This window comes from Saccostrea cucullata, unplaced genomic scaffold, assembly GCF_032062105.1.
Source record: "Saccostrea cucullata isolate Sc308-1 unplaced genomic scaffold, CSIRO_AGI_Scuc_v1 ctg640, whole genome shotgun sequence".
Classification (NCBI taxonomy): domain Eukaryota; kingdom Metazoa; phylum Mollusca; class Bivalvia; order Ostreida; family Ostreidae; genus Saccostrea; species Saccostrea cuccullata.
In genome coordinates this window covers 1-102588 of record NW_026925288.1, presented here as the reverse complement: position 1 = coordinate 102588, position 102588 = coordinate 1, and the positions used below count along the sequence as shown (strand labels likewise).

General features: G+C 34.2%; 2 protein-coding genes, 1 long non-coding RNA gene and 1 pseudogene across 4 annotated transcripts; 2 read left to right on the top strand and 2 right to left on the bottom strand.

The window, feature by feature from the left end:
* Nucleotides 1-12263: 12263 nt before the first annotated feature.
* LOC134268516 (uncharacterized) lies at nt 12264-13398 on the top strand (annotated as a pseudogene).
* An 18185-nt stretch (nt 13399-31583) lies between these two features.
* Nucleotides 31584-39121, bottom strand: LOC134268515 (uncharacterized). The gene is made up of 3 exons (XR_009992382.1): nt 39069-39121; nt 32547-32629; nt 31584-31757 (listed from the first exon to the last, which is right to left on the bottom strand). It is a non-coding gene; the product is annotated as an uncharacterized LOC134268515 (long non-coding RNA).
* A 16365-nt stretch (nt 39122-55486) lies between these two features.
* Nucleotides 55487-60122, bottom strand: LOC134268514 (uncharacterized). Its single transcript, XM_062750781.1, is given in 7 exon segments — nt 55487-55750; nt 56023-56114; nt 56445-56543; nt 56899-57036; nt 57279-58497; nt 58872-59077; nt 59969-60122. Coding segments are annotated over 7 exon segments (2172 nt in total).
* Nucleotides 60123-63810: 3688 nt separating this feature from the next.
* On the top strand, nt 63811-80253 carry LOC134268523 (nonsense-mediated mRNA decay factor SMG8-like). 2 transcript variants are annotated; one of them, XM_062750788.1, is made up of 23 exons: nt 63811-63891; nt 64216-64336; nt 65177-65212; nt 65509-65631; nt 65949-66032; nt 66185-66252; nt 66357-66525; nt 66898-66986; nt 67184-67317; nt 69627-69644; nt 71034-71236; nt 71875-72014; nt 72742-72829; nt 74510-74665; nt 75163-75303; nt 75540-75762; nt 76291-76716; nt 76997-77155; nt 77356-77493; nt 78557-78678; nt 78772-78833; nt 79143-79322; nt 80059-80253. In XM_062750788.1, the coding sequence occupies exons 1-23, from the start codon at nt 63836-63838 to the stop codon at nt 80174-80176; spliced, it is 3054 nt and encodes a 1017-aa protein (XP_062606772.1). In that variant the 5' UTR covers nt 63811-63835; the 3' UTR covers nt 80177-80253. The 2 variants fall into 2 exon arrangements, with proteins under 2 accessions (XP_062606772.1, XP_062606773.1); XM_062750789.1 differs by lacking the exon at nt 69627-69644.
* Nucleotides 80254-102588: the final 22335 nt, after the last annotated feature.

Below are 102588 nucleotides of genomic sequence, written 5' to 3'. Positions count from 1 at the left end.
GTGAACGTAAAACGGAGAACAATCTCTTTGACTTGTATATTTATTTTATTGACCTTTTGTCGTCAATTTAAAATGGTCGCCAAATTGGCAACTTATGGAAAATTTTTCGGCAGCAGTCAAAACTTTTAGGCGCCAAGGCGACTAAATTAGCCGCCAATATAGAGCCAATATAGAGCCCTGTACATGGATGTCAAATAAAATTTATAATCATTAAAAAGGTTTATCAAAACATTTATTGGCTGTGTTCTCGGGCAAAATGCGTTTAGTTGACCCTCGAACCAAACTGCCAGGCTTCGGCCTAACAGATTCAAACAAACTTGATTTTGGGGTCCGATAAAACACATATTGCCCTCAAACCCAGTCAATAAATGTATAATTTATTTCCTTTCTATAATTGTAAAGAATACGAAATTAACAACTTTTTAAGTTGTTAATACTATTTCAGTTATATCGCAAATCTTAATAAATCACATATGAATCACTGTGTTTTCGAGCTGAGGTGTTCCATCTAAATGGAACCTTTACGTAAATGAAGTAAAACTTTATTTGCCTATTTATGAAAAAACACAAGTCATATCTATAACAGTAAAGCAAGAAAGATGGAACCATATTTCGTACACAATAAAAATTTGCAATTATTACCATTTTTGTCAGGAATGGGTTTACTTAAATAGTTCAATTATCCAGAAATCGTAGAAAAGAAAAAAAGAAAATTGGTCGTTTCTCGGCTTGCGGCTTTAAGATGTCATTGTAGGTGTTCTATTTCTCACTTGTAATAATTCTCAGCTGTGCAAAAAATATGAATTAAGCAATTGATTGGGTTTCCTTTTATCGAAATAGAGAAGAATAATGGAACTTGTATTTCAATTTACTTCGCTATCTTTTATGTGTTTTTTCTTGACGTGAAATATGTAAGTAGCAATCCTTGTAACCAATACACTGTAAGAATACTGAATAAGATGAAAGATTTTTCCTCAACTATATATCTTCTTAAGGTGAACTAATGTTTTTTAAGCTTGTTTGCTCAAAAACCTTTTCCTGTATCATAAATTCTAGAAAAGAAAAACAAGAATCCAACTTTATTAGCAAGTTTCCTTATACTATATATTACATATTTTATGTTATCGTAACTTAAGTTTTTGCTTCTTTGGCAAGTAAATAATTAATCACGCACCAAGTATCTATAAACCATAATAAAGAAAGAAAGAAAACCGTCAGTTCAAAGTGGAGCGGAAATGGAAATTTAACAGAAAATGTTACAAACGATTACAATGTCCGTCAAAGACTGATTCATGGCTTTATTCAGTTGCATTATCTTTCTATAATTCACAGTTTCCAAAGAAATTTTTGAACACTGAGTTTATTACCATTATTTTTAAACGTAATACCATTCATCGTTAATCGGACATTAATTTTAAAAAAATCGTACGCGAAATAATTTATCTGAAAATTTTGATATATTATAGCTATCAAACTAAAGTACTTTAGTCGTCTGCGTGGCGCAGTGGTTATAACATCCGATCTATAGCCGAGAAGTAAGGAGTAAATCCTTAAGTCGGGGGTTCGAATCCTACCAAGGGACGTGGAGATCATGCAGTCCCTCGGATGAGACCATATTGAGACGTTACCATTTGTCGGTGGGCGGCTGAACTCGGTATTAGAACCTAAATTTGAGCAGCTAGACATCAGTTTGTGTTCGCGCCTTCTGCAAAAAGGGACCTCGCTTTATGTAGTCTCATCTGAAGGATCGGATTCCACGTTCCGCAATGGAATTCACAACCCACGACAAAAGGATCAACTCCACGACTTTAGAGCAAACGCTCTAACCACTGCGCCACGCCTTCGACTTGCGAAAACTTTGATTTACTATTGCTAACGATGAGAAACGAAAGTTAACTTTAGTTTTTAAAAATATTCATTGCAAGGGTATTTTCTCTTTCTTTCAAAACATATACTTAAAAGAATGGAATCTAATGGTTGAAGTCCGAACTTAAAACAATCTTCTTTTCACAATTTGACAGTTTATATTTTTAAAGCCATTTCTTCATGCTAAAATAATTATTGTTTACAAAAAACCTGGCACTATACGACTATTCTTTAAGAGACATTTTTCCGAGGGTGTAAGAGGTACATGTACAATCGCATCAGTTAACTTTTTGTCATAGACTTAACTTAAAATCTGTTTAAAATTAGATGAATTTGCGTGCAATGCGTCTGTACTGCATGACTTTTTGTACCCAGATTTTAGACTCATTAAGGAAAATAATGTCATTGAATACGATTCCCAATATCTTTCCAGATATCCAGTTAATATGCTACTGAACACTGAACTAACTTCACTGTAGTGTCTCCAAGCATTTCCTTTAATCACTAGAGAAAATGATTGCTCTGCTACTGACCAAAGAAGGGTATTTGAAAGTTGTGGTAACAAGACTGCTTTGCAATTGCAAGTAAATATTTCCCCTAAAACGACAGAACAACAGCAACAAACTACACTGAAACATACTCTATTGCCGTATAGTTCAATTTTTTGAAGTTATATTGCACCAAATACGAGTAATATAATTAGCGAGTCCTAGACTGCTAGTATTTGGAATTTTTCTGGAAGAGTTGTAAAATTGATAATTGTAAACACACGTACATAACACAACTACTTAGAGATTTAAATGATCTTGTATTTGCTTATTGTCATTGATCAAATATCAATTTCGCGCCCCAAAATATACTTTTGAAACTGGTGCATGCAGATTCCATTAAAAAATCTGCTACTTGTAGCGCGTCTTACATGTACTTTAGAGTCGAGGAGTAAGGAGTTGATCCTTACGTCGCGAGGTCAGGTCCTACTGTGGGACGCTGGGACCGGTCCTTTGGATAAAGGTTTCGCGTCGCAGTGCATGTTGGCACTAAAAAGATCCCTCACTACTCTATGACCCTGGATGCGAGTATAGGTCAAAATTTACAACTCTTCATCGCAAGTTATGGCGTCTCCATATGAGTGAAAAACTCTCCAGAGTGACGTTAAAATAAGTAGAAAATCTGCAAAATACAAATCTGCACCGACACATAAGCATGTCAATGACACATTCTTCAAAATACACCCGTCGCCCGCGTGGTGCAGTGTTTAGAGCGTCTGCTATGGAATCGCGAATTAAGGAGTTGATCCTTACGTCGCTGGTTCGAATCCCACTATACGGGACGTGGAGACCGGTCCTTCGGATGAGATCGTATAAACCGAGGGTCCGTGCCGCAGTAAGTGCTGGCAAGAAAAAGATCCCTCCCTGTTCAACGGCCCTGAGTGTCGAGTATAGGACAAAATTTGCAGCCCTTAACCGGCAAGTGATTGCATCTCCATATGAGTGAAAAGTTCTCGAGAGGGACGTTAACAATATACAGTCAATCAAAATACACCCGAGTATATACCGTAATAGCTCTTAAAGTTCGCGAATATTTGAAAGGTCCGATGGAGTTCTTTTTTACAGTTTGTTTCTCGTCTTTCTCATGGATAGACCCCGCATTCTAGTATATTCTTCTCTTCTGCGAGATTTGTTCTCTAAGCCATTCGCGCTGTTTATAAATTTACTTAAGTCTACAAACAAGTCATTAGAACAAATAGGAAAAGTTAGAGAATACTATTCTAGATGACGACATAAATATATGTACGTCTTTAGCTCACTCAAATCTGGACTTTTACATCCAAATGTGACTGTTTTTTTTATTGTCGACGTGCGTTATTTATTTTATTACTCCATAAAAATGGGCCATTTTCAACCAAACTTAGTACATAAAATCTTTAGGTAGTGAGTATCCAAAAATTAATCCTACTATTATTTAAAGGATTTTTACTGTAATTGAAAAGAGACTCCATCCTTATACATAATTTGCATCAGTTTTTCATGAGTTTATTTATAAATGTATATACCAGCTATATTTGTATGTGAGTAACAATAGGAGGTATCAAGAAAATGTCCTTTCAGTACTTCAGTGTACTTCCATTTTGTTCCTGCGAAATGCAATTATCTTCAATCAACTAAATTTGTTGTCTGAATTCAAAACAAATAAATGAATGAATTTTGCTCTTTCAGTTAAATCTTTATTGTGTATAAATATATCATTCATTAAATTATTAAAAATCATTTCCCGTTCGGACTGAAACTGCTGAAAACGATTCCCCTTCGCTTCACGGACAATTTATAATCTATTTTCCCTAAAACTTTCATTCCTTAACGTCAAACCATCTCAGAGCAAAGAGACAGACAAAAAGTTGATTCAGAAATGGATATTTGGCAAACTCTCAGGTTCAAAAGTGTTTATAAATTAGCTAATATCCTTCAAAATATGTCTGATGAAAGAAAAAAGTGAGCTAGCTTATCTACCCCACTCTCCCCCAAAACTCGAAGTGCTGAAATTCCCGGAAAAAATTAAGTAATTGGAATTTCCTGGCAATATGCACATCTTCACATTGTGTCCTAAATATCTGCAAAGTCTGACAAAATTCTGTGCAGCGGTTTATGAGAAGTTGCGCTGACAATCTGTTTATTTCTATATTCAAGGTATGGCCAAAAATCTAAGTTGAAAAAGTGCCAAAATTCCCAGAAAAATAATGGAGTCGGAATTTCCTAGTAATATGCACATATACACACTGTGTACTAAATATCTGCAAAGTTTGAGCTAATTCTGTGCAGTGGTATAATATGGCCAAAAATCTAAGTTGAAAAGTGCCGAAATTCCCAGAAAAATTAAGGAATCGGAATTTCCTGGTAATATGCACATCTATACATTGTGTCCTAAATATATGCTACGTTTAACGAAATTCTGTGCAGCGGTTTATGAGGAGTTGTGCTGACAAACTATTCATCTTTATATTCAAGATATGGCCAAAAATGCAAGTGTAAAAGTGCGGAGATTCCCGGAAAAAATAAAAGAATTGGAATTTCCTTGTAATATGCACATCTAAGCATAGTGTCCTAAATATCTGCAGAGTTTGACCAAATTCTGTGCAGCGGTTCATGAGGAGTTGCGCTGACAATCTGTTCATCTCTATATTCAAGATATGGCCAAAAATCTAAGTGTAAAAGTGCGGAAATTCCCGGAAAAAATAAAAGAATTGGAATTTCCTTGTAATATGCCCATCTAAACATTGTGTCCTAAATATCTGCAAAGTTTGACGAAATTCGGTGCAGCGGTTTATGAGGAGTTGCGCTCATAAAATTTTGAAGACAAAAAATACTAAGCTAAGAAAGCACTGATTTATTATGTAAGCATATGAGGGCTGCAAAGAATAGATTGAGACTACAAAGGGGTTTTACATAAAGGACTATATATGTGGGCAACATTCCTTTCAAGCTTAGCAATGCCACATACACTAAATGGTAATAATATGAAAAACAGTTGTTTGGTTATAATTTTTTTTATTATGAACCCCTCGGCTCTTAGCTATGTAAAAATCCAAATTCTACAAAATGCTTATGTACATGTAGGTCCATATGATAAAAATATCTTCCAGAACATCAGAGCTAAGCTTAGTCATATTGATGTGTGAATCCATTACTTTGGATAAATCATAAATAACACCTTTAGGCTAAGGTCTTGGTAAAAATATGGAGTCTAAATTTTTAGACATTAAAGAGGAGTCTTTTCTTTTTTTTTTTTACTAAAAAAACTATGATAAATTAATGAACAACTGGACATTAGTAACACAAGACATTGTTTATTGTGTCTTAAAGGCCTTTTCTATGGAAGGCGACTAAGCAAGCTATAGAAATACCTATAAATGTTTAATTATGTGCAAAATGTTCAAAACGTTAAATTGTCGCAATAGACTTTAAAGAATACATAGTTGCTAAAAATAATATTATTGTTTCTGTGGTGATAACCGATGTATTTATGATCGGGATCGGAATACTTTTAATGTCTATTAATAGCATGTAAATAGATTTCACTAGTTACCTCCACCTTACAGTGACCAGACGTTTATACGGCCTGTGGGATCCGTAAAATCTTTGGTGAGTTATCAACTCATTGTAACTCACCTATTGATTTATTCCTTATTTCATTGTATACATTTATGTTTATATACTAACACAACATTGGTGTCAGAAGTGTCAGAATTAAAAACCCGCGCCAAAAAGATGAATTTTGCGCTTGTTTTAAAAATAAATTCTTTGTCTCCTAAATAAGATCAGAGTACATTGAATAAATAGTGTAAGTATTTTGTAAGATCATTTGTCATTATTTTTCAAAATTTTTAATTTTTACTTATTTTTCTTAGCCTACAAAATCTTTTTTGCATCTCATACAATTGCAACTATTTCAGTGTCTGATGAATTAGTCAAAAAAATAAGATCTTGATAGTAAATAAGTAGGCTAATATAGTGGGTCAATAAGATCAAGATCATGACTACCCCTATAGACATAAACACAGCCTCAATTGAAGATCTCATGAGGATAAACAATGTAGGTAAAGTAAGCTTCAAGCAATTTTAATTTTAAAAATAAAACATTCATTGGAAGACCTTTTTTAATCCCTAGTATCCCTAGTAACATCTGGGACCCATTGTATATGTAACATAATTATTCCATCAACTTACATATTGCCCACTCAGATCTCCGGACAATCACAAGACAAAACACAAATTCATACTGAATCGACAGAACAACAACAAACACTCCAATTACAAGAAACCTTATCCCAACAAATTGAATATTTGCAAAGGGAATTAAGAGAGAAAGAATGTCAGATTAGAGAGAGAGAAAATGAGATCATGGAGAGAGAGAAAGAAATAAGAGAAAAAGATCAATTGTTACAAGAGAAAACTGACCGTCTGGAGAATAGTGAAGAGGAAATTTCAATGTTGCAGAAAAGTTTGGTGGTGAATAGAGAGAAATATGATGGGATGTTTGAAGAGTTACAAAAGAAAATGAATTTGAGAGAACAAGAATTGAATGAGCAGTACGAGAGATTTGAAGAGCAAAAACAAAAAGTAAGAGCATTAGAAGAACAAGAGCGTGCTGAAAGGGAAGAAAATTTAAGATCAAAAATGAAAGAGATGGATGAAAGAGAGAGAGAGATTGTGAAAAGAGAGAAAGAATTGAATCAAATACGTGCAGAATTAGAACATCAACGACTCACATCTAAAATAGAAAAATTTGCCCCACACAGTATCTATAATCGTAAGAGCGAAATAAATGTAGAAAAATCAGAAGAGAAGAAAATCACAATTTCTAGTCCAGCACCCCCAAAACTTGCCACCTATGATGGGAAATCAGAGTGGAGACCATATTTTACTCAGTTCAATCATATCACCAAAAAATACAAATGGAACGATTCAGACAAATTAGACAAATTGATAGAATGTTTGAGAGATAAGGCTTTAAAGTTTTTTAGTTCAAGACCGGAAAACGTACAGCAAGACTACAAGCTACTATGTCAAAAATTGAAAGAACGCTTTGACAAGAAAGATCAGCCACACATCACAAAGGCAATTGCAAAATCAAGTCCAGAAGAAACGATCGAAGAATTTGCTGAGCGCATAGAAGAACTTGCGGCTGATATCCAGATACCCTAATTCTTTAAAAGTACCATCACTGTCGATGCCTTTCAAGCACAATTGGGCTGCACTGGTCACTCTGGACAAAGATCCTTTGGACAAGTAACTTATATAAAGAGCTGATCACCAACCAAAAATTAATCATGATATCATATTGTTTCATAAACAACAAGTCTGATGATAGTCCTTATACATATTAGAATGGCAACAACACCACCAAGACCTTCACTAGAATCAAGGATTTCAACATTAGAAAAAGAGAGCAAGGAAACAACCAGATTGCTAAAATTCTTTATTACCAGCACCAGATTAATTACAATCCATTTCAGTCACCAAAAAGATCATCTACATCAAGGTATTCATCACCACAAAGAACGTTTAATGCGTCCGGATCAAGATTTGCATCGCCAAAAAGATCCCCATCTAATAGTCCTGTAAGATCAGAGAGTGAGAGCGAGTGTTATGTGTGTGGTAAGATAGGACATTTTGCCAGAAATTGTTGGAAGTCGAAATCAAGATCACCTTCACCAACACAAAAAGCAGTCAATTTAAACTTTCAAGAGCTGAGGAAATAGGTCATTCCTCAGCTCATACAAACACACAAAGACCTCAACCACACACTAAATTCAAATCAAACATAAAAGAAATCAAACTAGCAAAAGAGAGCTCTATGAAATACCAAACACTCTATCTACCAATAAAAGTTCAAAACATTAGTACAGAAGCTGTTTTAGATGTTAAGTTTCCATCATAAACTGTGAACTGTATAAAAAATTTCCAAGTCAACTTACTGACCATGTTTCCTTAAAGGGTATAAGTAACACCAAGGTAGATTCCGTCATATGTCAAAATGTACCCTTATCAATAGGAAATTTAAACACAAAATGGAATTTTGTAGTAGCTAAAGTGTCAGATCCAATAATTATAGGCCTTGATTTTTTAGAACACAATAAGGCAACTTTTTTTTTTCGCAATAAAAAATTGTAAAATTCCTGTGAAATGTATTGCAAATGAGGACAAAGAAAAAATCAAAATTTTCAGAATACGCACAAAGAAGAAAGTGGTGGTTCCCCCCACATTCTTATATTTATTCTGAAATAGATTATGACATAGCCCCAGAATCTGACATTGCTATAAGTCCATGTTACAATCTTCATGGTCTTTTGTCACCCAATTGTATAAATAGCAAAGATCAGAATTTTATCTTATTGAGAAACCCAACAGACAATTATAAAACTATTTTGATGTGGGTATTTATACAATTAGAAAACATGAAAGATCACAGTCACTAAATAGTGAAGACCTTATTAAAATCAGAAAAATAGGTATTGAAAATCAAACTTAGATCAGATTAGACAAAAAATACCAAAACATTTAACAGAAATGTTTGAAAAATCACAAAATTTGTCGACAGAAAATTTCAATTTGCAAAATTCATTATTTCATTTCAAGATGTTTTTGCAAAAAATGATTTTGACATGGGTTTATTCAATGGAGATATTCAACACAGAATTGACACAGGTGATGCTAAACCAATTAGACAAAAATTAAGAAGAACACCCTTATGTTTTGAGAAAGAAGAAAAAGAACATCTAGATCAAATGTTAGAAAAGGGTATCATAGAACCATCTTCTTCTGACTGGGCTTCTTCTCCAGTATTAGTTAGAAAAAAAGATGGTAGTTTAAGGTATTGCATAGATTTTAGAGCATTAAACAAGGTTACAACTAAAGATGCTTTCCCTTTACCAAACATCACTGACTGTATTGAATCATTAAAGGGGAGTAATTTTTTGAGTACTCTTGACATGCAAGCCGCATACTGGAACATCTCTGTACATAAAGATGACAAACATAAGACTGCTTTCATAACAAAATATGGTTTGTTTGAACATAATCGACTACCATTTGGTCTATGTAACAGCCCTGCTACATTCAGTAGAGTAATCCAGTTAGTACTTCAGGGTTTAACATGGACAGAGTGTTTAGCATACTTAGACGACATATTGGTTCTAGGTTTTGACTTTGAAGATCATCTCAAAAAGTTAGAACATGTACTTTCAAGATTTCAGCAATACAATCTCAAGCTTAAACCAAAGAAATGCCAATTTTTTCAAAGAGAAGTGAAATTCTTATTGTGAATGGAAAAGGGATTATGATAACTCCTGAAAATATAACAACAATGAAAAATTGGCCAATTCCAACAAATATTAAAGAATTAGAATCATTTCTTGGTTTTGCAAATTATCATAGAGAGCATATTGACCATTTTGCTGACATCGTTGAACCATTACACCATTTAGTTAGTAAACATTCAGAGTTCAATTGGCTAGATAAACATCAAGAAGCATTTGACAAATTGAAAGAAGCTATGCTAAAACCAACAATATTAAACCACCCAGATCCCGAAGAGACTTTCATATTAGATACTGATGCTTCAGATAAGAGTATAGGAGCAGAATTAAGTCAAATTCAAGATGGCATAGAAAAAACGATTTCCTTTGCTAGTAAAGTTTTAACACCACAACAACGCAAATATTGTACAACTAGGAAAGAATTATTATCTATTGTTGTTTTTACCAGACAATTCAGACATTTTTTATTAGGAAGACCTTTTGTTATTAGAACAGATCATAACAGTTCATTTGGTTGATGAATTTCAAGAATATCCAAGGTCAGTTAGCTTTTAAAAAATTAGCGCAATACAATATGGTCATTCAACATAGATCTGGTAAACATCATCAAAATGCAGATGCATTGTCAAGAATTCCTGACCCATTACCATCATGTAATAATTATAGAGCAAATATTTCACTTGATTCTCTCCCTTGTGGAGGATGTCCTTTCTGTACTAGAGCTAGAAAACAATGGGAAACTTTTGAAGAAGACATAGATTATGTAGTTCCCATATCAATAAGATCCACAAGAACTAGTTCAGATTTAGATCAATATAAAAGCATAGAATTAGACAATGATATTATCAAAAATGCACAAGAAGAAGATTCAGACCTTTGTCAAATTAAGTTGTGGTTAACAAACAAATATGAACCATCTATTCAGGAACTTCAATTATCCAGTAAGACTGTAAGACATTTTTGGTTATGTAGATCACAGCTACAAATAAAAAATGGTATTTTGTACTATTTGTGGGAAGACCCTTTAATACCGAGGTTACTTTATTTTCCAAAGAGTCTGATACAAAATGTACTGGAATTATGTCATGATATTCCACTTTCGGGACATTTAGGGCAAACAAATACGCTAGAGAAACTGAGAAAATGTGCTATATGGTATAATATGCGTACTGACTGTAAGGAATATGTAAGATCATGTGAAGTTTGCAATAAAAATAAAAAACCAGATGTCAAAGCTAGAGGTCAATTAGGGCAGTATCATTCTGGCATTCCAATGGAAAGAGTTATGGATATTTTAGGCCCCTTAAAACAAAATTAGGGAACAAATACATTCTCATGATCATAGATCAGTTTACTAAATGGGTTGAATGTTTCCCTTTACCAAATCAAAAGGCTGAGCTCATAGCTAAAACATTGGTTGATAACTTCATTTGTAGACTAGGTTGCCCATTAGAATTGCACACTGACCAAGGTAAAAATATGGAAAATATCTTGCGAAATATCTGTGAACAAATTGCTAAGAAAAAACCCCATATTTTCAAATGGTCAGATAGAAAGATATAATCGAACAATTTTACAAGCTTTAAGGTGCTACATAAAAAACAAACAAGATACCTGGGACTCGTATTTACAACAGCTTGCAGGAGCAATTCGAGCTACAAAGAACAGACAAACAGGGTTTACACCAAATCAAATGATGTTAGGGAGAGATGTTTTACAACCATTAGACATATTTCTTGGTACAACAATCAATACAAAAGAAACAGATGCAAATGAATTTGTTTCAAAATTAAGATCAAATATGGAACTTATCCATAAAGAAGCAAGAGATAATCTCAAATGTTCACAACAAAGACAAAAGAGAGATTATGATTTGAAATCTTTTCAAAGTACATATCAGATAGGGGATGTTGTATATAAATTGAATTCAGCCACAACTGTTGGTCAAAGTCCAAAATTAAAATCCCCTTGGAAAGGCCCTTACATCATTTCAGAAGTAAAATCCCCTGTTCTGTATAAAATAAAAAACAGAAAGAGAGAGGAAGTTATTCATCATGACAGAATTAAGCTTTGTCAAGATCGAAACCATCCTGTATGGTTATCTCGGTTAAGAAATCAAATTCTTAAAAAAGACGATGTTGAGTTTAACTCTGTTCAAGAAACAGATTTTGACAATGTGTTTAACCTTTCAGAACTTTTTAATGGACGAGAAAATGATTTTTATGATAGTGAAGATTTATCTGGAAATCAACAGATAGTGGAGTCGGATACTCTGATACCATTGTCTTGTGATGTTTCAGATAATTCTAAAAAGAAACCAGAGAGAAATAGGAGAAAACCAAGATATTTGGCTGATTATGATCTTGATGATTAATTTGCCAACATATTGTTTATTGTAATATATATATTTTATGACATACAATTCAACCTACTGATTCGCCCCAGATATTTTATATATAATATGGTATTGAATAAATACACTTATTCTAAAAAAAAAAAAAAATGTACATATATGTATATAAATATTCGGAATTGTAAGTATCGGGATAAACTTATGATATATTTAGTGTTTTATTTAGTTAAAATGGAAGAAGAAAAGGACTTCGTTCCTGATTACGAGTATGATCAACTACTCAGTCCTCCATCTAAAGTGCCTGGGTCTACTACTAGTAAAAGAGGGAAACCATGCCCAATTTGTACTGCAAAATTCACACATGTTAAGCGTCATGTTATAAAAGACCATTTGCCATGGTATGCGTATCCCTCCACATGCTGCCCGACATGCAAAATTAACTTTGGGCAGAAACACTTTTTAGATATGCATGTGGAAAATCAGCATAACAATAATATCCCTGTACAGTTTGATCATTTCTGGATTGATTTTATGTATGACCTGTTCTTACAGATTATTCAAGTTTTGAAATTAGAAACTTTTGAGAACCTGATTAAATTCATTAACAGCAATGAACAGTTCAGCTGTTGCCAGGGATCTGTTTTTCAAGAGGATCATCTTGTTCATTGTGAAAAATTTTTAAAAGACAAGTTTCCAGGATTGACAGTTTCAAAAATACCTTTTCCAGTAGTCAATGTTTCATCTCTTTTACACTGGAAGATATTAAGCAAACTAATAGAAATTTCTAGTTGTACAGATCTTCTTTTTAAAACTTACAAAAAGTATGTAGTGTGGATTTTAGGTTCATCAATTGTACATTGGGCTGCTCAAAGAGCAAATGACATTAGTGTAGAAAACCTTGAATTTGAAAAGACAAAATTGAGTATTTTTTGGCATGGAATAAGAGGAATGAAATGGGAAAGTTTATTGGATGCTGTTTCTTTTTGTACATCAAAGTTTCCTCTGCCAGATTTTATTATTATACATTTAGGTTCAAATGACATTAAATTTGGATGTTCAAGAAAACTATTACCAAACATGCAAAATGATTTAACTGAAATTGGACAAAAGATTCCAAATTGCAAAATTATTTTTTCAGAACTATTAACAAGACTTTTGGAGGGGTTTAATTTGGGGAAGGAGAAAAGGAAAGATCTATGATTAACAAGGGAATTAGTGATTTTATTGGAATTGAAAATATTATTACACATGGTAAAATTGAACCAAGAAAAAGATATTTATTTAGAAGAGATGGCGTCCATCTCTCAGAGGAAATGATTTCCTACTGGACGATTTCAAGATTAAAATTCAACAAAGTATTATTTAAAGTTTAACAGTATCTTTTATCATTATTTATTGCATATGGACAGTGCTGATAAATAGTCGGATCGTCTGATTGTTGTCAATTTCATTGTCCGTGTGTAATAAATATTCAGAAGTTTTTATTTTGACACGTTTATGTTCTTTTTAAGTTTTTATAGGCCTTATATGTGTTAATATTTTAAAAGATGTAAATATTTTTATGATCATATGTATAAGACCTTTCAAATATGATGGGGAGGAATGTGGTGATAACCGATGTATTTATGATCGGGATCGGAATACTTTTAATGTCTATTAATAGCATGTAAATAGATTTCACTAGTTACCTCCAGGACCTTACAGTGACCAGACGTTTATACGGCCTGTGGGATCCGGTGACTCAAATCTTTGGTGAGTTATCAACTCATTGTAACTCACCTATTGCTTATTTATTCCTTATTTCATTGTATACATTTATGTTTATATACTAACACAACATTTCTATTACAATTTCGAAATACATATTTTTGGGGGGTTCTTTATAATTAATTTAAATCTATAAAGTAAGTTTTATCTATTTAAAAATTGCCAAATTAGTTTCTAGACTTAGATATGTTTCGAGTGAGAAATATTTGACTTATATGTCTCTTCTTTTCCTGACCGTTCACGGTAGCTCAGTCGGTAGAGCGCTCGCTTCGTGATCGGGAGGTCGTGAGTTCGTATCTCGGCCGCGACTGACCTAGTCGTTAAAATGGGTAGCAACTGTTCCTTCGCCATGCGCTCGGCACTTTGAAGTGAAAGTTGTGGGTCCTTCGGATGGTACGATAAAGATCCCTCACTGCCCAATGGCCCTGAGTGCCGAGTAATGGTCAAAATTTGAAGCCCTTCACCAGCATACGGTGACGTCTCCATATGAGTGAAAAATTCTCGAGAGGGACGTTAAACAATATACAATCAATCAATCAATCTTCTTTTCCTGAATGGTCTTTCCATTAGTATTCATCATGTTCATATTCGAGCTATTTTCTAAGTTGTCTGGACGATGTGCTAAATTGTTGTGCGACGAACAACACAAATGCATTTATCAGAATTAAAAGATTTTTGGAATAAGATCCAGGAAGAAGGGACTTACAATTACAATCGATACTCAGTCTGACACACATTTAACAGTGCACATGCGGAATTCGAGCAGCAGTACGGAAAATTTACTGAGATTAGGTTTCCGTCAAACAAATATTAGTGTGATCGTAGTTATAAATATATGAGAACTATGATTCTCTTATCCAAAGCAACCAGGCATTGAAACTGATGACAATGATGCTGACAATTATTGCAAATTAATTTATACTGATAACACGGTCTATTCAGTTCGACATCATAATTCAAACAAACTTTATTGCGAAAAGTGTAAATTAAGTATGTTTTGCTCAGATAATTCGGAGATTGGTAGCGGTGGAGATGAGTATGATTATTTTTTATTGAAATTGAATAGATATAATTATAGATGTCTCATTCATTGACAGAGGCAAAAGGTTCAATGTACGTGTACAAAATTGGTACAATTTTAACTCGCCTGTTAAAAAGAGTTTGGCGTCTGTCTGTCGTCCGTTGTGTTTAAGTTTACTGCAAATTTTTCACATTTTTTATGTTCTTCAGACCCTCTGGCCCAGTTTCAACCAAGCTTGCCACTGACCATCCTTGGGTGAAGGGAATTAAATGTGCCTCGTCCTTTTTCAAGGAGAGATAATTAAGAATGAGTGAAAATTTGGTGGCTAATTTAAAAATTTCAAAAACCATTAGGCCAGAAAAAAATCAAGTTACATGTATATCAAAGTATTATAACGTATTGTAGTTTTCACTTTTTTCGTAAACCAGGTGTAGTGTGAGCTACAATAGGGGATCAAAGTTTACATCGGAATAAATACGAAACGGGGAGTCAAAGTTTTACATCGGAATCAAGAAAATATCTTTAAAATATTCTTCTCTAGAACAAGAGGCCCACGGGCCTTATAGGTCACCTGAGTATCATGTAACAACTTTCCAACAAGTGAATTGGTTCATGTTTTAAATCAAAGGCCATGAATTTCAACATTTTTTAAGAGGCACTATTGCTTATCATAACTATACACTTAGCTTGCTTACTTTGGTTACTTAATACCCAGAGTAACGAAGCGAAAATGCATTTCCACTTTATAACCAGTTGTGCACCCCACCCCACATGAACCTCTGACCCTGTGGGCACATATTTCAAAATTCTGAAATTTCATTGTAAATTTTATTTCAGCATACATGGTTGATTAAAACCAAAAAGATTCAAAGCATTAATTTATTTTCAGACTATGTAACCCCCATCCCCACCCCCAGTACCCTGACCCAGGGGCCCTGAAATTAACCATTTTGGAGGAGGCACCTTTCATCTTCATTAATAAGTACTTAGAACATTGGCATAATACCCAGGAGCAAAGGAAAATGTTTTCGAAGAATTCATGCATTTTCACTATATAACCATTAGAGCCCCGCCCTAAAACCAAAACCCCTGACCCTGGGGCCTTGAAATTCACAAATCTGGAAGAGGCATCCTTCCTCATCATAACTATGTACATAGTTCATTGGATTAATACTCAGGAGCACAGAAAAATATTTTAAAAGAATTAATGTATTTTCACTATATACATGTAATCCATAGAGCCCCACCATAACCCCGGACCCTGAGGCCATAAAATTCACAATTTTAGAAGAAGCACTCTTATGCAACATAAATATGTACTTGCCTGGTTAGTTTGTTTAATACTCAGGAGCAAAGAAGATTTTCAAAAGACTTTGTGCATTTTCAATATGTAATTACTAGAACCCCACCCTAACACCAGGACCCCTTACCCCAGGGTCATGAAATTCACAATTTTGGAAGAGACAGCTTTATTCAACATAACTATGTCCTTATTTAATAGTTTATTTAATGCCCAGGAGCAAAGAAGAAGATTTTCAAAGAAATGATGCATTTTCACTATATAATCTACATAGCCCCGCCCTGGCTAGCACCTAAGAATCCCTGACCCAGGGGCCATGAATTTCACAATTTTGGTAGAAGACTCAATGCTGATTACAATCATGCAAACAGTTTGACTGCTTGATGTCCAGGAGTAAAGAAGAAGATTTTTAAAGATTGCATTAATTTTAGTGGTTTTGGCCCCACCCCTCAGGCCCCAGGGGGGCAGAGACTATGGAATTCACAATTTTTGCTCTCGTTTTCCCATAGATACTTTATGCCAAATTTGGTTCAAATTGGTTAAGTGGTTGCAGAGAAGAAGCTGGAAATGATTAAAAGTTAACGCACGACGACGAACGAAAACGGATAGCAATAGGTCACCTGACTTTACTCAGGTGACTAAAAACCAAGTCATTATTGTGTCATAATAATTGTATTAATACAAACTGAATTCAGAGTTACATATTTTGAAAAACAGAAAATGTCTTTTAAACCTAGATTTGTCACAAGATGTATCAACAATTCATATAATTATTTTTTAGGATGGTTCTTATAATAGTTATGCAAGGTAACAATTTGGGCAAAGTAGAGCCATGCAAAAGAAAAAAAAATCCAATTTGTCTGGGGAAAAAAAAACACCAAAGATATATATAAAAATGTGTATATGATTTCTCCTAATATAATATCTCTCGGAGTATTGTTCGATGAATATCCTTCATTTGAAAAAGCTCTTGCTATTTTTAACTTGAACGAACTATACTGACAAGATCGACTGTACTATTTACGAGAAGAGAAAAAGATGATGGTTTATTAGTTTTTGTTAAATGACAATCCCAAGGATTTCATTGCTCAATGAAATGTTTATGCGTACTTTTGTTTTGTTTTTATTTTTCTTTTACGCGCTTTGCAATGAAAAAACCTGTAGGATTAAAGGGATAACGTCCATATAAATATCATATAATCTTCAATTAAAGCATCTTCAAAAGTTCATTCCATTAGTTGATAACAGCGTCCATAAAATATTTATCTAATTTTATGATCATAAATTTCCTGCCTTTGTTTTTTTTCTAAATTTATATTCGTCCGCAGACGTGCCAAACACATAACATGTCTATCAGACAGACTTCAAAAGCACAAATTAAAACAGAGACTCACGAACAACATTACCCTAAAGATCACTTTTGGTCCTATTCATTTATCGACCCCTTAAACATTTCTTTATCTGTAAAATGTCCTATTTATATATATAGTGGTGTTAATTCGCTTATCTTTGAAAAAATACACAACATAGATGGTACTAAGTGGCACAATAACAAATGAGTTTGGACAAAGAACTTATTTTTAGCTCTACTGGTCAGAGACCAGAATACCTTATGCGTCCGTCGTCCGTCCGTCTGCCTGTCTGTCTGTAAACAATTTTTCAAAATGCTACTCCTCCTACAGTTTTGGTCTGATTTCAATAATACTTGGCACACAAGTAGGCTATACTTAGATACATAATTCTGTGCATCGTTTTTAGGTCACTGTGACCTATTGCATTTTTCCGTCGTCGTGCGTCGTCCCTCGTGCGCCGTGCGTTAACATTTGAACATTTTCAGCTTCTTCTCTGCAAAAGCTCAACCAATTTCGACCAATTTTGGCACAAAGCATCTTTGGATGACGGGGAACAAAAGTTGGGAATTTCATGGTCCCTGCCCCCCCCCCTTGGGGCCTTAGGGGTGGGGCCAAAACCACTAAAATTAATGCAATCTTTAAAAATCTTCTTCTATACTCCTGGACATCAAGCAGTCAAACTGTTGGCATGATTGTAATCAGCATTAGTTCCTCTACCGAAATTGTGAAATTCATAGCCCCAGGGTCAGGGGTTCAAGTGCTAGGGCGGGGCTCTATTGATTATATAGTGACAATGCATTTATTCTTTGAAAATCTTCTTCTCTGCTCCTGGGTATTAAAGAAACAAACTAAGTGCATAGTTATAATGAGCGAGAATGCTTCTTCCAAAATTGTGAATTCTATGGCCCCTGGGTCAGGGCTTCTGGTGTAAGGCTGGGGCATTATTGATTATATAGTGAAAATGCATTAATTCTTTTAAAAATCTTTTTCTCTGCTCCTGGGTATTGAATAAACTAACCAAGTACACAATTATGTTGAATAAGACTGCCTCTTTCAAAATTTTGAATTTCATGGCCCCAGGGTCAGGGGTTCTGGTGCTAGGGCGGGGCTCTTTTGATTATATATTTAAATTATATAATATAATATTAATATTAATTTCGATGAGCGGTGTTGCCGTGGTTACTAAAAATAGAATTTTCTGTGAAATGCTTTCAAAATGCTACTCCTCCTACAGTTTTGGTTTGATTTCAATATAACTTGACACACAAGTAGACTATACTAAGATACATAATTCTGTGCATTGGTTTTTAATTTCGATGAGCGGTATTGCCCTGGTTGCTAAAAATAGAAATTTCTGTGAAATGATTTTAAAATGCTATCACAAATATAGTTTTAGTTTGATTATGATATAATGTGTCATGCACTACACTAAGATACATTATTGTCTTTATTTTGTTTTTTAATTTTTAATTTTGTAACTAATATTGAAAATTCTTCAAAAATTTTATTAAAAGCTACTCCTACTTCTACTGTTGTCTTATTGCAATATTGCCACCAAAAGACTTTATTAAGGATCAGTATTCTATTTATTACTGTTGTAAAGTTTCAAGTCCAAACTGCAACTTTTCTCTTCCTTTGTTATAAGTATAAACCAGTAGAGTCTCGACAGAGACTTCTGGTTAAAAGAATTTATTAACTAATTTTTCGCAACTGTTATGCACGTATAATTGTGTTTGAGTTTACATAAGAGTACAAGATGACTAGATTTTGAAGCCAATGAATTTATACATTTTTAATGAGTATAGCAAAAAAAAAAATCTTCGAAAAAAATCAAAACAATCACTTCCTTTTTACAGAAAAAATGTAGATATTAAAACAGTTCTTTTATAGGTATTACATGAACATTATACTCATGATTTCTTACCTGGATTTATTTATTTCAATGACATACAGTGGAATTGATATTTAAGGTTTAATAATAAGTACTTATATTCATTTAAATAAAATATTAATGGACACCACAAGGAAAGGAGAAGTCGAAAGTTGACTAAGTATCAATCGGTTTCCCGTGTATTTATATATAGAAACTGGGATCTCTTATACCTCAGACGTGTCTTTGTCCGGATTAGACATTCTCGCATCTCGTGATTGTATACTCAGTATAGTATTTAGATGGGCCATTAAGACGTTTGTACACTGAAATATATGAAGATGGCAATCAGTTATCAAGGTCCAAAGTTCATTCAATCAATACAAATCAGGAACAAAGCACAGACCTCTAAAACATCAAAGATGGGATCGTGTGCCATGAAGAAGTGAACTTCCCCTGTTGACCGAGAATTGGTTTTTAAAAAATACAAGTTGCTTGTGCACTTCGTCAAATAGTTTGATTGAAAAAGTTAATAAATCTTGATTTAAAGATATAATTATATGACCATCTGACTGCAAGTTATTTTTTGTGTTTGTCTGTAATCCTTGCTCACGGTACATGATTATACATGTATCTGCCTTTCAGTTTGCAAATATTTACGAAAAATTGTAATTTTGCAAAAAAAACTCTCCCTATTCCGATTCCTGTCATTCGGCTCATTACACGAGAAATTAGAATCGATATCGTCTGTCTACTAGGTTTTCATGTCTTTTCCCTACTCTAACTTCTTGGACAAATACACCGTTCCAAGAACACACTCAATAAGCAGAATGTTTTTAAGACAGCTCCATAGACCTCAAATTTTGTATTGGCGTAGAGTATTGACCAAAGCTCAATTTGAAATATTGACAATTGCTTAAACTGATTACCTTAAATAAAAATGACAACAGGAGCATCCTCAAGCCTCTGAGTCATATTTTTTCTTAAACGTTACACTTGATTATTGTTTTACAACTTCATGAATACACCACGTAATGCAGACGTAGGCCAGCTCTCTATTGACATGATTGACGCCCCACGTTCTGATCATTCATTAATTTTGTCACCGATTGCATGATCCATTTACATCCTGCTTAATTTTGGTTTCAGACATATACTGTATGTATCCTTTATCTGTCGATCAATTGCACTGTATCTTTAATTCTACTTAAAGAGCAGTAATTTGGTCTCTTCCAAGCAGAGAAACATGATAATGGTTTGTGTCAAAGATATCTGTCTGTCTATCCAACCTTCGCAAATTGTTCTTGGTTTATAATCTTCAAACCTTAAACATAAGGTACAAATTACACAAAAATCTTTTTCATCTTGTTAAGAATAAAATGCAAATTAAATCCTGTCAATTGAAAAACTTACTTTATAAACGTGCAGCTTATAAAATATTATGTATATATATTTGTTACACCTCATGTGTATAAAACACCAGTCTTCGATTTCGAACAAAATAAGGGCAAAACCTTTTAAGGAAAATATTTGTTAAATTGACATTTTATATAAAAACAAGGCCAGTGTCAGCAAAATGTTCATCAGTGTAACCTTGTCCTGCTGTTCTTGTGAATCATCCCACTTACTCCCACGTTATACTTTTGACCCAGGGACATATTGGAATATAACGTGAATATAGAGTAGGAATGTTAGCATATCAGTATGACTGAATGTTACCTTATGTTTCCTCCCCAAAATCTTAATACATGTACACTTATTTATACTACGTTGAACTTTGACACATTACTCTTGTCATTCCTTTCGGTTCTAACATCTGGGGAATTGAGTTAATTCTACATGATCAAAAAGACGACAAAATCCTGCCATTCTTGATCCCTTTTTAAAGATTTTCTCCTTTATACTGTAAATCACTTTTTATTCGCGAGAACTTTATTTTCGCGTAATTACGCGAGACAGTGTGCTCGCGAAAATTTAATTCTCGCGTATAATTGTCATCTCCCTCGGGAGATGACACATTAAGATTGTATGCCGGAAGTGAAGTCCTAGTGTAAGCCTCCATTAATCTTTCGGGAGTCCTCGATGTTTTACAGAGTTCCAAGTAGCCTGTAAACTGGTTTTCTTTTAGAAGAACTAGCTTAGGAGTGTGTGATCTACTTTCGGTTTAGGCCTATTTGAAAGCCAAGGAAAATTTAGAAAAGAAGTACGATACTTATAAATATCTATAGTTTCGGTGTGTCGTATATATATTGATCCTCAATACTATGCCTTATTAAATTGGTAAGCCACACAAGGAGAATTGACAATGACGTGATTTCTATATATAGATTTGTTGACGCGAAGGGAAAACTGGTTCTCGCACAAAAGTAGATTCTGCAAAAAATTAACGAAGAGTGGTCAACACTAATTTTATGTTAATTTTTTAGTCTGTAATTGGACTTATTAAGTTAATTCCTGTCAAACTTTAATATGATAAGCTCCTTTTAAATGAATGATAATTATTGTTGATAATTATGTTCCCCACACTCTGTTTTTAAGGTCTTCCGTCTTCATGGAAGACCTTATAGTTATTCTATTGTTTCTTATTATTATTATTCTTATTATTATTATTATTCTTTTTTTTGGACAAAATTTTGTGCAGGCGATTTCTCGAAAATAATTCAGCGGTTTTTCATGAAACTTTCACAAAATATGTATCATTATATGAAGTTGTTACATCCGAAGAAAAATTTGGAAAATTCGCTTCTGGTGCCAAGTTATGGACAATTTCCTGATTTTAAAATGCGATTTTGTCGCGCACTTTTATCGAAAATGGTTGAAGATATAAACTGGAGACTTACTGGAGATGATAGATCATGACTTTGTGGTTTGCAGAATCGCCATTTCGTGAGTCGTCAGCACTTCCGGTTTCTACCGAAAGCATATTTAAAAAATGCAATTTTTCAATTTTTTTGTTTTTCAATATTTTTCTTTGTTGTTTTAATTCTAAATAGAGACTTATTTGCAAATGCATAATATGTAATTTTTTTTAGAATCGAGAAAGGCATTCTCGAGATATTCGCATTTGAAAATTTGAAGCGGTGTTTTCAATGGCCAAATGGTTAGCGCGTTGGATTTTATAACTTTAATGTCTGAAATCGCTTTTTCTGCTAGATTTTTTGGGTTTTTTTTATTTCAGAATCGGACGGAAGACCTCTCGTTGCTCGCAACGAGTTTCATATCTAGTTTATTATTATTATTCTTATTTTTCTTCCTGGGAAAATTTTGTCCGCGAGTGATCTTGTAAACTACACATCAGACTAAGGTGAAATGTTTTTAGGGTCAGTAGACATGTAATGTAGATTTGCGGAACGAAGGTCATTTTGCGCACACGTGCTTGCAAGAGCGCGCACGTGCAACATGATAAATGACCGATTAAATTGATATGGATGTAACTTTTTAAATTTTTGATGAAATGCTTTAGAACTCATAATATAAGGACACATTAGTAGCATAGACAATATGTCATGGTCAAAATAGCAAAATCTCACGCGCATGCACGTGCACTGCACGCTGATTGGCTGAAACAAAAATCTCAATATCTTTTTTGTTTTTTGACGAAATGCTTTAAAATTTTCAACATCGCCATGCATCAGGATATCCTGCAATATGATATATAGCAATTATCATGAAAACACGTGCATGCACGTGCGCTGCAATCTGATTGGCTTAAACTTTAAACAGCTATAACTCATTTGGTTTTCAACCAAAGAGGATGGGATTTGAAACATAAATATAATGAACTACTACAAGAAGGTATAGTCACCATGCACATGGATACACGTGCATGTACGTGTGCTGCAATCTGATTGGCTGAAAATTTAAAAGCTATAACTCCCTTGCTTTCCAACCAAACAGGATGGGATTTGGAACATAGATAGGTATAATGGACTACTACAAGAAAGGTATGGTCACATGCATACACGTGCGTGTACGTGCGTGGACGTGCGCTGCAATCTGATTGGCTGAAACTTTTAACAGGTATAACGCCCTTGGTTTTCAACCATATGGGGTGGGATTTAGAACATAGAAAGATGTAATGGACTTCTACAAGAAGGTATCGTCACCGTGCTCATGTATGCACGTGCGTGCACGTGAAATCAAAAATACACTCGAATGACAATTTTTTATTATTTTGGATTAAATACTTTAATATTTAGTATATTAAAATATATGGATTGTGTAGACAAAATGATATAGTCATTACGCACAGGCATTCGCATGCGCACGCATGCAATGCTAAAATTTGAATGAACTTCGTACACTTCCGGGTAAATGTTGTTAAAGTCTCAAATACATAGAGTTTGTCTTATTTAATGAAGCTTACTGGTAATATGGCACAAAAAGAGAGTTGGGGAGCGTTTGGGGAACATCTGTAACGGTCCCCGTTACAATTAGCACTAGTTCCGTATTGAGTTATATAGTTCAAGGAAAGTATTATAATTTAAGTCAATTGTAAACACCCAGAAGCACAAAGACCGCTAGAAAGTAGAATGAAATTTCACTTAAAATCGCCTTGGGTGCTCTCGCATACGTCCATGCTTTTCATATATATACTGCGGCCAAAAGAAACTGCCTACTTTACTGTGGAGTTTGCTGAATATAAGTCATTTGGGAACTTCAAGTGTAATAATCCATATATTCATTGCATTCAAATATTTCCCTTTCTGTTTTATTTCTTTGACATTATTGATACCAAAGAGATGACATTTCAGGCTTTCTGGAAAGCCAAACTTGTAGTATTCCTTAAGAATATATAAAGCAATAACCACAATTCGCGAAAATTTTGTCTCGCTAATCAAGAGTCAATGACTATCTCGCGAAAATAAGGTCTCGCGAAAATTTAGTGATCTACAGTATTCCAAATGACCAATGTAACATTTTTTTCCTCACCCTAACCAAATGGCCACGATTTTAAAAAGTAAGTTAAATCTTCCATACTTAAGATTGATTTTGATCAATAACTTCCTCGAGGAAAAATAAGATATCGATTATACATTCCTATGGTACTAAGTGTTTGTTCCTAGAATGACCCTACTAGTATTCTAGGTAGCAGAAGGGACACTACACAAGTTTTTTTTCACATTTATTAAACATGAAAAACTTTCGCGCCCTGTTCTTGCACACCTTGCTCCGTGGACTATGATTTAACACACTTTATTAACTGTAACAGATCTCTTCATCAGATTGGAAAACATAAAACTGATATTGAGAAGAAATCTTCAACAGACCTCATCGTATACACTATTTTGTTTATTATCGATCTCTGAAAAGCCTTGTATAGCCTTTTATAGGTAGAAAAACTATCGACAACAGATGGACAACGTGCAATCAAAGCACAGAAGCTCGCTTGAAGCTTTAAACTATCGACAACAGATGGACAACGTGCAATCAAAGCACAGAAGCTCGCTTGAAGCTTTAGCTTAGAAGAGATTAAAAAAAGTTTCATTCAAATAAAAATAAGGAATTTTTCATTATTCTGCATTTTTGTACAATTTGCACCATTTTCTTGATGGTGAGGCACACAAATTTTGTTATCATTTAAGTTAGTTTTATAACTTTAATTGAAATGCCTATAATGTGATAATTATTTCCTTTCGACACAACATGACATCCGGAAGCTAATCCTTGGAAGACTTGATAGGAATTGACTTGAAAATTACGGCATAAATGTGCACTGTCGAATGCAATAAAAACCTATCAAAATGCAATAATTATTCTCTCTTCCTCTTTGGAAGAATAAACAAAATAATCACAGTGTACGTATGTCCTTATAAATCCAACAAGGTCAATAGCAAAAGAGAACGTAACTTTTTTTCAAATTCATATTTAAAAAATGTATTTGTCCTTATCCTTGACAAAACCTGATTGTTCACATTTAGTGTTCATGATTTTAAAAAAAATGTTTTTATAAATTTAATTGTAACATCAATATTATATCTAATCTGTATTAAACATTCAGTAAATGGTTTGAACAACTTCTACTTATTGTTTAAGATCTCGCATCAAAGAAACAAAAAGACTGTTAAGAAATTATTTCAAAACGTATACATTCATGAACCTCTATATTAAAATACAATGACAAAATTTTGAATAACCAATGAATGAAAAAAGATGAATAACGATGAGTGATCGATCTCAAAATTATATGAACAATGGAAATCTGTGAAATGGACATAAACACGGACCTCTGTATATTCCAGAGGTGGGATCAAGTGCCTTAGATGAGTAACCATCCCCTGTCGAAGGTGCCGTAAGCTATATGTGTTGATGAGGAAGGCAGAACATTCCAAAGACTAGTTAAATTCAGTATAATTGGCATGGATTAAATATTCGAAAAGATTTAATAGATAACCAGCGTAATCATTCTGTATCTTTTACAACCCCTTTCTTCTCTTCTTGCACTCCTATTCCCTCCCTTTCTTATTTCCCTGCTCCTTTTTTCTTGTTTTTTTTTTGGTCCCCCCGCTTGAAAAGTGGGGGATATTAATTCTATACACATAATATAGTCCGTCAGATTCTGTAACGCTTTCGTTTCCACACGATATCTCGAGAACCCTTTGAGCTTTCGCAATGAAATTTTGCAAAGCAACTCCCTACGGACTAAAGAAGAACCCTAATAATTTTGAGGTCAAAGGTCAAAGTCATAAATTCGCAAATTCTGTCTGTTATAACACTTTCGTTTCCGCGCGATATCTCGAGAACCCTTTGAGCTTTTGTAATGAAATTTTACCTAACAACTTCCAGTGGCCTAAGAAAGACCCCTATTGATTTTGAGGTCAAAAGGTCAAAGTTCAAGGTCGTAAATTTATATATTCTGTCTGCGTGTAGCACTATCGTTTTCGGGCGATATTTCAAGAAGATTTTGAGCTTTTGTAATGTAATTTTTATACCAAAACTCCCTAGGACATCTCTCAGCCCTCTCAAAGTGTCCCGCCCTGTTTGCTTTATTAGTATTTATTGTATTATATGTCGCTATTTTTAGCACAGGGGCATGAGGAGAGTTATTACGTACAAAACAGGTTCTTGGCTGACTTTATATTCTTATTACATCTATTAGAACTGTTTAATAAAGTTTAAATTATACACCATGCATTGTATAAAATTTTGACAATATCGAACGTGAATATATATACATGTATGTGACTTCATCTTTGCATATAATTTTCACCGATTTAAAGCGGTTCCGTGGTGTAGTGATACATGTATGTCTCTCGCTTCACATGTGAGAGGTCCCGGGATCGAATCTCGGTTGGTCCATTTTCTTTTTCTTTTTTTCGAAATACTTTTTTTTTTACTCAATGATAGTATTCAGCATGTGAAATGAAAAATTTATCGAGGTCTGGCTTGTAGAAACTCATAAAATCATGATAACAGTGTGATAAATATTCCATATAAAAAGAATCTTCTATACACATAATAAAGAATAAGCAATCAAATCTTTATATCCATATTGGCATATTTTATTTGCTTCAGTATTCATGTATACATTTAATAATTCTACAAATTCAGTCAGGGGGATCCGAATCCCCCCCCCCTCCCGAACTGCACATGGTTTACTTTTTCCCTAAGCGGGGGACACAAATTCTCTGAATTAGCTTGTTTTTTTTTTGTTTTTTGTTGTTGTTTTTTTTTTTTGCATTGTACATTTGTTGGTTGTACATCACGTGTACTTGTAATATATCTTTGTATTGAAGAGGACAATCTAAGCTGGAACTTTTTGGTGTATGGTTGGAATAACTTGTGTCCAATCCCATTGATTAAGTTTCAATAAAATATGTTTCAATAAATGATTTCTCAGAAAAAATTGAATAAACTTTAGATTCGTTCTTTCTCAAAATTCGCAGTTACAACAGTGTACAAATATTTCAATGATTCTGTCCGTCTGTATCTGTATGCAATACGTTGTAGAATCCTTATATGTTTTTTTTTTGCAACGGGAGAGAGAACGCTAGTTGCGTTTGGAATTCTTGGAGGGCAATATTAAATCCCCTGCAGATTTCACACACACGACAGCAGAGAGATTTAGTTAAAAGTGACGTCACAAACGTGTAAGCGTACGTTAACGTACACGTTATATTCGACGTCAACGTTATATTACGTTTTAGTTACACGTAAGGAACGTATGTCTGTGAAAAATAGAAGATTCTTGGTAAGACGTTTTGAATCAAATTTCCGGAGAGAAAAATAGATTGAATGTATAACTATATGCTAAAGATATTTCGTACAATTAATAATCTTAAGCTTGCTTTAGTACTGAAGTGTTTATGTGTGTTGTAAAAGTTAATATAATTTGTTGGAAAAACGAAGATGGGGGATGGGGGTCCCTTTTCCTGATTAGATTTACAGTTTCTTTTAAGCATGAAAGAATTGAACACTCTCAACACCCCCCCCCCTCCCGATACGAGAATGAGTTTTTTGAATTTGTTTATTTCTTTGCCTGTATGATTTTATGGAGTGCCCACTTTTTAAACTGGCGCTATTTGCCAGAGAAAAACTTCGTTTTTCTTTTCATCTCCTGTTATTTATAAGGTCCACAATAAAATAAATCAGCTTTATTTGAATAAATAAAAAATACTTATTTCTGTATGAACAAAAGTACATAAATGAAGAAGAATTACTTTTGTTTTGCACTCCTGAAAAACAGAGACGGAAACTTTCTGTTAAGGGTCCTCGACTGAATTTTGAAGAATTGGACGAAATGGAGACCATTTCGCTTTTTAGGTGTTTTTATGATTTGCATGTAATTATTAAGAGAAGTACATATTTATGTCGATCAACAAAAATTGCTATAGGAAGATTTTTTCCAGTCCTTAATTATAACCGGCCTACAACAGCTCTTCTAAATTTTAAATCTTGATTTCTTAATTTAGGAAAAAAGATATATTGTAGTAATAAAATCTAGGAAATTCTATTTTAAGATTCGAAAAGAATGATGTTCTCAGACTCAGGCAAGCTCTGCAGATTCCGGAGATATATACGAGGGTTGTCCGTAAAGTTCGTGGAAAAACTAAAAATTAAATAAAAGTTGTGTCATTATTTATTTATTATTAACATATTTCCAATCCTTTACTAAATGTGAATTGAAAAATGTAAAAATTTTATTCAATTTCAAATGTTTAATCACAATTATGGCTTTATAATTAGACTTGGAATGGAGACCCGGAGCACCGCAAAATTTTAATTTAAAAATCATTTATCACTTTATAAATTTCATTTGCGTTTTATAAAATTCTGCAAAAAATCTGGATGACTTTTACATTATGAGATGGACAGAAGTTATCACGTCAAACCTGCAAAATCTGAACGTTCAAAGTTTCAAAATGGCTGAGCAATCAAAGTTAGAACAAATTAAGACAGGATCGGAATTGTTCAAAAAAGGGACGTTTTCGGAATAGGTGGAGCAGTGGGCAGTGATAAAATTCTGTGTAGACATCAGAAAAACACCTACAGAGACCTATAAATTCTGTAAACAATCGGGAAAACTAAGTAAAAGAAGCCGTTCATTAGTATTTAAGTGGCACATAATATTTTCGGACGGAAAGAACATTTACAGGATGACATGCGTGAAGGAAACCATCATTCCGAGATTGGAGTGCTGTAAAAAATGAATTTCGTAACGTGACTTTGCCGTATTTCCAGACAGGTATATGAAACTTTGAAACCTGAACATTTTGTGCACATCTTTATGGCTGGTTAAAGCGACATAAGAAATGTATAGAGTTAAACGGTGACTATGTGAGAAAAGTTACATGTACTCGTATTTAAAAGCTTTTGACGTCGGGTAACGTCAAGAATTTTCGTTATAGTGCTCCGGGAATGAATGTGTGTCTTTTCTGTATCTGATAAAAATATAACTATTTGTGCTTTGTTTTTGTTGAAAACTTGCATAATAATAAAATGAAACATGAATTTAATGAAAATAATAGTTTCATGTATTTTATCAATGTTTTTCAGTAATTATCAATGTTGTCCACGAAATTTACGGACAACCCTCGCAGTGTGTGAAAACAACACTATAGCAACCGGTTTAGAAAGCCTATGCATTACTTTAAGAAGACTTTCATATCCAAATAGACTCGCAGACCTTGTACCATTATTTGGAAGATCAGAGTCGGAGATCAGTTTGATTTTTAATGAGGTCTGTGGTTATGTATCCCATTGCTTTTCCATACCTCTGCTTTTAAACAGTAATGGTAAAAAATGTATATTATTCATACAAATTATTTAAAAATATACTGAAAGGAAAAAGAAACGCAGGGTAAACTTTCGAGATGAATGAAATTTATTTTTCTTTTAATTATTTTCAGTATTCCTATCTAACTTTTAAAATATTCTTTCAAAAAGATGTAACCAAAATCCTATTGGATTTTGTCTAATAATTCATGAGTTATTGAAGCTCATTTGACGATACCCCCCAAAAGTGAAAATCGAAATCTCTCATTATCTTCAATGTCTCTCCTGCGCATCTGTCAGAGCCTTATTTCTCCTTTGCATGGAATTCGTCAGAGTGTTTATCTTTCAAACCCTGGCTATATTGGGTGTGGGTAACCACGCTAAAAAATTAGTCAAAAGACGCGCGCATGCGCCAGTTAAAGGAACACAACAGTAAGTTGACCGGCGCAAAAAACCAAATTGCGGAATTGTTTTCTTTCGTTTTTCGTGTAAATGTATTGATTATGATAGTCTACTGTATAAATGGCGGTTTTTGTGGTAGTAAGGTGGCGATTTAAGAGAAGGCAGGAAACAGTAACCCGCTCGTAACATGACTATGTTTCGCGTTAACGTCATCGTCACGGTTGATTGAAAACCATCCCAGGCCCTCTCTGACAACGGGTAACAAGTTTCTTGGGGGAAAATTTTCAAGAAACTGCCTAGTTAACTATTGTTTCCCTTTTCATTAATTAGGCAATTCGAAAACAAGACCCATGGAACTTCCGTATACTGTACCAAGGAAGCAAGAAATTCATGTCGTCTCTAAATATTGAAAAACGATGTGCATACCTCAGATGCATCAAATGATGCAACAAGATTTGTTGACAAACTCGGCGTCATCAAATTGCACGTGTTTTGGGCTTTTTAGCGTTGTTCCTACGTGACGTCATACAATTTACGGATGAGTAATTTTGAACACTGATATTTATGCAGAGTAACTAAATTTCTCATCTGACCAATTTTCGTAATTTTCGGTCATCCGGTTAAAAATTTATCGAATATAATATTACCCTGCGTTTCTTTTTCCTTTCAGTATATGACAGTGGTCTTTTTTGAATTTACTATTGATCCTGTGCCAGTATACTGAAACTTGTCACATTATATATAGACTTTGCGCTTTATCGACGAACATCATGGACATTTTTAACATCTCTAAATCAACACTGGATGCGACCCCATAAGCTGAGACAGTACAGTGAGTCGGTTCACCAAAAGGCCCCGCTTGAGAACTGCTGGGGTTTTATTGACTGGACTCTTAGACCCATAGCGAGGCCGTCATATAATCAAGAAATTATCTTTTCTGGTAGACATACTTTATACATAAATTAACTGCAATTAATATAATTCTCTGTTCATAGCGTAAATACATGTAATTAAATAAAAAAGATTATTAAATTTACAAGTCATAAGAGAACACATGATCTGAAGTTCCAGTCAATCGTTGCCCCTAATGGACTCATTGCAAATCTTTATAGTCCTTTCGAAGGAAAAAGGCACGATGCCGCTCTACTACGAGAAAATCAAATCCTTCCTCAGTTAGAAAATTTGATGAGTGACAACACAGGCCATCCATTCTGTCTTTATGGTGACAATGCATATCCTTTGCATACCCTTATCCTAGCGCCATTTAAAGGTGTTCGTCTCACGGCGCAGGACGTTGAGTTCAATAATCAGATATCAACTGTTCGACAATGTAATGGGGGTTCAGCAAGATTGTTCAATTATTTGCTTCTTTAGACTTTAAGAAAAACTTTATCCCCAACCTGTAGCCAAGTATTATCGTGTTGGGTCTTTGTTTACAAATTGTCACACTTGTCTCTATGGTAGCCAGACTGGTTTCTATTTCAACGAGGAGCCACCAACATTAGAGCAGTATGTTAGCAATTACTGACTTAATCAAATTAAGAGAAAAAAGTTGACAAGAAGAGAAGAAAGATACTCATAACACTTTAATCTAAAAGTTTGAAAAATAAAGGTTATTAATGTACTAAAATTTCTAAAGTTATTGTTTTTTAATTAAGGATGCAAGGAGGTCAATCATCTTCGTTCGTTTTTTTTTTTTTAGTTTGAACCTCTCCATCTCCAATTCTTGTTTTCTCTTCTCAACACTTATCTTCTCCTTTTCTACTTCTATTTTTTCCTTCTCCATTTCTTTCTCTGTCTGTGATTTTTAGCTCTACTGGTCAGAGACCAGAAGAGCTTATGCGATAGTAATGCGTCCGGCGTCCGTCCGTCTGTCTGTCTGTCTGTCTGTAAACAATTTTTCAAAACGCTACTCCTCCTACAATTTTAGTCTGATTTCAATATAACTTGGCAAACAAGTAGACTACAGTAAGATACATAAAAGAGTGCATCGGTTTTTGATTTCGATGAACGATGTTGCCATGGTTACTAAAAATAGAATTTTCTGAGAAATTCCTTTAAAACGCTACTCCTTCTACAGTTTTGGTCTGATTTCAATATAACTTGGCACACAAGTAGACTACACTAAGATACATAAAATAGTGCATCGGTTTTTGATTTAGTTGAACGATGTTGCCATGGTTACTAAAAATAGAATTTTCTGTGAAATTCCTTAAAAACGCTACTCCTTCTACAGTTTTAGTCTCATTTCAATATCACTTGGCACACAAGTAGACTACACTAAGATACATAAAATAGTGCATCGGTTTTTGATTTCGATGAACGATGTTGCCATGGTTACTAAAAATAGAATTATCTGTGGAATTTCTTTAAAACGCTACTCCTTCTACAGTTTTAGTCTGATTTCAATATCACTTAGCACACAAGTAGAATTATCTGTGGAATTTCTTTAAAATGCTACTCCTTCTACAGTTTTGGTCTGATTTCAATATAACTTATCACACAAGTAGACTACACTAAGATACATAATTCTGTGCATCGGTTTTTGATCAGTACAAACCAGCAGAGCTACGGTCTCGACAGAGACTTCTGGTTCTTTCTGGTGGAAATCCAGCATTTCATTCCGTCGGCGTTTAAATTTCTCTTTACCGTCTGGTGTGCAACTATCGTCTACAAATATTTATATGAAATACTGTCAGGTGTTGCTATATATTTCATGAAATGTCAACTATACTTCACAATTTGGTACATTTAGTGATCAAATATCTTTGTATACATTAATCACTGTAAACAGTAAATAATGCATTTAAGAACATAAATATACATGTAACGAATATTGCGCAAATACTTAAAGTTACATGAGTCAAAATCACGTGTTTCTTTTAAGATAGTTGGATCAACTAGAGGCCCAGAGGCCACATCGCTCACTTGAGCTAGGAAAAAGCACAAATCAGATCCGAATTGAAAGGTTTACTGAGGGGATGGGGGAGGGGGCTTGAATCCTTATACTACTTGAGAATGCCTCCATATCAATACTACATATAACTTCTTGAGAAAGTTCTTGAGAAAAAGCTTTTTAAAGATTTTATTTTAATATTTTGTTTGTATATATTACTTTGTAATAATTTGAATTTGACTCCCCATTGTTTCCCTCCCTACCCCCATCGTGGCCCCACCCTATCCCTGGAGGTTATGATTGGAACAAACTAGTATCTACACTACCTGAGGATGCTTCCATATGAATATCACTAATCATGGCTTTGCAGTACTTGAGAAGAAGATTTTAAAGAATTTCCCTATATATTCCTATGTAAAACTTTGATCAGCCATTGTGGCCCCGCCCTACCCCCGGGGGTCATGATTTGAAAAAAAAACTTGAATTTACACTACCTAAGGATGCTTCCATATGAGTTTCATCTTTCCTGGCCCAATGGTTCTGGAGAAGAAGATTTTTAGGTCACCTGAGTAAACTCAGGTGACCTATTGCTATCCGTTGTTGTCCGTCGTCGTGCGTCGTCCGGTAACATTTGAACATTTTCAGCTTCTTCTCTGCAACCACTCAACCAATTTCAACCAAATTCGGCACAAAGCACTTATGGGTGAAGGGGAACAAAAATTGTGAATTTCATGATCCCTGCCCCCCTGGGGCCTGAGGGGTGGGGCCAAAACCACTAAAATTATTGCAATCTTTAAAAATCTTCTTCTTTACTCCTGGACATCAAGCAGTCAAACTGTTTGCATGATTGTATTTAGCATTGAGTCCTCTACCAAAATTGTGAAATTCATGGCCCTGGGGTCAGGGGTTCTAATGCTAGGGCGGGGCTAAATAAGTATATAGTGAAAATGCATAATTTCTTTGAAAATCTTGTTCTCTGCTCCTGGGTATTAAATAAACCAACTAAGTGCATATTTATGATGAGTGCCTCTACCAAAATGGTGAATTTTATGGCCCCAGGGTCAGAGGTTCTGGTTTTAGGGCGGGGCTCTATTGATTATATAGTGAAAATACATGAATTCTTTCAAAAATCTTCTTCTCTGCTTCTGGATATTAAATAGACTTACTAATTGCATAGGTATGATGAGCAAGAGTGCCTCTACCAAAATTGTGAATTTTATGGCCCCAGGGTCAGGGATTCTAGTGCTAGGGCGGGGCTAAATAAGTATATAGTGAAAATACATGAATTCTTTGAAAATCGTCTTCTCTGCTCCTGGGTATTAAATAGACTAACTTAGTGCATAGTTATGATAAGCAAGAGTGCCTCTACCAAAATTGTGAATTTTGTGACCCCAGGGTCAGGGTTTCTGGTGTTAGGGTGGGGCTCTATTGATTATGTAGTGAAAATACATGAATTCTTTGAAAATCTTCTCTGCTTCTGGATATTAAATAGACTAACTAAGTGCATAGTTATGATAAGCAAGAGTGCCTCTACCAAACTGTGAATTTCGTGGCCCCAGGGTCAGGGGTTCTGGTGTTAAGGCGGGGCTCTATTGATTATATAGTGAAAATGCATGAATTCTTTGAAAATCTTCTTCTCTGCTCCCGGGTATTAAATAAACTAACTAAGTGCATAGGTATGATGAGAAAGAGTGCCTCTACCAAAATTGTGAATTTTATGGCCCCAGGGTCAGGGATTCTAGTGCTAGGGTAGGGCTAAATAAGTATATATTGAAAATACATGAATTCTTTGAAAATCTTCTTCTCTGCTCCTGGGTATTGAATAAACTAACTAAGTACATAGTTATGATGAGCAAGAATGCCTCTACCAAAATTGTGAATTTTATGGCCCCAGCGTCAGGGGTTCTGGTTTTAGGGCGGGGCTCTATTGATTATATAGTGAAAATACATGAATTCTTTGAAAATCTTCTTCTCTGCTCCTGGGTATTAAATAAACTAACAAAGTGCATGTTATGATGAGCAAGAGTGCCTATACCAAAATTGTGAATTTCGTGGCCGCGACGTCAGGGGTTCTGATGTGAAGGCGGGGCTCTTATTGATTATATAGTGAAAATACATGAATTCTTTGAAAATCTTCTTCTCTGCTCCTGGGTATTAAATAGACTAACTAAGTGCATAGTTATGATAAGCATGAGTGCCTTTACCAAAATTGTGAATTTTGTGACCCCAGGGTCAGGGGTTCTGGTGTTAGGGTGGGGCTCTATTGATTATACAGTGAAAATACATGAATTCTTTGAAAATCTTCTTCTCTGCTTCTGGATATTAAATAGACTAACTAAGTGCATAGGTATGATGAGCAAGAGTGCATATACCAAAATTGTGAATTTCGTGGCCCATGCAGGGTCAGGAGTTCTGGTGTTAAGGCGGGGCTCTATTGATTATATAGTGAAAATACATGAATTCTTTGAAAATCTTCTCTGCTTCTGGATATTGAATAGACTAACTAAGTGCATAGGTATGATGAGCAAGAGTGCCTCTACCAAAATTGTGAATTTTGTGACCCCAGGGTCAGGGTTTCTGGTGTTAGGGTGGGGCTCTATTGATTATATAGTGAAAATACATGAATTCTTTGAAAATCTTCTTCTCTGCTTCTGGATATTAAATAGACTAACTAAGTGCATAGGTATGATGAGCAAGAGTGCATATACCAAATTGTGAATTTCGTGGCCCCAGGGTCAGGGGTTCTGGTGTTAAGGCGGGGCTCTATTGATTATATAGTGAAAATACATGAATTCTTTGAAAATCTTCTTCTCTGCTTCTGGATATTGAATAGACTAACTAAGTGCATAGGTATGATGAGCAAGAGTGCCTCTACCAAAATTGTGAATTTTGTGGCCCCAGGGTCAGGGGTTCTAGTGCTAGGGCGGGGCTAAATAAGTATATAGTGAAAATACATGAATTCTTTGAAAATCTTCTTCTCTGCTCCTGGGTATTGAATAAACTAACTAAGTACATAGTTATGATGAGCAAGAATGCCTCTACCAAAATTGTGAATTTTATGGCCCCAGCGTCAGGGGTTCTGGTTTTAGGGCGGGGCTCTATTGATTATATAGTGAAAATACATGAATTCTTTGAAAATCTTCTTCTCTGCTCCTGGGTATTAAATAAACTAACAAAGTGCATGTTATGATGAGCAAGAGTGCCTATACCAAAATTGTGAATTTCGTGGCCGCGACGTCAGGGGTTCTGATGTGAAGGCGGGGCTCTTATTAATTATATATAGAAAATACATGAATTCTTTGAAAATCTTCTTCTCTGCTCCTGGGTATTAAATAGACTAACTAAGTGCATAGTTATGATAAGCAAGAGTGCCTCTACCAAAATTGTGAATTTTGTGACCCCAGGGTCAGGGGTTCTGGTGTTAGGGTGGGGCTCTATTGATTATACAGTGAAAATACATGAATTCTTTGAAAATCTTCTTCTCTGCTTCTGGATATTAAATAGACTAACTAAGTGCATAGTTATGATGAGCAAGAGTGCATATACCAAAATTGTGAATTTCGTGGCCCATGCAGGGTCAGGAGTTCTGGTGTTAAGGCGGGGCTCTATTGATTATATAGTGAAAATATATGAATTCTTTGAAAATCTTCTTCTCTGCTTCTGGATATTGAATAGACTAACTAAGTGCATAGGTATGATGAGCAAGAGTGCCTCTACCAAAATTGTGAATTTTGTGACCCCAGGGTCAGGGTTTCTGGTGTTAGGGTGGGGCTCTATTGATTATATAGTGAAAATACATGAATTCTTTGAAAATCTTCTTCTCTGCTTCTGGATATTAAATAGACTAACTATAAAAGTGCATAGGTATGATGAGCAAGAGTGCATATACCAAATTGTGAATTTCGTGGCCCCAGGGTCAGGGGTTCTGGTGTTAAGGCGGGGCTCTATTGATTATATAGTGAAAATACATGAATTCTTTGAAAATCTTCTTCTCTGCTTCTGGATATTGAATAGACTAACTAAGTGCATAGGTATGATGAGCAAGAGTGCCTCTACCAAAATTGTGAATTTTGTGGCCCCAGGGTCAGGGGTTCTAGTGCTAGGGCGGGGCTAAATAAGTATATAGTGAAAATACATGAATTCTTTGAAAATCTTCTTCTCTGCTCCTGGGTATTGAATAAACTAACTAAGTACATAGTTATGATGAGCAAGAATGCCTCTACCAAAATTGTGAATTTTATGGCCCCAGCGTCAGGGGTTCTGGTTTTAGGGCGGGGCTCTATTGATTATATATTGAAAATACATGAATTCTTTGAAAATCTTCTTCTCTGCTCCTGGGTATTAAATAAACTAACAAAGTGCATGTTATGATGAGCAAGAGTGCCTATACCAAAATTGTGAATTTCGTGGCCGCGAACAGGGGTTCTGATGTGAAGGCGGGGCTCTTATTGATTATATAGTGAAAATACATGAATTCTTTGAAAATCTTCTTCTCTGCTCCTGGGTATTAAATAGACTAACTAAGTGCATAGTTATGATAAGCAAGAGTGCCTTTACCAAAATTGTGAATTTTGTGACCCCAGGGTCAGGGTTTCTGGTGTTAGGGTGGGGCTCTATTGATTATACAGTGAAAATACATGAAGTCTTTGAAAATCTTCTTCTCTGCTTCTGGATATTAAATAGACTAACTAAGTGCATAGGTATGATGAGCAAGAGTGCATATACCAAAATTGTGAATTTCGTGGCCCCAGGGTCAGGAGTTCTGGTGTTAAGGCGGGGCTCTATTGATTATATAGTGAAAATACATTAAATCTTTGAAAATCTTCTTCTCTGCTCCTGGGTATTAAGCAGATGAACTACCTACATAGTTATGAGCAAGGGCTCTAATCTTCCAGAATTTTGAATTTCAAGGCCCCAGGGTCAGGGGTACTATGGGGGGGGGGCTGTACTTATATACTGAAAATGAATGAATTATTTGAAATCTGCTCCTTGGTATTAATCAAATATTTTTGAAAAGCAAGGATGCCTTATCAAAAATTGTGCAATGTGTTGATCTATGCCTAAGGTTTTAAGGTTCATGTGTGGTAAAGGCACTACTGATTATTGCTGCATATTACTGATTAGTTGAAATGCATTTTTTGTTCCCCTACCCTACCTATGGGTATTAAGTAACCAAACTAAGCAACTGCTTAGTGTATAGTTATAATGATCAATGGTGCCTCTTTCAAAATTGTGAATGTCATAGCATCTGGCTTAAAACATGAATTAAATTCAATCACTGGAAAGTTGTTGCATAATGCTCAGGTGACCTATAAGGCCCATGGGCCTCTTGTTAAAAAGATACCATTAATTTTTCATTAATTCATAATTATCTCCCCTTGGAAAAGGGCTTGGCCCTTTATTTGAACAAACTTGAATCCCCTTCACCCAAGGACGCTTTGTGGCAAGTTTGGTTGAAATTGGCCCAGTGGTTCTTGAGAAGATGAAAATGTGAAAAGACAACAACGACAACGACGACAGACGACGGACAAATTCTGATCAGAAAAGCTCACTTGAGCCTTTGGCTCAGGTGAGCTAAAAAGCAAAAGAGTTAGGTAAAATATGATCATGAATATAGCGAAGTTTCAAAAACTCAACTGAAAGAGAAACAGTGAAGCAATATTTTTATCCTGCAACTACCCCTTGCATTGACCTAATAAAGGTAACCTAATAAACCAAAGCTTTATCCGGTCACTGCCCTAATAAAGCCTCGTGCATGTATTCTGACGTTCTAAAGCATTGTGACGTCATTTATATTGCAATGTTTACGCCATGGCGTCATAGTTGCAGATATGTGCCTAAATCTGTCGAAAATAGCTAGTTTTGGACGTTCAAATGTAAAGAATATGTTGCAGAATAAACAAAATACATGATAACTGTATTGAAATATAAGCGATATTTGGGCTCGGGTCGAAAACGTAAGAGGGCTCGGCAAGCCTCGCCCTCTATCACGTTTTCTTACCCTCGCCCAAATATAGCTTATATTTCAAGACAGTAACCATGTATTTTATATTTGTGTTGGGTTATACAGCGATTTTTTTATTGTATTTTTCTCCATAAAAGTAAACGATTTTTTAATTAGGTTCTGAAACTTTTAATTTTCTGAATTCTACTTTTTCATTTTTTTTCCGTTTTTTCCGTCACTTTCTTTTATCTAATATTTCATATTATTACCTGTTTTCATATTTTCCATCGCCCTTTTACGAATTTCAACTACCTTATTAATTTCATCAATTTTCTTTTCTTTCTCATTTTTTCCCTTTTTACAATTTTGTACAATTTCTCCCGGTCATCACTTTTAAAGTAAGAAATAAGTAAAGCAGTCCTTTCTCTTCCGTCCACCATCGCGTCTTTCTTTATATCCATAAAATTTTCTGCCAGATTCGTCCAAGCTGTTGCAATTTCTTCCGAATTAAAGGGGTTTATAGATACTACTTCTGTTAACAGAATTAAATCGTCCTTGATTCCGAAACGAAACATTTTTTTTCCTTTGAACTGCCATTCTGTAAAAACGAAAGATAATGCGATTTATAATTAATATCGAAAAGGGGGTAAGTTTCAGTGCAAACACCACCATTCACTTACACAATCCCCCTTTTTCCACTGGAGGGGATTGATTTGGAGGGGGAGGGGGTTACTCTAATTTAAACTATACAACAAAACGCAAATGTTACTAAACTTAAAGTCAACCATGGTTTCGACTTTATTTAATCCCGACTTTAAAATTAGTTAGGCCTTTAAAAAAAGCTAGGACTGTATACCTACTAATATGTGTATATTTCGTTAAATATGTATTTCAGGCACGTAGAATCGTTTTTGAAAGTGGGGAGGCCAACGAGAGAATTTATTTTTTTACTTATCTGTAAAAGTTGACAACCAAAAAAAAAAAAAAACCCTCGAAAATCCTATTTCGTGGGGTGGGGGACAACTTTTTTCAAGGCCAACTTCCTTTCACTTCCAAATTTTTTTGCATACAACACTACATTTCCTTGATATCACTATACTGTGGTAAGAAGTGGGGGGGGGGGGGGGGGGGGCAACCAACCTTTCAATGGACATTTTCAATAGTAAAGGTAATGTTGGGGAAAAAAGTGGGGGGGGGGGGGGGGGGGGCCCCCCCACCTGCCCCCCCCCCTGTTGCTACGTGCCTGTATTTAAAGGGACTTAAGAAAATATTCATTGAAAAAAAATATATTATGAAATAAAAAAATGTTAGCCAGATTATCGAAACAATATGATGGAAAAAACACATTATAATCCGCGAAGCGGATTATAAAAAAGCGTAAACTGAAGCGGATTATAACGCGTAAACTGACCCAAACCATATTATACTCGATAATCTGACCAAGAATAAACATAATTTAATTTTAAAATAATTAAACAACTGGGGATGTAAAATTGTGTTGTTTTTATTTTTTACCGCGCAATAATACAACCCTAGTAACGGAAGTGATGGGAAGCAAGGGGAGGTAAAAACTGATACATAGATCTAGCAGCCATGATGCTTGTTTACATGAGGTAAGATCGAGCAACTGTTTGAAGTTAAAGGTACATTCATTAAATCTGGAATTTTTCATGAATCCGAAGGACTGGAAATGAGGGGATTGATGGACATTCAGCTGGTTGTCAAGGGGGTGTGTCTGATTATACAAAATGTTATGCGTTCCTTTTTGGAAATCAACCAATGAGAGACAAGAATACAAACAGAATTAAATTATTATGAAATAAAAAAAATGTTAGACCGAGTTTTAAACAATATGATGGAAAAAACACATTCACAAGGCCCAGTGTTGCTTACAGGGACAGGGTAGGTGTTTAGATCACACGATTCCGAAGACGAAATAAACATGCTGCTTGATATTACTAAGGTATGCATATTTTTTAGCTCTACTGGTCAGAGACCAGAAGAGCTTATGCGATAGTAATGCGTCCGGCGTCCGTCCGTCTGTCTGTAAACAATTTTTCAAAACGCTCCTCCTCCTACAATTTTAGTCTGATTTCAGTATTACTTGGCACACAAGTAGACTACACTAAGATACATAGAATAGTGCATCGGTTTTTAATTTCGATGAGCGGTGTTGCCAGGGTTACTAAAAATAGAATTTTCTGTGAAATTCCTTTAAAACGCTACTCCTTCTACAGTTTTGGTCTGATTTCAATATAACTTGGCACACAAGTAGACTACACTAAGATACATAGAATAGTGCATCGGTTTTTGATTTCGGTGAACGGTGTTGCCATGGTTACTAAAAATAGAATTTTCTGTGAAATTCCTTTAAAACGCTACTCCTTCTACAGTTTTGGTCTGATTTCAATATAACTTGGCACACAAGTAGACTACACTAAGATACATAGAATGGTGCATCGGTTTTTGATTTCGGTGAACGGTGTTGCCATGGTTACTAAAAATAGAATTTTCTGTGAAATTCCTTAAAAATGCTACTCCTTGTACAGTTTTGGTCTGATTTCAATATAACTTGAAACACAAGTAGACTACACTAAGATACATAGAATAGTGCATCGGTTTTTGATTTCGGTGAACGGTGTTGCCATGGTTACTACAAATAGAATTTTCTGTGAAATTCCTTTAAAACGCTACTCCTTCTACAGTTTTGACTACACCAAGATTTCAATATAATGGTTTTTGGCACACAAGTAGACTACACTAAGATACATAGAATAGTTAAAACATTTTTGATTTCGGTGAACGGTGTTGCCATGGTAATCTATAAAATAAAAAGAAATTTCTGTGAAATTCCTGTTTGTGCCAAACGTGTAGATTAGGTTTTACACTTTGTAGACTTGTAGCTACACGTCATGAATCGAGGACATGATGTCAAAGAACACAACAATTGATGACGTCACCCGTTCAAGTTCGTCTAATGACGGTTTTTGATTTCGGTGAGCGGTGTTGCCATGGTTACTAAAAATAGAATTTTCTGTGAAATTCCTTATAAAATGTCTACTCCGTGTACAGTTTTGGCACTGATTTCAATATAACTTGAAACACAAGTAGACTACACTAAGATATATAGAATAGTGCATCGGTTTTTCATTTCGATGAACGGTGTTGCCATGGTTGACTAAAAAATTTTCTGTGAAATTCCTTTAAACAACACCGTTGACTACATCAATCAATAAAATATATTTGTTGTGGTTGTCTTTACAAATCTGTAGAGCATAATTTGGCGTTTGGTTTCCCTCTTAAAACATTTATTAGTAAGTTGAGTTGATTATCTTGTCTTATCACTCATTGTAATCTATAAAATATAATAAGAAATTTGGTAGTTTATTGATACACTTTCCTGTTTGTGCCAAACGTGTAGATTAGGTTTTACACTTTGTAGACTTGTAGCTACACGTCATGAATCGAGGACATGATGTCAAAGAACACAACAATTGATGATAAAACCATGCTTTTCAACATAATTCAAAAATTAACATGACATTTCCAATATGTAAACAATAACGGGGCGCGAACCTTGTTTACGTTTTGAAGAACTTTTAGTTTTGTATCTCATTTGTTAATCAAAAAAGGATGTTCAAATTTTTGCTAATCATTAGACGATGCCTTAATTTGAAATTGTGAGCATTTAAATTAAAAATTCAGTTGAATCTGTTCAATGGCCCTTTGATAAGTTATTAAGAATACGGACAAAAGTTGATGGTCTCCATCGGCAAGTGGTGGCGTGTCCATATGAGTGAAAAATTCTCGACAGGGAAGTTAAACAACATACAATCAATCAATCAACTATATTTGTTGTGGTTGTCTTTGAAATCTGTTGGCATAATTTGGCGTTTGGGTTTCCCTCTTTATACATTTATGAGTAAGTGAGGAGGTAGTGACGGCACCAACCCCTCAACATATTTGTAAAGGGTGTTAAGAAAGTTCGTTCCACATTTTTCTTTTATTTTCGAAAAGAAATTCGATGAGAAGATATTTACAATTTGTGATATTTCATGTTTACAGAGTCCATTCTTGCTACTGATTAGGTTTTAACTGTATTTTGTTGAATCAATAAGGGGAGGGCAGGTATTTAAAAAGATGATGTCTTTTCAGAAAAAAAATTAGAGATGACGCATATTTGTGACATATAATAATCTCAGAGCTCAAAACGTCCTTTCAAATATTACGCAAAAACTATTAAATCTGTGAAAAACTTCAAAATGAAAAACCTATTCTTTTGAAAAATGATCTATCGTTCCTCTACCTACGCTCATCAGCTTGTCTGATGCAAGTTAAGCTATGAAGAAACAAAAGTAAATTATCCTTTATTTTCACTCAAAATGACCAGCATTTCTATTATTCGGGTGCTTTAAAGATATTATATATATTTACATTTGGAAGAAAAATCATATAATTCCCTGCTAGAAATGAATTGCTATAAACCTAAAGCACACTCTTGTGATTTTGTCAGACTTGAAAATTAATCTCTTTAATTAACCACTACTTTGAAATTTTTGAAAATATTTTATCACGGAACGAAGTTTCTTAACACCCCTTACATGAGTATCAATCTCAGGCTTGTTCTTCTGTCCTTGAGGGTGTCAATGTTAAGATTTCTTCTCATCGATGTTATATAGCAACTTGGTTTTTACTCATAATTTTTTTTGATAAATCTTAGGCTCTGTTTTGAATTTTACCTAGTTTGTCAATATCCCCTTTGAGGTATGGATACCATATGGTACATGTATCTCCATATTCCATGATAGATCTTACAAGGATATGTACATATTATATCGGTTTTCTGCATTGTTCTGGAACATTTCGGAGATGTAGACTTAATAAGTCTAAGGTTGTATTTGCTTTCTTACTGATGTTACATGTATTTATGTGCAGACTCCATTTGAGATTGTTGGAATCTTCGGGTTGTTTTGTACTTCTTGGAGAATGTATTTGTCGAGTTGATATAAATGTTGTTTTTTGGTTTATTGACATAATGCAACACTTTTGGCATTGAATCTCATGCCTCATTTATTTGCCTAGTCTTCAAGTTGTTTCAGATCTTTTTGTGGATATGTTGGTCTTTTTCGCTGGTTCTGGATAGCAGGCATTTATCGGCAAATAAGCGTACAGGAGACGGGAGAGAGAGAGCGCCAATTGGCGTTGGTGTTCTTGGAGGGAGATATTAAATCCCCCTGCAGTTTTTACACACACGACAGTATCTAGTAGGTAGTTCCAGTGTATGCAAGTGTCTTCCAAAAATGAGTGTGTTTATTGCGGTGTTCTTCCGTTAGGTTTTGCATACACATTTGTTAACTATATATGTTGTGCGGTTGTTTTTGAAATCTTTTAGTATGATTTTGCTCTTTCTATGAATAAGTGAGGAAGTAGTGACGGCACCAACCCCTCATCCACTTTGTACACGAGTATCTCTGGCTTGTTTTCTTTTCTTGAGGGTGTCTAGTTTTTTCCTCATGGATGTTATAGTACCTTGGTTTCTACTCTTATTTATAATCGTTTTTGATAAATCTTTTGGCTTTGTTTTGATTTTTTTTTCTTGATTGACTACATATTAGTTTGAAATAATTTTGGGGTTTTTTTTTTGGTTTATTGACATATTGAACACGTTTTGGCGTTGAATCTCATGCCCCATTTATTTACCCAGATCTTTTTGTAGTATTTGAAGGTTATTGCTGCTGTTGATAGTTCTGTATAGCAGGCAGTCATCGACAAATAAGCGTACAGATGAGTTAACAGCCTCTGGTAAATCCTGAATGTGGCATACGAACATTATCGGGCCAAGGACTGTTCCCTGTAGCACTCCAAAATCTACTGCTCATTCCTCCTTCCTTCCTTCTACTTTTCATTTCATTTTCCTTGTTGTCAAGAAGTTGTTAAGTTAGGTGTGAAGTGTTCCTTGGATGCCATATTGGTGTAGTTTATGGAAGTATTTGTCATGAAGTGCAGTGTCAAAAGCCATTGAAAAATCTATTTAAGATGGTTACATCGACTTATGTGACTTGTGTTGTTCTATGAGGAAGTCATTGAGCGCTGTTAGAATTTGTCTAACAGGAATACCCAGATCTAAAACCATGATTTAAGTTGGTAAGGACATTGTTTGATTTCAGGAATTTTATGATATGCCTGTAGATGATATCTAGGATCTTACATGTAATTGAGGTAAGAGTTTTCTGGAAGGTGTTTATCTCCCTTTTTAAAGATACATGTACTAGACACATCTGCATCTCTCCATTCTCTTGGTATTTCTCCAGTGTCGACTGATTTTTGCATGATTACTTTATATGTCTGATCTTAGTCACTACAGACAGCAAGGTATTTAATCACTCAGTGTTGGTGTGACTACTCGATAGAACTCTAGAATCCATTACTCCTAGTTTACAAGCTCTTTCAACATTATGATAAGGTATCACTATGTATTTAACTCCGTCATCAAATTAAAACTTAACAACAAAAATAGATGTTATAAGTTTATTGGAAAAAATCAACAAGTATTTGTAATATCTAAATATTCAAATACGTATTAGATAGCAAACTTTAATCAAAACTATTTACAGTGATTCTTTCTGAACTACATATGTGTGTACATATTTAAAAGTAAAAATCCAAAAATATCACAAAACATTTACTGCAAGCGCTTTCGGCTCTTCATGCAGTTATACAAAAATGTATTTTTTGTAAATACATTTTTAAAACGCTACTCCTTCTACAGATTTGGTCTGATTACAATATAACTTGGCACACATGTAGACTACACTAAGATACATAGAATAGTGCATCGGTTTTTGATTTCGATGAACGTGTTGCCATTAGGTCAGGTGCAAAGTCACACATGGTAAAAGTTTGGGTTTTTGATAAGTACAAACCAGTCTACAAGGTCAAGGTCTTAGGTCAGGTGCAAAGTCACACTGGTAAAAGTTTGGGTCTACAAGGTCAAGGCGCCAAACATCCGTTCCAAACACTGCAATTCAATCTCCATCGGTGAAAACTGAAAAAAAGAAATAATCAATTGAGAAAGGTTGCTAGAATTACAAAACCCTCTAGAAGACAACATTTTAAAAACAGTTTATGTAACAAAATAAATAAATAAAGATGTGCATACCAAAGCAGTCTTCTGTCTCTTCGAAGGCACGAAAGGTTGGTCTGGTCTCTTGCGTTTGCGGGTGGACTGCTCCTGGAATTAACCAACAGTATATGTATCATACAACTATCACATAGACACGTATATCATGAATATCTGTAATCTATTCAATACATTTTGGATAAGTATTTAATAGTGATTTTCTTCCATTACCTCATCCTCTGTCGGCTGAGTCTTTGTGCAGCCGCCCCCTTCTGCCTTGTCCTCAACCAATCTCTCTGTCACCTTGCCATCAGTGACCTGAAAGAAGCAATTAAATAACTGATTTCACTTTTTTCCTTTTCCCCATTTAGGTACCTGACTTTCTGTCGGTACCTGCTCAGAGCAACCATAATTATTATCTCAGTTGTTGACTCTCCCTTACTTAGATTATCTTCCAAACATTTTTGAAATTCTTACTGAACATTTTGTTAAGTTTTATTGGAGTCAAGATATTAGTAATACTTAATTACACCTACCCTGTCAGTGGCAGTTTTAGGCTAATCAGAGGAAGAGCTCAGAGGGTTCTCAGCACATGGAGGAGATCCGCCATTGGAGGGTGTGGTGGGACACACCTCAGCAGCCGGAGAGGGTTCTCCTTCAGATCCAGTGGTCATGTCTGTCTGTTCCTCACGGAGCCCAGTGTCATCAGCGTGAGAGGATGGTTCAATCTCCCGAAAAGAGGTAATAAAGTGTGATAAAAAGTGCATGATTAAAAAACAATACTGAGCAAGCCAGTGATTCTTGCATTTGTTTATAACATTGTGGATATACATGTACTTACATCAACAGCAGAGTTGACCTCTGGCTCTACTGATGGCTATTGTAAGAAGAAAAAACAAGGAATTAAATTGTTGTATCCTAGAAACTTAAACAGCCATTTTGTGAACTTTATAAACAAAGATCAAATATAGGGACTCGATGGGAAAACATAGCCCCTTCCCCAATTAATAAACCCAAACCTGAATTTTTATAAAACGTTTGACGTAAAAAAAAAACTATCATGATATGATATTATCTACAAGAAGAGGTCAATGAGGCAATATTGACGGTCATTTTTAAGTGTCTTCAATTTCCTTTTGATTTCTACATATGATTTCCTTTGGATATATGTATCTGTTCTTATCAAAATGGAACCAAGTTCTCCTGGTGTTTCACAAAGTGTATGTTATTTTATTGTCAAATACGCATAATATAGTTCAATCCAAGGTTTGCCTCAACCTAGTCTTAGCACTACTCCACAGTTGAACTCTTGAGTTCAATATGATTGTCCCTCCTGTCTATAATAAGTTCTTCCAGATTTGTAAACCTTAACCTTGTGTAATGTGGTACCTAGACAGCCGTTCCCTCTTGAATCCCTTCGGAGATCTTACCAGGGTACTTCAACCAAAGTCAAAACGCACAGTCTGCCTTCTGTGTTTGAGTTTTGAAATGGTCAAACAGCTCGAGTAAAAGAGACTCAAGTTTACTGCTTGGAAATTCGTCACATGACAGTAATATTCGGATCAGCAAACCTCACGAATGACCGAGTATTACAGAGAACTATGGGTACAACACTGCCACAATAAAGTACTGTTTAGTAGCCTGATAAACTTATAGTTGTTACCAATATCACAGAGGACAATTCTACAATTATGCTTACCTTTCTGTTCCAGACCACATCTCTCCTCCAGACTCTGTTGGTACGCCAATACGTCTTCAGAAACTTCGGTGGCTCAGGCTGTAAAACAAGTCATCTCAACTGTTATAAAATTTAATCAATTATTTGACTGGTACTTTCTATGTACACTATATAGATTTAGAAACATCGCTTAGAAATTCACAAACATTAAAAAAGAATTATGCTTAAATACTCAGTATTAAGTATATTTGTGAGGAAATAAGATTTTTGCTAAAATAATATTAAGTATTCTGATGACTCAGGGAACGTTAATGTACCTGGACAGGTGGCACCTTGGTGGATTGGTCGCTGGTCACTCGGGTGGTGGATGGTACCCTCGGCTGCTGCTGCTGCTGGGTCTGCTCCTAAATATAATGTTCATGTCAGTTTTATATATATTTCATGTAGTTCATAATTATAAAACTTGGGAAGAAGTTGTTTAATTTCTGCATTAAATTTAAACCTCCATGATATATCTAATATATCCACGGTCTCTGCTATCAATTGTTTGTCATTTTATCAAATTTTGTCCGAAATTATATTGTTAGACAGAAAAAAAAACTTTTGAAAATCTTTTTTTTAATTGCCCTCCTTTCAAATACTTGTAATTGATAATGAACATTCACCTCTCTTGTCCACTTCTGATCCCTCCGCCAGACTCTGTTGTATCTCCATGGTATCTTCCTCCGTTTGGGTACAACCTACAAAACAGAGGAAATCAGTAGGACATATTCATTGTACAGACCACCTCTATTATACGTATTATAGATAATATTATATAAACCCTTTCACATAAATTCAATAATTCGGTATCCCATCTCGTCAGATTCCCCAGATGGTGTTCTTCTGGTCTCTGACGAGCCCTTGTCTGGTTCATCACAAGTCTGAAATAAATGAAAGAAATATATGTACTTGTACTTCTTTAAGACACAGTCATTTTTGAGAATAAAAGTTGTCGAAAATAATATTTGATATACATAATCCAAAGTTAAGTTTTTAATCTATTTCTTGGAGTATGATAATTTAACATACCTGCTTGGGTTTGTCGTTTTTGGAGGGGAGTGGCACCCTCTGTGGTTCGTTGGTGGCGAGTCCCTAAAAGACAACAATGGTTCATTTAAAATATATCAGATTATTAAATATCTCTCTCTCTCTTCCTCTCTCAAGATCTGTTTATTAGGTTATTCCGAACATGCATTGATCATTAAACAGTTCAGTTTCACAATTATCTTATTTTAATCTCTATCAATAGGATATAAATATTGATATTCACCTCTCATGTCCACTTTTTATCCTTTCTCCAGACACGGTTGTATCGCCAGGCTCTTTTTCTCTTTATGAGTACAACCTACAAAATAATGAGAACATTACTGCTACACATGCCTATATTTCAGTTAATAAATATTACAAATATTTGTGTAAAATCTGCACTTTTATCAACTGATTTTTTAATAGCAAGGTTAAAATTTTTCTGAATGTTAATTTTCAACGAAAGGAAACAGGAAACATTCAACAGTTCTGGCAAATTTGAGAGAATTCTGTACAATACCTCATCAGGTGCGCAGAGCGGGGGTGTTCTGATTCCCTGTGAGTCCCCGCCTGGACCACCCAACTTCTGAAGTATAAAAAGAACATGAAAGTACACTTGTACTTGATGTGATTTATAATTATACCAAATCTCTTTATTTTTTCTCTTTATTTTCTTAACAAATGAATAAAATATATCAAATTATAAAACGCAAGAATCATCACACAAATAAGACTGTCATATGCCCCCAACCACTTTACCCCAAGACAAACAAAATATCCATTAAAAATATATTACATGCCTTGAAAAATGCCTCCAAAATATATAAAATTAAAAAATGGAACCCAAATGGAAATAACCCACAACCCATCCACCCAACCCCCGATTGGTTCGATGTCTTACCACTTAGCCATCATTTAAAAAAAAAATAAGGTAAAACACAGGTAAATCTGTGTTGGATAAGTGGGAATGGGGTACAGATGGAGAACAAAAGAAATAAACTACAGGTAGGCTATAGTCTGTTTAATAGAAAATTTAAAAATCGTATTTAAAATACAATGTTTTGAAATGAATAGTAAAATTAATACTCTGTTTTTGTCACGTTCATTATTTTAAATATACATGTATAACGATAATATATATTATTAAAATATTTCATTCAGTCCTTTTGATTTCCATTTGGGTAAATCGACGCTACCCCCACCCCTTCAATCCTTAACACCTTTTATAAACCTTTCTTTTCATTGATTAAATTGATATGTCAAGTGCTTATACATTCTCATACCGTAAAATTTCATAATCCCTATTTTCCTTTTATTAACGTGTTCTCTTTCTGATACTAGTAACTTGCCCCCCCCTTTCAAACTCAATCCGGAAGCAGGAAAAAACTTTCGTTGCTAATGGCGACGTCAAATAATGTAGAGCAAGTAAAAGTATTTCTATACTGTACTTTCAAAGTTATAATATTGATCTATGACCAGAAAACAATCTAGATTAATGATATTTACCATTTAAAATAAATGTATAATTTTTTTATAAAATGAAAACAAGCTGACATTATTTTGTCATAAATCCAGAATAAAATATGGAGCAATACAGCCTATGGAAAAATAACGAGAAATCTTAATTTTGCTTATCTAATGTTTTCCTAGACAAGTCCCCCAGAAAATACAAATAACATATAGATCTAGGCCTATATATTTTCTTTACATTGATACCAGGCGTGTGTGTGAAAGGAGGGTATCAACATGACAGCATTAACCCCTGTTACCCTCCTCTGAAGGTAAAATAATGACAAAATAAATAAATACCGAACTATTTCTTTCACTGAATTTAACACAAACAGTGAGGCATTACCCTCTTATCCTTGTTTTCATGCATCTTTGTCGCCATTTCTTTGCTAAATGCAGTAAATTTGCAAAACAAATCGGGAGAGTAAGAAAATGCGTCCAATATCTTCGACTAAAGCCGTTGGAATGAGATGTAACCACAACACAAAAGACCTTTACTTCGAAACGTGAGGTCATAATCGGAATGACGTAAGCAAAATCAGGCTGCCCGACTGTCTCCGTAAATCTCCGGATGAGAGACTTCCTAGACGGTCGCATTCGGATACACATGTGTGTTTTAGCAGAATAAATAGAGTATATTCTATTTTTTTTTTAAATGCTGTTTTTAATTCTTTTAGGCCAAATATTTTTTTCAGATTCGCACTTAACCCCATAAATATTTTTGCGTTAACTTGAATCCTCTAACCCCCCCCCCCCAAAAAAAAAATAAATCAACAAAAATTGATCAGATATTTTTTTCTTTTTTTATGAAAATTAGATATGGCCTGGTAGGGAGAGAAATGTGACAAGTCTAGGACGAAGCAACAAGAACCATAAGACAAAAGACGGACAATCAATTAAGCTCAATCGACTTTTTTTCTTCTGTTTTTTACGTTTGAAAATTGAAAATCATATTTATATTACTGATGTAATTATCGTCTTATGGGAATGTATGGCGCAACTAGATCTATGACCAATAACAGCAAAACGTTCGCTGATTTACGTTTTCTGCGACAACTTACACCCAAGAAAATAAAAATTACATTTAGGTATATACATGTATGTAAATTTATATAATATACATGTACATGTATTTTTAGCAGAGATGGACGGGTGTATAAAAAGAGGGTATTAACATGTCAGCATATTTAACCCTCCGTTACCCCTAGCTCCTAATTCTCAAAGAAAAATATAACAAACAAAATAATAATAAAAATCGAACCATTTTTTACTAAAATTAAACACACAATATGAGGCATTACCCTCTTATTTTTGTTTTCCTGCATCATCGTCACCATGTCTTTGCAAAAAGTCAAAGTTTATAAAAAAAAATCGGGAGAGTAAAATATTACGTCCAATATCTTCGACTAAAGCCGTTGGAATGAATCGTTACCACAACACAACGCCTCTCCTACGAAAAGTGATGTCACAATACTGATGAGGTATGCGAAATAGTCAATCGGTCGGCCCTTTCCGTCTTCGCGACTAGACGGAAAAAGCCGAGTGGTGTTCCGATTTTTCGTTAGTACGCTCTACACAATTTCTATTGACTTTTTCCATTTTAATTTTTAAAAATTATTATTTTTTTAGGTGTAAAATATGTTAGGGAAATAGGTTATTTATATATGATGAATAAACTACCATAAAACTTTAAAGTATTATGATTGTTTCATAAAATACCATATAATCCCTATTAACCGCCCCTGTCCCTATAAACGCCCCTCTAGGTCTTTTTTAATTGTCAGGAAATAAGGGCCCCCTGTACAGTGATTAAAATCATCTAGAATCGTATCAAAAGTCTGCAAAGATTTGAAGAAAGTGAAAATGAAACTTTCTATAATCCAATTTCTTGGTGGAAAATGAATCATTTAGCATAATATGGATGGATTATCTTCACTTAAAGTAAAGATAGACATATTTTAGTGTTTCTTTGAATTTATTTTTTTTTTCAAAAGATTTTTTGAATTTAAAATATGACATTAAATTTTTGGAGGAGAATACCAAAATAACCGCCCCCTTTTCGCAATTTTCTAAGCGCCCGGGGTGGTTAATAGGGATTATACGGTATATATTTTAATGCTTTGGATTTTGCATCACAGGCAGATGTTTCGTATACGGGACACCCATATTTATTTGTACCTCAATTCCAGGAACCCCCGCTTCAGCTCGTATAAATTTATACACCCGCTTGAAAAGCAGGGGGAATATAGTGATCATTATCTCCGTCCGTCCGTCCGTCTGTTACGTTTTGGGATACCCATCTCTTATCCACAACTCCTCTTATACCATGTATACCACTAGCTGAAATTCAATGAAACTATCACATAAATTTTGTTACATGGTGCCACTGTGCACTTCCTATTTTACTTTTTGATCGGACATAAAAAGTTGAGAAAGAGCAACTTATGCAAAAGAAGTGCGCAAAATGGAAGGGTACGCAAGAACGGTTAAGGCAGTTGGTATAAAGAAGCAGAGAAAGTGGCTGAACTGACAAGGAGCCTGATATGCAGAAGAAGTCATCTTGGATTGAAATCTGGATAACAGAGCCCCAAAGACTATGTACAAGTTTCAATTTAAGTTAATGACGTATTGCCAACCCCAACCAATCTAACACATGTCATGAGGGACGACCCAAACTGTAATCTCTGTTGTTATTTACTAGAAATTACAGTGCAGGACAGTGGTAGGACAGAAGTGAATTAAAGAAGCTCATGAGCTGAAACTGAATAAGTACAAATATATTGTTGCTAACTGGCAACAACGCTACTGGAGAGTATGGTGTCTCCTGCTGCATGGAAGTTGGATGCCGTAGATGTGTATGCGAAGGGCCTTGCGGATTGTCTCTGTAACAGGCACCGAGACGGCAACTCAATGGGCACTTGGGCAAAGATGCAGGAATGATCGACATCCATGTGGATATGGAAGAAGCGAGAGGAGTTGTGGAAAGAGCAAAACTAAGACTCTATGTTTCAGCAATGAATGAACTTTCAATGTGTTGCAGTGAAGGCGGGGAGCTGAGTGATTTCGAGCTAGGACTTACTCACCCACTCGGCTTTATCACCTGATCCAGTCTGGAGGTTGTAGTTAACAAAACCGAAACAACCGTTGAAGGAGGATCCACATGATGACAGGACCATGACGCATCATATACCATCAAGATGTATACAGGTTATATATATATATATATATATATATATATATATATATATATATATATATATATATATATATATATATATATATATATATATATATATATATATCCGTCATTATCAACAATTATTAGCAAGTTTGCACATAATCTTGTGAATAAGGCCGTGCAATCAGTGCAAAATACTTGTATAGAACCGCAATCAATAAAAGATCACAGTAGAGAATATCATATTAAAATTAATTTAATGATGTATGCACGTCCCTATCAATTAGTTATTATCTATTTTAAAGAAAATACATTAATTTGAAAAGAATAGTAAAGTTTTATTCTTATTTCAGTATTCTTGTTTACGTGGAACTTGGTATTTTTCGTTTGATTGACGTATTCTTTAATATACATGTATACACTCTCTCACAAACTTACTAAATGTGACTAACTTTTTTTTTTTTTTTTTTTTTTTTTTGCAAAATTTTTTAATAACATAAATTCGTATTTTATTTTGCTAGTATATCATTATGTTTAAAAATAAACATTGTTATAAATTGTTTGATGACAAATATTAACTTTCTGATTAAACTAAAAGACAAAATAACCAGAAGTTTCTGTCGAGACTGTAGCTCTACTGGTTTATACTTAAAACAAAGGAAGAGAAAAGTAGCACTTGGGACTTGAAACTTTAAAACAGCAATAAATAGAAAGATGATCCTTGCCGCTATCAAAATAAAAACCGATGCACAGAACTATGTATCTTCGTATAGTCTACTTGTGTGCCAAGTTATATTGATATCAGACCAAAACTGTAGGAGGAGTAGCATTTTGAAAGAATTGTACAGAAATTTCTATTTTTAGTAACCATGGCAACACCGTTCATCGAAATAAAAAAACCGATGCACAGAATTATGTATCTTAGTGTAGTCTACTTGTGTGCCAAGTTATATTGATATCAGACCAAAACTGTAGGAGGAGTAGCATTTTGAAAGAATTATACAGAAATTTCCATTTTTTGTAACCATGGCACCACCGTTCATCGAAATCAAAAGCCGATGCACAGAATTATGTATCTTAGTGTAGTCTACTTGTGTGCCAAATTATATTGATATCAGACCAAAACTGTAGGAGGAGTAGCATTTTAAATGCATTTCACAGAAATTTCTATTTTCAGTAACCATGGCAACACCGTTCATCGAAATCAAAAACCGATGGACAGAATATTGTATCTTATTGTAGTCTACTTGTGTGCCAAGTTATATTGAAATCGGACCAAAACTGTAGGAGGAGTAGCATTTTGAATGCAATTCACAGAAATTTCTACTTTTAGTAACCATGGCAACACCGTTCATCAAAATCAAAAACTTATGCATAGAATTATGTATCTTAGTGTCTACTTGTGTGCCAAGTTATATTGATATCGGACCAAAACTGTAGGAGGAATAGCATTTTGAAAGCATTTCACAGAAATTTCTATTTTTAGTAACCATGGCAACACCGTTCATCGAAATCAAAAACCGATGCACAGAAATATGTATCTTAGTGTAGTCTACTTGTGTGCCAAGTTATATTGATATCAGACCAAAACTGTAGGAGGAGTAGCATTTTGAAAGCATTTCACAGAAATTTGTATTTTTTAGTAACCATGGCAACACCGTTCATCGAAATCAAAAACCGATGCACAGAATTATGTATCTTAGTGTAGTCTACTTGTGTGCCAAGTTATATTGAAATCAGACTAAAACTGTAGGGGGAGTAGCATTTTGAAAAATTGTTTACAGACAGACAGACGGACAGAGAGACAGACGGACGGACGCCGGACGCATTACTATCGCATAAGCTCTTCTGGTCTCTGACCAGTAGGGCTTAAAACGTTTTAATTTTCATGAAAATCAGTGTCATCCAAATCCTGCTCCAACATCACTGTAAAGATAAAAAAAAATTATTGTCTCCTCAACATTCGAATCTGCGTTTTACTGTTACTCGTATCAGAATAAAACTCCTGATAATTCAACAATATAAAATCAACAACTAGGACATACGACAACATAAAAGACAACAAAATTGTTGTTGGTTATCCAAGTTCGTTTCTAAAATCATTGGCACCAAATTATTTTTTTATTTTACAAAGTTAATCATTTCGGATATCCTTTACAGCTGTCGTTGCCGTCTGCTTTTCATGTGGCATGTCTTTCTTGCTAGGAATAATGATTTCCGGCATTTTGACAATAGGCATGGCCAAACCACGTTTGTAATGGTCTATGGGAGCTATTTCCCCTGGCATGTCCTCCGAAATATTGTCCACACAGAAGTTGTATTCGTCGTCTTTTCCGGGGGCAGTTTGTCCGTCCTCCACCATTCCTACCAACCAATACGCCGTTACGTCCCCTTTGTTCTAAAAGAAATAAAATCATCGGATAACTTTTATATGTTTTGGGGTATACCAGAAAGAAATATGGTTATAAAGCGAAATTTACTCTCTCGTAATTAGTATTTTTAAATTTATTGGTTTTTCCTAAAAAAAAAAAACAACATCTTGTCATTAGTATCAGAGACACTACATGAGTCATTTTGTTAGAGTGAGGCGATTATAAGTAATATGCTTTCAGATGATTTCAAGAAATATGAATGATTTTAAGAGATTGGGGTTAAATACTGTCTGCTCACCATAGCGCTTATGGTCCCTCGTTTCTTCATGATGAATTTACCCGTTGATTCCAAAGCTTTGCAAGTTGATTGGGTGATATGAATCTTGTTTGCTGCAAAATATCAAGGAAATAGGAATACTAGTATAATCTATTGTATCCAGATTGGATAGAAGTCACCCAGATTACCCAGTACATGTACGGGGCGATTAATTAGTCACAAGTATGATACAGCTGAAAATTGGACAACTGCAACTGCACTAGGTATATATTACAATGTTCATCAAAAACTAGAAATTCCTTTTATGGAGTACGAGCGCTTGTAGGATGAAGAATGAGTGACAATCACTTCAACCTGACGGAATTCTAAGAAAACAATATCTTGTACTACGACAGACGTGTCTCACTTCGGCATACAGCCCAGGTGAGCTAATAAAAACTTACGGTGACAGCTAGCCTTCATAATGTGAGCGATATCTAGCGTTTCCCCAAAGACACCATATCTTGGCAAAATGGATCCCACAATACCAGCCATACATGGTCCTAAATTTCAAACAAAAACGAAGTTGTGAGCGTTTATGATTCTTAAAGCTGTGTTACTTAGAACAAAGTTGAATAAGTGCAGAGGTAAGAGGTTGGATTGACAGAAAAAGCCGGGACCAGTATATTATATCGTATTAAGTGGCTACAATTCGATTTTTATGTTGGGACGTTTGGCTACAATATTTTTCTCTGATACAATTTTAGTTGATTCATAAGATTTGTGTGACCTTTCAGGCCTATGGACATTTTTTTTGTTTAGAGAAGTGCCTCTGGAGAGGTTCTAGAATGTGATTACAATTCAAACTTAGACTGTCTGCTATCGGAAGCACACCCGGAAACCTTTGTAGGTTTTTACCTGTATTAATTCCTATCCTTAGCTGTATCATTTTGTCATTACAGGTACTAAACCGTGTCTGGTTAATGACAGTCAAAAGATTCAGGGCAAACATGGCGATGTCACGGGCATGCATATCATTTTTCCTGTTGGGCAAACCTGAAATTAGAAATAATGACCTAAAATTGTGGAAACTCTTGTACATTTTGACATGTTCAATAAAGATGTTCTCGAAAAACAAACTGGCGTCAATTTATATGTGCAAAATTAAAAACTGTCAAAAACAATCTTTTATGATCCCATTTAAAAAGACAAAATTAAATTTTTAAAACATTATTTGCAGTTCAATGTGAACATTTTCAAGTATAATTTAATATCCAAGAATATCAGAGGTGAAATACCTGATGCTACCATATACGCGTCATTAGTGGCATTGACTTTATAAATATCGTATGTATCAATAATGCTATCGATTATGAAGTAAAGTTCATTCAAAAGTTCCACAACATCACCAGCTTTAAATTCATCCATAATGTTGTTGAATTTGAACACATCCGAGAACAGAATGGTCGCCGATTTAAAGTACTGCGCCTCTATGGTTTTGTTCTGCTTTAATTGTTCTGCGACAGGTTTTGGTACAAGTTGGTAGAGAAGAGAGTCTATGCGTCTTTTTTCACGAGTTAGTTCTCTGGTTTTGTCTACCAGTGTTAGAGCATATTTTTGGATGCTGCTGGTTAAGTTTTCGGTCGTCCAAATGACAAAAGGACACATAAGAATAACAATCACAAGGAACGCAGCGCTTATTGTAAGGTTGCTTGTTACGTTCTCAACAACAGTGTCTAAAATGGCCAAAATTTCTGAGCCAAGATCTTGCTGGATATTCAGAAGAGCGTCCAGGTAAATGGTCATGTTGTCAAACCAATGTCTAGCCTTCGCTAAATCAGCAAAGGCGCTGGCATTACTTCCCTCAACATGATGTTGTATGTCGAATCGGAACTGGTCAATGATTTCGGTAAGGTTGTTTCCAACCTCCTGCACGGTGCTTGCATAAATCATGTCAACTCGCTCCGAGTAAAGTTTGGCAGTTTTATAATATGCCCTAAAATTGTGGACTTTTGTATTATACATCTCGAAAAATGAATGCGATTCAAAACCTCCATTGGCATAAAATACAGTTCCAAGTGCTCTTTCTGTACCCACGTCCTCTTTAGCACTGGTCAATTTCTGGTATGCCACAAGAGGTTTCCATACCACAGCGAACTCTGTCTCGTTAATGGAATCATACATCCACTTTATCACCACTTTGATGATGTCTGTATAAAAGTTGATTTCGTCTTGAATATTGAACCCGTCAGAGGGAGTCAAAGCTTGTCTTCTCCTAGCTAAATATTGGATCATGTTGGTTTTTGTTTCAAAACGCAATCTGTCCAGTTTATCCAAATTCCCAGGCCAAACTTGCAGACGATTAATTGCACGATCTGTTTCAATATATTCCGTAAGTAAAAACGTCTTAGTTTCTGGTTTTAAAGCACTAAGGTATAACACACTCATGTCCCGTTCTTTCTGTAAATGATGTACAAGTTTTCCTAACTCCACACTGAATTCTAAAGCTTTCCTCGTCTGAAATAAAAGAAATCACTTAAAGAAAAACATGTATTTCTTAGTGTTTATTATAGTCGAAGCTAAATTTTTAAAAATCTTTTTGATTATTTTTATGAAATACAGCAGAATTTTTATACACGTTCATCGTTGCAAATTTGATGATTATACAATAATTTTACGGAGGGTGATTGTGGTGAGTAGAAGTTAGAATCGATAGCTATATGTTATTTTTTAAAAAAAAACTTTTAATCAGTTTGGATTATTTTTATGTTTCTCAAATACAGCAGAATTTTTAATTTTTTTTACTTTATCATTTGACAATCTATATTTTTCAATAAAATAAAAAATTAATTTTGAACATGAATGGGTCAAATCTCCATTTTTTCGTTAACTCTTAAATGATATAAATATGAAATCTATTTCATTTGCCTCCATTCTTTATTTACCATTTCATTTTCGCTTCTGATGGTGATGGTATCAGACAACATATACACACTATAAGACCACACCCCTAACACGGGGAGGACAGTCAAACACAGCATCTTCATCAGCTGAAGCTTTTTACCAGAATCCGTCAGCGGTTCATCTCTACACAGACCTGGTAAATGTACAAACGTAAATTAGGCATTGCCGGTATTTGAAATAAGTTTTATGTCTGTTTGTGTGTTTTTCATGAAAACAAAGCATATATATGATGGTATGTGATCATCATTAATCTCTACGCTGTAACATTAACTTTCGTGTATTTTGTGGTAGATTTCATCAATAAATTGCTTGAAGATTTATAATATATGAATTAAATTATTTGATATATCAAAAATTCCTTTTATTGAAATCACAAATTCGAGATTTTTTAAAGTTATGTTGAAAAGAACAGCTGTTTCGTCGCTAAAATACGTTTAAATTATTTGTATTGAAAAATTTTATCATTGTTTCACAAAATGGCGATCGATATTTATAATCACTTCTCACAAAAAAATCTGAAATCATTTATTTATTTTAAAATTATTACGAGTATTTACGAAAAAAATTTGTTAACTTTAGTTTTTAAAAAAATCATTTTATGTTACTAGCATATGAATTTTTTAGCACGATAAATTAACCATCATTTAATTTTACAGCCAACCAACCACTAAGATACATGTAAATGTATATCAAAGAATTATAATAAAAAATTTTCAAAGAACCTTGCTTCAGTTCAATATTAATTTCTTGCAAGGTCATTGTAGAACTTAATCGTTATTTAAATAAATTAAAACGTACGGCAACTTTTGATGAATATTTAGAAAAAAAATTCTGATTAAAATATTTATCATTTTATACACCAAAAACGCTCATTTCTGGTGCAAGAAAATACAGTAAAAAGAAGTTTTTGTATAAACGTTTTTTTTTTGGGGGGGGGGGTGTTAAAAAGTTTTATTTTTTTCTGATATCAAAAATTAAAAAAACAGGATATAATTACTCTTTAATATTCAAATATGATTCGCACCTCTTCCAATTGCAGATGGTAAAATAACATCTTGAACATCCGCGCTACTGCATTCACTGGCCAGATCACGCAGGGACGGCATCCGCCTAAATAGTGCCTCTTTCTTCTCGGTCCGGGAGTCCTGCTTCTCCAGTTTTACCTCCAAGTTGCTCATTTTCAATATCTTTAAAAATCTTTGAAATAATAATAGTTATATCTATTTACCAGTACTCAAAATTAATAGAGAAGGGGGGGGGGGTTACCTAAGTTGTACTTGTGTTTGGTATTTGTACACCATTGCATGCATAGGGACTATATTTATAAGATAGTTTTGACTCCCAAAATCTTAAGGTTGCAATTAAAGAATATTTGGTTGGAAGAGTTTGGGGTCAATATGGACTTAGTCCTTGTGGTTACATTTACATTTATCGTATATTGAAAAAATCCAAAACTCATCTCACATGATAGTAACGTAGTTCGTATACCACAAGTACATGTATATAAAAAGTACATGTACGAGGGGTGTTAGAAAAGTTCGCGGACAAGATCTATTGTGATCGCGCTATTTCCATGAAACCGGTCAAACTTTCCAGATATAATCTTGACATTTTTTCCAATAAATATACAAGAATTTGGTGCTCTCCGGTGATTATTGAAAAATATACGGCATTTTTATTTTGATAAATCTTGCTTAACGGAGCATGCTGCATTGTGGCACGTTTACATCACAAAGACTCTTTATTAAAATTAAAAATTGCACAATTGTAGTGCCAAGAGATTTATGATATTTTACCTGCCGCTAAAGTATGCAGGAAACGTCACTGGGAAAAATTTTGAACTAAATTGGAGGGTATATGGCTGTTTTATAGCTGTTTATAAATGATCAACGCGTAAGAACACAGCCAAAAATCGGAACGTCATTGAGCGTCATGGAGCAGTGCACTACGTAAAAATTATGTGTGCAGACAGGAATATGTCTAAAAGGAGACTAAAATGTTTAAGATGCTGCCGGGAATATCCTACACATACAAAGAACAAGTTTTCAAATGGTTGTAGCTTCATAAGAATGGAAGGAGAAACATTTTAAATGATTAACTACATCGATACTTCAATACCCCTCTATCGCATGGACGTTGCGTTTTGCCTATGTTTTGCATAGTTTCCATACCTGATCGATTGAATGCACAGCCTTTTTATTTTTTAAGATCTCAATAATATCCGAAACAGATAAAAAGACATTATAGTTGAAAAGTAACATGTCTTGATATAGATATTCAATTTTAAAGTAGAAAAAATATGAGAAAAATATAAAGAAATTAAAGATTCATAGAACTGCGACAAAGCTTAAAGGGTTGAAATCTGGTTGTCACGTCGCCTTACGTCAAGTGATTGCTCCGTGAATCCCATAACCCCATAGTAAAAATAGTTGTAAAATTTTAAGATTTTATTATATTGACCTGATTTTTTACATACCAATAAAAACAATATGTAGGAATTCATTCTGTCATAGGTCATACTTCACAGTAAACAATAGATTTTCTGTAATTCAATGTGTCCGCGAACTTTTCTAACAACCCTCGTATACTCATTGAATATTATATGTACTACAAAATTGTTATCATGGTATAGACTTTAATTTCTTTCAAAGTACGTTTTTTTTCCAGGATGACTTGCACTAGCATATTCTTTCTTTACTAAAAGAAAGAGGGCGTATAAGGCGTGGACAATCTCCCGCTCTGAGACAAAATATTTCTCAATTTTCACAATTCACAGAAAACTTATATTTTTCTAAAATCATGTTCTCAGTCATCGTCGCAAACCACGGCCAAAATGTACGATCCTCTCCCATTCTGGGGAGAGAGAGCTATATGCGGACTTCGGACCGTGGCCTGAGACGATGGTTCTCAGTAATGTCATCTTCAAAACATTTTATCATTTTATTTTACTGAACGACTTATTATCTGAATATCTTTATTTCAAAGTTGACAGTTAAGTATATTTAGTGGAAAATGGGTTTACTAGAGCTATAAAAATGAATTTTGAACATGAATGGGTCAAGTCTCCATTCTTCGTTAACGCTTTTAAAATGATGGAAACGTACCGGTAAATATGAAATCTATTTCATTCGTCCTAAAAATTGAATCTGAACCCATTCCATATGAAAATCAAAAATTTCTGGAAAAAATTGTATGCTTCAACAAACCCGTTCATTTAAATCACACTGACAGACGTTGATAATGCATATACTTAGTAATGGTTAAAGCAGTAATGGTTAAGACCCAACCCTGCGCTATGGAGAGGGTTCGAATCGTACGTGAAGCTTTTTCTTTTTTGTTTTCACATATCTTAAAAACAAGAGTGAAAAATGAATTATTAATAAAATATTAAAACAATGAAATACAGAATTTAATGTGTAAAAGATGATATAAACAATATAATTTTAAAAAATATAACTTTTAGAATTGAGAAATGTCTTTTCTCAGAGCGGGGGATACTCATATATACATACAGTGTCTTAAGTAAAAGTTATATGATTCCAAATTCCATATTTTTTTTTACTACATATATTGAATTAAGTAAAAAAAATCCTTACCTTGTTGATCGTTTGTACTCAGAAACTTTTATGTTTTGTAACTTTAAGAGCAAGATATTGATTTATAAATTACCCTAAAAGTCGCTAACAGTCCGATTGTCCAGTAATAGTTGTAAATGGGCAATTCTGGTCGTAGTTTGTACATGTTACCATGACAACAGATGTTAATATACTGCATATATATGTTTTTGTCCTAAAAGTTAAAACTAGTATTATATGTGATACCCAACGCATGCCTGTTGGATGCCTGTTTTCGTTTTAATGGGGGGGGGGGGGGGACAAACAGACATTATCAGGTTAGGAGGGGGTCACTAGATACAATTGCAAGGTATCAAGCAAATATTTTCTGGACGAGGGGAATTAACGGAGCTCAGTATTTTTCTGTAATTTTATAAGGCCAACCTTAAAAAATCTCTTGTTTGCATGCGGTTGTCGACTTATGATTCTTTTGAATTGGTACATGTATAGGTACATGTAGGCATTTATTTTTTAAAGATTTAGTTTTTAGATTTTTGGTGGATATTATTTTTATTATTTGTAAAGTTTACTTTTATAATTACAAGATCCACTTAATAAAAACCATTAATCGATGAAACCAAAAATAGAAAGTGTAATAAAGGCGGCCCCATACCCCCCTGTTTACTTTGTTGGCGCCTGTGATCATTTCCTGGATCCGCGCCTGATATACATCCATTAGATCGCCAAATGCTACCTCCCGACCCCGGTTCCATGCATACTCCTTGCTGTTTATAATGAACGATGAAATTCAATCCGTTTTCATTCTAGATCAGTGGGTATAAAATAAAATTTATTATTTGGTAATTAAAGTTGATAACAAATGCAAGTTACAAGTAGGTGTCACTTCTTCACAATCTTGGCATCATCTGCACTCTCGTGTATGCAGTGTATATATTGTAAATGAATAACATAAAATTTATGTTAAAAGAACTTTAATTTTTAATTTCAATATTTATATGCATGTGCAGAAGTTTGATGTTTACTTTTTATGCTAAACAATCAACCATGTATTTTGAATTTAGCATTTCAGAATAATACTGAAATAAGCAAAAACAAAACAAGACCAAAAAGAATAATATAATATATATATAAACAGCTGGGGTTAGATTTGGTGGAGGGCACCAAAAAACCAACAAAAAGTAGTCAAAATACATGTAGTGACACTACATGTAATCGATTATAAGATCGGGATCGTAGTCTGTAAAGTAATTCGTACCTTCTCGGATTTTTTCCAGTAGAGTAGCGGAAATTACCAAAACGTTACGAATAGTGGCAAAATGTCAGCCTTCAGTTTTACAGACAAGTTTGTATTTCCACCCGCATTTGAGGCATTGTAAGTGTTTGCTCTTGTTCTTTTTAATGAACACCTATGAAAATGCCAATTATATTGTAACAGCTATGTAAAAAATGATGATCATAGCTGTTTGTTTCTTTTTTTCAATGAAATCTAACGGCATCATTGAAGATAATGTGCAGAATCTAAGTGTAAAAAAAAAATAACTTTTCATCGTAATTTATAGTGTTTGAAATAACCAACTTTGAGGCAGTGATTTAATTAATTTCTGTTTGTAAATTCTGCAGTCATATTCTATCAAAACTTTATACTCTTGACTTTTCTCAACTAAGTGACTGTGACAGTCTGCTTCTTATTTCACAGGAGTGTACCAAACTCGGAAAGTAAAGTTTGTGTAATATCTGTCATTGGCAAGAGCGCATACCATACTAATGCTTCCAAAGCATCAACGCTTAATCATATTTTGGACAGGGATGTTTTCAAGGTAATGGAAGAAAATATTTCAGACGTCATGATGAATGTTTTGACCGATTTATTATTTACCTGTTTACAGAGATTATCAATGGCAAAATACAAAGTCTTAATGAAAAATGCGTAAATTCGGGTGCGTCGATTTACCCTAAAGGACCCAAAAGGACCCAAAAGAACCCAAAAGGACCCAAAAGGAACCCAAAAGGACCCAAAAGGAACCCAAAAGGACTTTAATTAATCTATCATAATACACTGAAAATTAATAATTTGAAGTAAATCACGAATATTATATTATATTTTTACATAAAAGTTGGCAAAACATACTTATATTGTTCATAGACCTAAGGCGAAGTATTGTTGCAACTGTAACAATAACATACAAGTTTTCAAGCACATCAAACACTAAATCTGGTCAGGTATGCTTTGATTTCTTTTAGCTGAAATTAACAAAGTATTAATCTACTTCTCTTTCTTTTTACCATATCTTACTATATGATATTTAATAAATGAAAAAACTTTTATTTTATGACATGTTCTAGGGATTTTGGTGTCGGGGATGTGTGGGGGTGGTGGGTGGTGGGGGACCTCCCACCCCCACCCTAAACGCACACTTTACCCTCGAAAAACTAGTTTAAGTTTTAATAAAATATGAAAATGTTTATTATATATCCATTTATTATCTTTTATTCAAGTCCTTTTGGGTTGTTCTTAATTTCCTTTTGGGTCCTTTTGGGTTCCTTTTGGGTCCTTTTGGGTCCTTTTGGGTTCCTTTTGGGTCCTTTTGGGTCCTTTTGGGTAAATCGACGCACCGCGTAAATTCTGTTTATTAATGATCCAAGATTTTTATTTCTAGTGTATCCCAAAGGAAGTAGACGATACTTTTACCAAGGTATTCAACTCTGATGAATCAAAACAAATTTGAATACTTCTACACTGTATTTGTTTTGATTCCATAAGTTCATTCTGTTGATCGACAAACAGTTAGAGCTAAACATATGAATTTGAAAGGCGAGCAATAAATGTTCTACGAAATCTCAATTCATGGTTATCAAAACAGCTTGAATGTATTGTAGAGGCATACGTACAGTATCTACTATCTAATGATATTGCATTTTAAGACTAATAATAATCTCTCAGCATTTATTGTGTTTACTACATTGTAAGTCTTATTTTTTTTTCTTCCAGGGAGATGTGGAGTGTTTCTATGATGTTGAGAGTCAGGTCATCTTTTTACATCTGAGGTCTCTAAATGATGTTTATAGAGTTGCCTCTCTTTGTCAGAGACTTGTTTCAGAAAAATCATCAAAAGTAAGCATGCACTTCTGTATGTCATTTCAATTTATTTTTTATCACAGATGTTAATCATTCTGTATTTCTTTCTTTTGTTAACTAATTTGGAAAACAATTTCTTCCCCATGCAAAAAAAATTTATGAATATATACATGTAAAATACATACATTGTATTTTCAAACAGTCTACAGGCACATACAACATGTACAAGTACATGTCTATATATCATATCTGACTTTGAATATATATGTATTTTTACCATACAGATTTTTTTTCTATTTTTCTGTGCAATAATTTAAAAAAAATTGTCATACTATGATGTTTCTTTGTTACAGGATTTTTTCTCCCTGTGGCAAAAGGAAGAATTTAGAATAGCTAAAACACTCTTGTGGATGTTTGGAGTCTCTCATCTATTATTGGTATGCTTTGCTCTAGCTAATTTCTTAGCACGTACCATTAAATTATCCAGAATATTCAAGAAAGAAACTAATCTTGCCTATGAAATTTTGATTGTCAGCTCTGTTAACTGCAGATAATTCATGATTTCATAGTGATCATTATTTTATTTCAGTTATCTCATCCAGGAAGCACATTTGATATCACTTTTGTGAGGTTGTTTAGAACCCTGGACAATATAAGGTAGATAATTCCTTCAGAGCCAGAAAAAAATGGAATTTTGCATGCCCAATCCATATTCTTAATTTACTGATGAAAACAATGATATTTTATCATACACGTTTCAGGCTAAAGCTACAGCACAGTGTCTCTGATCAGCTTCATGGACTGCCTGTCTCCAAAGACTGGTCGTACAATGGACGACCCTGTTCCCCACGAGTTCTGTTTATCTTTGAGTCATGCTGTTTTGACTCAAGCACAGAGGATTCAGAATCTGCAACTAAAGGGAAATTACTGGTATTAGTGGCCTATAATCAAAATTTTTGAATGCTATGACATGAAAAAGTGGGCATAAAATTAAGAAATTATTTCTGTAAATTACTGTAGATCGGCAAATATTCACGATGGTTTTAATTTCGCTATGTTCACAATTTATTAATTTTCCGCAAAATTAAACCCATCATAAATTTTATTATTTGTTTTTAAAGCATTTAAATGCTTATACGAAAGTTTGAATTAATGTCATGCAGCATGAAATTAAAACCATCACAATTGGTACTTTTTGAGATATCTTGAAATTTTAACACCGTGGAATTAAAACAACTTACAATGTACATGTACATGTAACTGTCAGTAATTGTTTTGAAGCTTTAATTGTTTCCACTTTAGAAGGGTTCCCCCATCAAAAAATTACAACATGCCATAGAAGACCAGATCTACAGAATACTGAGGAAATCTAGAGTTATAACAAATATCAGGTCAGAATAATTGTTGTTTTGTATACATGTAATTGTTAAATTTTATGTGCTGTTAAATTGTAATCAGAAACCAAATTTTATTCTTTTTTTTTTCATTCAGCCATTTGAATGAAATTATGAATGTTTAAAGTAAAAAAAATGTTGTTTTTTTTTCGAAAAAGAAAAGTGCTTATTTCTCTAAAACATTTTTTCTACAGCAACAACTCTCTGTTTGCTGTACCAGCCAATCAGGAGTTTGTTTATGTCCATACTGAAAGGTCAGAGGTTACAGACCCGGTGGCATACTATTTGGAACAGCTGCGTTTGAATAGCACCATTGTCAAGGATTCAGGTAAGCGAATTTTTTTCACTCATGATATCAAAAGTAAAATTTTTAATTTGTATTAGTACTATATTATGTTAATTCTATCCTACCATTTTTATCGCAAATCTCGCTTGAAAGTATTACACTTTGGCCGAAATAGCGTTGCCTTGAGTGATGACACTGTTGGATTTGACAATTGAACAATTTGAATCACGGATTTCATTTTATAAAACAAGCGTTTTAATTGGTTGATTAAGACCCGCCCACTTTCGTGCAGTATCCTTTGCCTGTATAATTTGGAGAGCATCCAACGGCCTAGCGAATAGCCATGTTTGATTGTGGGAAAGCGTTGTTGACTTTCAGAAAAAAAACAACTATACAATCATTTTTTAGCATGTGATATATTCCTTACGCAGACGGTACATGAATATCATTCGATGGCGCACAGTATTTCATTTTATCCTACATGTATTTCTGCCGATTTCCTATAGATTAGCGGCATTTTACATTTTATAGGTGTTTGTTCTGTGCGACTTTTCAGTGCATTAAAAATCTTTTGTTCTCCATGTTTTAGTAACAAGACTTAGTGAGCTATTTCAGTGCAAATACAAGCAAATTTAAAACGGGGGTAGTTCTGGAAATGATCATGCAATTACCCAGCTGATAACGGACCACTTTATTCAGTGAAAAAAATATAAATTCATAGGTGGTAAAACATGAAAAATATTGGATTTATTCAAAAGTTTACTGTTTTATTGTCATGACTGTCAAAAATTCCATATGTTTTAAATGCAGTGTGCTACTACATACCCATTTCAACCGTCGTCATGGCAATAAACATGCGACCAGAAAAATCTAAATCCTTGTGCTTTTTTTCAGGCAGTGCAATTTTTACTGTTACGGCGAATATTATTCATTAAAAAATAAGAAATATCACTTATAATTCGTGTTAAAAATAAATAATATATCAACATTTACCATTTAAGTACGTTTAATTTCACTGGTGTACTGAAGAAAAAAAACGAGAGAAACGACCATGTTCATGTGGCCCGGGAACATGCATCTGATATGAAGATGACATGTATTCAGTCAACTGCTGCCAGTTGTGGAACATATCCTATTTGAAAATCATTATACAGATTACCCACACTCACAATAATTTATTAAAGTATTGCGTAGGTCTACTACATACTTAGTGAAATAAGTACCACTTTTTTGCCCGTTTTCTACAGCTGTTCTACCTTTCTTGGAAACATTCCATATCTTCGGCTTTACATTTGAGAAAGTGAGCGGGCCTATACAAAAGCACTAATAAGATTCTTTGTTGGATTTCACAATTGAAGATCAGTAAGATTCAATTGTATTTCAGTCTGATTCATCAGTGTTGTCACTCAGTGCATCACAATATCGGTCAATGTGTATACTTTCGAGCAAGATTTATGATAAAAAACTTTTAGATATATATAATAAGTTTTGAATTCTTGATATTTCTTTTTAAATTACAGTTTATCTTTGTTATTTCAGCTATATGTCTTTTATTTCATTTTATAGAATAAATTATGGAGAAAAGATTTCTCAATGATGTGAATTTTTTTTTGGGGGGGGGGGAACTTTTTGATTTTTTATATTGTGTAAGCCCCAATAAGTTTACAGAGGGAACTCGAGAGATCTCTCTTCAAAGTAGTTTACTATTAATAGAAACATTACATTTTAACTTGTGACTCTTTATTTTGTGTTATGCTAGACATCGACAGTGGTATAGATTGTCAGACATACACAAAAACCCACAGAAGTAATAGTGTCCTTTAAAAATTTCTATTTACATTTTTTACAATTAATTATGTTTGCATGTACATAACATTCAGGAATTTCTTTGAAGGACTAAAATGGATCATTTAGTTACAGTGATATGCATGTACATGGACTAATTGTGTGATTCTTTTTAAGTTGCTTCAGGGGAATGTTCAATCTTTTCAGATGAAAATGTTATAGATATATAAGGCCAAATAAGGAAAGAATTTTTAGATAGGCCAAATAAGGAAAGAATATTTATTATCAATTGATTGTAAATACTGGTTGAATTTCTAGAGATCTTTATTAAAAGATGATTCACGTATTAGGACCTCTTATTCACATTTTAGGACCTCATAAAAAGTATATAATACATTTGAGTTCGAAACACACATTAAAGCAGAATTAGAGTACTTTCAACTTTGGTGTTAAATGTATTAGAATGTCATTCTATAATAGAATGTTTAAAGATAAAGTTTCCTGTTTATAATTCAAGGGTAATTACCAAACTTGTATAATTAAAAAGCATTTGTGATACATTGCAGTTTTCTTAAGAGAGACAGGTAAATCTTACACTCATGAAATTGTTCTTTTAAAAAACTTGTAATTTTGAAATCAATTTCAATCTGTATAATTCTGTTACAGTGTGCATGTACATCTAATTTATGTTGTTTGCATGGAAACAGGAACATAATATTTTATTCAAGTTTCAGGTTTAATTTACTCACTTTTTCAATAAAATTGATTCTTGTTTAAAATTTTTGTATTTTTGACACGTGCGGGTAGGGAAATGTTAACTTGCTAAGACTTTTTTTTCAAGTATGGTTAACCTTTGTTCATTTTCTTTTATTGAATTAATGTTAATCCATTTTTATAATTTCGCAGACCTGTAAATAATGTATAAAATTAAAGTGATTTAAATCGGCACATGTAATATCTATACCTGGGCATGTTTCTTATCTATCTTAATAAAGTATTTTCATTTCTGAACTAAAAGTCATCGATAGACAGATATGGATCTCCTCAGTGTATAGCCTATTCAAGATGTGTCAGAAAAAAATTTTCATCCTCATGGAAATAAAATGCCAAAAATTCACTTTCCATTCTCTTCTGATGTTAAAAAAATTGTAGATAGCACATATTACCTCAGTGGTCTTATTTGTTCAATTCATACTTTTTCATTCAGTAATATATCATTTGACACGGCAATTTTCATTATTTTGCTGTACATGTTCTGCCAAAGCAGCTGTAATATACATGTAGTACTGGTCAGAAGAGATGAGATGAGATGGAAATTTAGAATACAATCATCCGTTTGTGTAAAGTCTCTATCAGCTAATACATGTAGCTCTATTGAAATGAAATGCATTTACAATGTATTGTTGATCACAGAATTAGAAAGATCGAAGAGGAGAAAGATTTACATGGATATACATATATAATGCATATTGAAATTTTGAATCACTTAAAGGATAATTATGTTCTGTAACTCATTTATATTGTGAACTATGTAAGTTAGTTTCTTTGCTGATTTTGTTTTTTTAAACACATATTTTCGACAAAAGGCAACAGTTGACATAGGTTACTCCAGTTGTGAATTTGAAGTGGTCTGAAAGCTTTGATTTCAGAAAATCAATGCTTGAATTAAGCATTTGATACAAGAGAAAAAATAATCTAGATTTGTCTATTGTTGACAGAATCAAGTCCCTATTAGCATGATTGAATCATACAATGTTTATGACAACTCGGGTAGCATTTTGCATTTCTTTTGATATAGTTATATATGATAAACTGTCATTTTTATACCACCAACCTTGAACAATCATATGGATGAGTTTTAGGTGCAAGAAAGAATTTCATTAATACTAGACAAAGTAATTACAATAGTTCATAATTACTTTCTTACACTGTACATTATGTGACAAATAATGTAATGATTTTTTAAATCTCAGATTCACCAAGGAGTCGTAGTTATCAAAGTAATCGAAAAGTCAATCAGGGCAATGGATCATCAGGGTCAAGGTCATCATCCACCACTGCACATTCAAAAGGAGGCAACAGCTTCAAAGAGTTTCTATGGCAACACATTGACATGGCCTTAGGAAGGGGCTTTGATGATAATGTTGGCAGAAATCCAGTTCCTTCTTTATTTGAGGTCTGTATAACTTTCCTTCCAGACAGGCTAAGATTAAAGAGGCTGGGGGTGGAAGCCATATTTAGACTATTTTTATCTCGTTTAAAGGAAGAGCTCCATATAAAGATATACAAAAATGATCAAATTTTAAAACTAAAATGTATTAATTTTTTCTTTGCCAAATGATAGTTGACAGCTTAAGATACCATATCTAAAAAAATAAGTTGAATCTGGTGGCTAATTTGTGGTTAATTTGTTGACCTCCCAGCCTAATGAAAAGTCAGCTACATTTGAAGAGTCATAATATAGTAGAAGTGGAAAATGTTTAAAAAGGAAAGAAATGAGTTAGAAAATGAAATTTGATTTTGGTTTTATGATACTTTGTGAAGTGTATTACTAGGGGGTCTTCACTTCTTAACATCTTTCCATTCAAATACAATCTAACGTTGTTATCTCAAATACCGGTACAATAGGACCCAGATATAACTTCAAGATATATGAGGACTTGAGGTATTCAGGGTTAAATACATAAAGAATAAAGGTCGGAAGCTTCCAATCACTTCAACAATGGAATTCGAGATATCAGTGTTTGAGGTACTGCTGAATTGTAATGTACATGTATGAAACAGAGGCTTAAGATGCAGGTCCTTTTCTTTCAGACTGTAACTGCACAGACTTGGTTTATGGTGGCTGACAGACTCTATCAGTTATATTTTGGTGATTCCATTGATGGAAAAGCCCAGGCTCATCTAAACACCCTAAAATCACTTCTGGAGACTGATATCAGATTCTCTGAAAAGTAATTTGTTAAATATTCAAGTAAATACTGTGAAAGTGGATTTTTTACCAGATGCAAATTTAGTGATTGGGTCTTTAAAAATGAATTAAATTTCAGCAAAATGTAATTTAAATGATTTGATAATGCTTAGAAATACATCAGTTACCTTCAATACAGAATGAAGTGTTAGCAATATTTTAATTTAAACATGCAATCTCAACACCCTCATAAGGCCAAAATAAAAAATACTCTTGTTTCCTGTCACCCGACCTACCCTACATTTTACCCTCCGACCCTAAAAGTTTTTATTACATTTTCATTTTTGGGGTGACTATTTTCCTAAAATGCTTAACAAATGCTTAAGTCGACCAACAATATTTACAGAACTAATACATCACAAGTGTACAGGATACCTTTACTTTATAAATCTTGATTAACGAACTTGCTCTGTAAAGTGTTAACATATCATTTTCTTGTTATTACATGATATATGTTCTGCATTCATTGAGTTTTCAAAATAAAATTTTTTCTCAAAATAAAATTTTTTCCCTACCTACCTACCCTAATTTTTTTGGTCAGGGGACAGGAAACAAAAGAATATTTTCTTTTGGCCTAAAAATGGCAAAATTATATCCCTGTAAAATTTCTTTCTTTATTTTTGGTATAATTTATAGCTATAAATATTGCTGTCTGTTTCATTCATTGTCAATTAAGACATATTATTTATTAATTGTTTAAAATTTTGCAGTCGCTGTAATAAAGTTCTACCTCTTGCTGAAGCTGCATATCAAGAAGGTCTACCAACCCACTATGTAACAAATTTCCATTTATCAAAGGTAATTGATTCATGTACATTATGTCTCACATATTATTATATTTTATGAATTATGTGATCTAAAAACAACTTTTATACAAATATCATTTGAAGACATTCATATACTGAAGGCATTTATATTATCCTCTAGCTGATCCAATTGACCTGCCTTCCTAATTAGACCCCAAAAACTAGTTTATTCCTTATACAGTCAAACCTCATTATATCAGGGCTGACAAGACTGAGAAAGATGTAAATGATTTGCAATATCCAGGTTTAAAAAATACAGGAAAAGTGGGACTTTAACTCTGTTCAACATATCCATTGTTTTTAAGATTTCTGTTTGCATTTACAAAATTCAAGTTTATGAATTTTACACTTTTGCCTTTTTAATTGAAAATATAATGTTTACATTTGATTAAAAACATTTTATAGTCTCGATTATAATAACCAAATTACTATCTCTCAAAAAAAAGATTTCCTGAAAAATTTCTGATTTACAGTATGTATCTACAAATGGTATTACTTAAAGTGTGGTCAACCACCATTGTTACAACGCACTTTGAAAAATTACGCACTTTGAAAAAATTTTTCAAAGTGCGTTAAATTTGGGACCAAGCTATAACGCACTTTGAAAAAATTAATTTTTTTCAAAGTGCGTTGATATCGACCATATTGACGCACTTTGAAAAAAAATGTAGATTGATCAATATTCTTACAAATAATCGGTATGATAAATAACAGATCCTGGATGGATGACTTTTTTATGATGAACTCACTTCAGGACCTGAGAAGTTGAAGTTTTAAATATTTAAGGTTTTGATAAAATAAAAGGGAAAAGGGTCTTGAAAAAAAGAGTGACGATTGTTTAAGATCATTCATTCATTTCTTTCTTTTCTTTAAGTTCTAGTCTTTGATAAGTACATGTATATGTAAAGGTGTAAAGGGGGCACTAACAGTGGACAGCTTAAAGCAACTTAGCATTTATCATAATAAAAAGGGGGCAATTTGATTGTTCAAAACAATGAAAATTCTTTCTCTCTCATACGTTTTACTGTACTTCAGTATTTCTAGTTTCATCTGTTGTAATTAACTCATTTAATATTGAAAGTTTTCAACGTCATACCAGTTAGGTAAATACATAATTATATAAATGTTTTGAGTATAGCATAGACGTCGAGACCGAGCAATGGGCCAGGGGAGGAGGGGCTTAGCCCTCCACTTATTCTGGAAAGATATATACATCGTATAAACATTGAAAATGCAGCTTACCCTTTTTGGGTTTATTGCTCCCCTCCCCCGTTTGTTACTGACACCTATGTATTCAAAAGATAAAGATTTGGACTGAGGAATCTTATACCTGTCTTCTCCTTTTTTCGACGGGAGTTAATCAATTCATAAGTTTTAATTTTGAAAGATAAATAACAAATAAAATCTTTCCATTGCTAAAATATGATTTAATTCTTTTTTCAAAGTGCATTAAGTGTCTCCATGGTAAAATATATTGATGTAGACTCTTAACGCACTTCGAAAAAAATTTTCAAAGTGCGTTGAGTTGGTCCCAGATTTAACGCACTTTGAAAAAAATTTTCAAAGTGGGTTGATTTTGTCCCAATTTTAATGCACTTTGAAAAATTTTTTCAAAGTGCGTAATTTTTTCAAAGTGCATTGCCACACACCATATTTCCTCTCTCACTCTCAGTTAGCCCAGGCTCAGAGAGTGTTCCACCAGTTTGCGCGGGGACCAGCCTGTGACAAGTACCTTAAACAGCTGGAACAGTCGTGTGAGAAGTTCTGGAGAAATGGCCGACAGCTGTGTGAGGAGATCAGTATCTTGTCTAACCACTGTGTTAATCCAGTAAGTACTTGTATAGAGTAGCACTATTATGATTGATTTAATGCACAATGTTTTTAAAAAGAATTTGCACGTCTTGTCATGGGAAATTGACTTTTTAATGTTTTTATGAACCTTTGATGCATTAATGAACACTATTTCTAGATCATAATCTTGTAACCTACATGAAGTATTGAGATGTAATTTTGTATGTGTAATTTTGTACATGTTATTAAATTTAACAAGATAAAAATTCTTTGAAAATTTAAGCTCTCATTTTATATATTTAAGCAGTTTGTGAATACATTGTAAGTCTGGATTTAAACAAAACTTTTGGATTTGTTTCCTGTATATATGTATCGGAACATAATTTTGCATCACCTTTAGAAAAAGTTTTACATAAAAAAATTCTTAATTCTAAATATTTCCTTAACCCCAATAGATAAAAGTGAATATTTATTAAAAATCTTGTTGAAATATTTCAAATATGTAATGAATTTCATGATGTTTGTCATTTACAGCTGCACAGACTGCCAGATGACCCAGAAACTGATGAAAATAGACATTTACCCATAATGCCTCACTCTAGTCAGCTGAAGACCAAAGCTGCTTGTAATTGTGGCAGAAAACAGGCAGACAAAGAGGACCCTTTTGACCACAAGGTACTAAGTATTATATACTGGTGATCAGGATACACACAGTATGTACAGATATTTGAGTGATGAAGTGTAAAAGGCAGTGTACTGAACCTACATGTAGTGCACTGATATGAAACTGGCACTTTGCTATTCCTCTGTACATGAACATGCAATCTAAAAAATATAAAAGATGAAACATCAGAGAGGTAGACATTTAATTTGTTTAAAAAGTTAATGGAAAACATTGTTCTAAATTTCAGTATGCCAATTTTGATTTCTTTGATGCCTTGGAGGCATCTTGTTGTGGAGAGCTGGAGCATATAGACCTACCCATATTCAAACCCAGTACATCTGAAGTTAAGGCTAGCCTGATCAAGCGGGCCCCCAGTCGAGAAGAAAAGGGAGAAAGTGCAATTCAGAAAGACACCCTCAAGCATGACATAGTCACTGGGATGGGTAGTCTCAGTCTGGCACTCAGTTTAGGTAAGAACTCTACAGAGTGTGGTTCCTGATGTTAAAGTTGTACTTGTAGAAAAAGTCTTAGAAGTGGAAAATCTTATACAGTGTGATTATGACCTCGAAATTGCAAAGATAATATGTACTGTCATTTGACCAAGATAGTTACATCAAACATGTATGTTTTTATGTGAAATTGTAATTTAGTTAAATGAAATAAACAATTGTGTAATTTTTTAAGAAATCTTCACCAAATGTAGATTTAGAGAACATCTGAAAGGGGTGATCCAAAGACAATGAGGTTCACGTGGGTTAAAAGCAACTCTTCTAGATTAATGCTTTGTAGGGTATTGCAGAGCAGTTTAGTATAAAAGCAGATACCTCAGAAGAGGCAGGGGTCTATGAATCTGACCAAATGACCTTGATTTAAAGCTATGAAGTATCTTTACATTATAAATGAGTTTCCCATAGATATAGAATGCATTTATGATGAAATGATGAACATCAGTTTTCTTTAAAAGCGATAAACACAATATACAATTTATACTTGGACAGGTCAGTCAGGTGGAAGTGAATTTCTTCCTCACCAGGACCATCACAGTGGAATTAGCACCACTGACCACTACACAAGTCACCAAAGTGACCAGGAGGGAGGGACAGATGAACACGAGGAGGGGTCAGGACCAGAGGGGGGAGGACACAGTGTGGATGTAGTGGAAGAGGAGGATGAGGATCATTTGGAAGATGTGGAACAGAGTCCGGATAAAGAGGAAGGGAGTGGAGTAAGACAGGAAGTGGAGGAATCTCAGAAGGAGGAGGAAGGCTCACCTAAACAGGAAGTGGTCACCATGCCCAGTTCACCCAAGCAGGATCCCAGCTCCCAGAGAACAGAACCAGAGATAACAATTAATTCTCAGAAAGTGGATTTGGAATCGTCACAGAAAGAAGAGGTTCCATTAGGAAAATCAGTTCTTAAGAAGGGTTTGTGAAATATTGAAATGTCTGGTGTTGTAACATATTATTAACAAGAAGTCTATCTTTAACCAGTTGAAAATGAAACTTAATTATTTAAAGATAGGAATGGGAATGCAGAATAGGTATAACATAAGCAATGTTTAAAAATATTTTAATAATTTTTACTTGTACTTAATAAATGCAGTTGAAACTTGTGGTTTGTATGATTATTCTTTATGGTTCATTGACCTACTGATAAAAAAGTAACTCTCATAGGAAAAATAATATTTATTTTTTATGTTAACAGTTATAGAGCTTGATGAGGTAGGAACTTTGCGGCAGCATTCCACCACGGAGTACCTGTATGGAATGATTCACTCCGATTCTCCCCCTCATCTCCTCCCTATGTTTCCCTCCTGGAGCATTTGTTGTCTGGGAAAATCCAGCATGTATAATCATAATACAGGTATTCATTGTAATAGGAAAATTGATTATGATTTGTAGAATACTACACATGATAGGATTTTAACAAATGTTTGTAAGGGCGTTTGGTGACAATCCAAAATGTGACCCTTACTTATAGAAGATTTTAAATTTATAGAATGATGTCCCTCATTTGAATCCAATTATTTGATCATTTTTGATATTCAGACATTTGATTTTCAGGATTAGATTTGCCAGGATTTTTACATGGAAGTAATTTTCTCTTACCCTGGGATATTACGGTAAAGGCAGAAAAGGACAAGTGGCCATCAATAGGGGAAACAACATCTAGGAAAGGAAAACAGAAAAAGAGCAATAAAGGTATTGCAGTTAAGAATGCCATTGGGTAAACTGGTGAACTCACCTCAGTACACCAGCAGGAAGTGTCTAACACACATTATTGCACAATGCACTGTAAATCACTGTGATTTAAAATTATTAAATTTGACATAATACAGAGTACCTTTATGTGTGTATTGTTTGTATCACTTGTATGAATGTTTTTGAGGTATAAATAGAGGAGTCTTTAAAAATCTATTTGTACATGATATACAATGAAACTTTTCTAATCTGAGTATTGTATAATCCAAAATCTTACATGTACCTCACACAATGTAAAATTAGGTTCCTTGCAGTAAGTTCAATAGGTTTGAATGTTGTCTAATATGCAAATATTGACTTTTGATGAGGTCTACTCGTGACTATACAGACCTGGTCAGGTACTGATTGACCAAGGCTGAAGGCCGAGGTTAACCAATACCTGACCAGGTCAGTATAGTCACGAGTAGACCGAATTCAAAAGTCAATAACCGTTTTATTAAATGATCAGGAATTTTACAACCTTTTGACACTTTCGTTCTTGTTTCCATCAAATATGAACACTCATAATAAAACGCAAAGTGTAAAAACACTTTTCACATGTTGTTATACATCAACAGCTTAACAACTAGTAGTTAAAAATGGAAAAAAATTATTATCAATTAAACAATCAATACTCAACCATTTACTTTCAAAAGCGTTTAATTTCCTTGGTACTGGCGTCTGAGATGTTTACATTCACACCGACACATGATTTGAAACACGCAATCTGATTGGTCGAAAAAACTATAAGCAAATCTATGGTTGGTCAAGAGGGAAAACCCAAGTGAACCTCCCAGAACGAGGTGAACTCACTCTGAGGTACATCTCAGGAAAAGGCGTCTAGACCAATCAGAGAGCACCAGAATTCCTGATCATTTAATAATCTGGAATGTCGTCTAATTCATCCAATTTCTGTGGAACCAGTGGTGCCCGTATAAAACAAGTTTTACTGTACATAAGTACATGTACTATATCCCCTAGAAATGTGAACTTTGAATAATCTGTCACTAAATTTGTCTTGTAGAGGTTGGAGAAGTCAATCTGAGGATCTACCTGGGAGATGAATATGAGTGTCCCAGAGGACACCGGTTTTTCTGTAGCGGTCCAGAGAAGGTCATTAAGGTTTCCAGTTCCAGCACAGTCAAGGTCAGATGTCATGTCAGCTTTCTCAGAAGAAACTGTAGATAGCAGCAGAAGTGAAACATGATATCTTAAGTGTTGTTATTTTTATTTTTGCAGGATAATGCCACTAAACTGGTCAGTCTGGACATGCCATTGTATTGTCCATGTCCTCAGTGCAGGTAAGCTTATGTGGAAATAAAGTTTAAAGCGATGTAAACAAATTATCTGAAACTCAGCTGGCTTAAATTGTTCTGGCAGGATAGACAATATTTTAAAGACACTAAGCTGTAGAATAAAATGATTAAGACTCTTTATGTACAAAAAAAAATTGAAAATTTGTTCAGTTATCTTGACAAATAGAGAAATTATAAATGTTTAATACTAAACATTTGAAAAGAAATGTTTTGAGTTCACTGATATAATCTTTTTACAAGTTCCAGTTCAGATGCCCCCCATTTTTTTTATGGCATCCAAACTTATCTCTTCAGAAGTACAAAAGGATATGTAGCCCAGCTGATGAGGGTGTATGTGTCCACCCCCGAGGGACCAGTAAGAGTAACTGTGGACCCCAACATTCAGCCATCAGCACCGCCTTGTCCAGTCTTCTCCATGGGAACAGAGAACCCAGCAGAGCTGCCTGCTGGAACTCTCTGGGTCGTAAGGCTACCGTATCCTTCATTTGATCTTGATATCTTTTATTTGTGTGCCTATTACATGCTTTTATTGTGTAGACAGTGAGCTAGCAGCTGAAAAATTTCCGTCTTGGTCTTGGTTATGATAATTAAATATTATTTCATTAGAGTCTTTGACATAAAATTACACATTTTAATAACTTATAGCCTCTGGACACCAATTCCTCATTAAAATATATGAATATTTTTTATGTTACAACTAATTTTAATTACAGTAAAACTTGTTTAGTACAAACACGGATATAGCGAATTCATGGATATAGCGAAGTTTTTCTGGGTCCACGACAAAATTCTTAACAAATCTTTGTAAAATTTCGGTTATAACGAACTCTGATATAACAAATTTACGGATATAGCGAACTCATTTTGAGTCCTGTTGACGTTAAATATAATGAAATTTACATCTTTTATAACGAACTTTCAAAGATCTCAAAATTGGATAAATTGAACTGATTTTATTTTAGCATTTGTATATAAAACTCAATTCATAATAAAACCTTGGTTAACGAAAGTAAGTTTTGTAATATTTACTTCTTTGAAATATTTGGTAGTAATACTTGAAGGAAAACATGCATATAGCAAATTCGCTATACATGTATATGGTTATACCAATTCATTATACGGATATAACGAATTACGGATATAGTGAATTAAATTCACAGGTCCCCAGGACTTCGCTATAACGATTTAATGTTTTCCTTAATGTCACCAGGCATATTTACATGGGTGACCATGGACCCTTTAGCATACCAACAGACTCCCAGCACATGCAGTTCTGTCGAATGCTGAAGGGAGTATTCAGCTTTAGAGACCTTAACAAAAGTCCATGACTAATTTCTCTTAATAGTGGTTGATGAATGTGTGCTGTATGACTGTTTCAGAATGCAATAAATGTGTATACAAGTAATTGTGGTTGCCTTGATGATCTATTTTTATCCTAAAAAGTAATACTAGTATAGTACTATTAGTATGTACATGTATTTATTTTATGATACTCATTCCAAAGCATTAGAATAGAATTTTTCAAACAAAAAAATTGATTTTTTACTGTTACAATAGATTTATTACAGTTTAGTTGTAGTGGATTTAATGAAGTCAGAGACCAGCAGAAATAAATCTACCAGGATATATAATACATGTATATCAACACTGCATGATGGTAATTTATTTACATATAGCCTATGCACTATTTGAATTAGTTTTGGTACGCTTTCTGTTCTTATATCAAGTCAACAACCTTACAAAATTGTCATTTTTCACACTGAAATGTGAAAATTAGTAATTGGTAATGGGCAAGAAATAATTTTATCTAAAAATTATATCAGAGATATTAATAAACAGTCTGTATTCTTCTTGACTGCAATCATTTTCTGGAAATTTTCGAATATTATTCTTTGGTACAATAAAATGTATAAATCCAAGTTATAAAACTGACCATAACAGGAAATTTCAGTATGTCCTTTCAGGCTTATTTTTATCCTGCTTGACCAAAGAAGACGCCACAGTAGCAATGACCATTTATTAAGACAGATCCTAACATGAATTCTTACAAATTGTTGTCACATTCTTCATATGCTTTTGGACCCAAAGCAAAACAGAATAATACAGATTCATCTTGATTTCAACCACAAAAGAATTTCTTTATAATGCTACTTACTTTGGTTTCTTGACGAAAAAGACTGAAATGTGATCTAACTGGCTATTGTAAACTTAAGTCTTATAGATTTTTTGATTGAAACAGTACTGAAAAACTACATTAAGCGTGTATGATTAATATCGCATAAATTTTTATGCCCCTGTAAACGAAGTTGCGGAGGAGCACAGTTTTTGCCCTGTTTGTCCGTCTGTCTGTCTGCAAAACATTAATCTTGCCAATTACTTTTGAGTGGGTGGGGCTATGTTTTTTATATTTCACAGATGTATTCCTTGTAACAAGACCTTTCTTTGCGTACCACCAAATTTGACCTCTTGACCTTAGAGTGTGACCTACTTTTACAAAAAAAATACCACACTTTAACCTTGGCCATAACTTTTGAACAGTTGGAGCTAGAGCTTTCATATTTCACTGTGTATTTTTTGTGACAAGACCATTTAGAGGTAGAGGGTATAAATATTTTTTACCTTTTGACCCAGACCTAAGAGTTTCACCAACTTTTTCAAGAAAACTTTCACCCTGGCCATAACTTTTGAACAGTTAGAACTAGGGCTTTCATACTTCACAGGTGTGTTGCTTGTAGCAAGACCTTCCTTTGGATACCGTTTTACCTTTTGACGTTGACCTTTGAAGTCTGACATGCATTTGAGAAAATTCAACGCTCGCCATAAGCTACCTTACAAGGGAATAAGTCTTTCACAAACACATCTTGTTTGTTTGCTTTGTTTGTTTGTTTTGTTTTTAAGAATTTTAGCGTTATAAAGTCTGGTGACAGTTTACTCATCTCTAATGTATACTCAACAAAAAAAGTTAAGGGCCACTTACTTTTTTGAAAGTTTTAAAATCTATAACTATTTTTTGTTGCACTTTTTTTGTTTTATCTGGGTTTCCATACATTTTCATGGATTGTTATTCGAACACACTCTTGATTTGTGCTCCATTCTTGTGATTTTTGCCAATTGAACGTTTTGCTTTATCCACATTTCTGTGATATTGGCTGTATTGTATACTCATTGACAACCTCAAAAGGAACAAGATTCGATTATCTGTACAATATTTGTTGCTTTTTGCCATTTGACACGTTTTCATGCCTCAAAGAAGACATCTGACAGTAGAGGAAGCCGCAAGGGCCATTGGAATGCTTCAAGCTGGATGTTCACAGCGTCATGTTGGAGCGCAATTTGGTGTAAGTCATTCTGTTATAGGACGTTTGTTGGAACGATACGAAGAGACTAATAGCGTCAAACCGAGACCTAAGAGTGGTCGTCCAAAAAGTACAACTGTTAGACAAGATAGACAAATATCCCTACTTGCAAAGAGAAATCGAATGTCTTCAGCTGTTGCTTTGAACAGAGAGCTATCTGCAGCAACAGGTATAAGGATTTCAACACAAACCTTGAGAAACAGACTGCATGATGCGGGATTACATGCCAGAAGACCTGCTGTGCGCCCACCTTTGACCGTAGAACATCGCAACCGTCGCCTCCAGTTTGCTCAAGACCATATCAACTGGGACCATCATCATATCCAAGGAGTGTTATGGACTGATGAATCCAGATTTTGTCTCGATTTTAATGATGGTCGCAGACGAGTATGGAGGAAGAAAAACGAGAGGTTTAAGGACTGCTGCATCACTGAACATGACCGGTTTGGTTGTGGATCAATTATGGTTTGGGCAGGTATCAGTTACGATGGCTCCACAGACCTTTATGTCATAAGGAATGGATCGCTAACAGGTGTCCGTTACAGGGATGAGATCCTTGCACCAATTGTTAGGCCTTACGCTGGTGCCATCGGTGAAGATTTCATATTGATGGATGACAATGCCAGGCCTCATCGTGCGAGAGTGGTAAATCAGTACTTGGAAGAAGAAACAATCGAAAGGATGAATTGGCCAGCAAAATCACCTGACCTGAATCCAATAGAGCATGCATGGGACATCCTCCAGAAGCAAATTTTAGGAAGGCAAAACCAACCAAGCACGCTCCGTGAACTTGAATTTGCTCTTGTTGAGGAATGGTCAAGAATTCCACAGGATAACTTCCGAAATTTGATCAACAGTTTTCCAAATCGATGTAGGGAAGTAATTCGGGCTAGAGGCGGTCACACAAGATACTGAAAGTAACGTTTGGGCTTTCCAGGTTAATCAAAACCCTGAAATTACGACTGTTGTTTCCTCATGAAATCCTGTATTGATGAATATTCTTGTTGTTTTGACAGTTACATGTTGTAACATGTTGTTCATTTGTTTATTATAAGAGATTTATAATTGTTTACTTTTAAAATGTTATTTGTTTCCACTACCTTTACAATATATGTTACAAAAAATAAAATTCTCAAGTTGGCCCTTAACTTATTTTGTTGAGTGTATATTATATTTGAGCTGTAGGTGAAATTTTGGATCATTAAAATATCTTCAGTTTGACAGAAGTGCTGAACTACGCGCTGATATCAGAGACTATAGCTGTATTCGTATTTGATGAAAATGTAAAACGTTTTAAGGAGGAAACAAAAGAATTTATTCATTAAACCTTGGCATAGGAAATGGACTACCCGTAGAATTTATGCATGACATTTACAGTAAGTGTAAATATGGAAGCTTTAAAGATAGCTTTTAATACCAGTTGACCACCAAAGAATCCGTGTTCAATATTTCTAAAAGACTTCAATCTTAAATATTAAACCCGTATCTTCTGGGTGTAGTTGAAAATACAATTATTACTGTTTCACACTTTTAGTTGTTTAGGTGATTAAATTCGTGCAATATTTCATTACAGTGAGATTCAGACTTATAGCCATAAAATTTTGGATAGTTTTTGCTCCTCAAATATAAACATCCAGTTTATCAGGTTTTTCTTCGATACAATCCTCATACATTATCCAGAAATATTACTAGAGTTTCTTTTTAATGAAATATAGTACATAATTAAGTTGGTAGCGGAAGGGGGGGGGGCTAGGGTCGAGTCAACTGTGTAAATTCAAATTCATTTCTTCTGGGGGGTTTCGTATAACCAAACTATTTGTTCGATAAAGAAAAAGCAACTGGACACTTTAGGGAAAAGTCCTTCGATATAATTTTGTATTGTTAATTTTGATTCATACCAAAGAAAACAAATAGTTTGTTGTTGTTTTTTTGAATTCAGAACACGAAATATAAATAGTGTAGATTTCAATCATATTTTGAATTCAAATTGACTAAGTTTAATTCAATTGGTCAACTTGTTTAGCATAACAATGCGTTGCATTGTTTTGCGGCAGAGTGCAGTATCATGCAATAATTCTTTTATTGAAACAAGTACAGTTATTATACTTGTCAATGTATTAAAATATTGCCCCACCATCCACCCTCCAAAGACAGCCTATTTATACATTTTTCCATTGCGACTGATTGTTAGTTGTGAAATTTGCATAATGTAGGTTAGTTACAAAGTTCGAGAACTCAAATTATGTCCCTTTGAACAACGTAGATAAAACGATCTTTGCTCCCTGCTTTATATTATGCAAATGTTCGGTCAATGCTAGCAGGCGGCGAGATTGTAACCTTTATAAGACTTCAGAGAGTTATTTCCAGAATGATCAAGTGTCAAAGACGCAGTGACTAACAGTAATGTCACGTGTACAGTTTACTTTCAACGTGAATGTATCTCACGAAACAAGTACTGCTACATTAAAAGCAGTAATGAATAGCGTGTTTGATTGTTCTACATTGTAAATCGGCTCTTTGTTTGATTGAGTTCTCCAAATCTTTATTCATTAATTAATCAAATAAGAGTGTTCATTTGTTTTTCACTGTTTTGCACCCCCAACAAGTGCTTCCCAGCAACAAAATGTAACTTTATTGTAAAGTATTTTGTCGATTGCTAACTCAGAGATATAGTAAGAGAGCGATCCTATTTCACTTTATCTAATAATTATAAATAAACCTATGAATAATTGTAAATTAACTCAAGAACACTAATTTAAATTCGAAAATGAGTACATTTTTAACCTATTTTTCATAAAATCACACTTGAATTAATTTTGATCAAGTATGTTTTAAATAGACTGTACGTCAAGCATTACAATGCAATGCACTGCAGTGCAGTTACATACATTTATTAATTTAAAAGGATAATTCATTACCTTGAAATTGAAAGAACTTCACTCAACACAAAATTTCCTCAGGATGTTTGGTTAATTATGATTCAATTCAAACACAACAAGCATACAAGAAAATGTGAATGAATATATTCCATTCACTCTGTTTTCAGATCTCTTTTAAAGAAACCTGAATTAGATAAATGGTCTGTTTCAACCCTATCATCAATAAAATCACATCAAACAAATTAAATTAAATTAAAGTTTTGACTGGCTTTGCATTCTTGTCCAGTGTAATAAAGTGCAATTCCTATTCAGAAAAGCTGTTACTTTAGTACTTCTCAAGTAAATAAAGAAATTTACTAATTAGTCAAAGATGAGTGCTCATTTCTTCTGGGGGTTTTCGTATACCAAAACTATTTGTTCGATAAAGAAAAAGCAATAGGACACTTTAGCGAAAAGTCCTTCGATATAATTTTTAATTGTTAATTTTTATCCATACCAAAGAAAACAAATAGTTTGTTGTTGTTCTTGTTTTTAATTCAGAACACGAAATATAAATAGTGTAGATTTCCATCATATTTTGAATTCAATTTCGAAACAAATTGACTTAGTTTTATTCGATTGGCCAACTTGTTTAGCATAACAATGCGTTGCATTGTTTTGCGGCAGAGTGCAGTATCATGCAATAATACTTTTATTTAAACAAGTACAATTATTATACTTATCAATGCATTAGAATATAGCCCCACCATCCACCCTCCAAAGACAGCCTATTTATACATTTTTCCATTGCGACTGATTGTTAGTTGTGAAATTTGCATAATGTAGGTTAGTTACAAAGTTCGATAACTCAAATTATGTCCCTTTGAACAACGTAGATAAAACGATCTTTGCTCTCTGCTTTATATTATGCAAATGTTCGGTCAATTCTAACAGGCGGCAAGACTGTAAACTATATAAGACTTCAGAGAGTGATTTCCAGAATGATCAAGTGTCAAAGCGACCGTGACTAACGGCTATGTCACGTGTACAGTTTGGTTTTAGTGTGAGTGTATCTCACGAAACAAGTACTGCTACATAAAAAGCAGTAATGAATAGTGCGTTTGATTGTTCTACATTGTAAATCGGCTCTTTGATTGAGTCTCCAAATCTTTATTCATTAATCAAACAAGAGAGTTCATTTGTTTTTCACTGTTTTGCATACCCAAACTAGATGCTGTCATGAGACAGTAATACCCGCACTATGGTGTTTGCCTCTAAATATACACTCATTCATATTGGACTTTCCAAGGAAGAAGTCAAAATAATTCTATAATTATCACCGTACATGTATTCGTCAAATTGAACATAAAATTTTCAGATGACCATATCAACTCTGAGCCTCACATATGTATTTTAAAATACTTAATTCATAACCAGTCTGAAATAACAGAATTTAATTAATGATTGAAGTAAATTACTTAATTAGATTCAAATAAATAATTTTCCCATAATTTGGAACTTTTTAAATTTACTTTCTCAACGACATAAAATATTATTTTAGTACAAAGCGTTTTTGATGAATTTATCAAAATGTGCAAACTGATTTTAGCATTTGGTCGGGAAAAAAACCCATTGAAAATACAACCCCTTTATTTTGTAAATGCCTATCTCCCCCCCCCCCCCCCCCCACACACACACACACACTCTCTCTCACCCTCACATTTTTTAAAAAACATAGTTTAGTTTATTATGATAGTTTGAAATTTGTTCTTGTACTAAACAGTTTTATTTTCTACATTCACATTGGGTTTGCGTCACCCATTATCATATTTATAGATATCACCTCTCGGCACACCTCGGCCAATTCATACTGGCAACGGAATCAGCAAAGGTTTGTCGAATGAGATTATTTAGCACATGTATGCTGATGATGCAGTGTGGTCAGTTAAAATCATTTGTGTTTTAATTGGATTATATGGATTATATTTCATGAATTCGTTGTCACGACCTATGACATTCGGTAAGTACAAGATTTAGTATAGATTGCATAAAAATAAATAAATGCAAATGGTTAGGTTGAAGTTCAAAAAGGGTCAACATGGTCAAAGATCATCGCATGCCACAGTCGACAAATTTCACATTGTCAAGTTATCTCCTGTTGCGGACATTCAGTATATAACAGACGCAGATCCAGAATTTTTTTTTTCAGAAAGGGGGGGGGGGGGTGTCACACCTCAGTCAAAAAAATCAGCCCAAGATTTCCTGAGATGGAAATAAAAAATAATAATAAAAACAATGATGGTGGAGTCCCTGTTTTCTAAGGGGGAGGATGTCCAAAGTCATTTTTATTCTCTACAGTACATGAATAGTCTTATTTAAATAACTGCTAATTCCAGGGGGGGGGGGGTCTGATCTCCATAGCCACTGACTCCCTGTGCCTGAAATGACAATTGATCTTATGACTCCATAATAGTAGAAAATTTTTTCATTTGACTATTTATACATATTTTGTTTCCTATGTTTATGTATTTTTGTCTGTCCACGGAAACTTTAACCTTGCCCATATTTTTTAAGTGGATTGGGCTATACACATGGCTTCAATATTTCATAGGTAAATTTCTTTTGGCAAAACCTTTTAATGGGTACCACCAATTTTGACCTCTTGATCTCTTGACCTTGGAGTTTGACCCAATTTTACAAGAAAAATACCTTGAACTTGGGGTAAGTTTTGAACAGGTGGTGCTAGGACTTTCATGCTCTTACATGTGTAATCATTGTGAACTTTCAACAGGTATAATTATTTTTGACCTAGACCTTAGAGTTGAATCCAATTTAACTTTAACCTTGGCAATAACTTTTGAACAGGTGAGGAAGTTCTAGGGATTTCTCCCTTTTTTTCACATGTGTATTCCTTGTGACAAGACTTTCCCTTTGATACCAACAATTTAGACCCTTTGACCTTGACCTTGGAGTTTGACTTACATTTGAGAAACTTCAACCTTTGCCAAAAGCTGTCATAACAGTTGCTGTCACAACAAACAAACAAATTACTAAAAAAAACACAGAATACATGTACATATTTTATATTCAACAGATATACATCTGGTCATATCTCTAGTTCTCCCTTGAATGAGACATGGTGATATAAATTTTAAAAAATAATTATAAGAGTTGAAAAGGTTGTGCATATTGAAATATACTAAGCTCTGCGGATGAATTAGATATACCAGTTTAGCTTTATTTTGCTACCCAAAGCACCTTGATTAACTATTTATAAGCATACTGTTTTCTGAAATGTACTGATTTCTGTTGTCCATCTGTTTATCTGCAAACTTTTCACATTAACTTCTTAAGAACCACTGGGCTAATTTCAACCAATTTACATTTAAATATGCAGGGTACTTTTTAAGCGCCCGGATCGATAGATCCCGGGCGTATATTGTTTTTGTCCTGTCTGTTTGTCTGTTTGTCTGTTTATCTGTTTGTCTGTTTGTCAACTTTAACCTTGGCCATAACTTTTGAACAATAAGGGATAGAGACTTCATATTTGGTAAGCATACTCCACTAATAAAGTCCTTTCAAATGACTTCAAGGTCAATGACCTTGTGACCTTGACTAAGACTTATATGCTAAAAATAGCTTTTTCCACTGTTTGTCATAACTTTTGAACCATAGGAGATAGGGACTTCATATTTGGTATGCATACTCCACTAATAGAGTCCTTTCAAATGACATCAAGGTCAATGATCTTGTGACCTTGACTGTGACCTATATGCTAAAAATAGCTTTTTACACTTTTTGCAATAACTTTTGAACCATCAGAGATAAGGACTTCATATTTGGTATGCATACTCCACCAATTAAGTTCTTTCACATGACACCATGGTCAATGACTTTGTGACCTTGACTGTGACCTATATTCTAAAAATAGCTTTTTACACTTTTTGCCATAACTTTTGAACCATCAGAGATAAGGACTTCATATTTGGTATGCATACTCCACCGATTAAGTTCTTTCAAATGACACCATGGTCAATGACTTTGTGACCTTGACTGTGACCTATATTCTAAAAATAGCTTTTTCCACTGTTTGTCATAACTTTTGAACCATAGGAGATAGGGACTTCATATTTGGTATGCATACTCCACCGATAAAGTCCTTTCAAACGACGGCAAGGTCAATGATCTTGTGACCTTGACTGTGACGGATATGCTAAAAATAGCTCTTTACACTTTTTGCCACAACTTTTGAACCATAGGAGATAGGGACTTCATATTTAGTACGCATACTCCACTGATTAAGTTCTTTCGAATGACACCATGGTCAATGACCTTGTGACCTTGACTGTGATCAATATGCTAAAAGAAGATTTTTTTAACTTTGTTGCCGCCGGGCGCGTAGTGTTTCACAAACACATCTTGTTCCAACATAAATCTTCTTCTCAAAAACAGCAAAGACATTTATTGTCCCCATTTTTGCTAAAGGTAGGGTACATTAAATCTCATTTGTTTGTCAATCTGCCCATCTGTCACAATAAATTTAACCTTGGTCATCATGGTCGTATATTTTGAATGAGAAGAGATAGGACTTTTATATTAAACATGTGTATTAGTATTAAATGGGACAATACCATTCTACATACACTATGATTTTCATTACCCATGATCTTGAAGTTTGACCTAATTTCCTTAAAAAAATTAATTGCTTTGAATTGATCATTTTGAAAGATAAATGAAAGGGCATTCATATTACCTGTGATAAGACCTTCCAAAATGTATCATGACTTTTTGACTCTGTGACCTTGACCTTGAAGTTTAACTTAGTTTTCATTAATGTTGTATTTCCTTTTCATTGAGAAGAGATTTGACTTTCACATTTCAAGTGAACATTACCCATAACAAGAGGCTCCCAACATGCTATGATTTTTTACCCCTTGACCTTGATGTTTTAACAAAATTTCAAAAGAGTGAACTCTCCCAAAAGATGATAAGACCACTGTTTAAAACAAAAAAAGGAGTGCTGAATAAAATGTAAGAGGAGTTCAGGGAAGATGGGGCTTTTTCCATAAAAAAACATCATTTTTCGACCCCCATTTGACCCCCCCGGGACAAAATCAAAACTCCGAAACCTAACTGCACATCTGCATGACCCCACCAACCATCTCCCAAAAGCTGGTTAGGCTACTGAGTAAAATGTAGAAAGAGTTCAGGGAAGACGGGGCTTTTTGGACAAAAAACGTTATTTTTCGACCCCCATTTGACCCCCCTGGGCAAAATCGAAATTCCAAAACCTTACTGCACATCTACATGACCCCACCAACCATCTCCCAAAAGATGATTAGGCTACTGAGTAAAATGTAAGAGGAGTTCAGGGAAGACAGAGCTTTTTGCTTAAAAAACGTCATTTTTCGACCCCCATTTGACCCCCTGGGGCAAAATCAAAATTCCGAAAGCTTACTGCACATCTACATGACCCCACCAACCATCTCCCAAAAGCTGGTTAGGCTACTGAGTAAAATGTAGAAGGAGTTCAGGGAAGACGGGGCTTTTTGGACAAAAAACGTCATTTTTCGACCCCCATTTGACCCCCCGGGGCAAAATCGAAATTCCAAAACGTTACTGCACATCTACATGACCCCACCAACCATCTCTCAAAAGATGATTAGGCTACTGAGTAAAATGTAAGAAGAGTTCAGGAAAGACGGAGCTTTTTGGTTAAAAAACGTCATTTTTCGACCCCCATTTGACCCCCTGGGGCAAAATCAAAATTCCGAAAGCTTACTGCACATCTACATGACCCCACCAACCATCTCCCAAAAGCTGGTTAGGCTACTGAGTAAAATGTAGAAGGAGTTCAGGGAAGACGGGGCTTTTTGGACAAAAAAACGTCATTTTTCGACCCCCATTTGAACCCCCGGGGCAAAATCGAAATTCCGAAACCTTACTGCACATCTACATGACCCCACCAACCATCTCCCAAAAGCTGGTTAGGCTACTGAGTAAAATGTAAGAGGAGTTCAGGGAAGACGGAGCTTTTTGCTTAAAAAACGTCATTTTTCAACCCCCATTTGACCCCCCCGGGGCAAAATCAAAACTCCGAAACCTAACTGCACATCTGCATGACCCCACCAACCATCTCCCAAAAGCTGGTTAGGCTACTGAGTAAAATGTAGAAAGAGTTCAGGGAAGACGGGGCTTTTTGGACAAAAAACGTTATTTTTCGACCCCCATTTGACCCCCCTGGGCAAAATCGAAATTCCAAAACCTTACTGCACATCTACATGACCCCACCAACCATCTCCCAAAAGATGATTAGGCTACTGAGTAAAATGTAAGAGGAGTTCAGGGAAGACAGAGCTTTTTGCTTAAAAAACGTCATTTTTCGACCCCCATTTGACCCCCTGGGGCAAAATCAAAATTCCGAAAGCTTACTGCACATCTACATGACCCCACCAACCATCTCCCAAAAGCTGGTTAGGCTACTGAGTAAAATGTAGAAGGAGTTCAGGGAAGACGGGGCTTTTTGGACAAAAAAGGTCATTTTTCGACCCCCATTTGACCCCCCGGGGCAAAATCAAAATTCCGAAAGCTTACTGCACATCTACATGACCCCACCAACCATCTCCCAAAAGCTGGTTAGGCTACTGAGTAAAATGTAGAAGGAGTTCAGGGAAGACGGGGCTTTTTGGACAAAAAAACGTCATTTTTCGACCCCCATTTGAACCCCCGGGGCAAAATCGAAATTCCGAAACCTTACTGCACATCTACATGACCCCACCAACCATCTCCCAAAAGCTGGTTAGGCTACTGAGTAAAATGTAAGAGGAGTTCAGGGAAGACGGAGCTTTTTGCTTAAAAAACGTCATTTTTCAACCCCCATTTGACCCCCCCGGGGCAAAATCAAAACTCCGAAACCTAACTGCACATCTGCATGACCCCACCAACCATCTCCCAAAAGCTGGTTAGGCTACTGAGTAAAATGTAGAAAGAGTTCAGGGAAGACGGGGCTTTTTGGACAAAAAACGTCATTTTTCGACCCCCATTTGACCCCCTGGGGCTAAATCAAAATTCCGAAAGCTTACTGCACATCTACATGACCCCACCAACCATCTGCCAAAAGCTGGTTAGGCTACTGAGTAAAATGTAAGAGGAGTTCAGGGAAGACAGAGCTTTTTGCTTAAAAAACGTCATTTTTCGACCCCCATTTGACCCCCTGGGGCAAAATCAAAATTCCGAAAGCTTACTGCACATCTACATGACCCCACCAACCATCTCCCAAAAGCTGGTTAGGCTACTGAGTAAAATGTAGAAGGAGTTCAGGGAAGACGGGGCTTTTTGGACAAAAAACGTCATTTTTCGACCCCCATTTGACCCCCCTGGGCAAAATCGAAATTCCAAAACCTTACTGCACATCTACATGACCCCACAAACCATCTCCCAAAAGATGATTAAGCTACTGTGTAAAATGTAGGAGGAGTTCAGGGAAGAAAAGTGTGACAGACGGACGGACGGACGGACGGACGGACGGACGGACGGACGGACGGACATGAGTAACAACAATATACCCGAACTTTCTTTAGAAAGTGCGGGTATAACAAGTGTATCTCAGCAACAAAATGTGACTTGATTGTAAAGAATTTTGTCGATATTATTGATTGGTAGCTCAGAGATATAGTAAGAGATCAATCCTATTTCAGTTTATCTAATAATTATAAATAAACCTATGAATAATTGTAAATTAACCCAACACTAATTTAAATATGAAAATGAGGAAATTTTTAACTTAGTTTTCATAAAATCATACTTGAATTGGCCAAGTATGTTTTAAATAGACTGTACATCAAGCATTACAATGCAATGCACTGCAGTGCAGTTTCATACATGTATTGATTTAAAAGGAGAATTAATTAACTTGAAATTGAAAGAACTTCACTCAACACAAATTTCCTATGGATGTTTCGCATAACCCAATCAGTTTTCGATATTAAGAAAAAAAACACAGCAAAAGTGACCGTTGTTTTGAGGAAAACTCAGCTCCAAATACTGTTATAAGAGTCAATTCCGTTATCCTTCCTGGTGCATATCTGCAACCAAAGAAAACCCCCCAGATATTCTGTATATCATATTAATCTCCACATCATTACTGGGTTGTTAATTATGATTCATATCAAAGACAACAAGCATACATGAAAATGTGAATAAATATATTCCATTCAGTCTGTTTTCAGTGTTTTCAGATCCCTTTTAAAGAAACCTGAATTTAAAAAAAATGGTCAGCTTAAACCTTATTTTCAATAAAGTCACATAAAACAAATTGAATTTAATTAAAATTTTGACTGGCTTTGCATTCTTGTCCAATGTAATTAAGTGCAATTTCTTTTCAGATAAGCTGTTACTTAAGTACTTCTCAAGTAAATAAAGAAATTTACTAATTAGTCAAAGACGAGTGCTCATTTCTTCTGGGTTTTTTTTTGGTATAACCAAACAAATAAAGAAAAAGCAATAGGACACTTTAGGGAAAAGTCCATCGATATAATTTTTTATTGTTAATTTTGATACATACCAAAGAAAACAAATATTTTGTTGTTGTTGTTGTTAGTTTTAATTCAGAACACGAAATAGACGTATTTATTAATGTTACGCAAACACGTGTTTGTGTTTGTTTATTCTTGTCATCTATTGGCTGTTAGAATGGTCACCTAGTCAGGTGACATAAATATTCATAGCACGGGCTATTAGTGACCGTGAAAGAAATTCTGTATAGGGAAAGCCATTCGAAGGCTCTATTTTGTGCAGTCTTATAAGTCCCACCCACCCGCCCATTGCTTAGTTTTGAATATTATATTAGATTTATACTTTGTTGAAAATATTTATTTTCTATTTTGTAGAATTCGGACATTGATGAGGACAATAGAAAAAGAGATATAATATGTATTGTGTTTAATAATTAAACTGCACTTTCAGAGCGCTTTATATCCTATTTCACGAGTTTGTGTTTATTTCATAAATGTTTTATGTTCGTTTGAGTGAAACGAATAAGAACATAAAGTAGATTTCAATCATATTTTGAATTCAGTTGCCAAAAAAATTGACTTAGTTTTTTTTCGATTGGTCAACTTGTTTAGCATTACAATGCGTTGTTTTGCAACAGAGTACAGTATCGTGCAATAATACTTTTATTGAAACAAGTACAATTATTATACTTGTCAATGTATTGGTATATTGCCACCACCATCTACCCTCCAAAGACAAACTTTTATACATTTTTCCCTTGCGACTGATTGTTAGTTGTGAAATTTGCATAATGTTGGTTAGTTACAAAGTTCGAGAACTCAAATTATGTCCCTTTGAACAACGTAGATAAAACGATCTTTGCTCTCCGCTTTATATTATGCATATGTTCGGTCAATCTAACAGGCGGCAAGATTGCAAACTATATAAGACTTCAGAAAGTTATTCCCAGAATGATCAAGTGTCTAAGTGTCAGTGACTAACGGTAATGTCACGTGTAGTGTTTCGTTTTATAGCGTGAGTGTATCTCGCGAAACAAGTACTGCTACATTAAAAGCAGTAATGAATAGCGCGTTTGATTGTTCTACATTGTAAATCGGCTCTTTGCTTGATTGAGTCTCCAAATCTTTATTCATTAATCAAACAAGAGAGTTCATTTGTTTTTCACTGTTTTGCATACCCCAACAAGTGTACCTCAGCAACAAAGTGTAACTTGATTGTAAAGTATTTTGTCGATATTATTGATTGCTAACTCAGAGATATATAGAGAATAATACATACCCTTTTCCATATCACATCCTGTATCAGCCCGAGACACCAATATCAGCCAGAGGGCCGAAGGCCCGAGGGCTGATATTGGTCGAGGGCTGATACAGGATGTGATGTGGAAAAGGGTATGTTTTATTATATTTATTACATACTTAGTAATAAAATACAGTTGAGAAGAAAATAAGTAAATAATAATGCATGGACTTCTTACATACTTGTACATAGTCTAATGTCTTATAAGATTTGGGTTTGTTTCTATTTCTATTTCAATGCACTTGATCCGTAATTTGAAAATATTCTATAGTATTACATGTATTTGTAAATTAAGATTAACCTTATTTTCAAAAAGTTAAAATTAAGAGAATATGAACCCACCAAAAATTGTGTATGAGTACAAGTACTGTTATTGTGGTTTTATTTACTAAGGGTGTGATATTGACGTCACAATAGCCGTATCAGACCTGCAGGGCTGATATGGATTTGCAGGGCTGATACGGAAATCCATATCAGCCCTGCAGGGTTGATACGGCTGTTGTGACGTCAGCCATATCGCATATGCAAAAAACCTGTATTTATTACTAAGTGTGTAATAAAGTAAGAGAGCGATCCTATTTCACTTTATCTAATAATTATAAATAAACATATGAATAATTGTAAATAAACCCAACAACACCAATTTAATTAAATATGAAAATGAGGACATTTTTAACCAATTTTTCATAAAATCAGCCTTGAATTAATATTGACCAAGTATGTTTTAAATAGACTGTACGTCAAGTATTACAATGCAATGCAGTTGCATACATGTATTGATTTGAAAGGAAAATTTATTAGCTTGAAAAAATTGAAAGAACTTCACGCAACACAAAATTTTCTCTGGACTTATCGCATATACCCAATCAGTTTTCGATATTAAAAAATCAGCAAAAGTAACCGTTGTTTTGATGAGAACTCAACTCTAAGTACTGTTATTAGAGTCAATTCCATTATCCTTCCTGGTGCATATCTAAAACCAAAGAAAAGCCCCAGATATTCTGTATATTATATTAATCTCCACATGGGTTGTTATTTATGATTCATATAAAAAAGAACAATCATACAAGAAAATGGGAATGAATATATTCCATTCACTCTGTTTAATATCCCTTTTAAAGAAACCTGAATTAGAAAAATGGTCAGTTTCAACCTTATTTTCAATCAAATCACAGAAAACAAATTGAATTAATTAAAATTTTGACTGGCTTTGCATTCTTGTCCAGTGTAATAAAGTGCAATTGATGTTCATATAAGCTGGTACTTTAGTACTTCTCAAGTAAAGAAAGTGACAAATTAGTCAAAGACGAGTGTTCATTTCCTATGGGGGTTTTTGGTATACCCAAACTGTTTGTTCGATAAAAAAAAAGCAATAGGGCACTTTAGCAAACAGTCCTTCGATATAATTTTTATTGTTAAATTTTATACATACCAAAAAAAACGAAACAAAACAAATGTTTTGTTGTTGTTTTTTTAATTCAGAACACGAAATGGAGTAGATTTCCATCATATTTTGAATTCAGTTGCAAAACAAATTGATTAAGTTTAAATCGACTGGTCAACTTGTTTATCATTTCAACGCGTTGCATTGTTTTGCGGCAGAGTGCAGTATCGTTCAAGAATACTTTTATTTAAACAAGTACAATGATTATACTTGTTAATGTATTTGAATATTATACATTTTTTATTTTTTTTTATATTTTTATACATTTTTCCCTTGCCACTGATTGTTAGTTGTGAAATTTGCATAATGTAGGTTAGTTACAAAGTTCGAGAACTCAAATTATGTCCCTTTGAACAACGTAGATAAAACGATCTTTGTTCTCTGCTTTATATTATGCAAATGTTCGGTCAATGCTAACAGGCGGCAAGATTGTAAACTATATAAGACTTCAGAGAGTTATTCCCAGAATGATCAAGTGTCTAAGTGACAGTGACTAACGGTTATGTCATGTGTACAGTTTGGTTTTGGGGTGTGCAAAACAGTGAAAAACAAATGGACACTCTTGTTTGATTAATGAATGAAGATTTGGAGGCTCAATCAAACAAAGAGTCGATTTAAAATGTAGAACAATCAAATGCACTATTCATTACTGCTTTTTATGTAGCAGTACTTGTTTAGTGAGATACACTCACGCTAAAACCAGTGCATCTCAGCAACAAAATGTAACTAGATTGTAAAGTATTTTGTCGATATTATTGATTGCTAACTCAGAGATATAGTAAGAGAGCGATCCTATTTCACTTTATCTAATAATCATAAATAAACCTTTGAATAATTGTTTATAATCCCAAGAACACTAAATATGAAAATGAGTACATTTTTAAAGGTACTTGGACACAGTTTTGAAGTTGATATTTTCTGTATAATATCACGAATTATATATTCTAATAGCATTTCACACAAAAATTAATTAAAAATCTTATTTCATCTAAAAGTTATTAAAACTTCAAATTTTTGGCGGGTTTGATGGACACATCATTGCACTTTCACAGATTTTAACTTTATTCTTAATCCTTCAGAAAAGTGGCAATCTTGTTGTTTATTAATGAGAAATATTAAAACTTTAATCCAGAAAAATAATTTTATTCAGAGTAGAAATGTTAGAAAGCAAAACTCCTTCACAATTATCGTCATTCCGAGCTAAGTCGTGTGTGCAAATCGATCACACTCGTGTTATGTACACAGTTTTTGTAAACAGGGCACGAGCTCTGTTTTTGTTGATGTTTACGATTCACCGGGTGCGTTCAATTGTCAAAGTCTGCTCACCACAACTGCACGGACTGAGAATATATTGTGTGTTTGTTTTGCTTTCGAACATGTCTACTCTGAATTTTCTGGATTAAAGTATTAATATTTTTCATTCATACACAACAAGATTTCCACTTTTCCTAAGTATTTAGAGTGAAATCAAAATTTGTGAAAGTGCAAGGATGTGTCAATCAAACCAGCCAAAAAATCAATGACTTTTGAATGAAATAAGATTTTAAATTAATTTTTGTATGAAATGCTATTAAAATATTTCCTCTGGATGTTTTTCATATACCCAATCAGTTTTCGATATTAGAAAAATCAGCAAAAGTAACCGTTGTTTTGATGAGAACTCAGCTTTAAGTACTGTTATAAGAATTAATTCCGTTATCCTTCCTGGTGCATATCTGCAACCAATGGAGTCTCAACTAATTTTTATTTGTCTCAATTATTTTTTTTTTTATAAGAGGTCAATATTTTGGAAGATATGGAAAGAAATGTTGACTTCTGTTTATAAAAGGAATGAAATTTTATCAGTCTATCAAGAAAGCTTTCAATGTTCACAAAAATAGCCAAATATGAGAGTTATGGTATGACTTACTTAGTGTATATTGGAATCACATATGCAGTTGAGAGAGGCATAAATGTATACGTGTAATTGAATGTTGCAATAAAGGAATACATAATGTAGGTGGACAGGAGGAAAATTAATTAACTTGTAATGCAGAATGTACTTTACAAAAATAGAATTTAAGGGGGTTTCCCAAATAAGAATGATCAATGTCAGAATTTTTTTTTAAATAAGAGGTAATGCAGGCATTGAAGGGCTGTCTGAAGACCCAGTGCAGGCATCGAGAAATCTAAAAAAAAAAAAAGCCAATGCAGGCATTGAGAGACTATCTTAAAGAGGAATGCCAAACTAATTTTTCATTTTATAGATCTCAGAGTCAACTTTTTTAAACAATGGTTTCAGCATTGAAAGACCGACATTAGCTCTTAATTAATCTATATGAATTTTTTTTGCATTTTTTCAAAGAAAATTAAAAAAAAATATTTACATCCAAACTAGATGCTTTCTTGTAAAAATTTTGCTGTAAATCAATGCATCACATGAATACCTAATAAAACATGTTAAGAAAGCCCATATTAAGATATTAAATTTTTTTAATAAAAAAATATTTATGAAAATAAAAAACATAATTTGTGAATATTTTTTAAACCTGTGGTTAAATCCCCTTAAAACCAGTCACAACTGGGGAGAACATGTTCATTAATCATATTTATAAAAGAATTTGAAACAGAATAGCCAAATTTTAGAGAAATTAATTTTTTTAAATTTTGGCCAATCCCGATCAAAATTAAACCGATCCCAACCATAATTGCACAATTATTAAAAATAAATAAAAATTCCCTAAGAACACTAGTCTGATTAGGTGTTATAAGAGTAAAAACATTATTGAACTGACAATAAAATAGATTTCTTCACTGTAATTACATGAAGCGGCAATAAATTAGCATTTTATTCATTTTGTGTTAATTTTGATCGGGTTAGGTCCAAATATTAAAAAAATTAATTTCTCTAAAATATCTCAATTTCGTTTCAGTTTCTTTTTAAAATATGATTGACAAACATGTTGTCCTTAGTTGTGACTAGTTTTATGGTGTTTTTAAACCATTGGTTTAAAAAATATTCACAAATAATGTGTTTTACTTTCATAAATAATTTTGTTTATAAAAAAAATTAAAAAGTCTAACCAGCTTTTCCTTACATATTTTATAAGATATTCATATGATGCATTCATTTACAGCAAACTTTTAACTCGAAAACAATTTATTTGGATGTAAATAATTTTTTTCATTTTCTTTTAAAAAATAGAAAAAAATAATATAAAATAATTAAGAGCTAGTATCGGCCTTTCAATGCTGAAACCATTGTTTAAAAAGGATGACTCAAAGATCAAAAAATTAAAAAAAATTGGTGTGGCATTCCACCTTAAAAGCCAATGGAGGCATTGAGATACTATCTTCAGAGTCAATGCAGGCATTGAGGGACTATGTAAAAAGCCAATGCAGGCAATGAGAGACTATCTTACGAGCTAATGCAGACATTGAGAGGCTGTCTTTAGAGCCAATGCAGACACTGAGAGACTGTCTTAAAAGCCAATGCAGGCATTGAAAGACTGTCTTAAGAGCCAATGCAGGCATTGACAGACTGTCTTATGAGCCGACTGTCTTAAGAGCCAATGCAGGCACTTAGAGACTATCTTAAAGACCCAATTTTTTTACCGTACGGTTACCTGAGGGGAGGGAGTGGTCAAAGTAACAGTGCTGTTATTTACCTGGAGACCCCCAATACCCAAGATGTCAAAAATCTGTGTATACGTAGCATTACACAGGAAGTCTGTGTTTGGTAATCAGGGTCAACATTACGTGTTTTGTGTCTGGTTTTGAGTGAAACTACGTAAAATAATTATTTTAATATGGAATTTATTTGTAAACTAAACGCATTCATCGTAATCATGGTAATGTTTTGAAGGTAAAAAAAATAATAAGATACATGTATATCGTTTTAGAAAAAGTTTTCATTACATAAAAGAAAAATTCACGAGTAAAAACTACAAATCAATAATATTTATCTTTTTTAATCTTCAACAAAAGAAATCACTTGATTAAACCAGAAGTCTCTGTCGAGACTGAAGCTCTACTGGTTTGAACTTATAGCAAAGGAAGAGAAGAGTACTTAAGCAGCTGGGATTTGAAACTTTACAACAGCAATATATAGAATAATGATCGTTGATAAAGTCTCTTTATGTTCTTAGTGTAGTCTACTTGTGTGCCAAGTTATATTGAAATCAGACCAAAACTGTAGGAGGAGTAGCATTTTGAAACAATTTTACAGACATTTCAATTTTTAGTAACCACGGCAACACAGTTCATCAAAATTAAAATTTGATACACGAAATTATGCATCTTAGTGTATTCTACTTGTGTGCCAAGTTATATTGAAATCAGACCAAAACTGTAGGAGGAGTAGCATTTTGAAACAATTTTACAGATATTTCTATTTTTAGTAACCACGGCAACACCGTTCATCTAAATCAAAAACCGATATATAGATTTATGTATCTTAGTGTATTCTACTTGTGTGCCAAATTATACTGATATCAGACCAAAACTGTAGGAGGAGTAGCATTTTGAAAGAATTTCACAGAAATTTCTATTTTTAGTAACCACGGCAACACCGCTCATTGAAATCAAAAACCGATACACAGAATTATGTATCTTAGTGTAGTCTACTTGTGTGCCAAGTTATACTGAAATCAGACCAAAACTGTAAGAGGAGTAGCATTTTGAAAGAATTTCACAGAAATTTCTATATTTAGTAACCACGGCAACACCGTTCATCGAAATCAAAAACCAATACACAGAATTATGTATCTTAGTGTATTCTACTTGTGTGCCAAGTTATACTGAAATCAGACCAAAACTGTAGGAGGAGTAGCATTTTGAAAGAATTTCACAGAAATTTCTATTTTTAGTAACCATGGCAACACCGTTCATCGAAATCAAAAACCGATACACAGAATTATGTATCTTAGTGCAGTCTACTTGTGTGCCAAGTTATATTGAAATTAGACCAAAACTGTAGGAGGAGTAGCATTTTGAAAAATTGTTTACAGACAGACGGACAGACAGACAGACGGACGGACGCCGGACGCATTACTATCGCATAAGCTCTTCTGGTCTCTGACCAGTAGAGCTAAAAAGTCTGACTATTGAAATAAAAAAATTTTTGATCCACCTATTCGTCGTGCATGTGAACATGCATTTACCGCGATCTGAATGTTTTGGTTTTTTTATGGCCAACAATGTTGTCCAAAATATTCCATATTTTCGATTCTTCGTGTGTTAACAAAATTTTATTGTTAGGAAGATTTCTTTCCAGAATCGATCACTATTAATTATCTTCACATTTTCACTACGTATATATACAGACGCTAGAGGAAATTCGAGCATTAATTCTGACATCAATTTCTAGCCATAGTACAAACCAGGGACGTATATACTTAGTATATAGGTCCCTGTACAAACTAAAACATCTTTTAAAAACTATGCTATGTCGTTTATTAGTGCTGAATATTTTTCTTATATCCCATTTTTTAAAAAATAATTTAATTCGTCGGACTTCTAATTACGGCAAATATAGCCGGTTTCTGTGGACGCGGTCTTTTTTTCCACAGATAAATGTGAACGATATAACACTTACAAGTAACACACAGCAGTGAAGATAGAAAAGAAATATTTTATTATCTCAATATTTTAATAATCTACTTTCAATTATTTTTTGAAATAAAATTCAAACATATTGGAGTTTTCTAATCCACGTGTATACTATGCGGGTACATGAAAGCGTTTGACGCGTGACCAGGTTATTGTTTTCAAAACATGCAAACTCAGATTATCAGGAAGCACAGGGGTAGCTGACCTGTCAATCAAATTAGAAGCTATTGTTTTTTTGATGATTGACAGGCGGTAAACTACTGATCTTGAATCAGGTAGATTTTGGGGGCGTTAACATAAAATTGGGTGTTTAAGAGCCAATGCAGGCATTGAGAGACTGTCTTAAGAGCCAATACAGGCATTGAGGGGCTGACATAAGGGCCAATGCAAACATTGAGAGATTCCTTTCAGGGTCATTACAATCTCTACAGAGAATGCAGGCATTGCCTGATTTTCTTCAATACAATGCAATGCAGGCAATAAAATCCCTTGACAAAGCTAATGAAGGCATTAAAAGACTTTCCACATGGCAAAATTAACATACTGTTTTGAATCTCCTTCAAATGCTTGTATGTAAGCTTTATTAGATATGGACATTCTTTCAAAAAATAGAGGAAAACCTTTCCATGTTGTTAACCATTCTTTTTGCTTTAAAATTTATAGTTATTACAGTAGTACTC

What these genes read in the sequence shown, in the direction of transcription:
- LOC134268523 (XM_062750788.1), top strand. Translation starts at nt 63,836, where the DNA reads ATGTCAGCCTTCAGTTTTACAGACAAGTTTGTATTTCCACCCGCATTT. An exon ending in GATATCAGATTCTCTGAAAA is followed by an intron (nt 72,015 to 72,741) that starts GTAATTTGTTAA and finishes AAAATTTTGCAG; the next exon opens with TCGCTGTAATAAAGTTCTAC. An exon ending in CCAGTTCCAGCACAGTCAAG is followed by an intron (nt 78,679 to 78,771) that starts GTCAGATGTCAT and finishes TTATTTTTGCAG; the next exon opens with GATAATGCCACTAAACTGGT.